Source organism: Schistocerca cancellata, chromosome 5 (genome assembly GCF_023864275.1).
Source record: "Schistocerca cancellata isolate TAMUIC-IGC-003103 chromosome 5, iqSchCanc2.1, whole genome shotgun sequence".
Taxonomy (NCBI): domain Eukaryota; kingdom Metazoa; phylum Arthropoda; class Insecta; order Orthoptera; family Acrididae; genus Schistocerca; species Schistocerca cancellata.
This window is the reverse complement of record NC_064630.1, coordinates 657,748,516-657,892,694: the sequence shown is the minus strand read 5'-3', so window position 1 is coordinate 657,892,694 and position 144,179 is coordinate 657,748,516.

Below are 144,179 nucleotides of genomic sequence, written 5' to 3'. Positions count from 1 at the left end.
TTTCCTTCACTGGTACCAGAGTCAGTTGCATAAAAACTCGGTTCGTGGAAAAGTTAGTACAGCACACTACGTTTAAGTGGCTGAGATTTTACAGTTGCGTGTTTCTTTGAACCTGTGTTTGTTTTCAATGAAACGTTCAACGAAACGATGCAGTTGCCGTGTTTGATCTTTTACGCCATTTCAGTTTACACAGAACTCTGGCAACCAATATATCTTATTCAAAGAGCCTATGAACATTAAATTTGTTTAATCTGTGAATAAAAACACTTATTGCGCTTTCTTTCTAGCGCTAGTGCAGCTTATTATTTTCCTGTTATGTCATCTTAAAATAGTGCCATGACGAAATTCTGCTTCTTGTTAGCATGAAGGAGAGTTACTAATGGAAATCTGTAACACATTTACTTCTTATGGTTCTTTGCGAATGTGTGGTGAAAGAAAACAGAGAGACATTAATCTCAATACGAGCCAATAAAGAATACACTCCTGGAAATGGAAAAAAGAACACATTGACACCGGTGTGTCAGACCCACCATACTTGCTCCGGACACTGCGAGAGGGCTGTACAAGCAATGATCACACGCACGGCACAGCGGACACACCAGGAACCGCGGTGTTGGCCGTCGAATGGCGCTAGCTGCGCAGCATTTGTGCACCGCCGCCGTCAGTGTCAGCCAGTTTGCCGTGGCAAACGGAGCTCCATCGCAGTCTTTAACACTGGTAGCATGCCGCGACAGCGTGGACGTGAACCGTATGTGCAGTTGACGGACTTTGAGCGAGGGCGTATAGTGGGCATGCGGGAGGCCGCGTGGACGTACCGCCGAATTGCTCAACACCTGGGGCGTGAGGTCTCCACAGTACATCGATGTTGTCGCCAGTGGTCGGCGGAAGGTGCACGTGCCCGTCGACCTGGGACGCACACAGCGACGCACGGATGCACGCCAAGACCGTAGGATCCTACGCAGTGCCGTAGGAGACCGCACCGCCACTTCCCAGCAAATTAGGGACACTGTTGCTCCTGGGGTATCGGCGAGGACCATTCGCAACCGTCTCCATGAAGCTGGGCTACGGTCCCGCACACCGTTAGGCCGTCTTCCGCTCACGCCCCAACATCGTGCAGCCCGCCTCCAGTGGTGTCGCGACAGGCGTGAATGGAGGGACGAATGGAGACGTGTCGTCTTCAGCGATGAGAGTCGCTTCTGCCTTGGTGCCAATGATGGTCGTATGCGTGTTTGGCGCCGTGCAGGTGAGCGCCACAATCAGCACTGCATACGACCGAGGCACACAGGGCCAACACCCGGCATCATGGTGTGGGGAGCGATCTCCTACACTGGCCGTACACCACTGGTGATCGTCGAGGGGACACTGAATAGTGCACGGTACATCCAAACCGTCATCGAACCCATCGTTCTACCATTCCTAGACCGGCAAGGGAACTTGCTGTTCCAACAGGACAATGCACGTCCACATGTATCCCGTGCCACCCAACGTGCTCTAGAAGGTGTAAGTCAACTACCCTGGCCAGCAAGGTCTCCGGATCTGTCCCCCATTGAGTATGTTTGGGACTGGATGAAGCGTCGTCTCACGCGGTCTGCACGTCCAGCACGAACGCTGGTCCAACTGAGGCGCCAGGTGGAAATGGCATGGCAAGCCGTTCCACAGGACTACATCCAGCATCTCTACGATCGTCTCCATGGGAAAATAGCAGCCTGCATTGCTGCGAAAGGTGGATATACACTGTACTAGTGCCGACATTGTGCATGCTCTGTTGCCTGTGTCTATGTGCCTGTGGTTCTGTCAGTGTGATCATGTGATGTATCTGACCCCAGGAATGTGTCAATAAAGTTTCCCCTTCCTGGGACAATGAATTCATGGTGTTCTTATTTCAATATCCAGGAGTTTAGATCTATTACACTGACCGACCCTGACGTAGGAAGTTTGTTACCTGTACGTCAATTACTCACTGTTAAAACTGTGTCGTACCTCCCCACATTATATCCCTACATAACTTGTTATTTCTTTAGTAACTGTGATGTAAAATAGGTATTGTGTACTTGAATGCCTAATCCGATGTAAGTGAGGACCTCATCGTCCTAATCAGGTCAAATATGTAAAAAAATTTACCTAAAAACATATTTACTATCTCGATCTACTAAATTTGTTGGCAGATATCCGTTTCCGTAGCTTTGTGATTGCCAGAACGGTAGCTAAGCCTGTTCGGTCCAAGGTCTTGTTGTCCTTTGTAATAAAAACCTGAGTGAAGTGTTCAGCGATTCACTTTAACAGGCGCCATGTGACGTCCGACCAGACCAAATTCCATGAACAATAACGATTTAAACAAATAAAATGAAGAAAGGAAGGTGGCCAGCCATGTAAAGGGCCTGGGTTCGATTGCCGGTTGGGGTGGAGATTTCTAGTCGCCCGGCGATTATAAGTTATCTTCTTCATCATTTGGTCATCACAGACACGCAAGTGGCCGAAGTGGTGTCAAATATGAACAATAACGATTTAAACAAATAAAATGAAGAAAGGAAGGTGGCCAGCCATGTAAAGGGCCTGGGTTCGATTGCCGGTTGGGGTGGAGATTTCTAGTCGCCGGCGATTATAAGTTATCTTCTTCATCGTTTGGTCATCACAGACACGCAAGTGGCCGAAGTGGTGTCAAATAAAAACTAAGCGGCCGAAAAACCGCAGATGGCGTCTCCAGGTAAATAACGCCATATGATCATTTCGTTCGATTATTGGCAGAGGTTGATACGAGCATTTAAAAAAAGTTGATTTGCAGATAATAACAAATCTGGCAGATCTGACAAATCTTATGTGAAAATTAAACTGACGGATCTCACACAGAAAACGGCGTTTGTCATACGATTTCTAGACATATTCGTTGATATTATATGAGGAGGTCAGATAAAATCTGAACAGCATGTAATGGTGTTGCAGGGCACGTCGTGCTTAGAAATAATTGTTAAGAAAAAATTTGGTCGTTGCATCGTTTCCGAGTTAATTAACATTGAAGCTAGGCAATCTGCCCGTTACGCAGGCAAATTGAAGTATCGCGCCAGATAAATTTAGTGTCACTTGCTCTGATGGCGCAGATAATAGCTGCTTATCTCCTGACTCAGGTCCGATCCATACTGCCATCCCGTGTCTAATTATTATATTGCTCTCTTGTTCGGTTTTATGAAACCAAACGAAGAACACGTCTGGCGTTCCGCATGAAGCTGGCGCGCAGCGTCCTGGTTTGCTAACTTCAATGCTAATTAACTCGGAAACGCCGCTACTTCTTTAAGTTTTTCCCTTAATAAGTATGTCTCAGCCCAGCCTACCCTGTAACACTGTTGCAAGTTTTTCAGACTGTTTCTGACCATTCGGTACATCTTCAGGTGGATATAGTAATTGTGTTGTCAATGTTAATTTTATGTTCAGGATTCTGTGGGCAGCTCGTGAGACTATTTGGAAGATTAAGTCAAATCAAAATCTTTATAGTGCGTCGGTACGAGATTTTACATCGGTTTAGGTGTGTAGGGAAATAGTAGTGTAACTCACGGGAAGAATTAGTAGTCACTCCCTTAAAAGAACACGCTGGCCGCTTTCGAGAACTGTAACTGATACAGAAGTGCCTGTCGGCCATGGGACTCTTCACCCCCGACGTTTAGTCTTGGGAGTGAACTGGCGTGTGCGGTCCAGTCGGTTGAATGAAACACAATAGTACGGTAGTTCCACATATAGAAAGCCGCTGCCATGTTGTATCTAGGCGGAGTGTCTACAAGATGTCACTAAAATTCGTCGTATTCTGTGCCTTTAATATCGTTGTTGACAACAGACTTTCATTTCCTAGACGAGGCAGTCCGGCCCGACCGACCGCTGTGTCACCTTCTGCCAATGGCGTCACTAGATGTCCTACGGATGGTCATATGGTCAGCACAGTGCTCTGCCACTACTTGTCGGTCTCCTTGACTTTGGAACCGCTACTAAACAGTCGAGTAGCTCCTCATTTGGCCTCCCCAGGCTGAGCCTACCCCGTACCAAGCCTCCCATCAAGGAAAAACCCGTAGCCGTACTGGGAATAGAAACCGGGTCCTCTACTTGCCATTCAGCCACGCTGACCATTCAGCTACGGTGATAGACACAGATGTGAATTCACGTTACATATTTCACACTTGATACCCTTTAAATTACAAGGGTTCAGGTTACTTGTGAAAGCAGCGTGCATTCACTGAATGGTCTACATCAGATGCGTCCAGCCTTTTAGCTTACCTGGGCCGCACTGGAACGAGTATTTTTGGACGGCACAAAATTGACCTACCACGAACTATAGCCGCTAAGAAAACAAATAAATAAAAGAATAAATACATAAATAATTAAAATTATAAAGGTGGGGGTGGCTGCCAGAGGTACATTTAGTTAACACACATCATAGAGTTGCGGGGGTTTCAAACTGAAAATATTGAGTTTATCGTCACTTTACATAAGCAGAATTTCATGTAATTTTTTTTTAGCCAAGAATATGATACATGCTCATATCTTGGCCAGCACTCATACTTGCTTTCGGTCGCGTAGTGATGTCGTTAATTACATATAAGGAGACAATTCGCTGCAGAGTGCAAATATCTGCAAAAATCCCCCAGGCTGTGGTTAAGCCGTGTCTCCGCAATATCCTTTCTTCCAGGCGTGCTAGTCCTGAAACTTTCGCAGGAGAACTTTTGTGATATTTGGAAAATAGGAGATGAGATACTCGCGTAGGTGAAACTGTGGGGACGGTTCCTGAATCGCGCTTGGGTGGATCAGTCGTTAGAGCACTTTACCGCGAAAGAGAAACCTCCCGAGTTCGAGTATCTGTCCGGCACACGGTTTTGCTCTGCCAGGAAGTTTCAACCTTTCGATGTGCTTGATACGCCACACTATTTCATCTCCATTGCAAACATATGTTAGAGTTGCACTTATAGCGGATACCTGTTTCTTCTTGGCATCAGTAACGTTGCGGCGTTGGGACAGAGACATAATCTAGCATAGGGAGACGACCCTCCGCTGAAATATGGCGCTCGCACTACTATCTCTGACGTCTAGAGCATCAGATTACTGTAGCTCTCACCCTCTTAAGATTTTCATCGCTTGTAACGCAGAACATACCTCGGATGAGATGATTTCATTTAAAACTGTTAATTTCCTGAGTTTATTGTTTCGCTGGTCGATTCTGGACCACAGACTACGCCAGTCCTGCATGCTATACTTTAACAGTGTTTTTAACAGATGTGGCTGTTGACAGTACCATGCCAAGAGTTAAATTGGCAACTGGTTTCTTGGTTTGCTACTCGCTGTAACAAATGACTGTACATTGTGTATGTAAACAGTTTCCTCTCTCTCCAGTGATTTGGTTTCTGTAATGGCTTGCTTTATTCGAGCAGAAAATTCATGCAATAAATAAATTTAAAAAATGTCATATTTACAGCACCGTAAGCAATGTTTTTGTTATAATTTATTTTCATAAATTGATAAACTGTGAACAATTTGCATTTGTAAACATTTGGAGTAATGAGGTAATGATGTTTTTAATTTCCTCTTCAAATGAACAGGCAGTTCCATTAACACATGCATTTTCAGTGTTCCAATTTTGCAATTAACTGTCCGACTGTATATACAATTCCGCTTAAAATTTTCAGTTGACAACTCAGTACTTTCACTCTTAGTGTTCTATGTTGCTCTGTAGTTCCGGGACAGTTCTACGGCTTTGACAATGTTAAAGTAACCAAACTGGCTCAGTACTGGAATATTCCTATTACTTCGCAATTTATCTTGGCTTGCCCCTTGCAGCCGTTTTAAGAAAATACTCTGAACGAAATATAATTACGCCATGGGAGCGATGTTTCTTAATGAAGTATGGAGCTGTTCCACTACAGGAAAAATATTAAATGAAGTGAAGCGAACCACGTCTTCCAATGTAATTCTATTCTGGTTAGGTTTCTTGCAATCACCGCAATGAATAATGCGGTCTTTACAATAATCATTCCATTAATAACATCAATATTGTACTTACTATTGTTAAACATTTCGACATTCAGGGAATATCGACGGTTATATCTACCTGTCATACGGACAGTAGTTACACTCTCGTAGATACATTTGCACCGAAATTCCTCCTGGCGTGTTAACCCATGGCAGTTTTCTTGACGTACTCGCTAGAATTCCCTAGAAAGTAACGATAAGTAAGTACACACCGAGACTTCAAACGAATTTAATTTATCTAAAACTATAACTGAGTAGCAAGAAATAGTTTGGGGGACGTCTTCCATTCCCTTCTCGAAGATAAACTTACTCTACTATACTAGAAATATGGTCCCCTCAATACCTGAAAAGTAAGAAGGAAAGCTGCGCTTTGGATAAATGAAGAACTTTAGCTCATGCATTTCAGAGACGCGGCAAATCAGGCATACAAACTACTCCACAAGCCTAGAAATCATATTGCTTAAAATCAGAACAGAGTCAGTCCAGCTGTGAGGAATAAAAAATTCTGGCATCGTCATTCATTAACATGAATGGCTCTCGCCATCATATATTATACACTCTGTTTTTAACGTACTTCGACCTCACTACATTTATTTACATTATACCGTCACTGAGTTGCTGCTTTGCCTGACCGTGATCGGCGCTAGCAGCGCGTATAGATATATACCCTCTCGTAGTAGCTCGATTGCTATTACTTCCCGGTCGTTGTGTGTCGTGAGTGCGTTCGGGTCGCGAGTTCGGGCTGCCAGTCAGTTGGAACGCGTCTGGAGCGCAGTCCGGCCTACCAGTCGGGGAGTTGCAATGCGGCACTGGTGCAGTCAGTTTGGAGCATTGGGGTCTGGGTCGACATGGCTCGCCCGATGATTTCCGCCATGCATCACTTGAGCCGGGCCACGGTCTTGGTTGATCGTCGGTCGTTTTGGCTCGCCGATCGTTCATGGGTCGACTATGTGTATGTGCGCATCTAGTTCCGATTTGTTTTCGTGCGTGCTTAGTTACTGTTGGGTATCGTTTAGGGCTTCGTGTAAGTGTTTGTCAGGTTGTCTGTGTAGTTGGCGTGATTTCCACTGACAACTACACTCCTGGAAATGGAAAAAAGAACACATTGACACCGGTGTGTCAGACCCACCATACTTGCTCCGGACACTGCGAGAGGGCTGTACAAGCAATGATCACACGCACGGCACAGCGGACACACCAGGAACCGCGGTGTTGGCCGTCGAATGGCGCTAGCTGCGCAGCATTTGTGCACCGCCGCCGTCAGTGTCAGCCAGTTTGCCGGTCGCCGTGTAACAAGCTGTTTTCCAGCTCTGCAAGACGACGGTTGACATTCCGCTGCCACAGCGGAATGTCAGTGTGGTGCACCCTTTTTAGGTCCTGCACCTCCGCACTGGAGCCCAATGGCTTTCTATTTTGTGCACTTGTTCGGACATGGACACACCAGGAACCGCGGTGTTGGCCGTCGAATGGCGCTAGCTGCGCAGCATTTGTGCACCGCCGCCGTCAGTGTCAGCCAGTTTGCCGTGGCATACGGAGCTCCATCGCAGTCTTTAACACTGGTAGTATGCCGCGACAGCGTGGACGTGAACCGTATGTGCAGTTGACGGACTTTGAGCGAGGGCGTATAGTGGGCATGCGGGAGGCCGGGTGGACGTACCGCCGAATTGCTCAACACGTGGGGCGTGAGGTCTCCACAGTACATCGATGTTGTCGCCAGTGGTCGGCGGAAGGTGCACGTGCCCGTCGACCTGGGACCGGACCGCAGCGACGCACGGATGCACGCCAAGACCGTAGGATCCTACGCAGTGCCGTAGGGGACCGCACCGCCACTTCCCAGCAAATTAGGGACACTGTTGCTCCTGGGGTATCGGCGAGGACCATTCGCAACCGTCTCCATGAAGCTGGGCTACGGTCCCGCACACCGTTAGGCCGTCTTCCGCTCACGCCCCAACATCGTGCAGCCCGCCTCCAGTGGTGTCGCGACAGGCGTGAATGGAGGGACGAATGGAGACGTATCGTCTTCAGCGATGAGAGTCGCTTCTGCCTCGGTGCCAATGATGGTCGTATGCGTGTTTGGCGCCGTGCAGGTGAGCGCCACAATCAGGACTGCATACGACCGAGGCATACAGGGCCAACACCCGGCATCATGGTGTGGGGAGTGATCTCCTACACTGGCCGTACACCACTGGTGATCGTCGAGGGGACACTGAATAGTGCACGGTACATCCAAACCGTCATCGAACCCATCGTTCTACCATTCCTAGACCGGCAAGGGAACTTGCTGTTCCAACAGGACAATGCACGTCCGCATGTATCCCGTGCCACCCAACGTGCTCTAGAAGGTGTAAGTCAACTACCCTGGCCAGCAAGATCTCCGGATCTGTCCCCCATTGAGCATGTTTGGGACTGGATGAAGCGTCGTCTCACGCGGTCTGCACGTCCAGCACGAACGCTGGTCCAACTGAGGCGCCAGGTGGAAATGGCATGGCAAGCCGTTACACAGGACTACATCCAGCATCTCTACGGTCGTCTCCATGGGAGAATAGCAGCCTGCATTGCTGCGAAAGGTGGATATACACTGTACTAGTGCCGACATTGTGCATGCTCTGTTGCCTGTGTCTATGTGCCCGTGGTTCTGTCAGTGTGATCATGTGATGTATCTGACCCCAGGAATGTGTCAATAAAGTTTCCCCTTCCTGGGACAATGAATTCTCGGTGTTCTTATTTCAATTTCCAGGAGTGTATTTTAGATGTTGTCGGCATTCTGCGGCTAGTCGGTCGGTTGGTGGGGACCAGGGAAGATATCTCCGCACAGTGCAGTCGGTTGGGTCCGCTGTCGGTCCCTGCGCAGTGTTTATGGAGCTGTCCGATCGCTGAGCTTCGTGGCTCACCGTCCCAGGACGTTAAAGTTGAGTGGTGTTTTAAGTACCCAAGTCACGTCCATTTATGTTGTGTGGTTGGTTTCGGTGGTACGATGTTGGGAAGGGTTTCCTGTGAGCAGCCCCGAGTGTTTGTATGGCTGAGATTTAGCCGCCATGTGGTGCAATTAACTATGTTGGTTGAATACAATTCAAGTGCACCAGCGGATTTTTCTGCCTTGTGGCCGTTAGTGTTCCGGTTACCTGCCCTGGCCACTAACATAATTTCATGCAGCGTCCTTTCCTCACTTGTTGTCATTGTCTAACATGGTGTGTAGGTTCGACAGCTTAATAGATATTTCATTGTTGATAATCACGTTCATAACATTTTGTGTTTGAGTTCTCATGTACCGACTGGTGGCAAGAAAATCGTTTTGTCGGTAGGTCCGTAGCCGTCCATTGGTTGGGTTACCGACGGATAAAGTTTAGTTGGGCTCGCTACCTGTCTCACCTAACTGAACGAGGGCAGACCGACCTCCTGGACGCTTCTGAGTGCCGTTTTTTTTTTTTTTTGTCTTTCTCACCGGTGTTTAATTGTCTGTTTATAATCTATCATAGCCAATGATTTAAAAAATTCTTGGTTTTACTGTATTTTAAGTGAATTAAAAGCCTTCAGCCGCGTACGGTATAAGTAAGTTTGAATTCCGGCAAGTGGATATTGGCTGAATGGTTATTGTCGTTTTGCTGTCTTCTCTTTTAATGCGTTTCAGCCACCGAAAACTTAAGACTTACGGTTATAGTTTTTTTAAATTTTGAAAAATTAATTGTAGGCCTTCAGCTGCTTGGAACCTTATTCTTAAAATTACCTTTCAAGCTTAAATATTGCTGCCTTCTGCCCTAATATGTTAATGGTATTTTTGAATTTTGGAAAATCAATTGCCGGCCTTCAGCCACTTAAACCTTTATTCTTAAGTTACCGTTCAAAAAAATATTGCGGCCTTCTGAAAGGTTGTGATAATTTAAAATCTTGAAAATTTTACTGTGGGCCTTCAGCCGATTGTATTGCATCTTGTTTATATTATTTGTAATTGTAACTGCGTGTCTTTCGTCACTTGAAATTACCTTGTTTGGAGGCCTTCAGCCGTGAAAGATTTAGAGTTTCATATGTTGTTACATTACAATAAATTACAATTTTAAGGTGAAACTGACCCCAACCTTATTTGGCCCTTTCCACAATCCTAATCACCTGTTCTGCCGAGCGGGTTTAGTGGGCGTTTCAGTGACAATCCTGAGCGATCCATTCGGCATGTTGTTGGGTCCATCTTTACTGTGCTGCATGGTGTCGTGCTGGTAGTGGCTGCACGAAAAGCATTATTCAACATGGTGGCGTTGCTGTCAGTGTTCCTCCGAGCCATAATCCGTAGGCAGCGGTCATCCAATGCAGCAGTAGCCCTTGGGCGACCAAAGCGAGGCATGTTATCGAAAGTTTCTGTTTCTCTGTATCTCCTCAATGTCCGAACAATATCGCTTTGGTTCACTCCGAGATGCCTGAACAGTTCCCTTGTCGAGAGCCCTCTCTGGCACAAAGTAACAATGCCGACGCTATCGAACCGCGTTATTGACCGTCTAGGCACGTTGAACTGCAGACAACAAGAACCGTTTACCTCCTTCCTGGTGGAATGACTGGAACTGATCGGCTATCGGACCCCCTCCGTCTAATAGACGCTGCTCATGCATGGTTGTTTACATCTTCTGGTGAGTTTAGTGACATCTCTGGACAGTCAAAGGGACCGTGTCTCTGAGAGAATTATAATTTTTAATTAATTATTGTGTTTATACTGGTTGCTGGTGAGGAGAAAATTTAGTTATTAGTATTTTATTAATGAGCTCATTCACCTCATTCATAAGCAGCCATATCACAGTCATCACAGTCGCTCAAGAAAGTTAATTAAGCTTTACTTGAATCAGAATCGGATGATGACTCTCCTTGGCCGCAGTCTCGATGATTCGAAGCGATCTGCAATCCTGTGTAAATATAATGTCTTCGTTTCCTTGCGTTGCGTAGTCAGTCGGGAATCATCAGATCAAGTGGAAATTTTAACTATCCGATGAAATAATGGAGCTCTTCGATCTAATAATTACAGGTTCGTTTCCAATTCATCGGCAGTTCCCTTCTGATTACCATCGAAACGACACATCCGTGCAAGTTTCCAATTAGAGAATTCATATTTAATACACACCTTTGATGTAAATGCTCAGTATATATTTTCTTGAGTAGCATACAATATATTTTCAATCGTTTTCTTCCAGTAATGTCGATAGCAGAATTAAAATTATTCAATTCGGCTATTCGGCACGGAGAAGATTCTAGAAGTCCTCTCAACACACACCAGAGAGAATATTACAAAGAGTAATTATGCGCTCATGGAATAGTAATAGTACTGTACTACTTTGCACATCGATTCTGCGAGTATATAGATGGTCATGTAGGAAAAGTGCGCCCGCATCTCGTGGTCGTGCGGTAGCGTTCTCGCTTCCCACGCACGGGTTCCCGGGTTCGATTCCCGGCGGGGTTAGGGTTTTTCTCTGCCTCGTGATGGCTGGGTGTTGTGTGCTGTCCTTAGGTTAGTTAGGTTTAAGTAGTTCTAAGTTCTAGGGGACTGATGACCGTAGATGTTAAGTCCCATAGTGCTCAGAGCCATTTGAACCATCATGTAGGAAACCTTAATCACTCATAGAACTGTACAGGGCAATTAGTAGAATATAAAGAGATATTACACAATATTCACCAGTCAAAGTCTGTCTTCAGGAGTTCTGGCAACCGGGGTGATACAATTTTTTTTATGTGTTTTATAATGCCCACTATGTCTTCATCCACTCCTTAGCAGCAAGTTCTTTCCCTAGTTAAGTCTATCTAAAATGGTTGTTGCACAGCAACCTCTGATAATCGACGGATTTGCATCTTCCTGCACTGTCAAGACCACCGAATCGTCCACGATCAGAAAAAAACTTCTTATCTACAAACAACCTACTAGATGAATACCAATTAGGTTTCTGTAAACATCACAGCAGCACATCTGCCTTTTTAAAGGTAAGAGATGACTTGAAGTTTACCACTGCTGCACAAGAGGTAACTGTCATATTCCTTTTAGACTGCACGGATGCAGAAAACTTTTCATGTTGTCGACTTTGACATTTTGCTTGCCAAACTTAGCGGCCTAAATATTTCGTTAAGTTCAGTGGATTGGTTTCCTTCATACCTGTCTCTCGCTAGTAATCCGTCGTGTTCGACACCACAAAGGCACTATGCAGGAAAGTAGTAGCAGGCACCCTCTCGGGTTCGGTAACAGGTCATATAAAAGTTTCATTATACGTAAATTATTTTCTTTTTTATTTATTTACTAAATGCTGCAATACAACATTTGTTATACTACGTGTCTGTCACAGTGTGTGTGTGTTTGTTTGTGTGTGTGTGTGTGTGTGTGTGTGTGTGTGTGCGTGTGGGTGGGTTGGTGGGTGCACGCGCGTGCGTGTGTGTGCGTGCGTATGCGTAGCGTAATGTTTGTGGTGTGTGATGAGAATGATAATGAGAGAAGGGAGAGGGTAAATTCCGGAGCCAGCACAAAGCCTGCTCCTCGCAAACATCATTTAGGGGGCCGCCGAGGTTAACGTCCCCTTCTGACGGACGGATCATCGTCGACAGTCACATGCCTTTAGACCGTGAGATACTACGGAAATGTTTTTTTTATTTAAACCAGGACAAAGACGAGAAAACTGGTGACTACCAACTTTACGTCTCAATCTTTCCTGCATTGGCCAGCCAGAACGTAAATGATGACACTTCGGTTTTGTTCTACACGGATGGCCTCCTGTTGAATATAAGTGGAAACCATATACCTGAAGCCACCTTTCGAAAATCTGAATACCGACCTGTGTACACTATGAAAATGGGCACAGATTATAAAGGTCAGCGAGTCCAAATTCCAAGTGGTACTCGTTGGTCATTCAAGGCTCCTTAATTCGAAATATCGGGGATCCCTAACTTACGTAACCCTAAATGGAACAAATACCAACCTCTCTCCGTGAGCAAAGAGACAAGGAGGGACTAATGAAAATCTGAATTGGACTGAGCAGTAAACTGCGGTTCCCACCAAGATATCAGCATCTTTCTATGACCTACAAAAATTTAGAAAGCTCTTCCTTCTTCACCTGAAAACGAAATGTTTACAAACACTTCCAGATAGTGATTACAGCCATCTTACCTTGCAAGGCCTTTTCACGAAATCTCGCGGTGACTGGAACTGGCTATAAGTGCCCTTTTTCGCTGTATCTGTGACGTTCTACTCTTTGACCACACTTCGCTATCTCACTCCATCGTTCAGCCATTAGCTCTAATTCCTTCTCAGTAATCCAATTCTGTAATGACCCCACCGCATTATAATAGAGAGCTGCATGATATCAGCAGCTCCAGAAAAGAGTTCATTACATATCTGCTATTTTTTTTGTGGTGGTGGGGTAGGTGGGGGAGGGAGGGTAATCAGTCTTCTGACTGGTTTGATCAAGCCAACCACGAATTCCTCTCCTGTGCCAACTTCTTTATCTCAGAGTAGCACTTGCAATCTACGTCTTCAATTATTTGCTGGATGTATTACAAATCTCTCTCTTCCTCTACAGTTTTTGCCTTCTACAGCTCCCTGTATTACCTTGGAAGTCTACCCCTCATGTCTTAACAGATGTCCTACCATCTTCTCCTTTCTCCTTATCAGTGTTTTCCACATATTCCTCTTCTCTCCGATTCTACGTAGAACCTCCACATCCCTTACCTGATCTGTCCACCTAATTTTCAACATTCGTCTGTATCTAAACCAACAATAAAGACTACCACCATCCCTGTACATGCTCGTTACTCTTCTACATCCTTTTTTCCAACTAAATACTTCGCATTTTTAGTATCCTTAGCAAATCCCCTTATATATCTAAAAAATTTTCAAATGGCTCTGAGCACTATGGGACTTAACAGCTGAGGTCATCAGTCCCCTATAACTTAGAACTTCTTAAACCTAACTAACCTAAGGACATCACACACATCCATGCCCGAGGCAGGATTCGAACCTGCGACCGTAGCGGTTGAGCGGTTCCAGAATGAAGCGCCTAGAACCTCTCGGCCACCCCGGCCGGCCCCTTATATATCTTTCTCCCCTTATTGCCATTATTATTATTATTATTATTATTATTAATTATTATTATTACACAATTAGAGGCGGCTACAGCAGCAGTATTACATGTACTGTCAGTATTAATTTTATTACCTCATAGCCAGAATTATTTGTCCACACAGCCATTTTCTTTCTTTGCATTTTGTTCGTTATTGATCGTTGTGTTGGGTCGTTGCGGACGTCGCAAGACATCCTGTTCAAGTTCGGTGGTTGATCCTTCCGCTCAGTTTTTTTATTACAGAGGCCAACTGGCTCTCTGACCGAACACGCTGAACGGCTTCAAATACTCAAATCACTTTGATAGCACTTGTCACCTTAAAAATGTTATTTCATACGAAGCATCAAATGAAAAAATATTATATATGTGGAACCCTGGTCCGGTGAAAGAGGGGGACTGGTGGCTCTAATCAGATCAAGTTAAGTAAATAAACATAAATCATTTAATTCTTTGTTTACTAAAACAATAGGCAGTTATCTAATGATACTACTATAATGCCTACGGCATGTTGCTAATCCGTTTATGATAATGTAGGAGCCATGTTCCAAAAATACTGTATTCACTTTGTTGCCGTTTAAGTAATATTTCATTCAAGATGGAATGTTAATCATAATGAGAATGCTTGAGTCGGTCCCTGTGTACAGTATTACCTGAGCACGTAAGAACTCAGGTTATCATACTCAGATAGTCCATAGGGTATCAATTTTTGTGAATTTATTTTCAGTAATTTCTTATAATTAATAAGTGAACACGTGCTTTAGTTTACTAGCCACAGTATGCTTATACGGCATCTCTGCGAAAATAACATTAAGCGCTGTAACACTTTCGTCATTCTCCTAACAGAATAAAATTAGGGTTGTGCAAACTAGTGGAGTATAAAAACCTCGACAGAAGATATATGTAAATCTTTTGTGTTAATAACTTCGAATGATGCCTAATGAGCCCCACATATAGGGTACATTATTATTTAATTTCTTTTTGTTCAGAGTTACCTAGTGAGAAAATTACCACGTAGCATATCTGAAGGTCTCATTTCGGTTATTTAATTCGATTATTAATTTACCTGGCTGTTAGTATAAGAGGTGACATTTAACTTAAGCGCTAGTGTATTTCCTGTAGCCTGCATACTTTTTTGCAAAGGCGAAATCCCTACTCTTTTGTCAAGACACTTATGTTGATGTTTATAGGGTGTATCCTAGAGATTTACAGCAGGGGCCTCTCATTAAAGCTCTCCAAAACCCATTTACAATTTGATTATTGAGATACGAATAGAAGGTACTGAATGAAATTACTGTTAATCAATTAATAAAACAAACATTGTTTAATTAATCTCTTAGTAGATCATGTTGCTTCGATGACAGCTTCGTCCACAAAAGCTAATTACTGGTATGAAGCATTCTTAAGATGAATATTATATATCAATATGAAACTCATATACTCTGAAAAACAATTTGTTTATTAGACAACTGACGTATTAATGCTGCTGTTTGTTCTTCAGTGTGACGATTTATTTTATGTAGCTCTCTACACCATCCAGTCCCTGGCAAACCAGTTCATCTTTGCATAACTACTGCAACCTACAACTATTTCAAATTGCTAACTAGGGGCTCTTTCTCCCTCTACAGTTCTGATAACCCCCCCTCCCCCCCTACCATTTCCTTTCTTACTAAATTTAAAATTCCTTGAAGCCTGAAGGCCTGTCCTGTCAACTGATCCCTGACAATGTTTATTACTTTCCGGCACAAACACAAATATCTTTCAAGATTAACGGCATAGACCGTCTCAAACGTCCAGATCTAAAAATAAAATTAAAATCTTTATATTATTTAAGATGTAATATAGAAGGTACATTTCGTATTCTAAAATACCGCGTTTATATTTTCATACACGCAAATGCTCTACAGAAGAGCCATTCTCTTAGCTTTTGTATAGTAGAATTAAAATATAAAAGTGAAATGAGCTAAAAATTTATCCACGTATAATGAGAGGTGCAACATGATAAAAATAAATTACTTGTGTAAAATGAGGATCAAAGACATTCTACCTAAACATCCGTTGCACTGTTACTACACTTCTGATTCTTACTTCCTTAGGCAATATAACTGTTATAAATATCCGTAAAATTTAACTGGTAGCTGGCCAAGGTCCTCTAGAGGACGCCACATTTTGGACTCTTGCTTTGCTTACCAATCGATACTCGTAGGTGTCGATAGTAGGGCGGACACATTGGAGTAACATATAAGAGCTGCCTAATGAGTAGTTTGCACAGCAAGAAGACATGGCATATGTTGAAACACGTGTCTTCGATTAATGCTTTCGGTTCATACACTAATTTCCCTAGTTCCTTCTTGTTAGCTGCACAAATTTCTAGCTCTCTCCTGTGTGCCCAAATAATGCCCCCTACTGGCTGCGTGCAATGTTTTTGGATTTTTATCTATGTTTCTAGTGTTGTACTTTTCAGTGTGCAAGTGAATAGCTAGTGACATCTTGTTAATAGCGTTCGAATACTTTTTCTTTACATGGCCGAAAATTACTACACAATCAATTAGCAATATTCATGTTCTCATACAGACGATGCAAAAAATCTCAACACCAAGAAGGAGTTGTGCGACAAAAACGAGAGATGGTAGACGTTTTTCTACACCTGAAAGATAAAGTCTACCAGTATTTCGCGCCAGTCGCATAAGAGTGGTGCTAGTAGTACCAATGTAAATCAGATTCACTTTAAACAGAATCTTTAACGGTGGTGAGCGTTGTTACTTTTGAGCTTCGATGTAGTGAGTTCATGTTAGTCAAAAATGCCTTTGGGGGTGACTAAGAAGTCAGTATCAACGTGTCACTGCCGGAGAGTTTATACAAGGTAATGTAACAGGGTTACAAGGAGCTGCAGAAACACTTGGCAGGAATGGAGCCACTGTACATGATTATTCGCAAGAGGACCGGGCTCTGGACAGCCACGTGGTACTATCGATAGAGAGGATCACCGAGTTCGACATATGGCTCTATCACATCCTAATGCATCAGTTTGTGCAGCAGTTGGCATCACAGTGACAAAACCAACTTTTGCGAGTTTGTTCCTTTAGGGACACCTGCTAGTGAGACGCCCTGTCCACTGACTCCAAACGACGACCATTTACGACTCCAGTGATGTCAAGAGAGAGCTCATTGGAGGGCAGGCTGGAGATCTGTTGCAGTTTCTGATGGAAGCTCGTTCTGTCTCTGTGGCGGTCACGGCCGCGTGTTGTTCATAAGAAAGCCAGATGTGGATCTGCAACTGATCCGTGTGTTAGATACACTGGACTCACACGTGACGTAGTGGTCTCGGATGTGATTTTGTATAATGACAGCAGCACTCTAGTGGTTTTCTCATGCATCCTCACTGCAAATTTCTACGTCAGTGTGGTGACACGACGTGTTACGCTGCCATTCATGAACAGCACCACACTGGGGTGCTTTTAGACAGGATAGCGCTCGTGCACATACCGCTTGTGTAGCCCAACGTGCTCTACAGAGTCTCTATTGATCCATTGTGGACATGGGACAGCTGCTGGTCAAATATTTAACAATGCAATTCGCTAAACAGCCGTGCAATTGAGAAGTTATTTTATTTTATTTTCGCTACCAGTTTCGGCAATTCATTATGCAGTCAATTCTTCGAAGAAAGCACTTCAGAATTTACGACGTCCAGACGGACACGATCAATGGGCCACCTTGTATACAAAGAACGTAGACGGTCCAGTGTTGAGTACCGTACAGCTGGAGTGGTTCAATACAACCGAATACGTCCTGAAAATGTGGTCAGCTCACGCTTTCAAATTTAGCTGTTAGCTCGTTTGTATAAACAGAGATGAACAGCTGTCTCAAAGACTGTAGAAACATTCAGTACAGAATATGTCAGCTCCAGCTCGTAAACACAGCGACGTATGTTAGCTATCACATTTTCCGGAGACATATGCAGCATTAAAATAGCCACTGGTATAAACTTTTTATATACATGGCAGAAAATAACCGAAGTTAATAACAGAACAGCACTATATTATAATCTGAAAAATTTTAAAAATCGCAATTTTTACTTTATCCGATAAACGTGGACACCCAAAGGGAAGAACGAGAGCGAAGCTTAATGAACTTCAATTGTATTACTGTAAAGCAATCACTCACGGTATTGAAAAGTAAGGAACAGTGTTATATCACATAATAAATTTATTTTCAGAAAAGGAAACGTTTAGTTAAATTTTTAGACATCTCACACGTATTATATACACGAAAACGCTACACATATTGATCCACATAAATACATACGCCGTAATGCGGAACCTGATCGAAAAACTGGGTACTGCAAGACCAATAAAGAAGTCCATTTCAGACGTGGAACATTTATTTCCTGGAAAGGTATAAAACGGCAAAACTTGCCGCATCGTATAGTATGAAGGAATTCAGTAAAAATATATACATGTATTTCGGACCACTAAAGGTGAAATAGGAAAAAGATGAAGGAAAAGGAGATAATCACCAACGTACAGTAGCTATCATAGCGTCATCATTAGTTTCTCCTTTTAAAGAATGCCATATTTTATGGTTTTAAGGTGTATTTCCTTTCCCACACCTTGCTGCATATATGAAGATGGCCATTGCTGACCTATACCGGTAGTCTGAGGATTATTGTTTTAATGCACGAACCATGTCGCAGCTAGCGAAATTGTTTATTGGGTCGGTGAGTATCTTCATTCAACATCTTGCTGGAGTGTCTCAAAAAGTACATGTAAATTTCCAGTACATCTAAAACATTCAGCGATCTCGGCTAAACCTTCATGTTACAATTAATGTTGATAAGGATGAGACTTTGGAACCAACAGTACGGATTCGTGGCGAATGTGCGATAGACAACAATATGGTCAAGTACCGCAATGTAACTGAGGCTACGCGAAGAATCTGTCTCCACCACATGGCAAACGCCTGCTGAATGTTGATTCCTTGTACTACCCTTCGAAGAAGTGGACGTACCACGGCAGCTGTGCATCACAAATCCCAGCAAGTGGCCATTTATTTTCTTTATACTGTTCTTACAGTTTCCTTAGGTATCAATGTCTACTGACAAGTTGGCATCTACAAAAATTTATTTCAAAAACAGAACACAGGAAGTGCATATGCATTACTAAGATCAGAAGGAGAGGTGAAACTCCTGATGCACACGGGATGCGGAACACATTTTGACGAAATTATTCTTGATATGCACTGGTTACTTTCTCAAACTCTTACATCGTATTTTTTCAAAACTTTAATTAAGGTACCGAGAGAGGTCATGCCTGAGTCTCTGAGCTTGTATCTTGGATGTTTTGGGATCAGTTCCTCATCTGGTTATCCCGATTTGAGTTACCCGTAGATCCACTAAAGCGACCTAAGCGAAGGTGAGATGATTCTTGTTTTCTACACGAACTTTTTCTGTTTCTCTAATAATGTCGTCATCGGCGCTTCGTTAGACTTTAAGCTTACTTTTATTTCCGTTTACGAGCTCACGTGTTTCCATCATGTCAGCGTGATTACTAGAACATAAATTCCACCGAAAATGCTCCCGCTTCACAAGTCTACGTAATTAATTCTGCTAGCCTGGGAAACATTAGGCGTATTTCAGTATGCAACTAAATGACGAAATGCTGCAGTATTTATTGGCTGTCGCTTGAGCACTATATTTGAAATATTACTTTCTAGTAGGTAACCATCAAAATATATTATTGGATATTTCTGTACCTTTATTTAACTTCCCTACTGGTTTACGAGCCATTATCATGACACGCGCAGGAAAGTAACGGATCTGAAAAAAGAATTGGCTTCGGCAGAACTCGAGCACGTAGTTCGATGGCCGACACGACTTTGCTCTTGCGTGTCCATTAGTGAGCAGACGGAGCACATTCTTTCCCAGGTGCAGCGCCGGCCACAAGACACGCGGATGCGTCAGCAGCGCGGTCTCCCACTCACAGCTCACATATCCTCGACATCACTTTTACGTGATGTCATAGTCATTATACAACTTACGTTTGTTCAGTCCAGTGTCACTCCTCAATCAGCTAAATTTTGATAAACATTAAAGTGGTTATTTTTGTGAATTACTTGTCTATATAGGATTCAACTACAGGCAATCTAATTATCTTCTGTGAAACTTCCCATAACAGCACGGAGAAACAGATTTAAATGTGATTATTGAAATGTTCTGCGCAGTCTGACTTACACACTACAACACATTTGAGCAGCGGCTTCGAATATCAAACGTCCTTTTTAAGATGAAGTTAGGGATGTGGTTATCAGTTCGTCAAGGGTCACGGAAGCTGTGCCTAAGGCTACGATGGAGACTGACAAAAAGCGTCTCTACACAGTGAATCGTAACCTGAAAATGGATGTTTGATATGTGAAAGCGGCCTTCAAATAAACTGTGCCGTGTGAATGAGTCTGCACACTAAATTAGTCATTTGCTTCAATTCGGAAGGAATGAAAGGGCAAGAGAATATCAAATACTAACCCTGCGTGTCGTTACAGAATATGGGGGTACTTTATCAGAAATTTCTATTGAAGTTAAACCTCACTGTTATTCAATAAAAGCTCTCGGTTTAGCGTTTTATGTCTCAGAAATAAAGCTGATTACAGAACCTGATACATGCAAGTCCTCAGAACGACAGTTAATTTGTGTTTAGTTTCAGCATGACATGCCTCCTTGCATAATTCAGGTGGCAAAAACTCTTAATTTGTTTCAGCTTCCAGTGTGGAAACTTACGTCTAACACTTACGTAATGTATATAACATTAATCAAGCAAAGCAGTTCTCAGTAAAATGCAACGTTATTGTGGTTTCGTAAAACGCCGTAAATCGTGTAATTCCTCTTTTTATTTTTATTTATCCAGATAATAACAATTTCTACTCAAATTAAAACCATTTTCCTTTGCAAGCTATAATCGAACCTAGATCTACGCTCACTAACAAAAAAGTAGGGCACCTAGAAGGAAAGGAGGAAACAAAATCAAACTTTACGCCTTGAGATGGTTTGGGATATCATTTCAGTGATTAAAAAATCGAGTCAAATTTAATCGAGTCAAATTTATAAAGGACTTGGTAATATGAGCCCACTTATCAGTACGACGTTGCACCCAATCTGACCTGTATGCATGCAGTAATTTGGTTTGGAAGGGTGTCATGAAGCCATTGCATCCTCTCCTAAGGCAACATGACCCACAACTGTTGTAACTGCTCCTAGGTATCCCCAATACTGGCCCTGGGACGGAGTTGACGTACGAGCTGATCACAAACTTTCCCTAATGCGGACAGGCTGGGTATCTTAGCGTCCATGAGAGTGCCTCAACATTGCCACGCGGGATTAACCGAGCGGTCAGAGGCGCTGCAGTCATGGACTGTGCTGCTGATTCCGGCGGAGGTTCGAGTCCTCCCTCGGGCATTGGTGTGTGTTTATGCTTAGGATAATTTAGGTTAAGTAGTGTAAGCTTATGGACGGATGACCTTAGCACTTGAGTCCCATAAGACTTCACACACATTTGAACATTTTGCCTCAACATTACGAAGCAATTCATAGAGACGTACGCCATTTATGAACGAGCATTGTAGTGTTGAAAAATGGCACCCCGATTTTGTCGCATGAGATTTAAAATATGAGTTGACGTACGAGCTGGTCACAAACTTTCCCTAATGCGGACGGATCTGGGGATCTTAGTGTTCATGGGAATACCTCAATATTCATAGAGACGTGTGCCATTGATGGACGAACATTGTCCAGTTGAAAATTGGCACCACGATTTTGTAGCGTGACATGAAAAACAAGAGTTGTACGAGCTGGTCATACACGTTTCCTATCGTGGACAGATCCGTGGATCGTAGTGTTCATGGAAGTACCTCAACATCTCGGAGACATTTCGTAGAGATTCGTGCCATTTATGGAAGAGCATTGTTGTGCTGAAAATTGGCACCATGATTATGTCGCAGACGCAAGCAGTCTGCGACCTACCGTTGCACCGTCAGACCTCTCTTGGTCACTACCAGCCATGACTTGAATTCGTACCCTACGGCTCTCCACACACTGACCACTGCAGTAATGCGCTGTGTCTCACCGAGACATTGAGAGAATGGGACCTTCCCCCAAGTCGTCACCACAACGACGACGGTGATCCGGGGTTGTGTAATACAGTGATTCGCGGATGAACACAAAGCAGTCCGTACTTCACGATTATGGCACCAATCTAAACACGGGCGTTAGTGTTCTGGTGTTAACGACAGCTACGTATTGGATGCTAAATCCCCAGTTCAGCTGCTGCCAGTGACCAACCAGTGCTGAAGTATGTAGCAGAGTGTTGCAGGCAGTCCATTTCTTGCTCAGGTGGAGATGTGAAGGGATTACGATGTGGTCGGTGCAGGATACGTCGATCATCCCGTGTGATTGTCATACGTGGTCGACCGGAAACTTCAAGACGAGTGTCCCTGGCTTCAGATCACATCATGCAGTCCTTCATTGGGCCACCGTCATGTTCAAATGGCCCGCAAGTCCGGACATAGTATGATTGGACCAGATGGCAAAATGGAGACGTAGAATGTACCTTACAAACTCTGTTAAGTCCTGATAACGCTTTCTCACACTAATAAACTACATTTCCTTGCCAGTTATAATGGCCTCTCAATATCCGACTGGGTTCACGTGCTTTTATATACCCTACCGATCCTGGAAGCAACACTAAACACCAACAGTACTAATGTATTCCGTTGGCCGTTGCACCTGTCACAGAGACCTGCACCTATTACCAAACACGTACCACCGAGGGTGTGGAAGTGAACGAGTTACATCGACATCAGACCATGTCTTCTGGGTGCTTCTCCTTTTGTCAGAGTGTGTATGTAATAAATCATCTGGTGTGGGATGATGAAGAAACATGATATTATTGTTGCCTAAGAGTTATTAGCATCAAGAAATATTTAGTTCATCTGATAGTGGAGCCGCGCGGAATGGCCTCACTGTTCGAGGCGCCATGTCACGGATTGTGCGGCCTTTCTGCCGGAGGTTCGAGTCGTCCCCCGGGCACGGGTGCGAGTGTTGTTTTCAGTGTAAGTTAGTTTAAGTAGTGTGTAAGTCTAGGGACCGATGATCTCAGCATTTCGGTCCCTTGGGAATTCACACAGTTTAGAAGCGGAGGAAATACGGGGTGGTGATAAAAATTGTATCGGGAGGCTAACATTGACTACGGTGACCAGTTTCAGTATGAGCAGGATGCAGTAGTTCTGGGAAGATGAAAAGAATTACACAAGACAAACTTTCACGGAGACTTGCATAAAACTGTTCTTAGCACTGACGACGATAACAACACGAACGACAGTAACATATATATCTAGAACATTTGTCTTTTATGTGTTGTTCTCAAATTCTCTTGGGCTGAAAGACAATGTATGTGTACCAGGTGTTAAGGGGCTCTATACGCTGCGTCATCCGCTATGAAGTAATTTACCTTTACCGTCTATAAAGTCATTTTCGTTTGTTAGTCTTGTTTAGTTTGGTTTTTCTTCATTATAAACCAGGATATGTACACTATGTGATCAAAAGTATCCGGACACCTGGCTGAAAATGACAAGTTCGTGGCGCCCTCCAACGGTAATGCTGGAATTCAGTATGGTGTTGGCCCACCCTTAGCCTTAATGACAGCTTCCACTCTCGCAGGTATACGTTCATTCAGGTGCTGGAAGATTTCTTGGGGAATGGCAGTCCATTCTTCACGGAGTGAAGTGTCGATGTTGGTTTTGGAACGCCGACTTCCGTGCAAGTGTAGGCGTACCGAAACATCCCGAAGGTCTTCTATACGAAACAAGTCAGGACTCTGTGCAGGCCAGTACATTACAGGAATGTTACTGTGTGTAACTAATCCGCCCAAGGACATGCATTATGAACAGGTGCTTGATAGTGTTGAAAGATGCAATCGCCATCCCCGAATTGCTCTTCAACAGTGGGAAGCAAGAAGGTGCTTAAAACATCAATGTAGGCCAGTGCTGTGATACTGCCATAGAAAACAATAAGGGGTGCAAGCCCCCTCCATGAAAACCACCACCACACCATAACACCATCACTCCGAATTTTACTGTTGGCACTACACACGCTGGCAGATGTTCACCGGGCATTCGCCATGCCCACACCCTGCCATCGGATCGTCACATTGTGTACCGTGATTCGTCACTCCACACAACGTTTTTGCACTGTTCAATCGTCCAATGTTCCCGCTCCTTACACCAATCGAGGCGTCGTTTGGCATTTACCGGCGTGATGTCGGGCTTATGAGCAGACGCACGACCACGAAATCCAAGTTTTCTCACCTCCCGCCTAAATGTCATAGTACTTGCAGTGGATCCTGGGTAACGGTGTCCCTTCATGTTTCCACTTCACTATCACATCGGAAACAGTGGACCTAGGAGTATTTAGGAGTGTGGAAATCTCGCGTACAGGCGTATGACACAAGTGACACTGAGTCATTTGTTCGCGTTCGAAGTTCGTGGGTTTCGCGGAGCTCCACATTCTGCTCTCTCACGATATATAATGACTACTGAGGTCTCTGTTATGGAGTACCTGGCAGTAGGTGGCAGCACAATGCACCTTATATGAAAAACGTGTGTTTCTGTTGGTGTTCGAATGCTTTTGATCACATAGTGTAGTTTCCAGTATAAACATATCACTTTCCGAGAAAAATCTGTGTTCTAGATTAATAAAAGCATAGAGAAAAAAATATATACTGCAACATTCTTTCTTAAGACACTAAACGACTTACACATGTCAATCCAACACTTGATTATAAGAAATACACTCCTGGAAATTGAAATAAGAACACCGTGAATTCATTGTCCCAGGAAGGGGAAACTTTATTGACACATTCCTGGGGTCAGATACATCCCATGATCACACTGACTGAACCACAGGCACATAGACACAGGCAACAGAGCATGCACAATGTCGGCACTAGTACAGTGTATATCCACCTTTCGCAGCAATGCAGGCTGCTATTCTCCCATGGAGACGATCGTAGAGACGCTGGATGTAGTCCTGTGGAACGGCTTGCCATGCCATTTCCACCTGGCGCCTCAGTTGGACCAGCGTTCGTGCTGGACGTGCAGACCGCGTGAGACGACGCTTCATCCACACCATGATGCCGGGTGTTGGCCCTGTGTGCCTCGGTCGTATGCAGTTCTGATTGTGGCGCTCACCTGCACGGCGCCAAACACGCATACGACCATCATTGGCACCAAGGCAGAAGCGACTCTCATCGCTGAAGACGACACGTCCCCATTCGTCCCTCCATTCACGCCTATCGCGACACCACTTGAGGCGGGCTGCACGATGTTGGGGCGTGAGCGGAAGACGGCCGAACGGTGTGCGGGACCGTAGCCCAGCTTCATGGAGACGGTTGCGAATGGTCCTCGCCGATACCCCAGGAGCAACAGTGTCCCTAATTTGCTGGGAAGTGGCGGTGCGGTCCCCTACGGCACTGCGTAGGATCCTACGGTCTTGGCGTGCATCCGTGCGTCGCTGCGGTCCGGTCCCAGGTCGACGGGCACGTGCACCTTCCGCCGACCAGTGGCGACAACATCGATGTACTGTGGAGACCTCACGCCCCACGTGTTGAGCAATTCGGCGGTACGTCCACCCGGCTTCCCGCATGCCCACTATACGCCCTCGCTCAAAGTCCGTCAACTGCACATATGGTTCACGTCCACGCTGTCGCGGCATGCTACCAGTGTTAAAGACTGCGACGGAGCTCCGTATGCCACGGCAAACTGGCTGACACTGACGGCGGCGGTGCACAAATGCTGCGCAGCTAGCGCCATTCGACGGCCAACACCGCGGTTCCTGGTGTGTCCGCTGTGCCGTGCGTGTGATCATTGCTTGTACAGCCCTCTCGCAGTGTCCGGAGCAAGTATGGTGGGTCTGACACACCGGTGTCAATGTGTTCTTTTTTCCATTTCCAGGAGTGTATTTTCTCCGAACGAACATTTGGGCCTTAAGTGAACAAATACCCGTATTTATGATCTTGTGTGACATGGGTCAGCGGATATATAAGTGAAGTATAAATTATATACACAAAGATGCAATTATTTTAAATGAAAAGTAGCTACAACTTACTCTTTAACGAGTCTTTCTCACGATGTTCCAAAATCAATCAAATGCTTAAAAGTTTCAATTCCTGGTATTGTGTGTTTTTGGTAACTCACTTAACGAGAATTTTACATCTTTCACATTTTTCAGAAGATTTATGGGTTTCTGAAGTCTATAACAAGCTCATTTTTATAAAGTAAGGCAACAGCTTCTACTATTACATTATTGTTATTATTATTATTATTATTATTATTATTATTATTATTCCTGTTGGTAATCGCTTGGACCAAAATCAACAGTTACTGATTATATACTCTTACTCTCAAAATACTAAATTATATATATATGACCAGGTCAACACAAAAGAAAAACAGTAAAGCATAGGAGCGCTATTTTACTTGTTCTGTCTTAAGTATGAAGTTAGTGGATAAATACGTAGCGTTTTACCATAAGTTTAATTCAACAACAGAGACACATAGGGACTTTAGTCATCAATAATAAATTGTCTTTTACTATTTACAACAGCCTGCCAACGCTGGGATTACGTTTCAGTTCCGCGACTGTACAAATCGCGTCGTTTTGAGGCGAAGAATTCGTCGAGCCTTCTTCGAAGCGCATTTTCATCTGAAAATGAAGTTCTTTGAGGATAGTTCGATAGGGAGCGAAAACTTCGAAAATCGGCGGCTGCAGAATAACTTCCAAACGCAGCTCCTGTGTAGCGTGTGTTACAAGACTAGCAGAATGCAGCCGGGCATTATCGTGGAGTAGCACTAGTTCACACAGTCTTCCTCGTCCTTCTTTTGGACTGCGTCTGTAAACCGTCTCAGTTTTTGACAATAAATGTCAACAGTGATAGTTACACCTCGAGGAAGCAATTCCCAGTGCACCACACCGTCGCCGTACAACCAGATGCATAACTTTATCTTTTGCGAATGTGTGCAGGTCTTCGTATGAGGATCTGCTGCTTTGTTTAGGCTCAACCATTCGTTTCTTTTCCTTACGTTATCATAAAGACGCCATTTCTCGTCACCAGTACCGATACAGGATAGTAATGGCCTGTGTTGTTCATGAGGCAGTTGATGACGAGCCACCCACTGTTGTTTATGATTTTTGCTTACAGCAATTCGGTACCTATACTCCCAATCTTTGACCCATTCCCATTGGATGGAACTGTGGCATGATGGTGGAATGATGGTGTTTGGTTTGTGGGGCCTTCAACTGCACGGTCATCTTCGGCCGTACAAAGTCCCAATTTTTACACAGTCCAATCTTGCCACTGTCACAAGTGATAATGATAATGAAAATGAAATGATGACAACACAAACACCAAATCCCCGAATAGAGAAAACACCAAATTGACCGGGACCCCGTGATCCAGAGGCAGCAACGCTAGCCACTAGACCGCGAGCTGCGGACATCATGGTGGAATGACTACAGTTCGTCACATTTGCCGTTTCTCGAGTACACCGACGTGGATCATTGTGCATTAACCCATTACTGGCCATTGTCTCTTAGTGGTGACGCGTATATTTTACTTATTTCTACGTAAGCAATGGAGCTTTTAGCCTTTATTGTTACACCTGTAGGTTCAACTAACTGCTATAATGCCTTTAAATGTATAATAAATAACTTTTGTCTAAGTACTTCACGTCAGGAATATTATAAACTTGCCGATGTTTTGTTCTCGCACTTGGCAGCACTGTATGTCGGCAGGTAGTTCCTGGATGACAATGAGCTGTGATTTAGTTGTCTGGGCGTGTCTGTTATGAACATATGGATGTCCGTTAAGATTAAGTATACTTCAGATTTTTTTCAAGTAAGTGCAATATCGATATATTTTATGCGTCCCAATAATGGGACAATGGCATGTTACACAATTATTTATTGTTGATGTCCCCTATTCTTGTATACACATATTATACAGAGAAGAATTGCATTTTACGTTCTTTATAACTGCTTTTTTTCATATTCTATTCGAATTTTACGATTCCAACAGGATAAAAACATGCCCCGTGGACTTACACTTGAAGAAATTGTAGCAGAACTAGAGAACCATCAAGAGAGTGACAATGAAGATGATGACGTAGAATTGGCGATTATTCCACCCGATGCAGATGTAATAACTGACGAAGAAGACATTGACGAAAATGTACTGAACAATGAGTCCGTTGTACAAGATGCAGCCGGTACTTTAGAGCTCATAACCAGCCGAGATGAAGCTAATACTACAGTTGTACCTCCAGATGACAAAAGAAGTAAAGCGTTAGGAGATGGAGCAGAAAGGGGTACGTTACCTGCAAAAAATGTAAATGTAAGTGGTACAAGTGTCAAACAACGTACACGTACACTACTGAACCAGGGAGGAGCAACGAACATTATGTTGCGGAATGTCTAGCAAATAAGACATTGCCCCAGGTGTTTGAGGATTTTTTTTTCTGAGAAACTAATAGATACTATTATTGAACAAAGCGAAATCTATGCTTGCCAACATAACAAAATAAATTTTCTGCTAACCAAAGAAGAACTAAAATCACTTATTGGCGTACTACTTCTGAGTGGTTATCAGAAGCTTCCCCACGAGAATATGTACTGGGAACAGGCTCCTGATGTCGGTGTTCTCTTAGTCTTCAACTCCATGTCAAGAAATAGGTTTCGGGAAATAAAGAGATTCCTTCAGCTCAATGACAACTCCAAAATAGACAGAAACGACAAGATGTAGAAACTCAGGTTGTACTTTGAAATGCTGAAAAAGGGATTTGGTAAATTTGGCATATTTCATTCAGAACTCTCAATTGATGAAATGATGGTACATTATTATGACAAACGTTCAGCTAAAGTGTTGCTGAGGGGAAAGCCTATCAAATTTGGATATAAAATTTAGTGTCTTACAAGTTCCAATGGCTTTCTTTATAATTTTTCGCCATACTGTGGCAAGACTGACAACAAACAGGAGCCTTTAGGTGCAAGGGTAATAAATGAACTAACCAGCATGGTTCCAGAATCAGAGTATCCGAATTAAAAGCTGTTCTTTGACAACTTTTTCACCAGTGTTCACACACTGATCACACTCGGAAAGAGTAAAATGAAAGCTACAGGAACAATAAGAGAGATCCGAACTGAGGCATGTCCTTTGATTGACCCGAAGAGAATGGCAAAAGAAAAGGAACGAGGATTCTATGACTAAGTGTTTGACAAAGAGAACGATGTTCTGGTTGTGAAATGGAGTGACAATAAACCAGTATGTGTGGCGACAAATTACAGTACTATTACTCCTCTGAGTTCTGCTAAAAGATACTCACGGGCAAAGAAAAAGGAAATATCTGTTACAATGCCACATCTCATTGAAGAATACAATGCCCATATGGGTGGCGTAGATCTACTGGACAAGCAGGTATCACTTTATAGGACGAGGATAAGGTCAAAAAGTGGTGGTGGCGGCCATTACTCACACAGATGATAGATATTTGCGGAGTAAACACATGGCGTGCATACCAAATTGCTAATTCTAATGAGAATCTCTCACTTTTGGATGTCCGACGGAGAGTAGTGATGTTTTACCTATCAAAGAAAACAGGATCAGTACCAAAACGCGGAGGACTACAAGGAAGCACATTGATGGGGGGACGGGTGAGCACAGATGTACGACTAGATCCAGGAAATCATTTCATTGTGCCAACACAGAAGAGATGTGCTTACTGCAAGAAAAAAGAACAAAAATTTGAGATAGGTGCAATGTTGGTGTACACGACAAGTGTTTTGCTTCATTTCATACAGAATAGACATTCAATAATATTGAAACATTCTTAATTTATTGTTTGTGTTGTTTCTTACAATATTATGCATGGAGAATAGGGTTGTCAATGTGGATAGCGCATTTGGCAAATGTCCCTAATATGGGACGGTCTGTAATTTTTGTTACAATAAACTGAAAATTTTCAAAACAATTTTTTTAATTAATCTCTCAGTCTAACATATTTATGTATAAAAGTTTGCAAAAAATGATCCGATAGAGTTTTAGCCAGTAATCGGTTAATGCGTTTAAAAATTTTGTTCAGATGTGTGTGAATTCCTAAGGGGCCGAACTGCGCAGGTCATCGGCCCCAGACTTACACGCTACTTAAACTAACTTATGCTAAGAACAACACAAATACCCATGTCCGAGGGAGGACTCGAACCTCCGGCGGGAGGGGCAGCGCAATCCGTGACATGGCGGATCGAACCATGCGGCCACTAAGTGCGGCAATGCGTTTAAACGATCTTCATCACACCCTGAAGGTCTTCCTGAACGTGGAATGTTCTTTAAAACGAGAAACTGATTTCTTAACAGTTCTTTATCCAAGGGCGTTACCCCCCCGCACGGTGCAAATGTTTCTGGCTGCCTCCGCTGCTATCATCACTTACTGAAATCAAACTGGGGAACATGTCTGAAATGTTCCCATGTGTCCACTTGATACTTCATTTCCTACCGTCCAACGCTTCACGCTCTGTCTGCAAACAACAAAATGACAATATGCAAACCCAAATAGCAACAGTGAACTACAAATTAAAAATGACAATCGATAAATGAACCCACAGCAACCCGAATACCAGCATGCTACGCAAAACAGCTACAAACTTACGCACCAACCTTATATGGCGTCGGTCTCTAAAATACTTGCTCCTACTGAGATTGTATCTGAAATGCATACACCAAGGATTTGCTTATCCACGAATTCTGTGCATTTGCTTAAGTACTTTTTTTTTAATTTAGCGTTGGTGTTATCAGTTGCATTCGATAACTGGCACAAGACCCAAAGGGGCTTAATTTTGTCATTCAATTTCTTGTTGTATGTACCTTGTTGTATAACCATTTTCTCAGTAAAATAGCACTCTTGAAATCCCTATTTTGTATAACCAAGCAGTTCAACTAAACATTTTGTAATGTTTTGTGAAACTGTCTTAGTAGACACACACTTCAGTAGTTTCTGATCGAATCAAGCGTCCTATGAAGGAGCGTTACTGTGATACCTGCTTGGAGAACTTACTACATTTTATCATTATTGACGTTATTAACAATATAACACCTGTGTCAGTATTGTATCTTTTGGGAAACAGTGTCACAATCATATGATCTGCTTTTGAGAGACTTCGTCTTGTGAACGATAAATGTGCGGAATAAACTTCAGTAGATGCTTTGACGTAGTGTTTTCCTTATGTTGTATGTAGATAAAACTAATTTTGGAATTAAACTTTTAATAACAAGCGCTGGAAATATCCTGCAGTATGACCTATCATTTCTAGCCATTCACACAATTTATTCGTATATGATATTTAAGTGCTTGTATTTCAGAAGCACCTTACAGAGGCAATCGGACGTCAGTTAAAAACAAACAAGTGAGGCAGCTAATTCGAAACGAAAGGTTTGCTTAGTGCAAAATGCTTCACAATGATAGAAAGCACTTGTCAGGAACAAAAATTCTTGCTAAATAAATAAATATTATTAATATTCACTCACACAGAACTGGTGAACATAGAACACGTATCCTGAAAGTGCCGCTCAAACTGGAACACCGATGTTCTCACGAAAAGTTTCCATTTAATACCCGAAGCGGCGGGAGGTCGCAAAACAATACACTTCGTGCAGCAAAACATACCAAAACTTCAATCCTCTTAAGTGTTGCTCAACATCTGCGACATTTCTGAAAGTTTTGTCTCTTACAGTCTACTGCCAAAGTGAAACAGCTGTAGGAGTCTGAGATGTTTATCGATAATACACCAAACTGCAGTAAGAAGCGTCTGCTACTCTATTGTGCTGCAAGCACGAAACAGTCACATAACAGCACGTATATTTAATACCTCCATTGTTCAATACGAAAAATGTTTTAATGTTACGAATGTGCTACAGCTTTTCGTTTTTCTTGAAACGTATGCCCTGTTTATTATATGTACAAGCTTAGCGCCCGCTGCTTCGCTCGCGTTAACTAAATGGTCTGCATAGATTTTTTTCTTTAATCTAATTTATATCGTATCCACAAACTGCAACACCTCCAAAACTTTTCACACTAATTAAGACCATAAAGGCATTGTCTTTTGCGAATAAAAAAAAGGCGATTCTGTTAGCTTGAGTCCAAGATACCATGAATCATGCTTCTTGGCGTTCTTGTGGTGACATTTCCATAGACTATTCCCTCACTTAACATACACGTCTTTATATCTAATGTAGAAGTTAAGTAACAATTTCCTCAAATTTAGCATCTTCTAATGTAATAAAATATTTCCCTAGAGATTTTCATCCATTATTTCATCATCTTGGCATCTGAATTTCCAAAAAGCAGTGAAACTTGTATTTTTTATTTCTTTCACAGAAGCCAAATAGAAATTTCCCTGGATTTAGTTTCAAAAATGCTTTCATAATGGAACAATTTCATAACATTTTCATCTCCTATTTTTCTCCCTTAAAAGTGGAATGTCGAACAAACTCTCCTTAAACGATGCTTACAGCATAAGATTAACACCGTCTCCAAAATTAAAGTTTCTGTCCATAGCAGTTTGGGTTTTGAATATCCATAAACAGTGAAATACATATATTTTTCTTTTCCAACCGATAAGACAAATATCAGTTTTCAATGATTTAGCTTTAAAAATGTTTTCACAGTGAAATACTTTCATAAAACATTTCACACCATATTTCACGCCATTAAGAGTTCAATTTCGAAATACAGCGAAATGTGAATTTTTTTAATATCTAACGGAGAAGCCAAATACATATTTTTCATAGTTTTAGCTTTATAAATGGTTGCATAATGGAATATTTCCGTAAAAAACATGCATACTCTATTCACGAAAAACGTATTTTTTTTTTATTTTAAACCGAGAAGGTAAATTCAGAATTTAATAGAGTTAGTTTTAAAAATGCGTTAACAATGAAATATTCGTATAATACATTCCATCCCGTGTTTTACCCCCGTACGTATTAAATTTCCGAAAACACTGCAAAATACATATTTTTTGTTAAAAACCATTCAACAGCCAAGATCGCATAAAATATTTTTTTATTTAAGACCACCGGTCTCGACAGACTATACTATCATTTTCAGGTCCTAAAATCTTTTGTTGTAAAAATGTTCATTTTACGTTGACCTCACACACTGTAGGTCATGTGGATGAAAGTAGCACATTATAAAATGTTCGCGGCGCTAAAATATTTAAAAACTAAATCACCTTGTACCACAGGCCATGTCCATATACATATTGCTCACAGTTCCTGGTTGCATCATACAGAACGATATACAATAGCACAGCTGTTTACATATGCTGGGGTCAAAGTGGGCGGTGGTCATTTGACGGGGCCTGGTCACGATATCTGCGTCACCACAGCAGAATCTTCATTTATTTAAAGACAAAACGAATCCGCTTTTTCCATGACTTGTCTGTGCCTCCAAGATATTAAAAGGCGAACAGATGCGTACAACTTGCGTGAAAAAAGAGCGCTTTTGGAATTTTGGAACATTCATATATGGCTTCGATAATCCACGGACGTCGCCGTCCCATCTTCATAGCATGTCTTTTGGTGATGTCGTGTAGATACCGTTATCTGTTCAGTCTCTTACATGTGAATGTACCAAATTTATCTCCTGCCGTGAGTAATCCAGCTATGCGGAGGATCGTGATATAGTCTCCGCAAGAAGTTCGAAAAGTATTGGCTGTACTTAGGGTTCTTCACAAAAGAACAATGACGATCATTCAGACTGTTCCAAAAGTCCATGAGTCCTACGACACCACCTCCTAACAAATAATAAATCACGTGACCTATGATCCACGTGACAGTGTTGCGTTTCGACCTCGGGTAATAAACAGTGTGAATCGACATAAGCCGAGGACAAAAGTAAAAAAAAGAGCTAAAACTTAACTCACAAAGTACCATATCTCTTCCGCCGGCGAAGAGTGTAGCCGGTGCTCGCCTGTAACCTGAACGTTCCGGTTGACACACAAAGACGAATCGGCGAGATGGATCTCGAGTTATTTATTTGACCACTGAGCCATCCGGACACAGTCGTCATTTCACCTGCGCGGACTAGTCTCCCATCAGATTCAAATTCTCAGTTTATCGACACACTTCCTCATTATCCTCATTACTCACGGGACTCCGCCGATTCCTGTAAGAGTAGTTGCTGTATCACAAAATGGGGTCAGGCGACAAACATATCAATAATTAAGGTGAGACAACTAGTGATCCCTTTAGTGCGGATGCACACCATGCATGAACTCTTATGGGAATCCGCGAAATGGAAATGCCGCGAGTATAGAGGATCATGGGCAAAGTGCACTACATTTGTAGTGTATGGATAAGGTGAGAATTTGAGTCTGGCGGGAGGCGTGCTAGGGTAGGCCGTGCAGATACAATGACCACTGTGTCCGGATGGCTCATTGGTACCGGCGCGGTCCCTCAGCGTGTATGGTCAGAGGGCTGGCTGCCCTGTGTAATAAAAAAATGACCGAAAGAACAGTTACCTCATATACAAAAAAAAATCTAAAAGTCTGATGGTATTTCTCCAGACCCATGCATTCTACATGCCAGTACGAATGTCGTTTGGTTGTCACTTCCCCTCCATTACATTAGAAACTCTGAAGGAAGGATAACTATTCCTTGTGCCTTCCTATCCCAAGGCTTCCAAAACGTTGTTCACCCATGACTGTAACAGTACGTCGCCTACGTCTTCCGTATCAACCCATTTCTCCCTTTTATCACGTTGTACATTCTTTCTCTCGTAGAGACACTTAAAGTATTCATTCCTCCTATCCGCTCTCCACTTGTGTCTGTGTGAGTGGAATTCCCGTTGGAGTCTTAATGCTGACGCCTTTAGTTTAATATCATCGAAGCTTGTTCGTCTATGCTGAATCAGTCCTTCTGACAACCGTTCCTTCCTCGATTTCTTCACATTTTTCCTACAGCTGTTTTTCCTCGGTTTCCTTGCTCTTCATACTTATTCCATTCCTGAGACACTTAAAGTATTCATTCCTCCTATCCGCTCTCCACTTGTGTCTGTGTGAGTGGAATTCCCGTTGGAGTCTTAATGCTGACGCCTTTAGTTTAATATCATCGAAGCTTGTTCGTCTATGCTGAATCATTCCTTCTGACAACCGTTTCTTCCTCGATTTCTTCACATTTTTCCTACAGCTGTTTTTCCTCGGTTTCCTTGCTCTTCATACTTATTCCATTCCTGTCCGATTTATTTTGCTACGTTTCTACCTCTCCCTGAAAATATTTTGTACATCCTCCTCTCATCGATCAATTGAAGTATTTATTCTGGTACCCATGAGTTCCCTGTAGTTACGTTCCTTGTACCCACATTTGTTTGTCCAACCTCTGTGATGGTCCTTGTTCGAGGTGTACAATCCTCTGAACTGCCTACTGTGATATTCCTTTAGCTTCTACAGATAACTTCAATCGTATAGCATCGTTTCTCAGTACCTGCGTATCCTACTTCCTTCCACACTGATTCATCTGGATAATTCTCTTGAATTTGAGTCTGTTCTTAACCATTACTGAATTGTGATTGGATCTACATCTGCTCCTTGGCATACCTTACAGTCCAGTATTTTATGTGAAATATACCTCTTCCTCTTGTGAGTTACGAACAGAGAATTCGTTATTACTAGTTCCTGAACTCAGTCTCTCCCCTCTATTATTTACTCTACCAAGTTCTTATTGTCTCTTAACCCTGTCTCCTATGCTATCCTTTACTAGAGCATACCAATCTCCCATCGTTAGAAGATTTTATAAGATTATAAACTCCCTTTAAACATTGAATTTTCCTTTCAGTATCCTCAACTATACCTGAACTATTGTTGTTTGCGTTGGTCTGCTGTCGACACTGATGAGAACAATCCAGTCACTGACTTTTCAAAAGGATTCGTTCTAAATATTCACTCTCCGCCCTACTTTTTATAACAAAACCTGCTCCCGTTACTTCTTTTTCTGCTGGTGTTATTGTTACTCTGCATTTTTCCGACCAGAAATTCCTAAAATCTCTTCGTTTCAGTTCACTGATCCAACTACATCGTCACTGAACGTTTACATTTTTCCGTGCTCCGATGCTAATGGTTAAAGGACTGTATGCTGTGACCATCAGGTGCCGAGTTCCTCAAAAACTGTGAACTGATGCGTCCTAGACTGCTTCTATGGACTTGGTCTCTCCAAGAGTGTGATTTCAACATACTTTAAATCAATGGAGAAGAGTGTATCATCGCTTATGTTTCCTCTTCCATAAGGACAGGATGTGGAAATTAGATCCGATGACCAAAAGAAAGAATTTCAAGTTTTGCTAGTGAGGGATAGTGCCCACAGGAAACATTGTCTGGACTTGTGTCAAAATATGACTTGACTATAACAGGCCGACTCCTCAGTAGAGGAAAATGCTTACATTAACAAGGTGATAATCGAGTGAAGCGATATTATTAATGTGTCAGTGGGATGTTGTTGCAGTCCGCTGGCAAGGAACAGGTGCATAGTCATTTTCGTAAGGTACTGAATCGGTTCATGTCGTCGTGTTGCCGTAACTGACACACCCTCTGGATCAACTATTTACCGCTATAACACTCATATTTCTTTACGTACTACACGAATATGTAATAAAAATGGGTGTTTCTATTTTTAAAAACGCAATTGGTATCCCTTTGACCTATGGCAGCGCCTTCTAGCTGGGCAACCATAGCACCATCTGGTTTCCCCCTTCAAGCTAGGCAAGTCTCTTTCTTTGTAGGTTTTTCGTTTGACTCTTATTTCGTGAGATATTTGGCCCGGTCACTATCAATGGACCACCCTGTATATGTCAAATGCATGGCCTAATCCGTTTCCATTTCAGCGGTTAGTCTTGAGTTGAAATTATAGTTTTCGCTTAAGTGTGTTTCCTCTACCTATTCCATCGCTGCAGGTGTGGTGCTGCGAGAGTCAATTTCATCCTACAGATAGACGTCTTTCCTGACCGTTCTACACCCTGACGATTCACTGAAGGACGAACAAAACCTCAATCCATAATCAGACTGTCACGTTTTCCGACACCATCTTTCTATCTCTCGCTGATGTCATGGCGGCGTTCTACCGTTCTCAGTATTCGATGCCGAAGTCATCAATCCACACCTCATTATCCACCAACAGTGATAACAAACTGTAACAACGATGAGATCTACAGCCTCCAAAACTACTAGATATGTTCATAAGCATGGACTGATAACTTTGTACTATTTTCCTAATGTCTGTCACATTGGACGCAGTGCTGACTAAATTCATAAAAACATACCTAAAATACCAATTCCTTTAAATTAAATTGAACGAACATTCGTTGTTAAATTTTCTTTGCAGACCATAGTTGACCGTGATTTTACCAGGGTTTTACCATGGTTTTCCCTGTGACGTAGTGAAAAATGGAAAATCCGGAATTAACTAATTATATCCATTTACTCAATAGCTGTTAAAAAGGGATAAAAACTATAGCTGCTAATTTTGAATTTTAATTCTTGACACTTTTAAATGATAGCTCATTGCCATTCACTTCTAACAGAAACGAAAGGTGCAAAAATTATCTGCCAGTATATATATAAGCAGCAGTTATACAATGACGGTTATTAATATTATGAGTCTGTAATGCTATGCATTTATCGTCAATTAACGATTGTTGATGATTTAATGGTTCCAATCGCTGAAGAGAAAGTTACGAAAATAGAGATCATTCAGATATCAAATAAACGAATACGAACACTTTTTAAATGCAGAGTCCCTGTAGCTCCCTGCATTTGTAATGGACCTGATACCCTTTTTGTGATGAGAACGCAAAGGAGAAGTGAGTGTTTAGAGTGAACGGATTATAATGATCACTGATAGTAGACAACTTCTTAAACTGTTAATCGTTGACTGCCAAGAGGAGCAATATGCTATCTCCTTTTCTGAGACATATTTGCCCAATATTTTTAGTTTGATGTTTTATTCTGTGTGCAAGTAAACTATGAATCTTGTTTAAAGTGTAAGGACCATTAACTTTACTCACTAATACGCTGCGTGACAGCGCGCCGTCAGGGATACATACTACAGACAGTTGCAATAGGTCGTTACGCTTTCTGGAAAATGGGGACTCCCAGTTCCTTGTAACATTAATATCGTCATAATGTACTATTGTAGGATGCCGTCTTAAAAATTTTGTAATTGAGACAATTATTCCGATTGTGGACAAACACAAAATGTTTCGGGTTGGTTAACTGCTATTTCTCAAAATACGCGGTATTAAGTTTCAGGTACGAGCCCTGCGTCTTTCTTACATTTTTATGAAACCTAGTTTCCATGTTTAAAGATTTATGGTGACGCAAATTGAGGGGATATGCGAAGGATGAGGGGCTAAGTGAAACCTGCACTCAGGTCTACGCCTTTTCAGCAAATCATTTAAATATGTAATTTAATTTCACAAGTACAGCTAATTAGCAACCCGTTCACCCTCACGCAGAGAGTCCATTGGCACGTATGGGGACCTCCTGCTGCTTATAATCACGACGCACAGCTCTGAATTAATAGCGAAGACTTCGGTTAATGTTCTGTGATTAGTACACTTCAACTCCGATGCAGCACAGCTTCGCTGAATACATTAAATCAAATTCAGATAAAGAACAAAACTCAATTAGGATATCAACTGACTGAACGAGGCTTCAATTGCAATTTATTGAACTGAAGTGATAAAATTTCTATGACGTACCTGTCATTCTGTCCATATATTTTACAGAATTTAAAAGATTCAGAGTTCCATTTTCAATTACATACACAGGTAGATGAAATATGCCAGCAAACACAAGTGTAACATACGTTAGAAACAAAAACACATAGAAACCGAAAATAGCATTTAACAAGAAGAGAAACGCACGTAACAAAAAATTTCCTTTCAGTAAGAATCTTGTCTTCCAAGTTTTACTCCTTCATAAGATCACAGTCCACGAAAGTATCCTCAGGAAACACATCCCAACGTTTAAAATTATATTAGAAGTTAACTTGCTGCTTTTCTTGCTATTGCCAGTCTTCCTGTTATATTCTCACTAATGTGGTCATTCCAGTATTTTAGCACGTAAATACCAAAGCTCATTAATATTAGAGTGGAATTTTTAAATATAATTTTGTCAGAATAGCATGATTTAATGTCGCTAGATTCTGTTATCCTATTTCAGATTTGTTAAAATGGAACTTACAACTACAAAAAAATAAGTAGACAGAAACATACTACAACTTGCAACTCACAGTATAAGTTAGAGCACTTATTGTGGGTTTGTAATGTCACACTACTACGATAACCGAGATTCGTGACTACTCATCCAACCACTGGAACGGATTGAGAATAAAAAACGCCCTAATAAATGATTCTGTCCTTTAAATGGAGCCCTCTCAGCTTACGTTGTACAGTAGTGGCACTGGATAAGAACTCCACCCCTTTCCTAAGTGAAGTTTATCCTGCAGCCACGCTGCTCGTACCTCGCTGGACACAGAACCGTCTCAGTTCTATCCTATTCGCCATGCGTCTGTCCACATTGCTAGTCGAGTGGATTACTTACAATGAATGAGACATTAATTGACGGCAATAACAGCGGTCAATCACGCTAAAATTTGGTTATTGAAACGTGAATACTGAAAAAGAGAAAGAAGAGATATAGATCCACATTTTCAGTGTTGATCTCCACATTAAAGAAACTTTCACCTGATGTATCAACAGCTCTAAGATTATTCAGATTACTTTTTCAGACTGTTAAGAATGTGGCATCAAATGCATCAGTTTACTGTAAACTGTATTAGACCACATTAGATACGAAGATTCGGTCAACATTACTAACGTTATTTTTGTGGGAGAGCGTTTCGAAGGTTTCCTCACTCTGAGGTAACAATTCGTCAGGTTTTACCCACACATCGTGAATTAGGCTTGCTACTTACAGATTTTCCAGCTGATATCCTACCGTAAAAAAAATAAAATAAAATAAAAAATAATAAAAAAATGAAAACGATAAATTAGGTGAAGAAGGGTAAGTAACTTCCTAAAGTTACTACACCTAATGTTATCCAACATGAAGAGGCTGTAATTATGTCTATGACTAGAGCACGAGATTGCTTTGCGTGCCAAAAATTGTAAATTGTGCCTGTTTAAAATATTCACTTTTAGTTGTCATTCATGAAATTATCACATAAGCTCACAACAAACATTACTGTCTGGGTATTGCAGTTTCCTTGGTAGTATGTTGTGCAAAAGCCATCAGTATACAAAAAACTGACTTAGAATGTTGTTCGGGTATATGATATCAATTCGAAATAGGACTGTGTTTATGTGTATGTGTGAGGGGGAGAGGGGATATTAAATGTTTGGAAAGAAGAGCGCCGGCCGATTTGGCCGAATGGTTCTAGGCGCTGCTGTCTGGAACCGCGCGATCACAGGTTCGAATCCTGCCTCGGGCATGGTTGTGTCCTTAGGTTAGTTAGGTCTAAGTAGTTCTAAGTTCTAGGGGACTAATGACCTCAGAAGTTAAGTCCCATTGTGCTCGGAGGCATTTTAACCATTTGAAAGAAGAGCAGCACCAATAGTCACATGTCTGTTTGATCTACGATACATCATCACGGAAATGCTGAAAATTTGAGCTGCCAGATAGCTGAGGTACACCCAGACTATTTCTCACAAGATTATTTACATGGTTCCACGTAGCAATATCATGTGAGTAAAATAGGTATGCATTACTGCCTCCTGCATATCGCTCCCACAATGACTACGAAAGACCAGATTAAACTAATTACAATTTGGGCAGATGCATTATAAAAATAATTTTTCCTATGTGTCATTCAAAATGGTACTGTATGAAGCCCTAATAACTGGTACAATGGGAAGTGTGCTCTGCCATGCACTAAGCAGTACTATACAGAGTATTAATGTAGACAGAAATTTAGAAGTAAATGTGTGCTGCAGGAGAAAATGCAGAACGTGGGGCATTGAAACACAGCACTACTATAGTGATCTTGTAGCATCCAATCACGGCTCATGTTTCACGACGTACTGCGATGGTCCCAGCATGAAACACGAACCAAGTTGATGTCATCGTCTGGTGAGGATCGTAGTGAGCAGTGCGGCAAGCAGCTATGGTGCAGGTTAAATGGGCCGTTGAAGTGGCCGATTGGGCCGATAAGAGTGTGTGGATTGATTTATCAGTACTAGGTCGTACAGGCAAGAGGCAAGCTGCGAGGTGGCTGCATAAATGCCCCTCTTTAAATAGCCATATTATAAACACATCAAAAAAAGTTTTGCATCACCTCGGTTCAGAGGGTTCCGGAACCTGTACAGAAAATTGGAAGAGAGATGAACATAAACATCCTTTTTGCCCTTTTTATTGCTCATGAAAACCACACATTGCATGTGGTATCACCACACCGCGAGACCTTCAGAGGTAGTGGTCCAGATTTCTGTACACACCAGTAACTCTCATATCCAGTAGCACGTCGTCTTGCATTGATGCATGCCTATAGTCGTCGTGGCATACTGTCCACAAGTTCATCAAGGCAGTGTTGGTCGATACTGTCCCACACCTCAACGGCGATTCGGTGTAGATCCCTCGGAGTGGTTGGTGGGTCACGTCGTCCATAAACAGCCCTTTTCAGGCTATTCCAGGCATGTTGATAGGATTCATGTCTGGAGAACATGCTGGCCACTTTAGTCGAGGCATGTAGTTATCCTGAAGGAAGTCATTTACAAGATGTGCACGATGGGGGCACGAATTGTCGTCCATGAAGACGAATGTCTCGCCAATATGTTGTTGATATGTTTGCACTACGGATCGGAGGATGGCATTCACGTATCGTACAGTCGTTACGGCAGGGAACCTCCACCTTTCTGCACTCGCTGGACAGTGTGTCTAAGGCGTTCAGCCTGACAAGGTTGCCTCGAAACATGTCTTCGACTATTGTATGGTTGAAGGAATATGCGACAATGATCGGTGAAGATGTTGTAGGCCGCATCTGTACCGCAGTGTATGGTGTCGTGGTTGCAAAGATGGACCTCGCCATGGAAGTCTGTAGTGAAGTAGCAAATCGTGCAGCCTATTGCGCACGGTTTGAATCGTAACTCAACGTCGTGTGGCTGCACGAAAAGCATTAGTCAACATGATGGCGTTGCTGTCAGGGTTCCTCCGAGCCATAATCCATAGGTAGCGGTCATCCACTGCAGCAGAAGCCCTTGGGCGGTCTGAGCGAGGCATGTCAGTTCCTGTTTCTCTGTAACTCCTCCATGTCCGAACAACATCGTTTTGGTTCAATCCGAGACGCGTGGACACTTACCTTGTTGAGAGCCCCTTCTGGCACAAAGTGACAATGCGGAAGCGATCGAACCGCACTATTGACCGTCAAGGTATGGTTGAACTACAGACAACACGAGCCGCTTACCTCCTTTCTGGTGGAATGACTGGAAGTGATTGTCTGTCTGACCCCTCGTCTAATAGACGCTGCTCATGTATGATTGTTTATATCTCTGAGCAGTCAAAGGGACTTTGGCTGTGATACAATATTCAATCTTCAAGAGTTTTTCGAACCGGGGTGATGCAAAAAATTTTTGATCTGTGTAGTAGAGCGGGCTAAGAGAGCAGAGCAGTGCTGCGTGTCCGGCAGCTGCTACAGTGCTGCTTCGCTTCCTGTTGCAGTATAGTGTAGTGGTTCCCAACCTGGGGTAATCACCCTACGAGGTAAAATGAAAGTTTCCGATGGATTAAGAGAAACGAGTTTAGTGGTGATATAGTGAGCACTCCGTTTGTTTAAACACTCAATATTATTACTATTGCTTCTTTCTATTCTCAGACGTTATGTCTGGTCAAAAATGGACTGTGACGCGGACCTTGATCAAGCGTGACTTCCTTTTAACTGTACGGTATATGTTATATTGCATTTAGGAACTTTCGGGTCATTGAACATGTATCAATAATTACAGATTTTTGTAGTTGTATATATATATTTGGATGTAGCTATATTGCATTGATGTACTGGTGGATATTGTGAGGTATGACTCCTGTAGTTGATAGTATAATTGGTATAATGTCGACTTTATCCTGATGCCACATGTCCTTGACTTCCTCAGCCAGTTGGATGTATTTTTCAATTTTTTCTCCTGTTTTCCTCTGTATATTTGTTGTGTTGGGTACGGATATTTCAATTAGTTGTGTTAATTTCTTCTTTTTATTGGTGAGTATGATGTCAGGTTTGTTATGTGGTGTTGTTTTATCTGTTATAATGGTTCTGTTCCAGTATAATTTGTATTCATCATTCTCCAGCACATTTTGTGGTGTGTACTTGTATGTGGGAACGTGTTGTTTTATTAGTTTATGTTTTATGGCAAGTTGTTGATGTATTATTTTTGCTACATTGTCATGTCTTCTGGGGTATTCTGTATTTGGTAGTATTGTACATCCGCTTGTGATGTGATCTACTGTTTCTATTTGTTGTTTGCAAAGTCTGCATTTATCTGTTGTGGTATTGGGATCATTAATAATATGCTTGCTGTAATATCTGGTGTTTATTATTTGATCCTGTATTGCAATCATGAATCCTTCCGTCTCACTGTATATATTGCCTTTTCTTAGCCATGTGTTGGATGCGTCTTGATCTACGTGTGGCTGTGTTAGATGATAATGGTGCTTGCCATGTAGTGTTTTCTTTTTCCCATTTCCTTTCTTTGTATCTGTTGAGGTTATGTGATCTAAAGGGTTGTAGAAGTGGTTATGAAATTGCAATGGTGTAGCCGATGTATTTATATGAGTGATTGCTTTGTGTATTTTGCTAGTTTCTGCTCGTTCTAGAAAGAATTTTCTTAAATTGTCTACCTGTCCATAATGTAGGTTTTTTATATCTATAAATCCCCTTCCACCTTCCTTTCTGCTTAATGTGAATCTTTCTGTTGCTGAATGTATGTGATGTATTCTATATTTGTGGCATTGTGATCGTGTAAGTGTATTGAGTGCTTCTAGGTCTGTGTCACTCCATTTCACTACTCCAAATGAGTGGGTCAATACTGGTATAGCATAAGTATTTATAGCTTTTGTCTTGTTTCTTGCTGTCAATTCTGTTTTCAGTATTTTTGTTAGTCTTTGTCTATATTTTTCTTTTAGTTCTTCTTTAATATTTGTATTATCTATTCCTATTTTTTGTATGTATCCTAGATATTTATAGCCATCTGTTTTTTCCATCGCTTCTATGCAGTCGCTGTGGTTATCCAATATGTAATCTTCTTGTTTAGTGTGTTTTCCCTTGACTATGCTATTTTTCTTACATTTGTCTGTTCCAAAAGCCATATTTATATCATTGCTGAATACTTCTGTTATCTTTAGTAATTGGTTGAGTTGTTGATTTGTTGCTGCCAGTAGTTTTAGATCATCCATGTAAAGCAAATGTGTGATTTTGTGTGGGTATGTTCCAGTAATATTGTATCCATAATTTGTATTATTTAGCATGTTGGACAGTGGGTTCAGAGCAAGGCAGAATCATAAAGGACTTAATGAGTCTCCTTGGTATATTCCACACTTAATCTGTATTGGCTGTGATGTGATGTTATCTGAATTTGTTTGGATATTAAGTGTGGTTTTCCAGTTTTTCATTACTATATTTAGAAACTGTATCAATTTAGGATCTACTTTGTATATTTCCAATATCTGTAGTAACCATGAGTGGGGTACACTATCAAAGGCTTTTTGGTAATCAATGTATGCGTAGTGTATGGACCTATGTTTAGTTTTAGCTTGATATGTCACCTCTGTATCTATTATCAGTTGCTCTTTATATCCTCGTGATCCTTTGCAGCAGCCTTTTTGTTCTTCATTTATAATTTTGTTCTGTGTTGTATGTGTCATTAATTTCTGTGTGATGACTGAAGTTAATATTTTGTATATTGTTGGTAGGCATGTTATGGGGCGATATTTAGCTGGGTTTGCTGTGTCTGCTTGATCTTTAGGTTTCAGATAGGTTATTCCATGTGCAAGTGTATCAGGGAATGTGTATGAGTCTGCAATGTAACTGTTAAATAATTTAGTTAGATGTGAATGTGTTGAGGTGAACTTCTTTAGCCAGTAATTTGTTATTTTATCATTTCCAGGGGCTTTCCAATTGTGTGTAGAATTAATTGCTTGGGTGACATCATGTTGCAAAATTATCATTTCAGGCATTTGTGGTATCATCTTGTATGTGTCTGTTTCTGCTTGTATCCACCGTGCATGCCTGTTATGTTGTACCGGGTTTGACCATATGTTGCTCCAGAAGTGTTCCATGTCTGTTATGTTTGGTGGATTGTCTATTTTAATGTGTGTGTTATCCATTGTTTGGTAAAATCTCTTTTGGTTTGTGTTGAATGTTTGGTTTTGTTTCCTTCTATTTTCACTTTTTTTGTATCTTCTAAGTCGTTTGGCCAATGCTTGTAATTTCTGCTTTTTTTCATCTAATTGCTCTATTGCTTCTTGTTGTGAGATTTTACCTCACCTTTTTCGTTTTTTGTCTGATATTTAATTTCTTATAAATTGTGTTAGCTGTCCGATGTCTTTTCTCAGTTTTTCTATTCTGATCTGTAGCCTGTGTTGCCATGCTGGTTTTGTGGGTTTCTTCTGTGTGTTGGTTTGTTCTGATCTCTGCCTAGTGTGTATATTTAGTGTAGTGAGTGCTCCTATATAAACCAGTAGTTGTAACTCTTCCATAGTTGTGTTTTCATTTATTTTGTTGTGTATGATTGTGTTGATAGTTTTTATTGTTGTTTCGACTTGTGGGTTATTTGGCGGTCTATGCAAGAATGGTCTAATGTCTGTATTTGTGTCTTTGTATTCTATATATGTCAGGTGAAATTTCTCTTCTATATCTAACACGTGTGTCTCTTCGTGTTCTATTTGTGCTTGTTCTGGTGGCTGTCTTAAGATTTCGTTTTCCTCTGATTGTTTAATCGATGCGTGTTGGTCTTTGTTTGTTTGCTCTGGGATGTTTGAGTCCATTACTGTATTTTCTTCTTCTTCTGATTGCACATTATTTTGTTCCAGTATTTGTTGTGCTTGTTGTTTGATGTTTTCTAATTCTGACTGGGGCATCCTGTTATTTTTTATTATTACACGGATCTGATCAGCTAGTTGTTGTTCTGTTAAAAATTTTAATTCCGGATATCTGGTAATAAATGTTGTGTACACTTGTGATCTGTATCCAGTTGTGTTGGTTCCTAGGTTTGTTGCTTGGTAATAACAGAACATGAGGTGTCGATTAACTTCATCTGACCATCTCATCCTCTGTCTTTGTTTTCCTTCTAGGGTGGTTGCAGGAAGCATATCCTGCAAAACACCTCTATTGGGATTTAAATCATTTTCCAGTTGGCTAGCAGTGTCGTTACCATTGTGGGCGGGCATAGGGTTCAAGCGTCGTCCCCGACCATGACGGCGCTTGTCCGAGGCTTCTTTAGTTCTGTCCTGAACCAAGTAATCACACTAAAAGGGGGGTTAGCCCTATTAGTGGTTTGTTCTTTTCGTCGCCTTTTACGACTGGCAGAACATACCGGAGGCCTATTCTTTTCCCGGCCCTCCACAGGGGTTACTATTGCTATTATTATTATTATTATTGTTATTATTATTACTACTGAAGTCTCTAACATACAACAGATCATTATCACCAGTCACCTGACACGAATGCCGGATAATAGTGTCCTCTAGCTATATCCGGGCATTGCGATGTTCAGTGATCCTGATCTCAGCTGTTCTTGCATATTGGGTATCGGCGTCTAGCTACGTTTCAATACCCTGTCTCTGTGCGGCTGGTCCTGGCGGAGGTTCGAGTCCTCCCTCGGGCATGGGTGTGTGTGTTTGTCATTAGGATAATTTAGGTTAAGTAGAGTGTAAGCTTAGGGATTGATGACCTTAGGAGTTAAGTCCTACAAGATTTCACACACATTTTTTCAATACCCTGTCTCCTCATTTTTCTCGTGTCTCTTGGGATCCTGAATCAAAGCTCCTTGGGCCACCTAAGAGTACTGTCCATTGGCATGACTAATCATTATCTCCACATTTTTTTCGCCTATATCATAAATACGTCTTCTATTCCAGTGTGTCTCCTAATCCATTTACCTACTTTCCTATTTCTCCCAGTACCTTGCAATATCCATCTCTCCACTGGTGGTTTAGCCACCCTCAAGATTTGAATGGTCTTCGTATTAAAAGACTAAGTTTCAGTGTAAAGAGTAAAAATTGTGGTAAGGCCTGACTATAAACGTTCAGGTTCATACACAACGAAAGTTACATTATGAAATTTTATTTAATTTTCCAAGAGCAGTCAATGGCAATGTTTTTCTATTAATTTGTTTCTCTGTTCATCCAGTGGTAGTAGGTATCAATTTCCGTCAAACATTTATTCTAATAACAATATTATTTCTAATCTGGTAAATTGGCAAGTAAATATCTTGATTCGAAGACCAGCTACTGTGAATGAAAGAACATGTTCAGCGAATCAGACACGAGCGAAAATACAATTGGCTCAAATGGCTCTGAGCACTATGGGACTTAACTGCTGTGGTCATCAGTCCCCTAGAACTTAGAACTACTTAAACCTAACTAACCTAAGGACATCACACACATCCATGCCCGAGGCAGGATTCGAACCTGCGACCGTAGCAGTCCCGCGGTTCCGGACTGCGCGCCTAGAACCACTAGACCACCGCGGCCGGCGAAAATACAATTACTTCCTGGACTTTGAAAGGAAACACACTAATAAACATTTTCATGTAACATGGTGGTGGTTAGTAGGTATTATTACTGGAACAACTCCTAAGATCAGTATTATAGTATAGCTTCAAATGAAGCTCTCCAAACGAGATTGCTTTTCAAAACTTTTTCTTACATAATAAAATATCATTTTCATGTCTTTCTCAGCAACGCTACTACAACTTCATTATGGTGCCTAGGTTTAACATAATGAGAGGTCAAGGAAACAGCCGGCCGCGGTGGTCGTGCGGTTCTAGGCGCTCCAGTCCGGAGCCGCGCTGCTGCTACGGTCGCAGGTTCGAATCCTGCCTCGGGCATGGATGTGTGTGATGTCATTAGGTTAGTTAGGTTTAATTAGTTCTAAGTTCTAGGGGACTGATGACCACAGCAGTTGAGTCCCATAGTGCTCAGAGCCATTTGAGCCATCAAGGAAACACATTCTGCACTTGTAGTTTGTTTTTCTGCTGCCACCTCATCAGAAAACTTATCCAAAATGAAGCATTTGTGATGACTCTCATCTCACTGGTCCCGTAGAGGACGCCGAGTAAAAATAGCTGCGATCAAATCTTCCACTGATGCTATTTGTCAACACTACGACAAAAGAAACACTGGCACCCGCAACAGTGCTAAAAATACGTCTAAACTTGTGCGACTTTCCATGCGCACCAGGCGCATGTGGTCACTGCACATAGAGGTAAGGGAGCGCAAGCACTAGTGTAAAGTTACACGTCTACTCTTACGTGTGCTCATAACCACCATGTCCATGCACTGGAGTAGGGAATGCACGTGCAACAATTGTGTGCATGACCGCCATTCTCTCCGTTTATTGATTCGTTTAACTGTAACCGGTAGTTGAAAGGTCCAGGTTCTTGCAGGCATTTACGTTAGCACCATGGCAGATCGGACCAATGCGAAACAAACAGAATTTGTAGATGATTACCATTCCGTTTCTTGTTCGTGGTTCATCAGTTCTGCCGATAACAAAGACTGAATTAAGGGCAATGATTGTCTACAGTTCCTGACGAATACGTATAACATGCAACCAGCGAGGGTGATGTGTACGATATACAGCATGGCTCACTCTGTAGCATTGGAGAGTGGTAAATAGGTGATCAACGGATCGTTGCTTTGAATGTTTCCACGATTGTTTTAATTTCATTTTTGTGTTCTACTCGAATACCTACATCAGTTAAACATGAAATTCACAAATCTATGATAACTAACCGATATCGAAACATTAATTTTATAAAAGTGCACGTCTTCCCAATTCTCATGAGTACACCAGCGGGGTAGTGTGGTACCTGCGCAATATGTCGCAAATCGGTTGTGCTATCTCTCGTTGGAATTTTATACATTGCCTTGCTGATGTTTCAAGCGTCAGTTTAATGTCTGTTGAGGTGACTTTTTGTGTTGTTCTTAAGCTAACGGAAGAAATTGATTTTGTGAATAATTGAAGTAAGGTGAGATCTCCTGCTATAACCGCAGGACAGGAGAGGAAGTTTAATTGGTGGAAAAGGGCTAAAACGTGTGGCTGTCAGTTGCACTCGAAATACTACTTTATTCATTTGACAAACATAAGAAAATATTAAAAACAGAGCACGCCAAACATTAATTTTAGGACTTAAATTTCCGACTATATGCGCCATTCAATCTCACGCCTCAAGCGCAAAACAACTTTAATTTAAAACCGGCTGAAGACCAATCACGTAAGACTCAAAAACATCAATTTGAGTTTTAAAAGGCAGAAGGCCTCATCTTAAAACATTTCTCTAAATTGGGCTGAAGGCCCAAACAATCTCATGCCTTAACAATTTTAATTTAAAATTGGCTAGAAGCCATACACAAAGAAACAACAGGGACAAATAAGAAAAGGTAGCAAATCAAACGGCGCTCAGAATTTTCCAAGGGTCGGCCTGGAATTCAAACAATAACTCTCGCTTAGGTGAGACAGGCAGTCTGTCCAACAATTCTCAATCCGACGACAACCTAACCGACAGTCAGTCAACGGACCAAGAGACAGGATAGCTTCCGCTCCACCCGACCAGACACAACAGGGAGTTCAATGGAACAACGCAGAAGGTATCATCGGCGCCCACAACGAATTACATATTCAGCTGTCAAACTACATGTCGTGCTAGACAGCCACAACACAATGGGGAAAGTACACTGACTGAATTCACGTGAACGACGAGGGCAGGTAAACGGAACGTTAACGGCCACAAGGCAGAAGATTCCACTGGTGCACTTTAATTCAAAAATAATCAAGTTAAACTCTACAGGAGGGCGGCTAGAATTTCGCCCACTTGCTCGCAGCAATGTCCCAACAGCCAACAACGAAATTCAAACGACACAATGTGAACAGTAGGGGCTGGCTGGTAGATTAAGTAAAGGCTCAACTCTTGTGTCTGGGATCGGTGAGCCACGGACCTCGTAGCAATGGGAACTGCCCCTCACATTCCGACCGCAAGTGGACGCCGCCAGTGGCCCCGGCCAGACACACACCACAGAGACTTCCTCGCTGCTCCACGCCAACCGACCAACTGTCCGCACACAGCACAGCTGGAAAACTATAAGTGCAAGGCCAAAGATAGTACAAGGGTGAAAATATCGGTACACGCTGCTGCCATGACTCGCGGAGACGGAGGATAACAGCATAATCGCGATAACCGCGGTAGACTAATCACAGAGTAGCAACCAATGTTTAATGCAAAGCATAACGTGAGCCATCCACGGCTCAGTAAGATCAATCCTATTGTATCATTAAATGCAATTTACCTTGAAGAGATCAATTACATTGTATTATTAACTGGAATTTACTTTTAAGAACTATTATTTATAGTTAGTATTTGGGTTAACTGCAACTTTAATTTAAGTCATTTCAAAATTTGTTACAAGCTTGTAGTCATATTTTGCTATCCTGAGAGGGTCTGTGGCAAGATGGTCTCGTTTTTCTTCAACAGTACCGCTTTGTACCAAAGATACTCTAACTTATGACCCGAGTTTTGTCTAGCAGATATCTCTCTAATGCCTAGAAATCGACCTCGAAAGACTTCACAACATTGCTGGAGTTCAACAAAAGTGCGACAGGTTAAAGCAGTGAGAAGTTGCGAAAAGGGCTGCAAAAAGCAAGTAAAAATATTTAGTATCCCCACATTTACATTGCAGAGACAAGACACAGCCGAAAATAAAAAAGGCCTTGGTTCAAAGCGACCTGTTTTCCCCTGAACCGGAGAAAGACCCAAATTATATTTTGAAATGCTAAAAATGTCCTTGAGTTTTACAGTTAGATATGTCAGAAGCCTTGCTTTTCAGCTGGCTGAGGAAAACAAAATTAAATGTCCTTTCCAAAAAGAATCAGATGTTGCTGGAGAAAACTGATTCTACAGATTCAAGAGTCGTAACTCACAACTGATACTGCGATAATCTGAAGCGACATCTATCCCTGGAGCTCTGGTCTTTAACAGTCCTAACGTAAATGAATTTGTCTCCATAATAAAAATTCTCTCCACCCCAACGAACCCTTAACGAAGATGAACTGGTGTAACTTCTTTCCAAACAAAATTTAGTAAATTCCTCGTCTTGCGAGGAAAGAAGCAAGTTGGACCGTTACATCTCCCAGAAACGTGGAGTTCTGTCCACAGCAGTCATTTTTGCGTCCGCTGGGAGACGTTCGATGCCTCTGATTACTATTTTCCCTCGCATCTGGACGATGGTGTTCCACCAGGAAAATTATTTTCTCGTAATTCTTCTGGATGAATGCAATTGGGACACTTTTTCTTCGCTGTTTGACCAGTTCCTGAGCCATACTAAGCCTTCAGACACGGATCCTACTCTTCTCGTGCTGGATGGTCAGATGACACACACCAAGATTCGGGACGTCATTATGTGCGCAAGGGTAAACAAAATGACAAATAGTTACAATTCAGCCTCATTGAAGCTTTAAATTACAGCCACTGGTTTTGTCACACATGTCCCCACTTAACATATTTTATGTGTCTGCTACATAGAAGTTTCTCCGAAACAATCGTAGACAAGCAGTGAGCCAAAACAAAGTAAGCAGACTCTTTGGAGAAGCATATATGAGGGCGGCAACACCTAATGTAACTTTTGTCCTTTTAACGTTGAAGTTTTTGAAGCAGATGTGCTGCCTCTTTGTCTACTGACAGACCTCTAATTTCTGAAGATAGGACTATGTTTTTTCAATTCAGAAATTCTGCAAAATGAACCACTTCCATCCACATCATCTAATAATGCACCACACATTCCAGCTCTATTGTTAACGTAACTTAGGTTTTTTTAATGGTTACTCTCGAAGGTATCAGCCTGCAAGTCAAATCCGTCAAGTTCGTTTGCAGAATAGGAATAGTTTTGAGATGCCGTCCCAACAAGCAGTTAATGTAAGCAACAACTGACTCAAGAGATGAATTTGAACATCAGAAACATCGGAGAAAACGGAATGACGAAGAATGTGCTGAGCAAGACAAACAGAGTGCGAAGAAAACTTGCTGCTTCCCATAAGTAAAGGTAGATCAACACCAAGAGGAGGAAAGCTTCTGTTCGGGAGGATACAAGCAGCGAAGATGAAAATAAAGGAGATGGTGTTGAATTTTCAAATGTGTGTGAATCCCTAAGGGACCAAACTGCTGAGGTCATCGGCCCCTAGACAAACACACTATTTAAACTAACTTATGCTAAGAACTACATACACACACCCGTCCCCGAGGGAGGACACGAAACTCTGGCAGGAGGGGCCGCGCAATCCGCGGCATGGCGTCTCTATCCACGCGGCCACTCCGCGCGGCGAGCTGAATGCATGTTCTGTAAGGGTAAATGGTCGATAATCGATGAAGCTCATCTTGTCTTGAATGGTCTCTTGAGGAGCTCGCTAGAGTTGATGATGACTGCGATGTTTTCACTTGTGATTTTTGAATTAGAAGATGTAGGAAGTAAACGCATGCAAAGATTACTGCATTTCCCTCAGAAACTGACGTGTGAAAATATTAAATTAAATTTCGAAAATTTATTTTCAAATTTGATTTAATGTTTTCATTTGATTTAGTAACTTTCTCTAGGCATGTATAGTCAATATTTGTATTAAAATTATTTACTGAATAGAATTATTGTTTTCTTAAAGTATATAAGCAATTATTTAATATTATTTGCAGTTTGTCACCAAGGGATCTCCTTCCACTGGGTCCTGGAGCAAATTGTTCGCTGTGCGGACATTCCAGTTATTGTTAGATAAAGGTGTTTACGTTTATAAAATTTTTAAACAGTTATTTGTATGTCTATACAACAATAGTTCCCATGTTGAAGTTAGATACAATAAGTGTGAGTGATATGCCATCCGTAGAGCTTAATTCCTTAAGGTGACCAGATTGTCCTGATCTCCTATAGAAATTGTATGCAAAATTTTTGATTTCATTGCACAGACAGTTGCTTAACTATATATATTTTGTAGAATTTATGATTTTTAAAATTTGAATAATCTTTCTTAAAAATCTTTTATGTAAAATAAGAGTATATATTTGTAATTAAAACTGGCGACAATAAGACAGGCACTTACCATAAAAGCAGTGTGTGTATAATGTTAATTAGTACACACTTGATGAATGTAATATAAAATTATGTAGGGTTTCGGACTGAATGGAAATTATACCCTGTTGAAAAATGTAGTTTCTCCTGAAGTACGTCTATGAAAGATTTATGTATTAACAAGAATCCAAAGCATTCTTCTTTTTGGAAATTGGAAAATTTGGAAATTTGTGGTAAGGTCTTATGGGACCAAACTGCTGAGGCCATCGGTCCCTAAGCTTACGCACTACTTAATCTAACTTAAACTAACGACAACACACACACCCATACCCGGAGGATAACTCGAACCTCCGACGGGGGGAGCCGCGCGGACCGTGGCAAGGCGCCTAGACAGCGCGGCTACCCCAAGCGGCTTTCTCTTCGTGTGTTACCATTTGCTAAAAGCTCGTTTCGATGCCTTGAACCGTTTACGAAATGTCTTTGTTTTTATGAATAATTCACTACGACTCTGCTACTGCATGCATTGGTGGAAGTGAGTGTTACGAATAAAATCCATTTCATCAAGACTGGAGACATGTCGACTTCCTCTAAAGAAAAATTCAGTATGTTACCTTCATTTGTTACACAGAAATATGTGACCTTCCATGCACCAAACGCGAACACATAGAGGCCCCATTGCTTCATTGCAATGAATTCGACCACTAACGCGGTTCATCTTGATGCAGACATACAAGGTGATTATAATTGAAGTTTAATTTTCATACCGCTGTAGAAAGAACACCACTGGTCAAATTGCAGTGGAATATTATCGGAGAAGGGGGCAAACGTATGGAAGAAGAAAAATAGTTTCAAAAGCTACCAATAGATGGCACTGTAAGCATCATAATTTGATAGTGGTCGACTACAAAAGACAAATGAATGATACAGCAGTGTACGTTTGACGTTAAACAAACTGTACTACTCAGTGTGCATGGGTGTACAGGTGTGATACTGCTAGTTCCGTAAGCCCATCCACCACGGCAAGATCATATCACATCGGATGGGAAAAATCGGTTTTTAATTCTCTTGAGGCCAAAAACCGCATAAAAAGAAGCATCAATCAAAATCAAATCGGATTATTAATTTCCGTGTCACTAGTTCAAAACATGTTCAGTATGCTGCCCAGCATTTTCTGCAACAAGTCGAAATCGAGAAGCAGCATGTTTCACTGCTGATCAAAGTGATTCCGGGGTCAAGTTCAGAATGTGTTGGGCAGTGTGTCCCTTCAATGTAGCTAAGTTTGCAATCGGAACACTGAACACAACATTTTTGGGATAGCCTCACATTCAGAAGTCACACGGATTAAGGTCAGGCGATCGGGACGGTGGCTGATAATTCTAGCATTTCCGAAATGGCGCTTCAGCAGCTGCTTAATTGCATAAAAATGATGTCATCCACACATGTACGCTGTTGGTTGCACAAAAGACACTCCTAGCGCTTACAAGTGACGGTACAGGTAACAGGTCTGGAAACACCTGTCTCTTAGAAAAAATTGGACCCTATGAGAAATGATGCCATAAACTAGCACCACACTCACCTTTTCAGGATGAAGTGGTACTGGTTCAGTTGCGTGTCTATTTTCCGTTGCCCATATTCGACAATTCTGTATATTGATATATCCAGTCAGATGGAAGTGGGCTTCGTCTGTCCACAAAATCTTCCACGGCCAATCATTGTCCACTTCCATACCAGCAAGAAAATCTAAAGCAATGGTCTCTCTTGCTGACAGGTCAACAGGAAGCAACTCGTGCACATGGGTAATTTTGAATGTAGAAGCAGGATGTTATGTAGGATTTTACGCACCGTGCTCACAAGTATGGCCAAAGTTCGGGTAATTCTCCGTGCACTACACGTGTGCACACCACCACTCGTCTCCTCTTTCACTGCCGTGGCCACTGCTTCCACTGACGTCGAATCAGTTCGTTTCCTCCCTCTACCAGGTTGCACGCCGAAAGAACCCGTCTTTTCGAATTTCCGAATCATTTTCTCCAGACCCACGGCAGTCATCGGACCAAGCCCTTTCTTCAAACCCATCAGTGTCCGGAACTTCTGCAGAGCGACGTGTGCACAGTCATCAATCTTGTAATACAGCTTTACAACCAGAGCGCGATCCTGCATTGAGAAAGACATGGCGCACGTCGCAGGCGTGAAAAGGAAAAGCCGTGCACCCGGCGTGCTTATACCAACTTCTATGAGTCGTGCGCATGACATGTGTTTTCATTTACGTATTCTGACACATACGCAGCCATCTGTTGATCAATTATTTCACTAGTTTTTTCTTCCGTCATACGTTTTCCCCCTTTTCCAATAATATTCCATTGCAATTTGACGTCATTCTGACCAGTGGTATTATTTCTACAGCTTTGTGAGAGTTTGACTTTAATTATAATAACCTTGTTTATTTTTATTAATAATAAACGTATCAAAATTTTTCGTCCAGTAATTTCCGTAATATCGTTTGTGAAAGGTTGCAGAGTAGCACTCCAATGTGTGTGAAGGAGCTAGGTGCGAATGGAATCACTCAAGTACACAAGCTGAGAAAGAGGCATGCACCTAAACGCTTGTCTCTGCTTGCTTGTGGGGCAAGCACCACACATTGACTAGCCGCAAGGCGGGCAGGTATATCCGCGCCTAAACTCTGGTACACGCTGCGGGACGCCGCTTTCGTTGCCAGAACGCATTCAGATGATGATGATGATGATGATGGTGATTAGTTTGTGGGGCTCTCAACTGCGCGGTTATCAGCGCCCGTACAAATTCGCAACCTTTGCTCAGCCGAGTCTCGCCACTTTCGGAAATGATGATGAAATGATGAGGACAACACAAACACCCAGTCATCTCCCTGACCCCGCCGGGAATCGAACGCAGTCGGAGTCACTGGAACACTCTGGCACTTAGGTCGCTGTTCTCAGAAACGCACTTGTTTCATTCACTCAGCGCCCCTCTGTGGCGCTCTGCCCGCGCCGCTGCGCATGCAGAGCCATTGTAATAACGCGCGTCCAGCAGCAGTGGTTTGTTTCACCGGCGCTGGTCCGCTAGCCGCGCGGTCGTGGCGATCCTTTAGGCCCACCTACAAGGCGGGTGGCGACTCACGCATACTGCACGGTTCTCAGTCACAGAGGAAGGGCCGGCGAGGTGCCAGCTGAGCTCACGCAGGGTCCCCGGCAGAGGAGAGAAGACAGAGGCTGAGTTACGAGCTGAGAGTGAGCGGGCGGCCGCTGCCGCAGCCGCCTGATGGCCGCATATCGATCACGTGGCGTCGATAGCGCGCGCCACCTGGCTGGCCTCTGGCAGTCCGCACGCTAACAAATGTTTGTGAAGCCTCGGGGACCGCCGGCCGCGTGAAACTTTGATCGCGCGCGCCTGCCTACCGGATGGCTACACGCTCTACCTCCTTGCAGGTGCTGACAGTCGGTGTCAACGACGTGTAGTGCGTACATCCAGATAGCCACCGATTTTCTTCACCCTCTTACAGTTGTCGTTGTACTGCGTCGTTGGTTTACCCTGGCCCAGATTGGTAATATAAATCGCGGCACAGTATGTAAACACACAGTACAGGGTGTCCCAGGAGGGACGATCAATATTCAGCGCTATGACAGTAACGTTCATTTTAAGAAAAAAAAATTCATATGGACAAATGACCGCCGCTGTGGCCGAGTGGTTCTAGGCACTTCAGCAACCGCGCGAATGCTACTGTCGTAGGTTCGAATCCTGCCCCAGGCATGGATGTGTGTGATGTCCTTAGGTTAGTTAGGTGTAAGTAGTTCTGAGTTCTAGGGCGCTGACGACCTTAGTTGTTAAGGCCCATAATGCTCATAGGTACGTGAACCATTTTTTGACATGTGCCCCATTCCGAATGCTTTCGGACATGAAACACATTTAATGTATATTTGTTTTTAGACTAGTGGTGCGCACTTATATGTCTTATCCTAATCGCTGGAATCATCGTGTTAGTATAACCAACTGGCCACCAAGGTCTCCCACCCTTACGCCATTAGATTTTCCTTTATGAAGTTGGATGAAGTGGGATGAACTTCTTGGTCACATTATGGACGCACTCAGTCAAGCAAAGAAATGCTTCGAATGTCGCGGATATGCTTTAAGCTTTGCAAGAAACCCTGTGATATCGAGTTCCACTTCGAGCTGTATTGCACAAAATGAAAAAAAAGAAGAAGGAAGACTACTTGGTATGATACGGTAAAATTTAACGTTCAAAAGAGTGTTGGTAACGTTTTCTGTTGGGTGAGAAATTATAGATTGGAAGCCACTGCTTCTGAAAGTGAAGTGTTTGCCAGGACTGTGACTCTTACGGATACTGTAATAAAATGAAACACCTACAGCCGTCCTTACGACGACGTTTGTTATATGACAACCAAGTTCGGTGTTTCATTGCACCATCTTCAGGCCTTAGCTGACGCTGAGGTAGTTAACACCATCCGTATACACGATTCATCAGTGGCCAACGTCTAAACTGGTTTTCGCAAACTACCTTCAACAGGATCAAATAATGGTCGGTTGATAGCTTATGGTTGGAGAGCAACACCACTGCTACAGGTGTTCTTCAAAAACCATTTACAGATGTTGGCCGCTGATAAATCATGCAAACGTATGGTTGCAACCTAATCAGCGTCTGCTTACACCTGAAGATGGTGAACTCAAGCACCGAAACTGGTAGCTTTATAATAAATGACATCGTAGGGACGTCTGTAGGTGTTCCAGTTTAATACATCAGTGAACGGCCGAAGTCCCTCAGATCTCAAATCACAAGCATGAACTTACATTACGGATTCTGTCGTGACGTGTGTTAACGGTAAGTCATTATCACAAACTAAATTGTCCCCATCAGCCGTGCGGTGTCTTACGCCACTTGCCAAGGTTCGCGCGGCTCCTGCTGTCGGAAGTTCGAGTCCTCCCTCAGGCAGGTTTGTGTGTGTGTGTGTGTGTGTGTGTGTGTGTGTGTGTGTGTGTGTGTGTGTGGTGTTCTTAACATAAATTAGTTTAAGTTAGATTAAGTAGTGTGTAAGCCTAGGGACCGATGACCTTAGCAGTTTGGTCCCACACGAACTTATCACCACTTACTTACTGTCCGCATCAGTGGTCACAACAAAACCGTACATATTGACGATTAACACCTTGCGACAAATAAGTATGGCAAGGGTCCTGAAAAATGATATCGAAACCACCTGAGTCGTTGGTGGCATAGAGAGAGAATTGGAGAGTTGCCTTATCCTTTTTACATACTCTCGGGGTAAGGCAACTTTAGTGCCCGTGATAAAGTATTTTATTTTAACTGCTACGAGTCATAACAGATGTGTGGAAGTGGTATCGCAGTTGTAGTGCGGCAACTCAATGTGGCGTGGACACAACAACTCATTGGAAGTCCCCTTGTAATATTTCTGGCCTTACACCCATACAGCTGCAAGAAGCTCGTCTTAGGAAAGAAGACGTAGCGTGGTGTGAGGTACCGGTGACAAATGCTTAATTCGGTACGAGTATCGTGAGAAAGACTGCCTAAATTGTTGTCCCCCCTGTGACTGGCTGATGCGTTCGGAAGCAGCGCGGCAAAAATTATACACTTAAGTTATTGATATTAGAAAAACTAATCAGTGAATCTCCTTGATGAATCCACTTGCCTTTCACATAAAGGTATCTTTTAATAGGAGGCTATCATTCCATTACTTCAAAATTGTTAAGTACCAGCTGAATAAAAAACAATAACTAAACGAAAAGACATATGAAGTGCTTTGGAGATCTTCGGATCTTGCCTGATTTGGATGGCGAGCGGTTAAAGGCGCTACAGTCTGGAACCGCACGACCACCACGGTCACAGGTTCGAATCCTGCCTCGGGCATGGATGTGTGTGATGTCCTTAGGTTAGTTAGGTTTAAGTAGTTCTAAGTTCTAGGGGACTTATGACCACAGCAGTTGAGTCCCATAGTGCTCAGAGCCATTTTTTTTTGGATGGCGAGCGAAGTGATTCGGCTGTAAGATCAGAGCTGGTTAGGCAGTCTCGGAGGATAGACATGTTTTCTGCCTTGGTCGGTATCGGTTAAGAACCTAATTACCAATCTCTGATTATTTGGACGTGTAACTGAGAACATTTGATAGTACATGTGCAATGAGCAGTTCATTGGTTTGTTTATTTTGTGAAGAATGGAAATGATTTGGGATTCCTAAAGTGAAACATAATTGCACAGTTTCTCGTGACATCCTGAACAAATAAAGAAATTTAAAATTTAATTATTTTATCACTTCCTAGCTAAGAGCTAGCCTCAAGGTAAAGAATACACGGGCTACGTGCTGTTTTCTGCGCAGGGGACAATAACTATGGAAGACTGCAGGTTGGTGAAGATGAATTAGAACTTACCCATTCCACTCAGAGTGGTGGAAGCAAATGCGCACCTCGCGTGTACTACAATCTTAGTAAAAATGACATCGGTGACACGTCTTCTGTGGTAACACGGAGGAGGTACGAAGGAGAGAAATTTCTGAGGAAACTTTTTTATCACACGCACGTAAATCCGTCTCTCCATCTATATCACTCCCTCTCTTTCACTTGCCGTACGCTGCAGAAATATTGAGCCATGCTGTGTCTAAAGCCGTCCATAATTGCGAAAGTGTTGGGAGTCCAGGATATTGATCAAGAACTGACTTTTTGATTATGTCCAATAAATGTTCGTTGAGATTCATATCTGGCGATATAGGTGGCCAAACCTTTCGGTCGAATTGTCCAGAATGTTCTTCAAACAAATCGATAACGATAGTGACCCGGTGACATGGAGCACTGCCATCCACAAAAACACGAAGTTTATGAATGGTTGGAAATGACTTCCAAGTAGCCGAACATAAGCATTTCCAGTTAATGACCGGCTCAGTTAGCGCAGAGGGGCTAGTCCATTCCATGTAAACAACGCCCACACCATTATGAAGCTGCCAGCTTGCACAGTACTTTGTTGACGGCTTGCGTCCATGGCTTCGTGGGGTCTACGCCACACTCGAAACCTACCATCACCTCTTAGCAACTCAAATCGGGACTCATCTGACGAGGCTACGGTTTTCCAGTCGTCTATGTTTCAACTGATGTGGTTACGAACCCAGGAGAGGCACTGCAGGCGACGCTCGCTGATGAGTGAAATAAGTAAAATTATTCGGTTTATTTATTACATCTCTGTAACTTGAACAAATAATATCACGCTTCCATTGAACATTTCCTTCAGTTTTCAGTGCGTTTGTCTTTTGTCGTCTATGTTGGCAACAGGTCGATAGTGAGGCATTCGGTACATATCGCTCATAGTGCACAAGCGACTTCAATACCCAAGGTTCTTCCAAATTACCCTAATTTGAGTTAAATATCAACTTCTCTCCAAGTTTCAAAGTTTTTAATTTAATATCATCATTTGGTCTACATTGTACTACTCCAGAAACAGCTAACACCTACGTTGTCATGAGTCAGACATCGTATTATTCATCTGAAAATAGTCGACTTCAGTTCAGATGTACAGATATACTTGATCTACGAAGTCCCCTTTGCAACCTCTAGAAGTGTGTAACATGAATTCTGAAAGATCCCGTATATCCTCGAAGTATGCAAAATTAAATCTGTTTCTTTTCCTTCTTCCTTTCTTTTCGTAACTCTATATTTGCTTTCCTCGACGTATAATTTTGCCTTCATACACTTACGTTTAATCAGAATATGAGTGCGCGTTATTCCAATATAACTAACACCTGATCTGAATCTGCCCTTTCTAAATACGATAAATAACTTCCTATTCTTCTTTTCTCTGTTTTTTCGACTTTTTATCTTCGAAATATAATAATTTTGTTTTCGGATTCTTTTACTATTATTTTGACTTTACTTTTTCCTTAAGGACCTGAAGGTCTATTAATATATCAAGTAACTTCTGAACGACAAGGGTGGAATTTATCATTTATAAGACTTTGACGACAATTGGGCTTTCTCTTCTTTTTTTCAAAACAATATCAGGTACATATGCTGAAATTTAGATCCAGCATTGTGAGATTTTATTGCACAAATGATTGGACACTCGATTCAGCTTCCCATAACGTAATAACACTGCACGCTGTACCATTAATGGCTTCTTATTACTAGAATGGAAATTTGAATTCGATTGAATAACCTTCTTAATTTAATGTCAAATATTGCTTAATAACAACTCGAACTTCACGATAGTAACAAAGTTGTCCCTGCTGCGGTAACATCAGTACTGAAAGCGACTAGGTAAATCCTTCATACCCCACGAAACAGAAAATATTCTCACACGATATGCTTGTGCACAGAACCACTACTACTGAACTAAAGCTTACGTAGATCGAAATATTATTCTTCACAATTCAGTCAAATTATATTCGAGTTGTTGTCGAATGACTCGGTTACGATCATTGGACACCAACCGAATATTGTTCTAATACAGTACCCTTGAACTAAACAGTAACTCAAATTCCTTCCATTACCTAATAGTAGACGAGAGGTGTACACCTATAGATCTAGGAACTAGTGGAAACTCGATTTAGATAGCGTGTTGTAAGTCAGTCTGGTGGCCTTTCAGTTGTAACCTTAAGCCACGCTCCCAAGCTGACTTACCCAACTTCGGTTTGATAATTCAACTACGTCAGATAAAATTGTACTCCTCACAGTCTGGTAACTTGAGTTTGTCGACGTGAAAACAGTACTGATAACTGCTATAAGACCCATACTAAAAGCTCAGTAACCACTGAAACTAATTTCCGTCCGAACAGGCCTCGGAGGTCCGAACAGTACCGACCATCCGCCGTGTCATCTTCAGGCGATAGGCATCACTGAATGCGGATATGGAGGGGCACGTGGTCAGCACACCACTCTTCCAGCCGTTGTTAGTTTTCATGATCGGAGCCATAACTTCTCAGCAAACCAGCTCCTCAATTGGCCTCACAAGGGCTGAGTGCACTCCACTTGTACAGCACTCGGCAGATCTGGACAGTCCCCATCCAAGTGATAGCCCAGCCCAACAGCGCTTCACTTCAGTGATCTGAAGGGAACTGGTGCTATCACTGCAACAAGCCCGTTCTTGCAAACAGCAAAACGACAAAATTTTAGAGTGTTCGGGGAGAAAAACAAATCGCGGTTGGAAACGCATGTCCAAAATCGTCATACACCGAGGCAACAAAGCATCGCACTCATAGGAGACAAAGCCGGTGTGCCGCAGTTAGCTCCATCTTTCCCACTGACAAACGTGGCGATCATCGTAATCACTGAATAACAAACTACATTGCGAGACGTTCCACCTACTGCTCGTCAGCGTACAATGTCAGGTTTGCTGCAGAAGTTGTGGCCCAGTGACAGGTGCCGACGCCTGTAATTTCGACTCTGTGTAGCGTCGTTGGATGACGTCTCTAGACGTGGGTTCCTACACTCGATTTGTTCCTCAGGTCAGCATCGAAGCTTGTAGCAACATTTGTAGGACACACTGTGCAGCTTTAATCATGTCAAATGTGCCTGAGCAGAAATACTGGGCTTAAATTTAACTTCGTCTGTAGAAAAGAAAATATCGTGGTATCACGGTCGAACTGGAAGCCAGCTCCGACATTGTGCTAAACTTAGTAAAGTGCAGTCAGTGTTGTAGAAATCCACCCAGGAGCAAAGAGAGAACGTCTACAAATATTAACCGACGTAAGCCGTGAGCGCATTCGATATGTAATCGTCTCCCTGGATCCGCTCAGTCTCAGCAGTTTTCGACAGAAAAAAGGACGTGGTCCACTCAACGGCAGGAGATGACGGATACACGGGACACAGGCGCCGCCAACAACTGCTGGGATCGAATAACCCCTTCAGCGGAAGTCTGCATAGAAAATCTGTCAATGCACATGACTGAAAAACACGACGCTAGAAGTTGGTGGAAGATGTTCCTGCTGTCTACGGAAATTGCTGGCAAAGGGGAATAGCTACGGCACTGCTTGGTGAGCGTCGTAAAATGTAGACTGTACGAGAAGCTAAAAGGAGTTACCCTCTGTGGCGTGGGGATTCTTATGCAGCGTATTCTGCGCTTCAGTTGACTTCAGTGTCACAACAGGCTTTCACGGTAATTACATTCGTAAATTCTGGTTTGCTTAACGCTTATTTCTGTCTGTTGCTTTTGTGTTCTTTGAATAATTTCACGAATATTATGAGTTATGTCTATAATGTGTACTCAGTATAAAGGCAAGTTCAATTTTCCTGTCATAACTGAAGCAGGAGAAAGAAAACTGGCGTTCTACGGATCGGAGCGTGGAATGTCAGATCACTTAATCGGGCAGGTAGGTTAGAAAATTTAAAAAGGGAGATGGATAGGTTAAAGTTAGATATAGTGGGAATTAGTGAAGTTCGGTGGCAGGAGGAACAAGACTTTTCGTCAGGTGATTACGGGGTTATAAATACAAAATCAAATAGGGGTAATGCAGGAGTAGGTTTAATAATGAATAAAAAAATAGGAGTGCGGGTTAGCTACTACAAACAGCATAGTGAACGCATTATTGTGGCCAAGATAGACACAAAGCCCATGCCTACTACAGTAGTACAAGTTTATATGCCAACTAGCTCTGCAGATGATGAAGAAATAGATGAAATGTATGACGAGATAAAAGAAATTATTCAGGTAGTGAAGGGAGACGAAAATTTAATAGTCATGGGTGACTGGAATTCGTCAGTAGGAAAAGGGAGAGAAGGAAACATAGTAGGTGAATATGGACTGGGGGGAAGGAATGAAAGAGGAAGCCGCCTTGTAGAATTTTGCACAGAGCATAACTTAATCATAGCTAACACTTGGTTCAAGAATCATGAAAGGAGGCTGTATACATGGAAGAAGCCTGGAGATACTGACAGGTTTCAGATAGATTATATAATGGTAAGACAGAGATTTAGGAACCAGGTTTTAAATTGTAACACATTTCCTGGGGCAGATGTAGATTCTGACCACAATCTGTTGGTTATGAACTGCAGATTGAAACTGAAGAAACTGCAAAAAGGTGGGAAATTAAGGAGATGGGACCTGGATAAACTGAAAGAACCAGAGGTTGTAGAGAGTTTCAGGGAGAGCATTAGGGAACAATTGACTGGAATGGGGGAAAGAAATACAGTAGAAGAAGAATGGGTAGCTCTGAGGGATGAAGTGGTGAAGGCATCAGAGGATCAAGTAGGTAAAAAGATGCGGGCTAATAGAAATCCTTGGGTAACAGAAGAAATATTGAATTTAATTGATGAAAGGAGAAAATATAAAAATGCAGTAAATGAAGCAGGCAAAAAGGAATACAAACGTCTCAAAAATGAAATCGACAGGAAGTGCAAAATGGCTAAGCAGGGATGGCTAGAGGACAAATGTAAGGATGTAGAGGCTTGTCTCACTAGGGGTAAGATAGATACTGCCTACAGGAAAATTAAAGAGACCTTTGGAGAGAAGAGAACCATTTGTATGAATATCAAGAGCTCAGATGGCAACCCAGTTCTAAGCAAAGAAGGGAAAGCAGAAAGGTGGAAGGAGTATATAGAGGGTTTATACAAGGGCGATGTACTTGAGGACAATATTATGGAAATGGAAGTGGATGTAGATGAAGATGAAATGGGAGATAAGATACTACGTGAAGAGTTTGACAGAGCACTGAAAGACCTGAGTCAAAACAAGGCCCCGGGAGTAGACAACATTCCATTAGAACTACTGATGGCCTCGGGAGAGCCAGTCATGACAAAACTCTACCATCTGGTGAGCACGATGTATGAGACAGGCGAAATACCCTCAGACTTTAAGAAGAATATAATAATTCCAATCCCAAAGAAAGCAGGTGTTGACAGATGTGAAAATTACCGAACTATCAGTTTAATAAGTCACAGCTGCAAAATACTAACGCGAATTCTTTACAGACGAATGGAAAAACTGGTAGAAGCCGACCTCGGGGAAGATCAGTTTGGATTCCGTAGAAATGTTGGAACACGTGAGGCAATACTGACCTTACGACTTATCTTGGAAGAAAGATTAAGAAAAGGCAAACCTACATTTCTAGCATTTGTAGACTTAGAGAAAGCGTTTGACAATGTTGACTGGAATACTCTCTTTCAAATTTTGAAGGTGGCAGGGGTAAAATACAGGGAGCGAAAGGCTATTTACAATTTGTACAGAAACCAGATGGCAGTTATAAGAGTCGAGGGGCATGAAAGGGAAGCAGTGGTTGGGAAAGGAGTGAGACAGGGTTGTAGCCTCTCCCCGATGTTATTCAATCTGTATATTGAGCAAGCAGTAAAGGAAACAAAAGAAAAATTCGGAGTAGGTATTAAAATTCATGGAGAAGAAGTAAAAACTCTGAGGTTCGCCGATGACATTGTAATTCTGTCAGAGACAGCAAAGGACTTGGAAGAGCAGTTGAGCGGAATGGACAGTGTCTTGAAAGGAGGATATAAGATGAACATCAACAAAAGCAAAACGAGGATAACGGAATGTAGTCAAATTAAGTCGGGTGATGCTGAGGGAATCAGATTAGGAAATGAGGCACTTAAAGTAGTAAAGGAGTTTTGCTATTTGGGGAGTAAAATAACCGATGATGGTCAAAGTAGAGAGGATATAAAATGTAGACTGGCAATGGCAAGGAAAGCGTTTCTCAAGAAGAGAAATTTGTTAACATCGAATATAGATTTAGGTGTCAGGAAGTCGTTTCTGAAAGTATTTGTATGGAGTGTAGCCATGTATGGAAGTGAGACATGGACGATAACTAGTTTGGACAAGAAGAGAATAGAAGCTTTCGAAATGTGGTGCTACAGAAGAATGCTGAAGATAAGGTGGGTAGATCACGTAACTAATGAGGAGGTATTGAATAGGATTGGGGAAAAGAGAAGTTTGTGGCACAACTTGACTAGAAGAAGGGATCGGTTGGTAGGACATGTTCTGAGGCATCGAGGGATCACAAATTTAGCATTGGAGGGCAGCGTGGAGGGTAAAAATCGTAGAGGGAGACCAAGAGATCAATACACTAAGCAGATTCAGAAGGATGTAGGTTGCAGTAGGTACTGGGAGATGAAGAAGCTTGCACAGGATAGAGTAGCATGGAGAGCTGCATCAAACCAGTCTCAGGACTGAAGACCACAACAACAACAACAACTGAAGCAGCGTGGGCGTTCTGGTTCAAATTGTGTTTACCAGTAAATACACCTTTATATGAACGCACATTGCTGAAGTTTTCTGACTGTCTATTTTCAAGATATTCCATTTCACTGAACTCCAGCCCAGTTTTTAATTTAATGGGTTGACATTGGGAGGCAGGGTTAAATATATTACTGTTAGCTGAAGCAAGGTGGTCATGGTGCTTTAACTTATTTGTACATCTTTTATCTTTGCCTATCTGATTTAAAGTGTTATTTAATAGTGTCTCATTGCCTCATGTGAGCTGGTAACTAAAAGTACAATTTTCCAATCATATTATTTTATTGGTATGCAACATCTGCTAATGGAAGTACTTCTCTTTCTGTCTTAGTTAATCCTGTACTTGTTAATCTGTGTTGAAACAGAACGACCAGTGTGAGGTGAAGTTTAATGGTTTGTTAAATTCAGTTAAATTGTTCATTTGTAATTCTAAAATTGTATAATTCATTTGTTTGCATTTTGTGAATCTTACTAGTCCACTACCTTCAGTGAAATTGTTCAATTTCTTATTCGATAATTATACTGTACATTTGTTCGCATTCATTGGTGTTTCTCAGAATTACCAAGGACATGCTGAAAAATTATGAATGTCTGCTGTAGAATTTCATAAATAATTTGTCTTTTCTGGTTCAAATGTTATTTTATGGAACGTGTCTCCTTACCACTCCCCGCTCCTCGTTGGCTACAAGATTTCGCAGTTCTTTCTGTGAATGTAAATTGTTTGTTTGGTGCGAAATCTAATACTTGTATTGAGAATATTACAAAAATTTGGAAATTTCATGGAGCTTGTTTGGAGTGTCTCTCTGAGTCATAATAATATGAGAAAATATCCTGACAAGATTACTTATACGTTAAGAATTAGAATACAGATACTTTGTTTGGATTACTGTTTTGCTTTCCGTATATACGACATATTTCAAGACATAAACTGGTTTTTGTAAAGCACGAAATAAAATCACAGGTTGAAGAGACGAAGTTAGCAGCAAAAAGAAAGAAGGCAACTTATACAAAATGTGTCAATTTGTGGAGCAGGACTTTTTATCAGTGGTAAGAGCACAGAGAAAGGATTAATATTTACAGAAACAGCATGAGACATTTTTCATTCAATTGCTCAGCAAAACTGTAAGACTAAATCAGAGAAATGATGTACATAAGAAATGATGTGCATGGAGGCGCAGGTTCCAAAAATGATTGGATTACTTCAAAATTTCTGCAGTATTTTGGACAATGGATGTGTATCACCAAGACTACATTTCCGAAATCACATATACCTTACACAATGACTTTATGAATTATCTTGCATTCGCATTCTCTATTCGATTGGGATACTTGAGATAGGAGTCACGTGTTAGTGCCTGTCTGGTTCCTCACGGGCTTGGTCATGCCAGCCCGAGGGCGTTTAGCATGCAAAAATTCACGGTATGCCGACTCATATAACGCAGCGACATATAAAAGAACGCTGGTATGGGGAATGTACTCCGTGCGAAATTTAATCCACACTGTCTTGAGCTCAACAGGCTCACGGCTTCTGTGCCAGCGGTCTCTAGGGGCAAACACGTAAACGCGAAACTGGTGCAAAAGTGGCTGAAGCAGCAGGATATGAAAATGGTGACTCAGGGGCTCAGAATATTAAATGCAAGAATAATGAAAATGCAGTCTAAGATATATTTGGAAGTATTCCTCAGACGACTGGACCACTGTACTGAAACGACTATGTAGATGCTTTTTGTTACATTCCCTCTGATAAATACAAAATTATTGTTGCAAATTGATATTAACTATCGAAACAAACTGCACTTCATGGTGGCAGTAGCAAACAATTTTGAATAAAATAATTGCATGCCGCAACAACAGAAAAAAATTCAGTCCATTAAAACAGTCGTAAGTTTCTAATAAGTTTCTTTTCCATCATAGTTACTATTTAATATGGAGAATATAGACTGTTCTCATGCAGGTTTTTTAGATCTTTTAGCTGTGTATTGCTTTTTGGCTATTTGATACCGTTTTTTAAGCTCTACAACTATATGTACATGCATTTTAGTAGAGTAACCAATTCCGTGTACCACACCAACTATATCAGTTAATCTAATCCGACTCTCTCTATGCCGTAATTTTTTAGTAACTAGAGAATGCTGGACTAGAATGACGGATCCACTTGCGATGGTATACGTCATCGATCACGACAATGAAGCGTCTGAAGGTGAACGCTTAGAGCTTCGTAGTAGACAGCAAGCGCAATCTTCCAGTTATCCGGGTGCGGGTTATGTGGATAACGGATTATTCATTCATGGTTAGAGCACTTTTGAAAATAAAAAAAATATAAGCAATATTTTCCTCATTGCTATTTCATTGCTTCGATAGGGGCGTACTAGTACCGAATAAAGCCGCTGTTCGGCTAATGAGAAATATGCTTCAACTATCAATACATCTTATACATTAAAGTACTCTGCTGCTTTTTTCTGTATGAATGTTGTGGCTAACCTCAGAAACTAAAGTAGGGATTTTTATGTAGCTGTCACTAATAGACAGACTTATAGGTGAAGAATATTTGTATGCATAATCTTTCACTTATGGTAATGATGAATGTGTAATTCGTGTCTTGTTGTCCGTTCCATATTTAACTGAGTTTATATCTCGTATCAATGATGGGAGCTACGAACTATTCGGCTTTAGGGGGTGATATCGGCGGTAAGAGTAGTTAACAGCAACCACAATTCCAGAGGTCACCGAAGCTTCATTAGAATCTGTGCGTAATATAAAGTTCCTCGACACGTTTCCTGAGTTTATGTGAAAGCTAATTGCTGGAACTACAGTTGAGATTTTGATACAGTTTTCACTGATAGTCTGATTCACTAGGAAGGTTGGTCTCCATCACTGAATATGATAAAGAAGTTCTCATACTGTAGACACTTGCGAAGCTGGGATGGGTCACTATACTAATTAGAATGAATATTTTGGTTTACAACGCAAAATTTGTGGGTGTGAAGACATGATGACGAAAATATCGCAATTGGTTAAATAGTGACGCCTGTCAAACTCCTTTGTACCGGGATTAGAACAGCTAAGAGACGCAGACATATTGGAAAAATTGTTTTCTGTAGAAAAAAAGAACAAACAAGTATCATTCGAGAAGCATATTGTCACAGCGTATTATCACAGAAACTGGTGCACTGAAATTTGTGTGTTGTTAGAGTATACAGGAAAAAGTCTGAATATACTGATGTACTGGCTGTCTGGAAAATTAGAATCGTTTGAGGAAAAAATTAAATAAAACCATACGGTATTGCAAAGATTATTTCCCGAAAGAGAAGTGAAAGCAGATGATACGAAGTACTGTGTACTGTAAGCATAATTCCGTAAACAAATCGTCACCATCAAGTAATACGTAAGTACTTCACCGCGCTTTCAAACAGGGAAGGTAGTATATTATCTGAACACTGTTAAGTAGCAGTTTCTCGCAGAAATTTGTGTGTTTTGTATTGTCTGTGTTTTTGATTATCCCTGAAGTCACGGGTCCGCATTACCTCCAGCAGTCTGGAGTTCTGACATAAGATGACTTCGTGAATAAAGCTGATTAGAGCCAGAACAGTAACAGAATAGTATTTAGCGCCTATTATGCTGCTGGCTTATGTTCACGATTAGAAAGTTGCGATCTCCCAGCACGCACTGCAGTGCCCGCCATAAGCGCTCGTAGTGAAGCGTCTTCCTATAAGAATCGCAGAGTTCTTGGAAGACAATTAATAGGATTCGTGCTGGCCGTAGCGTATGTGCAGAAAGTCTCCAATAACAGGCAATGGCTTCATTTTCTAGTGCGACAGTGACAGTAAACATCGAACCATGAAACACTGTGTAGCAAGCTGAAGCAGACGCGCATACCGTGGAAAGATGGAAGATTGTTTCGAAGTGAGAGAGGCAGCTTTTGAATGGGTTACAAAATTAGATATTAATTTGTAGATTTAATGTTTTAGTCATACTTGAATTTTTAAAATTATACAATTGATATATATCAGTTGCAGTTTGGTTTGTATTGCCATAGGCTACATAAAGAAATCAGTACAATGATGTTGCGGGCGCCCCTAAATTTATTTCCTAACAAGTTCCTATTAGCTGCATACGATCCCTTCTTGTAGTCATTCCACCCACCGCAGAGACACCACTAGTGTTATTCATCCACTCTTAAGCTATCCTCTTCCCGTGGTCTAGGGGTAGCAACCTTGATTAGTAATCAAACAATCCTCCGCCCCGGTTTCGAACCCCGCCATAGCTTAGATTTTGAATGAAAATGGTCTGCAGAGGCGGTCGGAAACAAGAAGTCACCCTCTAACTGCCAACAGCCTTGTCAAAGAGGGCTGAAGAGAGGACAGAGCTCCGGAGCAATCTCTTATCCTTGGGGAGGGAAACTGCCCCGAAAGTCTGACGAATTAGCAGTCATCAATGAAAATGGAAACCACTGCGTTGAAGACACATGGTGTATGTCCGCTGGATATGTGGCCTGTAATGGGGAAAGCGCCATGATTATCTCTCCATTGGCAAAAGATTCCCGAATATCCCCCCCCCCCCCAACCTACCCCCCGCTCATTCGGATCTCCGAGAAGGGACTGCCAAGGGAAGGTGACCATGAGAAAAGTATCAAAGAAAGGATAATTTTCTATGAGTCGGGGCGTGCAATGTCAGAAGAACTTGGTAGGGAAATTAGAAAGTAAGAACAGGGGATTGCTAAAATCAGTGTAGATAGAGCTGTAGTCAGTGAAGTGCAGTGGGAAGACGACAAGGATTTCTAGTCAGATGAGTATAGGGTAATATCAACAGCAGCAGAAAATTGTAGAGCGATAGTAGAATTCGCTATGAGGATGATGGTGTGGCAGAGAGTGTGTTACTGTGAACAGTTCAGTGATATAATCGGCAGGAAACCAACACCAGCAATGCAGGTCGAAGATGAATACCTAGAGAAAGTATATGAGGATATTGAACGGGTAATTCAGTACCTAAAGGGCTAGTCATTGGGGATTGAAATGTGTTTGTAGCGAAAGAAACAGAAGGAAGTGTTACGGCAGAACATGACTTTGGTACTAGGCATGGGAGGGAACTAAGACAACTGAGTTCTGTAATAAATTTCAACTAGTAATAGCGAATACTCTTTTCAAGAAACCAAGAGGAAAAGTTAAGGGCAGCAGATACGGAAGATTTCAGTTAGGTCAGGCAGGGATTCGAAAATCAGATACTGGATTGTAAAAGGCACTCAGGAGCAGATACAGACACAGATCACAATTTATTACTGATGAAGAGTAGGCCGAAGTTTGAGAGACTCGTCTGGAAGGATCAATGCGCAAAGAAGGGGGATACGTAAGAACTAAGAAATGTAGAGGTACGCCTGAAGCTCTCTGAGGCTACAGATACTGAGATATGAGTACCTCAGAAGGTAGTATAGCCGAAGAGTAATGGACATACCTAAAAGAGCAATTACAGAAGTTCGATAGAAAACGGTTGGTACAATGAAGGTAACTGGGAAGAAACCATGGAAGACAGAAGAAATACTTCAATTGATCGTCAAAATAAGGAAGCACAAAAATGTTCAGAGAAACTCCGGAATACAGAAATAGAACTAACTTAGGAACGACATAAACAGGAAGTATAGGGAAGCTAGGGTAAAACGGCGTCATGATAAATGTGAAAAAATCGAAAAAAGTTAAAGCAGCCTTTTGTGAAATTGAAAGCAAAAGTGTTAACATTTGCAGTGCGATGGTAATTTCACGGTTAAATTCGTAGAACGGAGTGTGTAGGTGGAAAGAGTACAATTAAGCCCTATATGAGATGGAAGAGTTGTCTGATCACGTGATGAATAAGCTGGAGACAATATAGAAGAGATAGGAAACTCCGTACTGGGATCATAACATACTAGGGATACATAACATTCCATCAGAATTTCTAAAATCATTGAGGTAGTGACAACAAAACGACTATTCCCGCTGGTATGTAGAATGTATGAGTCTGGCGATGTACCGTCTGATTTACGGAAAAACATCATCCGCACAATTTCCAAGATCGGAAGACCCGGCAAGTGCGAGAATTTGCGCACAGTCAGCTTTACAGCTCACGCACTCCACTTGCTGACAAGAATAATTTACTGAAGGTTGAGGACGTGTTAGATGACAATCAGTTTGGCTTTAGCAAGAGTAAAGCTAAGAGAGAGGCGTTCTAACGTTACAGTTTACAACGGAAGCAAGAGTAAAGAAAAATCAAGGCACGTTCATAGCATTTGTCGATGTTGAAAAAACACTTGACAATGTGAGGTTGTGCAAGATGTTCGAAATACTGAAAAAATAGGTGTAAGCTCTAAAGAAAGATGGGTAATATAGAATATGTACAAGTGCGAAGAGGGAACAGTAAGAGTGAATGACCAAGGGCGAAGTGATCGGATTAAAAAAGGTATAAGACACGGATGTAGTCGTTCGCCCCTACTGTTCAGTCTGTACATCGAAGATGCAACAAAGGAAATAGAAGAAAGCTTCAGAAGCAGAATTAAAATTCAGCGTGAAAGAATATCAACGATATGATTCGCCGATGCCTCTGCTACCCTCAGTGAAAGTGAAGAAGAATTACAGGATTTGCTGAATACAATGCTGATTATAGAATATGGACTGAGAGTAAACTGAAGAAAGACGAAACTACTGCGAAGTAGGACATATGAGATTAACGAGAAACTTAACATCATGATTGGTGTGATTCTTGAGTTTCTCCCGCCGTATTTGATAATCAAAATATCCACGGGTATGCTGCCGGTCTATAGTGTCCAACGGGCACAATATTTCGGCGATCAAACATGTCGCCATCATCAGGTGAACTGACGGACTGAGCTCCTGTGAACGTGCCGGCACGGAGATCCGTACGCTATGGCTGCTCAGAGGGAACTGGGTTTGGTCGCGGCGGCGGCCGATTTAAATACCCTCCGCCCGCGGCGCGCTCCCTCCGCCGTCCGCGCCCAGCGCCACGGTCGCGCGGTGGAACAGATTGCGACGGCGTCTGAGATGACGTCGGTGTGATGGCTCTGTCCGCCGTGGTCGTCACAACTATACGTCTGCTCGATTTACTCTTGATTAACCCGATCGCTGGTTCCCAAACCTTGCTAAGATTATAGCCACAGTCCCGGTTTATGAGGTCGTCATTGGTGCGAATTTCGATGGCCTCTCTAACAACGCTGTCCCAGTATCTCGACGTCTGTACCAGAATCCTCGTGCGGTCATATTCCATGGCGTGATTTTCCGACAAACAATGTTCAGCGACCGCCGACTTGCTCGGATACATCAGTCGAGTGTGCCTCTGGTGTTCACGGCATCGATCCTCGACGGTACGCATCGTCTGACCAATATACGACTTGCCACATTGACACGGAATCTGGTACACGCCGGCCTTCCTCAAACCGAGGTCATCTTTGGCGCTCCCCACCAGTGCACGAGTTTTATTTGGAGGACAAAACACAGTTCCGACCCGGTGTTTCTTCAGAATGCGGGCGATTTTCCCCGAGAGTGCGCCTGTGTAAGGAATAAATGCAATGCCTACCTCCTCCCTCGTGACTTCATCCATCTCAACAGGTTGTGCTGCAGTGGGTGGGCGGAGAGCACGTTGAATCTGCCACTCTGAGTACCCATTTTTTTCGAAATACAGTTCTCAGATGTTCCAATTCCTGGGGTAGACTCTCTGCGTCAGAGATAGTGCGCGCCCTATGTACTAGAGTTTTAAGTACCCCATTCCTCTGTGAAGGGTGGTGGCAGCTGTCTGCATGCAAATACAGATGGAGAACTTCGAGGAGGAAGCCCTGTCGTCATCCGTATGGAAACCTACTTGCTTTTTCCGTTACGTGGACGACACGTTCGTCATCTGGCCACATGGTATGGATAAACTCCTTGACTTCCTTACACATCTAAACTCCATACACCCCAACATCAAATTCACTATGGAGACTGAAACGGAGGGTAAATTACCTTTCCTTGACGTCTTGGTCAAGAGAAGGGCTGACGGCACCCTAGGTCATGGGGTGTATCGGAAGGCTACGCACACTGATCTGTATTTGCATGCAGACAGCTGCCACCACCCTTCACAGAGGAATGGGGTACTTAAAACTCTAGTACATAGGGCGCGCACTATCTCTGACGCAGAGAGTCTACCCCAGGAATTGGAACATCTGAGAACTGTATTTCGAAAAAATGGGTACTCAGAGTGGCAGATTCAACGTGCTCTCCGCCCACCCACTGCAGCACAACCTGTTGAGATGGATGAAGTCACGAGGGAGGAGGTAGGCATTGCATTTATTCCATACACAGGCGCACTCTCGGGGAAAATCGCCCGCATTCTGAAGAAACACCGGGTCGGAACTGTGTTTTGTCCTCCAAATAAAACTCGTGCACTGGTGGGGAGCACCAAAGATGACCTCGGTTTGAGGAAGGCCGGCGTGTACCAGATTCCGTGTCAATGTGGCAAGTCGTATATTGGTCAGACGATGCGTACCGTCGAGGATCGATGCCGTGAACACCAGAGGCACACTCGACTGATGTATCCGAGCAAGTCGGCGGTCGCTGAACATTGTTTGTCGGAAAATCACGCCATGGAATATGACCGCACGAGGATTCTGGTACAGACGTCGAGATACTGGGACAGCGTTGTTAGAGAGGCCATCGAAATTCGCACCAATGACGACCTCATAAACCGGGACTGTGGCTATAATCTTAGCAAGGCTTGGGAACCAGCGATCGGGTTAATCAAGAGTAAATCGAGCAGACGTATAGTTGTGACGACCACGGCGGACAGAGCCATCACACCGACGTCATCTCAGACGCCGTCGCAATCTGTTCCACCGCGCGACCGTGGCGCTGGGCGCGGACGGCGGAGGGAGCGCGCCGCGGGCGGAGGGTATTTAAATCGGCCGCCGCCGCGACCAAACCCAGTTCCCTCTGAGCAGCCATAGCGTACGGATCTCCGTGCCGGCACGTTCACAGGAGCTCAGTCCGTCAGTTCACCTGATGATGGCGACATGTTTGATCGCCGAAATATTGTGCCCGTTGGACACTATAGACCGGCAGCATACCCGTGGATATTTTGATTATCATGATTGGTGATCACGAAGTAGATGATATTAAGGTATTCAGCTACTTAGGCAGAAAAATAACCCATTACGGACGGAGCAAGGAGGACATTAAAAGGCGACTAACACTGGCAAACCTAAGCAGTCCAAGGTAATTCTACTGGTTTAAACATAGGGCTTGATTTGAGGAAGAAATTTCTGAGAATGTACGTTTGGAGCACAGCATGGCATGGTAGAGAAACATGGACTGTGGGAAAACCGGAATAGAAGAAAATCTAAGCATTTCAGAGGTGATGCTACAACAGAACGTTACAAATTAAGTGGGTTAATAAGGTAAGGAATCAGGAAGTTCTCCAGAGAATCGGTGATCAAAGAAATATACGGAAAACACTAAAAGGAGAAGGGACAGTCTGGCAAGACATCTGTTAAGGCATCAGGGAATAACTTCCACTGTACTAGGGGGAACTGTAGAAGGTAAAAAGTGTAGACGATGGCAGAGATTGAAATACATACAGCAAATAATTGAGAACGTAATTTTCAAGTGTTACTCTGAGATGAAAAGGTTGGCACAGGAGAGTAATTCGTGATGGGGCGTATCAAATCAATCAGAAGACCGATGAGAAAGAAAAAAGTCGCATAAGTTTGTTTCCTGGAAATTGTTTTAACCCCAACACAGAAGACAGGAGAATTTATGTAACTTACTCCTTAAATTTGTCCCCTTATTCAAAGACGTTAAAAAAGTAATTGTATTCATAAAAGTAAGCGACAATTGAATTCAAAGTAGTGAAGGTGATCTTCAATTGAAACACTGTAAATATTATCTGCTGGAATTGAGTTCAATGACTACAAGATCAGAGACTACGAGATCTAACTCATATATTCACTGGAAGATGTAATAATTTAATATAGGTCAGTTTCTTATGCAACCAACTGATTTTTATTTAAACACACACATGCTTCAGCTCCATCGTCAATGGATACATTCCTTAAGTTCTGTAAACATTTAATTATTAATCTCGCGAAATTAGGCCCGAAACCAATTTCCGTTTGTTGTTGTTGTTATCTTAATATTTGTACGTTGTTGGGTACTTTCAGACCGTGTCTAGATTCATATGTATTGGTAGCATGTTATCAGAATTTTAAAGATGTTTCTGTAAGGTTGCTTGGCGAGTTCACAAATCTCTCCGGCTATAAACGTAATTGTTGCCTGAAAGTATTTTCACGACTGTATTTTGCGATTACTCACAGATGGGATCGCAGTACCCATTCCCACCTCTGCTTTTTCATCACTACAGCGGATAACGTTTCTAACTGCACTGAAGGGAACCCTACCGTCTGCTGTATGTTACTGCCTCTAAACACATTTTAAAAATTGTATCAAACCTGTGGAGTTAGCGTACAGCTCCTTCTTACTTACGGATGTTCACCGCATCGAGTTTCAGTCTGCAACATAAAGTTGAAAGAACACAATTCTGTGCTAAACCCTGTAACCAGAGATCGTGCAATGGACTAATCTTGGTCTAGGTTGCAGGGTTACAAGGAATTTCGCGTCTTCTAGTGCAGGCCATCTTGTACCAACTTTATTGATATAACACCTTAACATTCAGAGAGAAGGGTTGTTTTAATATAAAAAAGGGATCGAAGCTGCGGATATAGGTGACACATGATGAATAAGTGCCAGTGCAAAACAGGTATTCCATACAAGTTAATAAAACACAAGAGGAGGAGGACACGAGTGCATTATTCACATAGAACAAAATTCATTCTCGAAATGCTTTAATTTCAAGCCGCACGTGCTCATCACATCTCTCACATTCTTCGTTCCAGAATAAACACTACTCGAAATACTTTATACTGAAGCCACACTTAATCATCACATCACACATTCTTCATTCCAGGATAAAGCATTCAAGACCGAGGAAAATCGCTAACGAAAATTAATGAAGGTTGTTTATCTCTTATATTGTACACTCAAAGTAATGGACTAGGGGTAGAAAATACCACTTCAGTTGTAAATTCCCTTTATTATCACGGCAGGTTTCGGGCTCTCAGAAGCCCATCCTCAGGTGTCGCAACTGTGCTGTGGCCCCCGAGCTCCGCAGTGGAGGTGTGCTACCTGTGAGTCATAGGTAGCTCACCGCACGTGGTACACGTCCACTGCGGAGCTCGGGGGCCACAGCACAGTTGCGACACCTGAGGATGGACTTCTGAGAGCCCGAAACCTGCCGTGATAATAAAGGGAATTTACAACTGAAGCGGTATTTTCAACCTTTAGTATAATGTTCAGTTGCGGATGTTCTTCCAACAGGATTGTTTGTTTCAAAGTAATGGAATTAACAACAGACATTACATGACCATTATTTATTAAAGCGATACTTCAGACTGTGACGCATTCTACAATACTTGCCCCGATGACCTCGGCTACCAGAATTAGCCAAAAACAAACACGTTGAAGCTAACTCACGTAATTATAATTTCCGATATGATCTGAGAGCACAGTTATGCATTAGAAGGTGCACAGATTCTACCCTCTTTAAACTCTGGATCTTCATAAGGAAGACTTGGGGCTCACTAACCACCATGTAGCACACAACACCTGTAACGTACCACGAATTTCTTCTGCAGGAACATACGAATACACCACACATTTCAATGTAACAAATTCCCAAATAATTCCGAAACATGCGGCGGAGAAGCTAGCATAATAACAGTAAAGGAGCCCACAAAGGGGAACGCAGCAAAACAATACTAACCATGGTCTTGGCACATTAAATTGTGAAACATTGTGATAATAAATATTAGTAAGGCTCAATATTTGTGAAATAAATAAGTACTGTAATATTAAAACTGACTAGTACCTGAGGACCATGTGGACTTCGATGAAGACTCGAGATTTTAAGTATCATTTTCACGAATTAAATTATGGTATTGTCTGTAATGATGAAACTGTGGCGATAGGTGTAGTTTGGAAAATGTGTATGAAGTTAAATGTCGGTGTCTTCCACAAGCGAAGCATCACTCAAAGTGCCCGAAGGCGGCGGGAGCAGGTTCTAGCCAGGGAGCGGCTTCAACTAAAATGTCCCCAAGAGCGTGTTCACGAGACTGTCCTGGTGACGGTCTTTTCTTCATCCCTTTTGTGCAAGTCCTATACCTCAACATGGATTCCGCAAACAGAGATCCGGCGATACTCAACTACCTCTGTTCCTCTATGAGATCCACAATACAGTGGACAATGGCACTCAGGTTGTTGCCGTCTTCCTTGATTTCAGTAAGGCATTTGACACCGTCCTACACCGCCGTTTAACGAAACAAATACAAGCTTACAGAGTGTCGGAGCAGATCTGAGATTGGATTCATGACTTTCTTGCAAATAGAACTCGCTACCTCGCTCTTTGCGGAACTAAAGCGTTAGATGTAAAGGTAATATCCGGAGTACCGCAGGGAAGTGTGATAGGGCCGTTGGTGTTTACAATTCATATAAATGATGTAGTAGAAATCATTGGACTCTCTTTAAGGCTATTCACAGATGATGCAGTTGTCTGTACCAAAGCAGCAGAAGATAGTAAGAATTTGCAGAATGACCTGCAGAGAATTGATGAATGGCGCAGATTCTGACAGTTGACCATGAACGTAAATAAATGTAACATATTACCCATACATAGGAAAAGAATTCCACTACCGTACAGCGACACAATTGATGACAAACAGCTGGAGGCAAAAAGGTTCAAATAGCACCAAGCAAAATGGGACTCAACATCGGAGGTCATCAGTCCCCTAGACTTAGAACTACTTAAACCTAACTAACCTAAATACAACACACACATCCATGCCCGAGGCAGTATTCTAACCTGCGACCGTAGCAGCAGCACGGTTCCGGACTGAAGCGCCTAGAACCACTCGGCCACAGCGGCCGACAGCTGGAGACAGCATCTGTCGTAAATTATCTAGGCGAAACTATCCAGAGCGACGTTAAGTGGAGTGACCATGTAAAACACGTAGTGGGAAAAGCAGACACCAGTCTCGGGTTCATCGGAGAAATCTTAAGAAAATGTAACTCATCCTCGAAAGAAGTGGCTTGTAAGACTCTTGTTCACCCGCTTCTTGAGTACTGTCCACCTATCTGGGATCCCTTTCATGTAGGACTGATAGAGGAGATAGAGGAGGTCCAACGAAGAGCGGCACGTTTTGTCACTGGATCGTTTAGCTGGCGAGAGGGCGTTACGGAAATGCTAAACAAGTTCCACTGGCAGACGTTACAGGAGAGGCGTTGTGGAACAAAGAGAGATTTACTATTGAAATTTCGGAACGGCACTTTTCAGGAGTAGTCGACAACATATTACCTCCCCCCACATGCATCTCGCGTATTGACCACGAGGAGAATATTCTAGAAATTAGAGCCAATACAGAAGCTTACCGACAATCATTCTTTCCAAACACTGTTCGCGAGTGGAACAGGGTTGGAGGGATCAGAACACTCCGCCACACGCGATTAAGTGGCTTGCGGAGTATTATGTAGGTGTAGATATATCACTTCACAGATGGTGCTAAGTTTGACAATGACTTTTCTTACCAAACAACATTTAATATGCCATCTTTAATTATACGTAGGAGACATTAATGACTGTTTACGATTCACGGAAAGCTCTCTTTCTGCTCACACATGCAAAACATACATGTCACTGGTGATCAGATGGGTATGAATATTAAAATATCACATAAAAATCTCATTTAACTCTATTATTGAGCCAGCCTCACAAAGCAGTCACATGTCAGTATGTGTTGTTCGATCTTTATATTGGACCAATAGTAAAGGAGACAAAAGAGAGTTTTGGAATATGAATTGAAGTTCAAGAAAACAAAATACAATCACAATATTTTAACACAGACATTGTAGTTCTGGAAGAGGTGTAAAGGGACTTTGAAGATCAGATCAACAGAATGGATAGTGTCTTGAATACAGGTTATAAAATCAAGCGTGCGAGAGTGTAGTTTAATTGCGAGGGGCATTCAATTAATAATGCACCGTTTTTCTTCGCCTATTTCGGTTGAAAAAATGCGAAATTTGTTGTGCGACGCTTCACCCTCTGTAGTTTCCGATAGGTGCCAACGCTATACCTACCCTTCAGAATGTCATCTGCTACAGAGGTGTGTTCCCAGCAGAGAGCGTTGTTGGGTTTCCTTTGGCTGAAAACTAGAACATAGCAGGTATTCATAAACGCTTGCAGAATATCTCCGTAGGCTTGTCACTGAACAAAAGCACGATGAGCCGTTGGACGAGGCGTCTGTCATCATCGCAACAAGATTGCCCCAACCCGCATACCGGCCAGCCGCGCACACCGGTAACTCCTGTATTGTAGGACCGTGGAGACACTCTCGTTCGAGGTGATCGACGGATCACAATGAAACACTCTGCTGCTCAGCTATTGACACACTCGTCCACCAGCTGAAAGGAGCTCACAAAACTTCATTGAACTGTTCTTCTTCACCCTATCTACAGCCCAGATCTCGCACCTTCCGACTTTCAACCGTATTGCTAAATAAAGGACAGCAGTAGGTGGATGATGAGAAAGACGATGCAACAATGCTCTGTCTCCGCCGTTGATCAGTTGAGTGGTACCATGAGGGCATCTAGGCTCTCCGAGTAAGGTGGCGCAATCCGTCTCATTGAACGGAGATTATGTTGAAAAACCGTTTCAAATGGTTCAGATGTCTCTGAGCACTATGGGACTTCTACATAAGTGAATCGTGGACGATAATCAGTCCAGCAAAGAAGAAAAAGTATTGCTACAGAAGAACTCTGATGATCAGATGGGCAGATCGTGGAAGTAATGAAGTACGGAATCAAACTGAGTACAAATGAAAATCCTAGCTTAATTTGATTGAAGTTATCTGTTTATAGAAGACATCCTTGTGTGTTAACGAACGATAAACTTCATGATGGAGTTCACTGTGGTGCAAGAGTCAAAGGTGTATAGCGAGATGAAGGCCGGATAATAGTAAACTTCTCGAAGAGATATAATTTACAGGATTTATGCAGAGATGAAGAGGCTTGCACAGGATAGACGAGCGAAGTTAGGTGCATCAAACCATTCTTCAGACAGAAGCCCACGACGTCAATAGCAACTGAAATCTCCTTTAAAGAAGTGGTCCTGACTTTGGCAGGCATTATTAAGAAAATTTAGGCGAAATTGGGAACAGCTTTTCTAAAATTATGATTACGACTTCCCAGATTCTCCCTTCTTATAGGAGGTTATTTAGGCGAACAAGCCAGTTTTCTGTGGCTCCAGTGCCTGGTGGCCCCTTAGGGAGCTGTAGCATGCTGGCAACTGAGACGCCACGAGCCTATAATCTTCCCTCTGTCGATATTACTAGACATCTTAAGGATTGCGGTCTCACTCCCACTTTTACGTCGACACATTCATGGGTATTTTGCAGAGGAGTAGCCCTTCTGTATCTCGAAAGGCCATTGACGTCTATGGTAGTGTCGCAGATCTATTGTGATGTCCTAAACGTAAATACCGCATTGTATCACGCATGTGATAACTGATCTTTCAGCTTTCTCTGTGTATTCAGCGTCAAACTCAAAATGTTACCTGAAGATGCCTACAATATTAACAGACCTTAGTGAGCCATAGAGTCCTCTGCAAGTCGCTTCGTCTCTGCACAGTTAGTACGAACCCACATCCATTTCAACATGCTTTGGTTGAGTCTTCATCCCTCTACAGCGCTTTTTTATCCCTAGACATCCTACAGAAACTAGTTAACTGTTCCTTCATGCCTCAGGATGTGTCCTTATACTTAATCCTGCTTTTAGGCAAACTGTGTTGATAGAGGCATCGACGGAAAGTGTTTTGAAGGGTATACAAGTTATAAGTTGTTGGGGCTCAGCTTTGTGGATGTGGGATGTGAAGGTGTTCTAGGTATCCAGTGTTTGTGAACTTTATGGGCTGATATAGTGTCTGATTTGAAGGCAGTATTCAGATACGAAAATTATGTGGAGTACTTGTCTTTCCAGAAAGTGTACGCAGTTTTGAAACTTGAGAGGAGCAAGGGCCAGTAGGTTATCAGTATCGTTTCTGGCACATGACTTGGATAAAGGATAAAAATTGTAGTGCAAGACAGAGGAGGAATACATCCAGAAAATGGACTCTGGGATGCGAGTCTGGGATGAAAAGGTTGGCACAGGAGGGGAATTAGTGGCTGGCCACATCAAACCAGTCAGAGGGCAAATGGATCAGAAAAGAGCTTACACAACCAGTAACAAGTTACACCCTTGGGCAACGTATATTCAAGGCCATCCTCTGGGAAACTACTGGGTATTAATCAAGGTCTCCCAGGGAAATCAACAGCCCTCTGCTTCACGCTCTCCACCGCCCCCTCTCACTTTACCTTCTGGACCAATGAGGTTCAACCACCCTCTCCTCCATCATCGCCTTTTTTAACTGGGACAGTCGAATGGGAGCTGGACTTCATGAGGAGGGTATCAGAAAGCATCTATTTGTTGATAGCGAATTCCATTAAGTTACTAGAGATCCGTTTGTTAATACAATTAAATATTATGAAATACGGAGTAACAGAAGCGGTCACAGACAGGAAGATGTGAAAGTACTCTCAATTTTACACATTTTGTGTAAGTGGACACAATTTTACAAATTTTTTTCACTTACAATGGTCCGTTAAAAAATTCCGGAACTTTATCCACATAACTTTTCTACATTTACCTTTTGATTGTTGTGCATGGTCTTCTTCAAAATACTCTCCTCCACAACTGATACATCGCTTCCAACGCCATGCCCATTTCTGGAAGCAGTCTTGCTACACCTCATGCTGGATCGTGCAAAGCGCCGTCTGCGATTTCTTTTATCTCGTTTATTGTTGGCAATCTTTCGTCCTTTAGAAGGAGTTTCCAACCTTTGAAATAGAAAAAAGTCCGATGGGGCCAGATCTGGAGAGTACAGGTGAGACAGCACAGTGGTTTTGTTTTTTGTGCAATAATCACGCACCAACAGGCATGAATGTGCTTGTGTGTTGAGCAAGTGCCATGAATTGTCTCGCCATATTTCAGGGCGTTTCGTTCTCACATTTTCTCGTAGGCATCGCAACACGTCCCAATAGTATCGTCGATTAACAGTTTCTCCCTGTGGCACGAATTCATGATGAACTAATCCTTCGGAGTCAAAGAAAACTATCAGTATGGGTTTGACACTTGACCTGACCTGACGACCTTATCTTTGTCTTGGAGAACCTTTCCAGACCAATTGCGGAAATTGAACCTTGGTGAGAGCATCATATGGTGTACCTCTGTAAAGATTTTCTTGAATTTGAAGCAAAATTTATTGTAGACACGTTCAACAATAGCTAACATATATAAAACAATGAACTTACGTCCGTTACACATTAAACACAGGCATGTGCTGAAATACCAACCGCATTCCGCTCCATCACGCCACGGGCGCCAAATTACGAATGTTCTGGAATTTTTCGAACAGACCTTGTACTTGACTTATGTCTCGACATGATGTCACACTAATGCGTCACGTCACGACATCGTGTCAATATCACATCAACATCATAATGTACACAGTGAAGCATGGTTCCAATTTATTTATCACTCCTTCGCCGTCCGCAGCTCGTGGATCATGGGGTCCCGGGTTGGTGATTGTCTCTCCCACGGACTGGGTATTTGCGTTGTCCTTATCATTTCATCATCATCATCACAATTCGTGAGAGTAGCTAGATTGGACTGTGAAAATCAATTGGACTGTGAAAAAACTGGGACTCTGTACAGGCGCTGATGACCGTTTAGTTGAGCGCCCCACAAATCAAACAAACTGCTTCGCCACCTCTCCGTTACTAGTGTGTCATTATAGTGTATATGTCAGCAATGAATGAATGACTTCATGTCATACAAATGATGTCTTAGCAAATTCCTTTAAGCTCTACCGATTTCTAACAGAAGACACCACGACAGATAAACTATTGCCAAACCATAGCTATTATTATTAAATTGGGTGACATTATAGTAAAATTCTGATGCTTTCAACCAAAGGTGCTGTATGTATAGCTCAGCTCTACAATACATACTCCTTGTGAGGTGACCAATAACTGCAACCACCCACTACGAAAAGCATGTCACCTGCAGAATAGCCCACCCCTCGAACACAAGTGTTCGTGGTAACAACGGCAAACAGGTTCCAACATGTCTGTTAGAATATCAAAGACTGCTACAAATACATATCTCGATTACTGAGACAGCTCAACGTCAGCCCAACAGCCCAACACTAAGCCAGACCATCTCCCCAGGCATTGTAGTAAAATTTGCGTTATATAAACAATATGTACAAGTATGGTTCGTTATCTCTGACGTTACCGACCTGACGGCTGCCACAAATGGCACTCAGTCAATCAGGGAGGGAATTTCCCATCACAGGAAACCTGTCGCAAATCGCTAATGGCTTTGCAGGTAAACGCTGCTAACATTTAAGCGCTAACTCTTCCCTCTCTAACCCCCTTTTTCTCTTGACAAATGAGAAGCAAGCTCCCCCTCCTCCCCAACTAAGATGCATTTAAAACTAATGATTGTGCGTGGGTAACCCTATTTTCAGCCAGATAGCACTCCCAAGTGGAATGAAGACACATAATTATAGTTACGGTATCCAAACAAAACAAACACTGATATTATTATTAGTCTATGTGACTTTATTTTAAGTCTGGTGTATTAAGAACGTGAAAATCCAAATACGGACATCGCTATTAACATAATTTCGACTGATTCATAGAATTACTACGACACAAGTTGCACAGCTAACACACAGTTACATATAATAAAATTGTTGCTACGAAATCTTTTCTGCACATTTACGATGAGTTATATCGCATATGTGTGTATACTGTGATTTCGAGAGGGCAAGGCTTACCAGTTACCTACCACGATATAATATTTACACTCATAAACGCTGCACCATTATTAGTTTGTGACGATGTTAGTTGGGGTGACATGCGGAGATGTCTCGGTAATCTGCATGTGTATTTGTAGCATTCCTTGATATTTACACTGACATATTTTATAATCCCTCGGCCAGAACTGCTACAGCAGCTGGGCCTGTTACATCAGCCGCCACACTGGAGATTATTTCACCTATAATTATGCACCTTGTCTTGGCCACTAGGTCCTCGGTGCTATACCCCACACATTTGAGTTCGAGGCTATCCTGCAGGTAATTCGCTTTTAGTGGCTGGTGGTCGCAGTTACTGTCCACTACTCTCGCAGCGTACTTTGTAGTGCCGTGCTGCACATACAGTTTCTTTGGTTGTAAGTATCAGACTCTTACTACAGTACGACAAAATATGGTTAGGTGTGGTATTTCTTATACATATTATATTTTTAGTATAAATTGGTAGTTCCTATAGAAACTGCTATAACAACATTTATATGACGTGATGTCATTATTTCTACCACGTTCGTATCTAAGACACAGAATAGATGCCATATACACTAGTAATAAATGGTGGCATAGAAATCATAGAGAAATCGGGCCCATGCTGCAGTCTAATTGGCTGAGACAACCATGACAGCAGTGTGACGTGATGCAACGTTAACGCAGTGTCATGACATGGCGTAACACGATTTTGATGTTAACTCGAATAACTCGGCTAAGTGTGTAAAATCGTGGAAAACATGGAAAAAATGAAAGTGCTTACATACCTGTGTGGGTGTGGTGTCTGCTGGTGTCTCGAATGGCGTAGTATTTAATACTTACTAACAAACAGACTTCGAGTGATGTGACTTAACATAGTTTGTTATTAATAACAAACATAGCCTACACCCTCTCCCTTTGATGGCTAGCTTCAGTGTTATAAAATATGGAGTAGGACAGGTGTGTTCCGATAACAATGATAACTATTTTCGGCACATATTGAGCTGTGACTGCCTGAGACTATCTTAATGTCGACACAACTTCAGGGTGAGTTGGACGGATCTTGCTTAGTTCAACAAAACACGAGGAATGTGGAAAAATATGTAAATTGTTGTGGAAGATCCGGAAAAAAGTACTAAACTGAGTAAAAATCACTTAAAATTTGTGAAAATGCGAAAAATAAAGAAAAACACGTAAAACTGTAGAGGATTGAGAGTACTGACATATATCTGGGTTGGATCTCTCTCAAGTAATGCGACTTAATGGGATTTGTTATTAAAATAGACACTCTTTGATCCTCTCGCTATGCTGCTCAGCTGCAGAGTGAATCCCTCCCACTGAAGTGTCCCAGCTAGAACAAGTAATTTTGAGGTGAGAGAGGAGGGTGTGTTTGATCCACAGGGTGCAGAGGGGCGGGGAGGGCAGCCGGAGAGGGGTAGGTGGGGAGGGGGTGGTGATTCCCATTGGTGACGTTGATCACTTCTCAAGGGTTTCCTCGGGAGGCGGTAGAGAGGAAGTGGGCGGTGGCCTAGAATCCAAGTGGGTAACGTGACACTAGACGTAATATGATACGTCCCTATCTAAATGGCGCTGATAATAACCTGTTCGCTCCACAATGGCATAGGTAGAGATGAGAAAAATGAGGGTTTGACATAACGCCGGTTGGGCGTCTCAAATATGAAGTGAGCCACATATAGAAGATATGTAAGCTGCAGTAACTGCTTGTTAAAGGCTGCAACTCACTAGCTGAAAAAAGTTATTGGTACAGTGCCTCACGCACTATTATTGTTATTTTTATCACCAATATCTCTGACCAGTGATGAAAACCCAAACTTCTTGGTTCTGGGTTCGAACAGCCACTGCTTACATTCTGAATAAAAATCAATAGCAGTGGCGGTGGAAGTCTTCCAGTTATGCCAATTGTCCTTTGATAGAGAGGGGAGAGCCTATGATGGAGAATGTCTCCCACGTTTTTAATAGAGATTAATGTAACAATATTCCTATGTTTGTCAATTATATTCGATTTTAATGTTGTACCATCTTATTTTTTATTACTGATTTTTATTAATACCAGATGAAAATTGTGTATTTTTAAAATTGTATTTGCAAATGTATGTCTTTATTGTTGTAGTAGCCGTCTGTGTAATATATGTGTAAAATTTGGTGAGTTTGTAAATATAGTACTGTGAGCGTTAGGACAAGAGAAGCAGTATTTTGGGCGGAGGTTTAAAATGTGATGTGTGGAAAAATATGGAATAAGGGCTACGTTATTATGATAAGAGGTTATGAAGAGGGGGTTTTTTGAAGAAAGTGCACACGTAGAACGTTTCAGTGACAGAGTAATGGCAACATGGTGGAATATATTGAATAGCTTGTAATCGAACATCAAGTTTCGTAAGCATTTCGAGACAGCGGCGGTTGCAGAAATGAAGATAAGAGGGTCTGCTGACGTAAGAAGAAGCAAAATTAAAGTCTGTGGGAAAAATTCATGTCAAGAAGTGAAGAGAATAAGGAATTCAAGAATAGTTTAAAGGCGGACACCAGATGCATCGCGTTTGAAGAATTCTACAGCTAAATGGGCTGTGAATTAATTCTGGCTATTAGCAGAAGTTAAATGAAGGAGCGTGAAATTACGTGCTGAGCGAAGTGAAATGCTTCTTTGTACGGTATTAAGCAGACGACCTCTAGCTAAAAATTGTTTTAGCCGAAGACGAACGTTACGTGAATTCTCGTATTCGTCGGCAAACTAAAATAGGTTAATTGAGTGTAACGGCATAGTTCAAGCCTGTGGAACTTCAAATAAACGTGTAACTCGCCTGTCAAATATACGAAACATACTCCTTATGCGAATGCGTTGTTGCCATAAACAGATTATGATTTAACAACATGTACCACATTTAAATCCCATCCACACGTCTTCCATTGAGATATACCAATATTTCATGTTGTTGAGTTAATTTCTGGAGCTGCGATTTCAGTGGAAGTATTTATTTGTAAAATTATGGAGTCTAAAGTGGGAGCAAACGTCGTCTAGCCTTCTTGTTTCAACAGTTTCAAGGCTATCAGACATCTCATTACCGAGTTTCCGCTACCAGCAGCTGCTGGAAATCTCAGACAGGCTGGCTGTAAATTAACATCATCGGAACAGTCACAGTCGGAACAACAGAAAAACGTGTGTATAAAGATGTAATACGCTGCTACCTTCAAATCTTGATTACAGTTTGGTGACTTAATAAAATAACAGAAGCAATTCTTTGCAATAGTAAAGTAAATAATTGAAGTTAACTAACAGGCATTTCTAGACAGTAGGAAATAAATTCAAGTTACCAGTATTCACCCTATATGTAGTTATGTGCACAACAGTAATGATTTCTCTCACAGATGTCTGACTCACAGCTTCCCTATAATATACATATATCATTAATTACGCTCAGGTTCATTATGAAGTGTTTTGTAAGATTAATAACAGATTAAGCATTGGATCTCCTTGAAGGAATTCGAGCCTAGACACAAGTGATTCTTAGTTTCGCATAACTTAAACACGTATGTTGAGCAGTAATTATCAAAAAATTCATAATTAATTATTGTTTTACCTTATTCTATACTTGTTTCGTCGTTTGTGTGTGAGTGGGTGTATGTGAATACATGTGCATGTGGGCCACGGAAAGACACAAGACAGTGCATTAACTGAAATGACTTGTTCATCAGTGCATGTGGTTATCAACTGAACAACCATTAAGGAGAGTGATTTCAGCGTTTGGTGTGTACGTTAGATCAGTAGTATAGAGCATTTGTCATCGAATCAGTAAAATATTTTGAAGAGGTAGTGCAGAGTTGACAGCTGTTCGTGATTCTTTGATAAGACCGCAGAGACCCTCGTTTATCATATTACTTCCACTCTAGTGCGGATAGAGTTTCAACGGCAGCCTGTTGATCTTCTGGTACGAAACAGTCCCAAAAAGTCAGTAATTTTCAAAGGCATGGTGTTACAGAATGTAACGGAAACCACTCCATTAAAGACACATGATGTATATCATCTCGTGTAGCCTGTAACTGGTATAAGTGCCTCGCCATTCGCAAATGCACACTCTGTACCATCTTTTCAAAATATTTTACTGATTCCATGACAAGGGCTGTATGCTACTGATCTAACGTACACACCAAACACTGATACCACTCTCCTTAAATGTTGTTCCGTTGATAACCACCAAGCACACTGACAAGCCAATCATTTTTGTTAATGCATTGTATTGTGTCTTTCTGTTGCCAACATGCACATGTATTCACAGACACGCATTCACATCAAACGAAGAAAGAAGTGTACAATAGAGTACAATAATAATGAATTATTGATGAGTTTGCTGTTAATTACTGCTCAACTTGTGTTTAAGTTCCTCTCCATCGGAAAAGGGATCCAGATTAGTCTCTCATCTCCGGGAGGAAACTTCCAAGCAGGAGGTGACCATGAGGAAATGACTCAGTAACCAACGACAGGGTAACGTACTACGAGACGAAACGTGGAATTTCGGATGCTTGAAACTGGTAGGGAAGCTAGAAAACTTTTAAAGGCAGATACAAACACTCAGTCTAGATATAGTGGGGGGTCACTGAATCACTGAAGAGAAATGGAAAGAACTTAAGGATTTATAGTCAGACGAGTAGGGGGTAATATCGACAGTAGCTGCGAATTCCTCGACTTGCGCCCTGGGTCCACCTGTAGCGGACTCCTGTCCTAATCAGCCGAACCCAAACCCCATTTGGGTAGGAGGCAGCTACGTGGGTATCAGGGACTGTGTGGCGTGGTATGGGCGTTTTATTTTAGCTTACAAGGTCTCAGGAAAACACAAAAGTGGCTTGAGTCACAAAGGGTGAAGGCCGAACACAGGATGAATATAGATACAGGAACCATTGGTATAACAGTTGCAAATTGTCGTAGCTGTGTTGGGAAAGTACCAGAGCTCCAAGCGCTAATAGAAACCACTGATTCTCAAATCGTTATATGGCCAGAGATAAGTTCAGCCGAAATTTTCACGAAGAACCTGATGGTGTTCCGAAAGGGTAGGTTAAACGCAGTTGGCGGTGGCGTGTTTGTTACTATTATCCTCTCGCGAAATTGAATTAGATAGTTCCTGTAATTTTGTAAGGCGTCCGGATTTTACGGACCTTACATAGGCTTGATCCACAACGACAGTATGATACAGTATGAGATCCTCAGAAAATAATGATTACATCAACAAAAGGCCATTGCAGTTAATCTCATGTACTGAAACTAACAAAACAATATCTACCAATATAACGACAGGGGCTTGAATAAACAAGGTAAAGTGAAACGCATTTTGGAGACGAACCGAGCAGGTGGTTCATGGCATCAAGTAACCCCATTTAACAAGAGAACAGCTAGCTTCAGCGCAAAAAGGATGAGGCCAGATCAATTCATTATTACTTTTAACGTAAATACCATCAGAACTGAGGGTAAGTGGTTGTACGGCATTAACAGGGCTATGCTGCGACCCAGTAACAAAAATTATATTCACCTCTAGCTAGACGGCGATTGGCTGAAGCCATACTTGGCGATGCAGATGCGACACGGTGGGGAAATCCTCATTAAATAAAAACATTTTGAGAACTAAAATGGATATATTTCTCTCTCGTCTCCCAGTGCACCGCACAAGTGTGTTGAAATAAGCGAGGTCACTGGGAGCTTTGCTTTCTGCAAAGTGAGGACGATATGATTCACATATCGGATCGACAGATAGCAAAGAAGTAGATAATTATTCCTGCTGGAATTTTTGCGGGCAAAGAAATTGTGCATGTCGCTCCAACCCTTAGCGGGTGTGCAATACCCATTATTTCGACTAGGGAAAGATTAATATTTTATGGGAAGCAGGAAAGTGAGACTGAGTAAATTCAATCACGGCCAGAGTAGGGAATTAGCTTTCCAGATGCAGCATGGAGACAACGCCGTTGCAGATGGCGCTGGGTAAAATACCATCGTGCATTAAGCCACAGTAAATATATAGCCTAGAATTGCTCACTTCAACATGCATACACTTTGACCATTGAATATCAAAAGCTAAGAAAGTAACCTACCCTCACATTGAGTACATGAGAGGTTTTTCATTGGTAATAAAAGTATATTTATTCTCCACCAACATAGTGTATTGATTATCTGTGACAATGTAGATGTAAATGAGTTGATGAAGATTTGTAATCTTTCTTTCCTTTGATAAAAAATTTTATATGTAGAGATAAAGATTTTAACAATCGTCAATTCAATTTGTCCAAGAGTTAAATATTTTGTTATTGAGTGTCAGAAGTAATTGAACACAGTTATAGTTGGCTGTGACTTTAATTAACCCTCGATATGCTTGGGAAAATACATTTTTAATTCCGGAGATATGCATAAAATATCATCCGAAATTATCCTAAACACACTCTCTGAAAATTATTTTGAGCAGTTAGTTCATGAGCCCACTCGAATAGTAAACTGTTGTGGAAATACACTTGACTGCTTAGCAACAAATAATCGTGAGTGAATAACGAGCATCAAAACGGGATTAGTGATCACAGGGTTTCGTAGCGGGCTTGATCATTGTAACCTCCAAATATTTCATAAATAAACGGAAAATATACATATTCAAAAAATCATATAAAAATTCACTTGACCCCCTCCTGAGAGACGATATCCACACCTTCCAAATGAACAATGTAAGTGCAGACCAGTTGTGGGTTGAATTCAAAGAAATAGTATTGACAACAATTGAGAGATGTGTACCAAATTAATTAACAAACGACGGAGCTGATCCTCCTTGGTACACAAATCGAATCAGAGCACTGTTGCAGAAACAAGAACAAAACATGCCAAATTTAAACACACACAAAATCTCCAAGACAGGCGATGTTTTACAAAAGCTCGAAACTTAGTGCGTACTTCAATGCGGGATGCTTACAGTACTTTCCTCAACGAAACTTCGTCTCTAAATCTGGCAGAACATCCAAAGAGATTCTGGTCGTATGTGAAGAATGCCACCGGCAAGACACGATCAACGCCTTCTGTGCGCGATAGCAATGGAGATACTATAGAAGACAATCTTTCCAAAGCAGTGTTCCTAAACATTGCCTTCCAAAATTCCTTCCTCAAAAAAGACGAAGTAAATATTCCAGAATTCGAATCAAGAACAGCTGTCAACCTGAGTAACGTAGACATAGATATCGTGATAGTAGTGAAGTGACTTAAATCAATAAAAGCAAGTCTCCTGGTCCAGATTGTATACCAGTTAGGTTCCTTTCAGCGTATGCTGGTGCAATAGCTCCATGCTCAACAATCATGTACGAAAGATCTGTACCCAACGACTGGAAAGCTGCACAGGTCACACCAGTTGTAAAGAAAGGTAGTAGGAGTAATCCATTAAATTACAGGCCCATATAATTAACGTCGACACGCAGCAGGATTTTCGAACATATATACTGTTCGAACATTATGAATTACCTCGAAGGAAACCGTCTAGTGCCACACAGTCAACACGGATTTAGAAAACATCTTTGTTGTGAAACACAACTAGCTCTTTACACAACGAAGTGTTGAGTGCTATTTACAAGAGATCTCAAACTGATCTCGTATTTCTAGATTCCCAGATGGCTTTTGACACTTTACCTCACAAGCGGATTGCACTGAAATTGCATGCTTATGGAATATCGTCTGAGTTATGTGACTGGATTCGAGATTTCCTCTCAGAGAGATAACAGTTCGTAGTAATTGACGGAAAGTCATCGAGTAAAACAAAAGTGAATTTTGGCGTTCCCCAAGGTAGTGTTATAGGCCCTTTTCTTTTCTTTATCTATATGAATGATCTTACCAGCTGTCTTAAGTTGTTTGCAGATGACGCTCTCGTTTATCGACTAGTAAAGTCATCAGAAAAGCAAAACAAATTGCGAAACGATTTAGGAGAAATATCTATATAGTGCGAAAATTCGTAATTGACCCTAAATAGCGAAAAGTGTGAGGTCATCCATATGGGTGCTAAATGCAATCCGTTACACTTACATGATACTCAAATCTAAAGGCCGTAAATTCAACTAAAGAATTAGGAATTACAATTACCTCGAAGTTGAATAGGAAGGAACACACAGAAAATGTTGTGGGGAAGGATAACCAATAACTGCGTTTTATTGGCAGGACGCTTACGAAGTGAAACATGTCTACTAAAGGAACCTGTCCGTCCTCTTTTAGAATACTGTTGCGCAGTGTGGGATCCTTACCAGATATGATTAACGGAGTACATCCAAAAATTTCGAAGAAGAGCAGCACATTTTGTATTATCGCGAAACGTGGGAGGGAGTGTCACGCAAATGATACAGGATTTCCGGCGGAACTTTCTCACGAAATTCCAATCACCAACTTTCTCTTATGAATGAGAAAATATTTTGTTGAAGCCGACTTACATAGAGAGAAACAATCACCATGATAAAACAAGGGAAATCAGAGCTCGCAAGGAAAGATATAGGTGTTCGCTCTCTCCAACCAATTTACGAGATTGGAAAAAGAGAAAATGTGGAGGTGGTTCGATGAACCCTCTGCCAGGCACTTAAATGTGATTTGCAGAGTATCATGTAGATGTAGACGTAGATGTAGATGTAGTGGAAGGAAATAGTATAATGGGAGGATTCGTTATGAATAGTAAGGAAGGACAGGGAGCGAGTTATTGTGAACAGTGCGATGACAAGGTTGTTTTCATCAGATTCGAATGCTAGCCAATACTGACGACGGTTGTATACACACGCTGACATCCTAAGAAGAAGATATACAGATAGAGTAAGGAAATGAGGAGATTGAACGGATGATCCATTGCTTAAAGTGGTATGAAAATCCCATAGTCATGGAGAAGGAGAAGAAAGAGTTACGGGAGAATAAGGGTTCGCTATATAAATGAGAAAGGAGAAACACCAACTGAGTTCTAGAATAAATTTCAGCTAGTAATAGCGAGTGCTCTGTTCCAGAATCGTAAGAGGTGGACGTATACTTGGAAAGGGCCGGGGGATACAGGAATATTTCAGCCGTATTACATTATGATCAGACAATGAGTTTAAATCAGGTACTGTATTGTAATATGTATGCAGTAGCAGATAAAGACTCAGATCACAGTTTAGTAATGATGAAGAGTAGGTTGAAGTTCAAGATACTTAAGTAAAGATGAAGAGTAGATTGAAGTTCAGAAAACTAATCAGGAAGAGTCAATGCGCAAAGAAAAATATGGAAGTACTAGGCACTGATGAGGTACGCTTCAATTGATGCTATAGATACTGCAGTAGTTCATACCTCAGTAGGCAGTTCAGTTGAATGGGAGTGGATATCTCTATATAGAGTAATCACAGAGGCTGGAAAGAGAAAGTAGGTATTTCGAAGGTAACTGCAAAGATACCCTAGGTAACAGAAGAAATAATTCACTTGATCGACAAAAGTAGGAACTACAAAAGCGGTCAGGGAAAGTCGGGAACAAATAAATACACTACTGGCCATTAAAATTGCTACACCAAAAAGATGACGTATTACAGACAGGAAGAAGATGCTGTGATATGCAAATGAATAGGTTTTCAGAGCATTCACACACGGTTGGCGCCGGTGGCGGCACATATAACGTGCTGACATGAGTAAAGTTACCAACCGATTTCTCATACACAAACAGCAGTTGACCGGCGTTGCCTGGTGGAACGTTGTTGTGATGCCTCGTGTAAGGAGGAGAAATGCGTACCATCACGTTTCCGACTTTGATAAAGGACGGATTGTAATCTATCGCGATTGCGGTTTATCATATCGCGACATTGCTGCTCGCGTTGGTCGATCCAATGACTGTTGGCAGAATATGGAATCGGTGGGTTCAGGAGGGTAATACGGAACGCCGTGCTGGATCCCAAAGGCCTCGTATCACTAACAGTCAAGATGAAAGGCATCTTATCCGCACGGCTGTAACTGATCGTGCAGCCACGTCTCGATCCCTGAGTCATTAGATGGGGACGTTTGCAAGACAACAACCATCTGCACGAACAGTTCGACGACGTTTGCAGCAGCATGGACTATTAGCTTGGAGACCATGGCTGCGGTTACCCTTGACGCTGCATCACAGACATGATCGCCTGCGATGGTATACTCAACGACGAACCAGGGTGCACGAATGGCAAAACGTCATATTTTCGGATAAATACAGGTTCTGTTTACAGCATCATGAAGGTCGCATCCGTCTTTGGCGTCATCGCGGTAAACGCACATTGGAAGCGTGTATTTGTCAGCTCATACTGGCGTATCACCCGGCGTGATGGTATGGGGTGCCATTGGTTACACGTCTCGGTCACCTCTTGTTCGCATTGACGGCACTTTGAACAGTGGACGTTACATTTCAGATGTGTTACGACCCGTAGCTCTACCCTTCATTCGATCCCTGCGAAACTCTACATTTCAGCACGATAATACACGACTGCATGTTACATGTCCTATACGGACCTTCCTGGATACAGAAAAAGTTCGACTGCTGCGCTGGCCTGCACATTCTTCAGATCTCTCACCAATTGAAAACGCCTGGTCAATGGCGGCCGAGCAACTGGCTCGTCACAATACGCCAGTCACTACTCTTGATGAACTGTGGTATCGTGATGAAGCTGCATGGGCAGCTGTACCTGTACACGCTATCCAAGCTCTGTTTGACTCAATGCCCAGGCGTATCAAGGCCGTTATTACGGCAAGAGGTGGTTGTTCTGGGTACTGATTTCTCAGGATCTATGCACCCAATTTTGGTGAAAATATTATGTCAGTTCTAGTATAATATATTTGTCCAATAAATACCCGTTTATCATCTGCATTTCTTCTTGGTGTAGCAATTTAATGGCCAGTAGTGTATAAGTCACTTATGAATGAAACACGTAGGAGATACAGAGAAGACAAGCTGAAATTGTCGATTAAAATGTGCCATGAAATCAAAATGCGCTACTTTGTTTACATTCCTACGGTAGCACTTGTACTGACATAGGTGCAATCTCTGCTAGTATGAATAATTGTCAGTGTATACCGAACAGTCAAAGTTCGTTTGCCGGCCGCGGTGGCTGAGCGGTTCTAGGCGCTTCACTCCGAAAGCGCGTGACCGCTATGGTCACAGGTTCGAATCTTGCCTCGGGCTTGGATGTGTGTGATGTCTTCAGGTTAGTTAGGTTCAAGTAGTTCTAAGTTCTAGGGGACTGCTGACCTGCGATGTTGAGTCCCATACTGCTTGAAGCTATTTGAACCCTTTTGAAGGTCGTTTACAGGTTCTAAATGACACAACGAACGTTGCGACAGTCAGTTGTACACGACGAAGACAAAACAGGATTTTGTCGAAAGCTCGAAACTGTGATAAAATCTGGCGCTACAAGTCAACTGAGAACGCTTCATACGACATACAAAACTGTATGTTACGGCAAGAAAAAAAGGAATAAAAGTGAGATAGTGTTAATACTTTCATCTTTCTTTACCTCCTCTGCATTACTGCAGATGACGTGTCAATGAGCACATTTGTACTGTGCATGCAGTACACGTGAGGTGCCTAGTTGTTTCCACTGCCCTGTGTGGAATACATAAGTACTTGTACACTTCACTAACTTGCAGTCTACATGAAGATGATGTCCCCAGCGCAGAAAACAGCACACAGTCGTGGATTCCTTTTTCTTGCGGCTGAAATTAACTTCGCAAGCGACTGCGGCTACGGATAAACTATAACTCATTTGGGATGCTACTCGCGTTTTTATTGATATAGACACGATAAACTATTCTTGATCACAACGTATTGAACATATCTTTCCACAGTCATCATGTTGTTGTTGTTGTGGTCTTCAGTCATGAGACTGGTTTGATGCAGCTCTCCATGCTACTCTATCCTGTGCAAGCTTCTTCATCTCCCAGTACCTACTGCAACCTACATCCTTCTGAATCTGCTTAGTGTATTCATCTCTTGGTCTCCCCCTACGATTTTTACCCTCCACGCTGCCCTCCAATACTAAATTGGTGATCCCTTGATGCCTCAGAACATGTCCTACCAACCGATCCCTTCTTCTGGTCAAGTTGTGACACAAACTTCTCTTCTCCCCAATCCTATTCAATACTTCCTCATTAGTTATGTGATCTACCCATCTAATCTTCAGCATTCTTCTGTAGCACCACATTTCGAAAGCTTCTATTCTCTTCTTGTCCAAACTATTTACCGTCCATGTTTCACTTCCATACATGGCTACACTCCATACAAATACTTTCAGAAATGACTTCCTGACACTTAAATCTATACTCGATGTTAACAAATTTCTCTTCTTCAGAAACGCTTTCCTTGCCATTGCCAGTCTACATTTTATATCCTCTCTACTTCGACCATCATCAGTTATTTTGCTCCCCAAATAGCAAAACTCCTTTACTACTTTAAGTGTCTCATTTCCTAATCTAAAACCCTCAACATCACCCGACTTAATTCGACTACATTCCATTATCCTCGTTTTGCTTTTGATGATGTTCATCTTATATCCTCCCTTCAAGACACCATCCATTCCGTTCAACTGCTCTTCCAAGTCCTTTGCTGTCTCTGACAGAATTACAATATCATCGGAGAACCTCAAAGTTTTTATTTCTTCTCCATGGATTTTAATACCTAGACCGAATTTTTCTTTTGTTTCGTTTACTGCTTGCTCAATATACAGATTGAATAACATCGGAGAGAGGCTACAACCCTGTCATCATATGTGGTTAAAATAACATGAAATACATCCTGCCACAGACAACAAGTCTGTCTACTGGAACCATCAGAACTGGAGAATAAAATTACATGAATCAAATACTACTATTACAGACAACATATCTGTACCTGTACAGATGTGAAAATTACCGAACTATCAGTTTAATAAGTCACAGCTGCAAAATACTAACGCGAATTCTTTACAGACGAATGGAAAAACTGGTAGAAGCCGACCTCGGGGAAGATCAGTTTGGATTCCGTAGAAATGTTGGAACACGTGAGGCAATACTGACCTTACGACTTATCTTAGAAGAAAGATTAAGAAAAGACAAACCTACGTTTCTAGCATTTGTAGACTTAGAGAAAGCTTTTGACAATGTTGACTGGAATACTCTCTTTCAAATTCTGAAGGTGGCAGGGGTAAAATACAGGGAGCGAAAGGCTATTTACAGTTTGTACAGAAACCAGATGGCAGTTATAAGAGTCGAGGGGCATGAAATGGAAGCAGTGTTGGGAAAGGAGTAAGACAGGGTTGTAGCCTCTCCCCGATGTTATTCAATCTGTATATTGAGCAAGCAGTAAAGGAAACAAAAGAAAAATTCGGAGTAGGTATTAAAATTGATGGAGAAGAAGTAAAAACTTTGAGGTTCGCCGATGACATTGTAATTCTGTCAGAGACAGCAAAGGACTTGGAACAGCAGTTGAACGGAATGGACAGTGTCTTGAAAGGAGGGTATAAGATGAACATCAACAAAAGCAAAACGAGGATAATGGAATGTAGTCAAATTAAGTCGGGTGATGCTGAGGTAATTAGATTAGGAAATGAGACATTTAAAGTAGTAAAGGAGTTTTGCTATTTAGGGAGTAAAATAACCGATGATGGTCGAAGTAGAGAGGATATAAAATGTAGACTGGCAATGGCAAGGAAAGCGTTTCTCAAGAAGAGGAATTTGTTAACATCGAGTATAGATTTAAGTGTCAGGAAGTCGTTTCTGAAAGTATTTGTATGGAGTGTAGCCATGTATGGAAGTGAAACATGGACGATAACTAGTTTGGACAAGAAGAGAATAGAAGCTTTCGAAATGTGGTGCTACAGAAGAATGCTGAAAATAAGGTGGGTAGATCACGTAACTAATGAGGAGGTATTGAATAGGATTGGGGAGAAGAGAAGTTTGTGGCACAACTTGACTAGAAGAAGGGATCGGTTGGTAGGACATGTTTTGAGGCATCAAGGGATCACAAATTTAGCATTGGAGGGCGTTGTGGTGGGTAAAAATCGTAGAGGGAGACCAAGAGATGAATACACTAAGCAGATTCAGAAGGATGTAGGTTGCAGTAGATACTGGGAGATGAAGAAGCTAGCACAGGATAGAGTAGCATGGAGAGCTGCATCAAACCAGTCTCAGGACTGAAGACCACAACAACAACAACATCTGTACCTGGCGACGGTCGGAATTGTAGTAAATAAAGTTGCATGAAACAGATACTGCCGTAACAGACAACATGTCTGTCTACTGGAACGGTCAGAACTGGAGAGCCGGACTGCCCGAGACACTTCGCGCGCCAAGCCAGCAAGGCGTGACCCGAACGCCACCGATGTGCATCGGCAGTAATATCGTCAGTCTTTTGTTTTAGTAATACTCGATTTTAATAATTTTGAAATGACTAATTGATAGTCGGCTGTTGAGATGTTTATTTATAAAAATGAAGTAGTTTGGACGCCAGGTTTAATTAATAATAGCAACTAAAGTTTAACGTTTTGGCGCCCTACCGCCGAACACAGCAGCCAATCACAGAGCAGCAGCATCATGCTGGCGGTCTTTCTCACGGGAATGCTACCGAATCTAACATCTGTCACCGGTACCTCATCCCACATTGCGTCATCTCTATGCTTCTTGCATCGCCACTGCACTGCCTAATATGATGGCTGAATAAGCCAGAAATAATTATTAGAATATCACAAACAAATTCAACTATGTAAACTTACCTTAATCTACTTGATGTTGACATAATAGTGAAAGCGAATTTAGCAGGGTAAACAAAATTTTTTGAAAAAGTAGTATGTTTCAGTGTCTTTAATGTCAGATGAGGAACTGAAGGAGTCGACTATCTACGGAGTAGCTCTGACGGAGAAGGGTGGTACAGGACGGTGGTGTTCGCAGCTGTTAAAATTACAAGGAGGCTACGCGGCGCAGGCGCGCCTCCCGCGACGCGACCAGTGGCGCCGCGCGGCGGCAACCGGGGGCAGCGCCGGCCGGTGTCGGCGGCGCGGCCCGGCAGTACGTTCGCAGCGATCACCCGCGGAGCACAGGGCGCAACCGACCCGTCGCAGGCTGTGTGCGGCACACGCGCGCGGACGCGATCTCCACGTGCGGCATGACGCCCGGCTAGCGACGCCGGGCGCGCGTGTCAAGTTCCCTCCACTGTGCGAGCGTGGTGTTTGTGACGCGCGGCGGCTGAGGACTAGCTTCACCGCCACCATGAACCTGCTGCTTCTTTTGACAGCGTCGGCGTCCTTTGCGCTGTTTGACACAATCGCCGCCGGAGACACAGGTCAGCTTGTTGCTGCCACCGTTACGTGTAGCCGAAACGAAGTACCCACTGCATACTATCAGACGCGAATTAAACTCTCTTGTGACACAATTCGTATTTTTTTAAAAGACGTATAGTTCTTTTTTCGTTACTTTAGATCACGCATAGAGTTAACAATACTTCTACCTGCAGGGCTTCTTGAAATGAGAAGTCGGCAAATAAAACTGAGACGTTCTCTCCAACGTAAAACAGTGGCTTGTTTCGCGAATTACGAAATCGTTTGGCAAGTAGCAATCTCACAAATCTTCCGAAATGTTCGATAGCATTTTCGCAAGTTGGCGTGGCATCCTTTTTAACTCAAGCGAAATGAGTGCATCAGATGTGACGTCATACATTCATACGAGTATAATTTTACTCCTGAGTTCGTAATACTATTGCACTGTAGCATGTCACGGGTAGAAAGAAAAGTTTACTACCAACTGCGTCCATTACGAGGAAATTCGAGACGTAAACTTTTGTTTCAAATACTTTCCTGCAAATGATGTAACATCAAATGTATTCCTATGTTATCACGAGATAATACGCATACAGTAAAGAGTTTAAACGTGCAACTCTGTTCAACTTGCAGTTCAGACGCCATACTCGATTTTCTCCAGCTTTGAAACGGTATACTTTGCCGTAAATATTGGTTGCTCCTATCGTATCATCTGCGGTATGAGACATAGAAGAAAAGTTTGTCATCGCGGAACTCTTATAATTTCCGATTCCTATTGTCCTGATACAAGGCTATAAATGTTTTGTTAAGTAATCAGTTTACACTTTTACTTGATGAATGACTAACGAAATTGAAGATTGTTTCATAAAATGAGGTATTCCATTAAAGGACGTAACGTATACTAGAGTCCTCTTCGTCATTTTCGTATGACGTTTCTATAGCAACGTATTACACCAGGCAACGACAGCTGACAAAATAGGAGAAGTATTGTCACGCTCAGCTGACGAGGCACCCCACAGTGGTGCAAAAATGAAAGGAGTCATAATATTGTGATTTCACTCAATAACTGCTGGTGATTTGTTGTGCTCTCTCCAATAATTGAACTTTCCTCTACTGTTTAATTTTATGAATATCCCTATCTACGCTTCCTTTTGGAACCGTTTCCTCTAGTTGCTCGTACAGGAACGATCAGTTTCTCGGGTTTTCCTGTTGTAGTCGTGTTTTCGATTCTTATAGTGACAAAAATTATTGATTTATCGTAATACGCTACCAAGTAAAACAAGCTCATTAAATACTTCAGTTGTTTATTTGCATCATAATGGCGAGGAGGAAAATATGCGACAAACTAAACTGATCGAGAAACTGATACAAAGGAACAGACCAAGAAGTCGAAGTGTGTGACAGTACATCACATGAGAGCACAAAATAATGCCAAAGACCCAAGTCTACTGCCAAGAATTCCTAAACGAAAGAAAGGGAACTGCATTTTTCGGTTCTTCAGGAACTGTACCAAAATGACCTTTTATCTACAATTTCGAAAGTTAAGAAAACATTAAACAAGGATGAATGGTTTTTCAATATGTTGCTCGCTCAGCAAATGATTAAGTTTCAATTTAATGGCCACGTCTCATGTGGGGCTACACGCAATGACACGAATATACTGAAATACATAAAACGAAGATTAGTCTTTGACGTACCGTCGAAGACGGGGGCTTCGACGATGCAAAGGCCTAGATTATGGGATGAAATGGTCAAGTGCTTCTCAGAGGAAGCAGCTGGCGTCGACGTCAATCAGTTTACAGGAACGCCGGAAAATCTAAATTTGGATGCCAGAACGACCATATTCTTAAATTCAGAGTTCAGTGTCTTAATCTCTGCCGCCAGCAATATCGTTTACAATTCTTATGACCTATTATAGTGGCCCACCATACAATTGTGAAACGACATGGAAGATCTCTTCAATAGGTAGTATCTGGCCAGGGCTTTGCACACTTTTCCACAGAGCAGGGCAGCAGATGAGGTAGTAACGACACAACATAGTAGTTGCGGACTTTTATTTTGGGTGAAATCTGTGATCCCTAACAGATGCCCGTTTAGCATACTGATTTAATATTGACAAAAATTAATTTTTAGTTGCACTGTTCCTCATGGGAAACCCTGGAAAGAATTGAGTGAACTTAAAAGGCCTTTGTTCTAGGAAGCGTATTATTTTGACATTCGGCAATCTTGCAGCATCCGTGACAAGTCTTCATAATGTCTTACTGTATCAGTTTTTTCACAGTCGCCATTTTCCTTTCTTCTGAGGCCTGGTAGTGATGCACTGGCGGTACCGAAGTCACATATTTATACTAATGAGTAATTTGCTTAGGAAGACGTACTAAGTAACATGTGCATATCATTTCCCCTCATAACAAAGAAGCATCCTAATTTGGGTTCTAAGAGATACTGAAAATGTTGGGGATACGTCACAACTGAGGAAGCTGATCAGTGCTGGATTAAAGGCAAGCCCATCTCCTTCCATAGGGTTCCAGATGTGTTCCACAGAAGCGATGTCTTGGGAATAAATAGATACCTTTACGTCTGGGAGCTATACTAACAACATAATGGCACAACTTGTATGCAATGGGCTGGTGCGCTCTCTTAATGCAGTTACAGATCGCTTTCTGATTCTATATTCTACAAGCGGATTGGCATGTTCATGTGAGATTTTTCGCTGCCGACTTCTGTTTCAGGGAGATTCAATCTGCGCGTGTGATGGCTACATAATGTATAAGTAGCAACGTTTCGACTGCTAATACATGCAGCTATTATTGAGGCTACTCTGATGAAGGCCTTTGATACTAACCGAAACGCTGGAAGTTTTATTTTGTCACGACACCGTCATACTCAGAAGGATGTTATTCAAGTGGTTCCTTATGGCCAGGTAGTTCGCCGATGAGATGCAATAGCCAGTGCATTAGGATCGTCATTTCATTTCATTTCAATCGCCACCGTTCCTACGAGTGGCGTCACGTGAACAACCGAAGTTCTTCACCATATGTGATTTCTGGCGCACTTGCGTACAGCCACCAGAATGTGCTAACATGTATCTACATCTACACTCAGCCAGTCACTTTGCGGTGCGTGACGGGGCTATCTCATGTGCCACTATCATTTTTCCCCTCCTCTTTTCCATTCATGGATAGTATGTGAGTAGAACGACTGTCGATAAACTTCTTTATGAGCCGTAACATCTCAGATTTTTTCGTCGTGGTTATTTAGCGAGACATACAGGATGTTAGAGGTACAAGGGCAGATACTTCTATTGATGACTGAGATCAGTGTACTGATCAACATTACATCAGTATGTATTTCAACTACAGATTAATAATTATAGCTATTGCAAGTATTGTGTTTTTAGGTTGGTTGGTATCTCTAAGTACCAGTGGCACAAGCAAGCCATCAGTGGTTACTTTCCCCAGGGCAGCAGGTCAGGTATTGAAATGCGGATGCGTGGAAGCAAGCCTATACTGACAGGCGCAGTCCACTTTGTAGTGCAGTTGCAACCGTGCGGAAAACATCAGGCACCAAGTTATTTGTATTTGTGGCAAGACTGTTAGCCATAGACTAATGTGAGTACATCTCAGGGTACCAATTATCACAGTATAAGTATCGATACCCTAACACCCTGCATTTGAATGCAAGTAACATGTTGTCCAGATATTATCTGTATACTCTCGGAGCTTCAATAGTAACCTCTTTCTTAATGCACAACACACCGCTTGTACCGAATGGAATCTTCTGAACAACTCTATGGTAACGTTCTGATCCTTACTAAACGATACCGTGGCGAAACACTCCACTTTCCGTCGGATCTTCCCAACCGCTTCTGTTAATCCTACTTGATAAGGGACCCAGATTGATGAACAATCGGTCGAACAAGTGTTGTGTAAGACACCTCTTCCTTAGATGAATTACATTTCCTTAAAATTCTTTCAAAGAATTTGTCTAGCATCTGGTTCTGCTACGATTTGTTATACCGCGGCTGATAAATTAGATATTTTTGTACTTGCTTCGAGAGTCAAATGGGTGATTTCCGATCCCGACGGTACGTTTGCGCTACTGGCTTGTCATCGGTTGTTGTTGTTCAGCACTAATTTCCTGAGAGATGAACTGCACTGTGAGCCAGCTACTGGCTCAAACACTCCGCGACGGCGTCCACATAATTCCCCTCTTCCATCCACCCACCCCCCCTTCCCGATTATTTGCTCTGGTGGCAGCGGCGCACCTTTGACAGGTGAGCCATTGTCCCCGCGATCTCGCAGATGAAGTGCCTCATGTGTAAGACTCCCGAGATACAGGCTCAATCAAATACGCTGTTGCAGCGCGTCCTGCATTCGGCTGTCACAACGATGGCTAGCGTCCGACTGACTCTATCACAACTATCCCTTTTGCCGTCAGACTATTACTCTACTGTCCCAATCTCGTACAGCGCTCGGGAGAAACGAAGTCTTACATCTTTCCGTGCTAGCTCTGCTTTCTCTTACTTTATTACTCTGATTACATCCCCCTTACGTAGGCAGGTGCCAACAAAATATTTTCGCATTCGGAGAAGAAAGATGAAGACTGAAATTTTGTGAAAACATCTCGCTGCAACGAAAACGCTTTTGTATTAATGATGAACACCACAGCTCGGGTATCACATCCATGACAGTGTTTCCTCTGTTTCGACATAATTCAAAATGAGCTGCCCCCTTTGAATCCTCTCGCTGTTCTCCGCCCATACTGTCCCATACGGATCTCATACCGTGCAGCAGACCTCCAGAAGAGGCCGTGCAAACTTAGTGTAGGTAGTTTCTTTAACAGACTTGCATCTTCTAAGTATTCTGCTATTTCAACTCAGTCTTTGGTCTGTTTTCCCCGTAATACCATATATGCGATCTTTCAAGTTTAAGTTATTCGTGACTGTAATCCTTACGTATGTAGTGTACAGCCTTTGGATTTGTGTGATTTATTGTGTAATCGAAATTTTAACGGAATGACCTCACACTCTCTATGATTTAAGAGTCAATTTCCACTTGGCAACATACAAATATCCTGTATAAACCACTCTGCAATTGGCTTTGTTGTCTTGATAACTCTACTAGACGGTAAATGACGGCATCATCTGCAAACAGCCTCAGGGCTGCCGATATTGTCTCCCATGTCGTTTACGTAGATCAGGAAAAGTAGAGGGCCCGTAACACTTCGTTGGATAATGCCAAATATCAGATCTGTTTTACTGGATGACTTCCTGTCAGTTGCTACGAACAGTAACATTTCTGACAGGAAACCACACATCGAGCCGCGCAACTGAGACGTTACTCAGTATGCATGCAACTAGATTACAAGTCTATCGTAAGAAACGCGTATCAAAAGCATTCTGGAAATCTAGAAATGTGGGATCAGTCTGAGATCCTCTGTCGATGTGTCGATGCCATTCGTTATAATGAATAAAGAGTTATCTCTGTTGCAGAAGAATGACATTTTCAGAATCTGTGGGGACTATTTTTCAATGTCTCGTTTTCTCGAGGTAATTTAAGTTGTTCGAATACAGTGTACGTTCCAAAATCCTACTGCAAATCGACGTCAGTGATACGGGTCTATAATTCATTTCCTTTCTTGAGTATCGGTGTCACCTGTGCAACATTTCAGACTTAAGGTACGGATCTTCAACAACAAGAACTTGTGATGCCTCAGACAAGTACGTGATAAAAACATGATCGGTTTCTACATTCTTACGAAAAGGTTAAAAAATGTTACACAGAAATTCGAATCCGTTACATGAATGATATCTTTATACAGCCAAAAGCTGGTATTATATAATAGTTTACTGGGCTGGTAATGTTTTCGATGAAGTATAATGATCTAGAAACTATGCAGTTGAATGTGATATAAGCCACATATCTGTGATTAAAATGCACCACAAAAACAGAAGCAGCACATTTTTATTTCTGTATGTAAGATTTATTACAACCATAAACAAGTGATTTATACCACTCGGAGCTGTAAAGCCAGCGAGATGATAACACCATAACTAAGCATTATAAATATTATTTATCTATTGAAGACTTAAAGTCTGAAAATTAGTGAATACAACTATTATTTGATAGCAGCTTATCGTACAATAATGTCTTTCATACAAGATATGGAAACTGTGGAGGAGAATCTGAAGAATGCTTTATGAGATTATAAGGTTTCCGAATTTCTATTTTCTGCGTTCCAAATATGTTTATGGTCCTGCTAACACAGTACGTATTTCTTTCCGGTTCCTGTTGATATTACAACTTTTGCTATCCATGTATGAGAAACTTTTATTTCATTTGGTATTGAGATAACCCACTCCAACTGAAAATCACCATCGTTAATCATTTGCAGCAAAGCTGTGCTAAGGATCTGTTCGAATTCTAATCTCTGATGCCTTACATCATTTAATATAAACCGCTAATTAAAAGGAAAGAGCTAGAGTCCTTTCCTGGAAAGTAAAGCTCGTATCACTTCATTCATAAATATGTAGCAATGATATGAATTTTTAATACGTCCATTGAATGAATGAATGAATGAATGAATGCAAACTAATGTGCTGTTGGCGTTTCGTCGCACACAAAGACTGTCTATTTTTACGTTGATTCGTTGCAACTTCCGCGTAATAATACGTCAAAAGGGAGAGTTTTAATTAGAGTAAAAAAACATCCTACTGTAGTGCGCAACAAGCCTGCATGAGGACGGCTTACGTAGCGCTAATTGACGTTTTCCTTCACGATGATTTGGGAACGGAATTAGCTACTGAACCACATTCCTTCCGTGGATGTCTGACGTGAGTTTATTTGATGAAAATTATTGGTTTTCAATTCTGTGAAAAATAAAGCGCAATATGCATACTGTTAGTGTCAGGCGAAGTAACAAGTAGTGCGCACGGCCTTTTTTAAACGCGGTAGTACAGTAATTGTAAATATGGTAAGTATCGAGTTCTCTGAAACACGGTTGTGCAGGAAGCACGCTATTAAAATATGTGGCAAGGTGAGTCACGCGACGCTGCACTGAGAACCGTGTTGCCTAGAAATATTTCTTTTTATTGCACGACTGTGTTGCAATGTATATACAAGCACACGCGAGGGAAAAACGATCGATCAGCCCTAAGAGGGAGTGGTTCAGTGCCAAGATACCGAACTTGGGTTCGGAAGTAGTGGGTTCCGGTACTCGTCAAACCATCTACCTTTAAAACTGACCGTGCATTCCGTAAATCACTTCTACATCGAGATCTCCGTGATTACTCAGCAATCCATACGTAAGTGGTCTGAGAACCACTTTCAGTATATTTCGGCCGTTCGTCTGTCGAATTGCACGTGTAGAAAAAGAATTCCTAGACCTTGCCGTGCGACCTCTGAGTTCTCTTATTTTATCACGATGGTCATTTCTCCCTATGTGGGCGGGAGTCAACAAAATATTTACGCAATCAGAGGAAATTTAGCGAAAAGACCTCAACGCAACGAAAAGCGCCGTTGTTTTAATGATCGTGACCCAAATCTGCGTATTATATACGTCATACCTTCTCCCCTGTTGCGCGATAATACAGAACGGGCTGCTCTTCTCTGAAATTTTTCGATGTCCTGCCCTCCGTCAATCACATCTCGTAGGGATCCCATACCGCGCACGAGGATTGACGAGCGTAGTGTAGGCAACCTCTTTAGTGGATTTGCCGCTTCTTCCAAATGTTGTGCCAGTGAATCGCAGTCTCTCGTTCGCCCTCCACACAACATTTTCTCTGTAATCGTTCCACTTTAAGTTGTTCGTAATTGTAATACCTAGGTATTTAGTTAAACCGAAAGCCTTTCCGTTTGTGTGATTGGACTTTACGCTTATCTTGTGTTAAATATCCTTTAGTCCAATTTGCTCTCCTGATGACAGGATCTTTTGCAAGAGGGCTGCTCGTATTGTCTTCTAAGCCATTCAGACGTAAGTTCGGTTTCACTACATAACTTCCCGTCAGTTACTACAAACTGAGACCTCACTGACTGTTAATCACGAATACAGTCCAAGAACTGAGAAGATGCTATTTAGGTCCGCAATTTGATTAGAAACCTGCTTGTGAAGGAGGGTGTAAAAAGCCTTCTGGAAATATAGGAATATAGAATCAACTTGATATCACCTGTGGACAGCACTCATTACTTCGCGTGAAAAAAGAGCCCGTTGAGTTTATTAAACCGTGCTAGTTGTCCGTCACATAATTTTCGTCGAGTTATGTCATAAATTTGGAATACAGTATATGATCAAAACAGTATTACAAATCAAAGTCAGTTATCTTGGTGAATGCTTGGATGTTTCTTTCCACGTACATCGGCCTAATATTTTCCTTGTTCACTCTTGTGACGTGACGTCTTTCCATTTACACCCATACTCAGTAAACCGTATGGAGCTCAGAGGTTGGTGTATTGCGTACGTGAGACTGGGCCACTGGGAGAGGAGTCTTCGGGGCCTCATTGTGTAAGGTCTGATTTCTTTCATTTTAGCATCATAATACGTAAGCGAAATATATGCCGGTGTAGTATGTTCACTAACTTATTGAGTCTGGGAACTCTGGAAGTTGAAAATAAAGCTGCCCACGACACACAGTGTGTTTCTCGTAACATATTTCATTGGAACATTCTACTAACACTCTCAGACGAAGAAAACACTTCTTTGTGTTCAGGGAGATGGAATGTATTTATATGGCTATTTCGAATCTTTACTACCAGTTTAATACACATGCAGGATATCTACTAGTATCTACTAGGCGAATCTGATGTCTTCCAACTCGGTGACCCCTTCGTACGACATATCTTTTCAAAAGTGTGTAAGCACCATTCATAGGAAAAGTACGCTACATAAGACACGGATCAGAATTCTGAGAGAAATGCTGTTCAATGACAGAGTATTGCAGGCTGCAATACTGGGATAAAATCTCCACTTGGTGTAGTGTAACGGCCACTAATGCGAGAAGGTTCAAATGGTTCAAATGGCTCTGAGCACTATGGGACTCAACATCTGAGGTCATCAGTCCCCTAGAACTTAGAACTACTTAAACCGAACTAATCTAAGGACATCAAACACACCCATGCCCGAGGCAGGATTCGAACCTGCGACCGTAGCGGTCGCGCGGTTCCAGACGAAGCGCCTAGAACCGCTCGGCCACATCGGCCGGCCATGGGAGAAGGATTAGCATGTATCCTTATACAGTCATGAGTGAATTCTTAGAATATGAAATGGGCACAACTCTACATTTGTTGACATAATTCCATGGGAATGCATTTGCAAAGAAAGACGAATCCAACATTATGTGCAACTTGTACTTTAACGTTGACCCAGCGTTGAAGCAGAAATTCAAAGGAGTACGGCTCCCAAGGAAGATTCTTTGGCAAATTCACGCTACCACATCTGTAACGAACTGTGAAAAAATTATCTTTCGTCTGTGGTTGTAGTGTTCATAAAAAAAATGATAAGTTATTACGCCGCGTGCGGTATCCTTTAATAAGCTCATATGCGGTTGAAGCAAGTAATACAGCGGTTAATAACGGTACGAAACGTTCTTTTTAAAAAGTAATTCGTGCCAGGATATCAACCGTTGTACTTGCTATAAGTGTAATGGTAAGATTCGACTCATCCCGTCCATTGGGTAATTCTTTCCTACTCTGGTAATTATCGAAATTCTAACGAGTTAACTATTGCGGCTACGAAATGCGTTACTTACAGCTGTTGTAGTCTGGAATCGGATGTGGAACATCCGCGAATGAATAAACTCTTCGTGCATTACTGGGAAATTGAATACTCTCACTTCATGTTAAGCCTAGTGCTGTGAATTGTTACCGGATTAGTCACTCCCTTATTAGAGGGTAATATTCATCTCTCTCACACCTGTCAGTTGCAAGGGAGTAAAATACATTTTCCATTCCTTTCCTCCTCCTGCAAGGAGCCGGATTGCCATTACGTCGTGTTCAAATCTTTATATAAAGATTGTCCTCTACACTTCCGCGCTTGTAAGGAAAATATTGTGGTAGCCTGTTATGTATATGTATCATAAAAATATTGTAGTGCATCTTTCTAACTGCAAGGTGGTTCTTTCATAATGAGGCCACGTCAATATTGAGGTCGTATAAGTGATAGAAAGTGTACGCCCAGAATGTAAGTGCTATGCTTACATTAACACCAATATTGCAATGTGAAGAACATGGCACAGGGTACTTCCACTGTATCACTTGTTCGGGTACCACCCCGTAATATTCAAGTACGGAGCACAGGAAGAATCATAGCTTAAACGGCCCTGTCCCAACTGTAATTAATCTGATAATGTCTCCGCAAGCCCCAGGGAGCGATAAGTAAGTGGTTGTAGTGCATCCCCAGATTTTTCACCTGCAGCTTGATGTTGAAACTTGGTAAGCTTCCAAGCAATAGTCTGCACCTCAAGCGCCTGCCAGTTCAGTCTCTTCAGCTTCCCCGTCACGTTCTCTCATGGGTCAAACAAACCTTTGACCATTCGTGCTGCACTTCTTTCTATGTCTTCAATATTCCTTGTTAATCGTATTTGGTACGGTACCCACACAGTTGAGTATTATCCTACGGTGCTTCGTTCGAGTGTGTTGTAAGCATGTCAAGGAATCGTGGTCACCACCTGCTTTCCTTACGGCTGAACCGATGAGCTCATTCCGTTTCACATCCCTAGAAACCTGTGATTCCTGAAGAAGGATAACTGAATGATCTGGTCGTGTAACGCAGTCAACATTAGCTAGCTATGCTCGTGCTGTGAACATCTGAAAACAAAGGTAACTACAGCTGTTTTTTGTTACCCGAGGGCATGCAACTCTAATTTCGGGTTAAATTACGCTTACCTTAGGTACAATATTTCTGAGGTGATGAAGTACGCCCATCGGGAGTCCGCAGTGAACCACTAAGAAGGATGTTGTCATTAGAAGAAATATTACTTATATTCTACATGAGATATGCCTCGACAGAATATTTTGAGGATACAGATAATGAAAAGTCAAAGACATCGGCGTATTTGTGAGAGACATGTGTTCACATTGAAAATATGTTGGTGGTTTCACTTGTTATTTCCTTATGTGTGTATCGGGTAAAACTAATTTTAGCTCTTCTGGTAATTCCTATTAATTCCGTTTTCTAGCTGAATACAAGGAAATTTAGAAGCACTAGTGATAGTGCGACGTAGTCGTTGCTATATAATGTTAGTAAAACGAAATATGAGTCAGTTTCTGTAACGCACGTTGCAAATTAACGTCGATCATTATTGTTATCATTGTAGTTGATGTTTCACTTCTTAGTCATTGAATTTACGAAGTGAAGTTAACACGTTTATATTTTCGCTTTCTATGTATATTTTACTGATCTAACACTAGAACAGCACGGTGAAATCTGAATTCACAAAAGGAAAAAAAAGTTTGTAAATTCAAAAAGTTACAGTTGTACTCATTTATGGAAAATTTATGCTCAGTTTAACTACTCACTGTATAGGGCCAAAGAAATGTGGCTACTGTTGTCTTATATTACCAATCTTTTTCACAAACTTATTACTGTTTTTTGAGTTGTGACTTAAACCCTATACCACAAATATAAAGGAACCTTTTTGAGATCTGTAATATTTGTGCTTGAATTTCAAACTAATGTCATTCAGTATACACTTAAACGTGAAAGACGACTTACGTACGTTAATATCGGTAGCTTATTAAAACTTTCTATATAATAGTTCCTTTTGCGATTTAGATCAGTAACGACCTAACTGATGCGTGATCTATTAATAGCGAAGCTTTGTGGTGTTTCTTGTATAGTGCAAATCCTCAAAATTCCTGTACAGAGGTATCGAAGAGCCTTAAACCACATCGTTCTTCAGCGAAAAGTGTCAAGAAACAAAATTGTACTCACCGTAAGTGGCTTAAGTTTATCTAAAAACGTTCAGTTTAAAAAGGTGAGGTACACGTTCGTTGATTTGTAGAGAACCGTGTTGATTGTTATGGCAGTCTGTAAGTATGGCGTACTCATTTACGACTCATTGTTGCTACCTGTAGGCAAATGTATGATCAGTTTTGTTGGTATCCACTCTACAAAAATTTTTCACAGTGATGAAAACTGCTTCTCCAAATAGATAATAAAGCCATTATCGAAAACTAAGGGAGGAATGTAGTAGGTCTTACTACTATGCATTGAAATCTTTTCACACTGGTGGTCACTCCTCTTGATATACCCATTCAAATTTACCTCGCATGTTTTCAATGTGGACGATAATTTATTTCCTCCAATTCTGTTTTTGTAAATAATCGTTTGTTCTCCCTTTTGAGAATCATTTACAAAATGATGAGGACAAATTTTTACTTCGTAACAGCACACTGTTATGAGCTTTCATAAATTACAATATCCTCATAAATTAGGGACGGTATATTATAACTGTGTCCTAAGGTCTACAGTTAAAATCTTCTGCTCCTTACCTTTTAAGGACATCGGCACATTGTTCCACATTTTAAGGTGCAAATCAATTTTCCGCTCTTGTAAGTAGCATTATATCAGATGTGTCGATTTTATGGCTCTGCGTCCTTACTCATTTTCCTGTTTTCCTTCAGCTGTGTGTTCCTTTCTGATATTTTCATGCAACATATTAGTATATGTTCAATATCGCATAGCGATAAAAAGTGTTTTTCTGTCGCTGCAAAACGATAACTTGTTGACATATAGCGTCACACCTGTCCCTATTAAAACAGTAATGAGCACCATTCTGGAGGCACTGCATTGTATAAGCTGAATAAATTTACGTGGAACAAGGACTTTCAAGTCTCATGATGTATACAGATAGCATATACTCTAACACTACATAAATAATACAAGACATTGAAAAAGTTTTCCAGGAAATGAGGGCAAAGGAATGAATGCTGTGCCACAGGATCAATGGCCTATACTTTTTTATCCATAGGGGTACCGTGCACCTTCATTTTCTGCAATGGAAATATGTACCCTTTTTAATCAGATCAAACGACGCCATGTATTGCTCACTTATGTCCATGCTTTGACTGCTGCTCTTTTTCCACGTGTTTGCTTGACTGACGAATACGGGACCTCTCCTCGCTTTAGTAAGAAGCTGAATGGTTACTTAATGTAAACATAATCGAATTTAAATCATGGATTTTGTTTATACATTCGATCGAGCAAGCTGGCGCTGCGGTGAGGCACAGGACGAATACCCTGGAGGACGGCGGTTACATCCCCGTCCTCCAGTACATATCTAGATTTTTTGTGATTTTGTTAAATCACTATGGGCGAATGTTGGGGTGGTTCTTTTGAAAAGAAAAGAATTGTTTCAGAATCCTTCCTCAGTCCGGTCTTGCGTTATACTTTTAACGATCTCGCTGTCGACGGCACGTTGAAAACAGACGTCCCTCTTTTCTTCTTTCCAATATGTGGTCGAAAAACGCAAGATTTACGAGACAACTTTACCAGAATAATTGGCATTTATTTTTTCACGTCAACCTTTTACGAGTGGCAATAGCATTGTGGTTGTTTTCTGTCTTAGGATGACTCTCAAAATGGTTCAATTGGCTCTGAGCACTATAGGACTTAACTGCTGAGTTTATCAGTCCCCTAGAACTTAGAACAACTTAAACCTAACTAACCTAAGGACATCACACACATCCATACCCGAGGCAGAATTCGAACCTGCGACCGTAGCGGTCGCGCGGTTCCAGACTGTAGCGCCTAGAACCGCTCGACCACTCCGGCCGGCGATGACTCTGAAAAATGATCACTGATGCAAAGAATATTGAGAGAATAGCAGTACACAGCACCTCGACAGGTACCCGTAGATCGTGACATTCAAAGAATTTTTGTTGCTTACAAGGCATGTATCGAATAATACGATATATCGGAGACACTGCCAAGGGAATAGCTTTAAATTAATGTAGTTCACTTTTAACTTTTGCCTCGAAAGCTAAATAGAACCATTCGATAACTAATCTTTGCATGGACCTTGACTGCCCTATTTCCAGTGGTAGATAGCTTTATTGACTCTCGCCATTGCACATCGTGTCCTTTCCGCCTCACGCGGAATTTGTTTACTCCTCAGTGCTACACTTTTATCAGTAAACATGGATACTTACGTTTAAAATACATTAAAGCGTGATCATGCAACTTCGGTTTACTATAATTCTAACAGGTTAGGGCAAATGTAAATTTAGATCCAGCGGTCTGTCGTATGCGAATAATGTATCGATCAATAGTGACGAACTGGTGAATAGCCTGAACTGCAAACTGCCATTAACACGTTGATGTTATTTAATAGATGAAAGTAAAAGGCTCTTAGACTGGTAAATGTACGATCAAGGGCGGTGAATATTGAAAGATGTGTAGATATAGCGGAATGCCTTTAAGACATTAAGAGGTGGTGACCCCTTAAACCCTTTGCCCCTCAGTCGGTTTACATGCAAGCAATTTTTAGAATGTGGTACTGAGACACGTTAATATAGTAATTATATGGTTTGTGCATCTACGTTACTTACATTGTGTCTACGTTACTTACATTGTGTCTACGTTACTTACATGATAAAGGGAAATCACATTACAGCTTCGCCTTAAACAATCGGCATTGGGGGAACGTTAGGGGTTGGTACAAAACTTGCGTCATGTAGCATTAGAAGCAACGTGACGATATGTTGAGCGAGATTGTGCTTAAAAGAGAAATTATTCTGTTGTGTGTGAAGGTGCTTCTTCGTTAGACAAAGTATAAGCGGTCACTGTGATACAACTGGCTTTTATTGCAGTCCTAAAGAGGATATTTAGCAGTGACCTTGTTATGAAGATAGAATGAATAGTTGCTGTTAGATTGTTCCACCAGTCGTTTGGACAAAGGCGAGAATGTCGACCTGCATCTCATAAATACAAAATTCAACAATTTCAAGCGCGAAAACGGAATTTCACAATACATATAATCTGTAAAGATATTTCTTGGAGTAAATAAATTTTTCGAAGAATCTACAATGTTTACAATACTAGAACTGGAAACATTTCTTTTACACGCTTTAAAAAGATACAAGAGCACACAAAACGAATTGCGAATAAAGTAGTGCAGTCCACGAATAAATAAAATAACTTTCTGTTGGCTGTAAAATTTTATTAAGAGACATATTATTTTCATAATGATTATTAAAATTAATGTTTTGAGTCTAATGTATTGCACCTTTGTCGCTTCTACCATGTCGTTATTACTGAACTGGAGAAATATATGTGTATTTGATTTCTTTACACATCTGCGTGTGTGCTCAGTCATGTTCTTAGCGGAATATTATTCACGTAATATAAATAAAGTGTTCAGGAATTAAAAGTAGAATAACAGTTGACATAAAGACAGAAAGGTAGGATCTAGCCAGGGTAGATGTTACAAGTATTCATTGCATCTACTAAAGAACAGAATAGTATCTACATTTACATCTACATTTATACTCCGCAAGCCACCCAACGGTGTGTGGCGGAGGGCACTTTACATGCCACTGTCATTACCTCCCTTTCCTGTTCCAGTCGCGTATGGTTCGCGGGAAGAACGACTGTCTGAAAGCCTCCGTGCGCGCTCTAATCTCTCTAATTTTACATTCGTGATCTCCTCGGGAGATATAAGTAGGGGGAAGCAATATATTCGATACCTCATCCAGAAACGCACCCTCTCGAAACCTGGCGAGCAAACTACACCGCGATGCAGAGCGCCTCTCTTGCAGAGTCTGCCACTTGAGTTTGTTAAACATCTCCGTAACGCTATCACGGTTACCAAATAACCCTGTGACGAAACGCGCCGCTCTTCTTTGGATCTTCTCTATCTCCTCCGTCAACCCGAACTGGTACGGATCCCACACTGATGAGCAATACTCAAGTATAGGTCGAACGAGTGTTTTGTAAGCCACCTCCTTTGTTGATGGACTACATTTTCTATGGACTCTCCCAATGAATCTCAACCTGATACCCCCTTACCAACAATTAATTTTATATGATCATTCCACTTCAAATCGTTCCGCACGCATACTCCCAGATATTTTACAGAAGTAACTGCTACCAGTGTTTGTTCCGCTATCATATAATCATACAATAAAGGATCCTTCTTTCTATGTATTCGCAATACATTACATTTGTCTATGTTAAGGGTCAGTTGCCACTCCCTGCACCAAGTGCCTATCCGCTGCAGATCTTCCTGCATTTCGCTACAATTTTCTAATGCTGCAACTTCTCTGTATACTACAGCATCATCCGCGAAAAGCCGCATGGAACTTCCGACACTATCTACTAGGTCATTTATATATATTGTGAAAAGCAATGGTCCCATAACTCTCCCCTGTGGCACGCCAGAGGTTACTTTAACGTCTATAGACGTCTCTCCATTGATAACAACATGCTGTGTTCTGTTTGCTAAAAACTCTTCAATCCAGCCACACAGCTGGTCTGATATTCCGTAGGCTCTTACTTTGTTTATCAGGCGACAGTGCGGAACTGTATCGAACGCCTTCCGGAAGTCAAGAAAAATAGCATCTACCTGGGAGCCTGTATCTAATATTTTCTGTGTCTCATGAACAAATAATGCGAGTTGGGTCTCACACGATCGCTGTTTCCGGAATCCATGTTGATTCCCACATAGTAGATTCTGGGTTTCCAAAAACGACATGATACTCGAGCAAAAAACATGTTCTAAAATTCTACAACAGATCGACGTCAGAGATATAGGTCTATAGTTTTGCGCATCTGCTCGACGACCCTTCTTGAAGTCTGGGACTACCTGTGCTCTTTTCCAATCATTTGGAACCTTCCGTTCCTCTAGAGACTTGCGGTACACGGCTGTTAGAAGGGGGGCAAGTTGTTGCAGTGTACTCTGTGTAGAGTCGAATTGGTATCCCGTCAGGTCCAGTGGACTTTCCTCTGTTGAGTGATTCCAGTTGCTTTTCTATTCCTTGGACACTTATTTCGATGTCAGCCATCTTTTCGTTTGTGCGAGGATTTAGAGAAGGAACTGCAGTGCGGTCTTCCTCTGTGAAACAGTATACCAGTATACCAGATTAACGTAAGCAACATGTCCATTATCGAAGAATATAACGTTTACGTAGTCATAGATGAAAGGTGTGATTTATCGTAGGTATTTTTGCAAGGTGTATGAGACACACAAGGACAAAAAGGAAAGAACGGAAAATTTACATGGAACCAGGCACCTCTTGGAGACCAGATAATAGTTTCAGAAACATAATAATACGAAATTACATTAAAAGGTGTCGGAATTTTGCGGTATATTGTGGTAACTAAAGTACTACAGGAAGAGGTCGAGCAGATACTGCAAAACAAATACACACACACACACACACACACACACACACACATACACACACGCACACGCACATATACATACATACATACATACATACAACAGATGACATGTATTTGATTCTGTCAGAGACACAACATTTAACATTCCTTCATTGCAGAATGATACTTCACATCAGAGTGCAACTGTCTCTAAAAATATGTTTGTGACGTCATACGCAGAACGAGGTCTCGTGAAGAAAATGGTACCTCACCACAGCTTCACAAGTGAAGGTAGTTGCAGCGAGATGCATCTACTGTTCTCTTTGCATGCGCCGTATCTGTGAAAAGACAATATTGTCGTCGCTAGCGGTGATGACAGGTGGTCGCTGAGTACATAGACAATGGGGGGAGCAGCACAGCGCTCGGGCATAAATAAGTTTCCTGCTGCGGCGGCGTGACGAAACACGTTGGGACGTGCCTGTGCCGACGTCTCCGATTCTTTGATGCATCTCGCTGCGACTATCTTTACTTGTGCCTCAGTGGTGTGGTATCATCTTCAGCATGAGGCCTCGCTCTGCAGAGGACACCATAAATGTCTTTGTAAGCATAAGAAAGGCAGCTATACAATAGAAATAAGAAGAAGAAGTTGCAACAAACTTTTATTCGGTGAACATTACATTTAATCTTTTAAGATGGCACGACTCAGTTAAAGGGATATATCGGAAATACAGATAATGAATGCAATGAGGATTACGAAGTCACGCCTGGAGATGTATGTAACGGCGCTCAAGCAATGAAGAAAAGGAAGTCTCATGTAGAGGAATTTCAACAGAAATCGTTAAACATGGAGGAAAACACGTACTTGTAGAATAGCTGAATGTAAAATTATTTACATATTGTTTACCAAGGAATTTCCAAAATCTGGAATAACGCAGTATTTAGACAAGACACAATATCTGTAATGTGAACGATAATGACTGCAATTATCACCAGCCTTGGAGAGAAGAAGCACATCGGTTACTAAGCGTTACGACATTGTCATATATTTTGAGAAATCTCCTGCATTTCCGTGAAATTCGTGCTTAGAGCACTTGAAAAACAAGTCACACATTCAGTCTATGTCGGTATACTGAAGAATATGTTCGTCAATAATATAGAATCTATTGGGCTTTTTTAGAATAGTGAAAAATTCAAAATTGCGAGAGGACACGGGAAAGGAGCTATCATATCAGCCAAATTATTCTAACAGTCCTAGAGGCAGATCTGAGATTCTGAAATTTATAAAACTAAAGTGGAATACATGTTAATGGGACTTACGAGAGCCGTATTCATTTTGGTGACGACAATCCATTGTTAGCTTCTTGCGCATACAAATTTCATAACACACGCTATAACGTGAATCGACAATGTTGAGAATAGGCTTCAAGGCCTTTTAAAATAAATCTAAAATAAATCCTGACCGTCATTTCGAAAATAACGTAGTACAAACTGCTAATAAAGTCATGGAATTAACCAGTCTTTAACCAACTGCGAATGTCCAGTTGATTATGACGACATACTTCCCAAGCGACCCCCACATCAAAATTTTGTGCTGATGAAATGGCTATCTTCGATAGACCGGTTCACTAAACTAGTTGCCGCAGCTGCGTCACACAGCAACTAATCAGCACCAGTCTGGATACGGTTATTTTATTTATTCATTAGATTAGCGATCCGCCTCGGCCGACGTGTCTCGCTCAGTGATAATAAGCTATATTTACATAACCTTTAGTCTGGAATCAGTCTGTCTGTTGTGTAAACCGTATCAAAATCTCTAGCTTACTTCCTGAGGTAAGCGTTCAAATAAAGACACACAAGCAAGGCAAGGGCTTTGATTTATAATACTGACACGTGTAGATAAACAAGGAGATAAAAATATTAATCATTCTGACAAAACAGCACAAAATTATTCAAGATTTACAGTTCTTTGAGAGAAATATTCTTCATTTACATTGCACTCAAATCTATAGCGTGCGTTAGTAACAGTTGTAATATCAGTCAAACTTAGCACTGGATCAGGCGTGCGACTTCGTATGAGATATTAGTGAAAACAATGTCAGCAAGCACTACAAATGGGGTCGGTGTCCGCGGTGATGCAGCGAGTTGAGAAAGCCATTCCGTAGTCTGGCGGGATACTCGGCGACTGGCAGTTGGTACGTCGGCTGAGAAAAGCTGCCCGACGTGAACTGCTGCTACTTCCTTCACTCTTTCCTCCTAAAAGTGTTTACGCTCGGTCACATTGTAGAGTCAGCGTCTTTTCAGCCAAACACCAAGAGAGCCAGTGGTTGCAGATGTAGTCCCTTTGGGAACTTTTTGGAGGTATCTCACAGGTTTTGTCATTTACCTAACAACTGAGGAATACAACCGGCAGGCCAACAAACTTTGCTCTCGCCCAGGCAACGGGAACTCTTTTCCCTTCAGTTCTACGAAAATACACTGCCTGAATAAAAGAATAAAACGTAAAGCACCTAAAAAGGGAAGAGGGAATGTTGAGAAACTTCACATATTTAGAGGATGCATGATGTTGTTTCAGTGAATATAAAATGAAGTTAAATTTCCAAAAAACTTGGCAGTATGAGCCCATTTGTTGCCGTCGCATACCTCTGGTCTTGATGCAAGGACTGATCCTGTTGGGTAGGGTGACATAAAACCGTTGTATGCTCTCCTGAGGCAAGTTAGCACACACTATTATAATTAGTCCTTCGTATACTGGGTACTGATGCTGGGACGAATTTGGCACCCCACATACATTCTATTGGGAACATATCTGGGAATCATATTGGCCACATGGATACCTCATCACATAGACAGTTCCTAAAGACACGTGCCAAGTGCAGACAGGAATTGTCATGTTGGAAAATGGCACCACATTACTGTAAAGTTGTCTGTGACAAACCTTTGTCCCAAGTAGGACAGAGCTTATTAAAGATCTGTAGAGGATCAAAAGAGTCTCTGACTCAGCTCCCCACCAAGTGCGTGAAGTTTATCAGAGAGTATTCAGTTCTTGATTAATTTTTAACGTTACTTATTCGATTTGTTGGTACCACACTAATTTGCTGTCTAGATATACCCCTGGGAATCTGATGTTTTATATGGACACAGTTGTATGGTATTTGCTGTCGATGATAGAGAGCTGGTTGTCTAGTGGCTAGTGTTGCTGCCTCTGGATCACGGGGTCACGGGTTTGATTGCCGGCCGGGTTGTTGATATTCTTTGCCCGGAGACTGGGCGTTTGTGATTTCCTCATTAATTGATCATTATTATCATTGGTGATGGTGGATGGATTGGATTGTGTAAAAATTGGACTGTGTAAAAATAGGACTGTGTAAAAATTGGACTGTGTAAAAATCGGTCTGTGTAAAAATCGGTCTGTGTAAAAATTGGACTGTGTAAAAATTGGACTGTGTAAAAATTGGACTGTGTAAAAATTGGACTGTGTAAAAATTGGGGCTTTGTACGGGCGCTGATGTCTGCACAGTTGAGCGCCCCACAAACCAAACATCATCATCTGCTGTCGACGTCAACTTTAACGAGGAGCGTTCAGTATGTAATGCAACACAATTTTTTTTCTTCTGAAAGAAGTTTGGTATTATTCCGGTTTCCAGTACAGCATATTATTCTCCAATCTTTTGGCTACAAAAGCCTATTTTCTAACATAATCTCCGTTTAGTGTGACGGCCTTAAGTCACTTTAGTGGGACAACCTGTATGCTCGCATGGTACCACTGTACTGGTCGACATCAGAGCCAACGTCTTGCTCCCCGTCATCCCGCGGAGTGCACCCTTTGTTGGGCCAAACAGATGAAAATGGGAAGGTGTAAGACTAGGGACGTAAGGTGGATGAGGTAGAAAAGTCCAATGAGGATTTGTGAGCTTCTCTCGGATGTGTCAGCATATCCAGCAGAGACCTTCAGTTGAGCAGCGAGATGTTTGTCGTCCGTCGCCGGCCGGGGTGGCCGAGCGGTTCTGGCGCTTCAGTCTGGCATGGATGTATGTGATGTCTTTAGGTTAGTTAGGTTTAAGTAGTTCTAAGTTCTAGGGGACTGATGACCTCAGAGCCATTTGAACCATTTGACATCCGTCGATCACCTCGAATGAGAGTGTCCTCACGCCACAACATTACACCAGTCACAGCTGTGCACAACCGTCCGGCTCGAGGGAGATCGGGCTGGTTTGCGCTATCTTATTGCGACAATGGAAGACACGTCCCTCAACCAGTCTATGTGATATTGTTCACTGACAGGTCCCGTAGACATTCTGAAGGTGCCTATCGATATCTCCGATTCTCTAGTTTTCCGCCAAAAGAAGCTCAATGACATTGCTCTGCTTGGACGCACCTCGGTTACAGACGCAAAGTGTAGCGCCAGAATGGCGCCGTCACCTATCGGAACTTCATGAAACTATAAAGATTGAAGCTGGGATACTCCAGCATGTACCACAAAAATTTCCACATCTTTCAACCGAAATTGGAAGGGAACAAAATTTCTTGCATTATTTACTAGACGCCAGTCACACCTTGTGAAGGTGAGTACTATAAGGGATCTTTTACGTTGGGATAAATTTATTTTATTTTTTGTTAGATGTTTTCGTTAAATAGGTGAATAAATTGTAATTAGGAATAATTTAACTAAGCAGAGTAGAAAGGTTAAAGTCAAAGAGATGTTCATTGGGCGGACATTGTCGTAATGTAACGTCATTGCGTTGTTCGGTTGTTAAAACCAGTCGTTTGTGTTCCGTTCTGCTGTTCGGTCGTGCGCGTATCTGAAAGGAATTAATTCGGGGACTAGAATAAACTTTCACATAATAGTTACTATTCGATGTTCCGACAAAAGGGGTTAACGTCAGTGTTAATCTGAATTGTGGGCGACAGGATTAGTTTTGACAGATACGCGAAAACGGACGTACCGAAAGTTGTTCACATATCATCCTTTGAACGTGACTTTTTATTTAATTAACGATTGCGGGCTCATTAAAAGCTATTATCTCATGATTAGGATCAATCCCTATTTCCTTCTAGATAGTGATCATTCATTAAAATTTACGTCATAGGGAAATGTGATGTTAAATGACACTTACGTGTTATTCCGTTAGTGTGGAACCGACGTAATATCTCTGAAATGACATTGATATATAATTTGTGTTAAATACTGAACTGAGATAGGAAGTAAATTGAAATTAGTGAACATTTGATACTGACACTGTAGAAGCGGAAGCGCTTAATGTTTTTCTTCTCTAAAATGGCAAAATAGGTACGAACGTTAACTCAATAGTCGACATTATGTATTGCAAAGACATTAGCATTTCATACTTAGTTTGACGACGCGCTGTTAAACAGAGGAACGTTGAGTCTCTGTACGAGTAATAAAATTAAATCTAAAAACATAATTAATAACGGCGAACTCCGCTTTAACAAACTGTATTGCGTGTCGTCATCGGGCAATAACTGCTCAACCCTGGAGACTTGTGTGGTGAAATTAGAAGCCGGGCATATAAAACAAACTTAAAAATCCATTCAAGCTACAGTGGAGTCGGCACAACACGGCGTGGGCAGTTATAGTAACTGCGATTTATCTGCTGATGGTTCCGTTTCTAGCGACCACGGAGACAGAGGATGTGGCCTGCAGCGCACGGCGAACGGAGCAGTGTGTGTGTGAAGCGTAGCGATGAGACGTGACTGCCGGCCGTGAAGCAGCGGCAGATGGAGGCGTGGCCGTGCAGACGGAAGGGAGAGGCGGTGGCGCATCCGCCGGGCCTGGCTGGGGCGGCCGCTGCTCTGCTGCGCTGTCTGGCGGCCGGCCAGTGGCGCTATTTATACCGCGCCGCGCCGCGCCGCCCTCCGACATTGTGCGCCGCACGCACTACACGCACAACACGCAGCGACACGCAGTACGCCCGCAAATTGTCGCGCTAGTCCCGACAAGCACGCTCCAAATTGGCCGCTCTTTATGCGCGTCAGTGCGCCTACTGCGCCTGCGCGTGGCCACAGCTAGTCCTGCTGCCGGTCGCTGTGCTGGCCTCTCGTGGAGGGGGAGACTATTTGACACTCTGCTAGCAACCTGTCCCGTCTTTGCACTGGTAGCACTAGCAAGGGAATTTCCCCAACGCACCCACCTCAGATTTAGTGGTAAAGTAGCCCAGTGGATCGCTCGTCAAAAACCGCATACAGGTCAAGCATGACAACTGGAAAAAGATGCAAAACAGAAACACTGGCTGGTCCAAGCTCAAGATATTCGACATTGAGCGAACCAGAGGAAACACGACGTCGTGGTTATATGGTCATGCTGTTGGATTGCAAAGCAGGAGATCCGTGTTCAGATCTCCCTCGAGCCACTTTCCTTTTATTTCCCACAAAATTATGAACTTTTCGTCCGGTCATTGACGTGTCTGTTCATTGACGTGTAAGTTCACATTCTGTGGCAACTCACATACTATACATGATTATACACTGAAGAGCCAAAGAAACTGGTACACCTGCCTAATATCGTGTAGAGCCCCGCGAACTCACAGAAGTGCCGCAACACGACGTGACATGGACTCGACTAATGGCTGAAGCAGTGTTGGTGGGAAATGACACCATGAATCCTGCAGGGTTGGCCAAAAGTTCATAACAGTACGAGGGGGTGGGGATCTCTTCTGGACAGCACGTTGCTCAATAATCATAGTATGAAGGCTTTCACGACCAGAAGATATGCTCAATAATGCTCATTTTTTGGGAGTTTATTCGCCAGCGGGAGTGTTAAAACTAAGAAGAGTGTTCCTGGAGTCACTCTGTAGCAGTTTTGGACGTATGGTGTGTCGCACCGTCCTGCTGGAATTGCCGAAGTCCGTCGGAATGCACGGTGGACACAAACGGATACAGGTGATCAGACAGGATGCCTACTTACGTGTCACCTGTCACAGCAGTATCTAGACTTGTCTATGGTCCCATAACACTCCACCAGTTTGAACAGTCCCCTGCTGACTTGCAGGTTCCATGGATTTATGAGGTTGTCTCCATACCCATACACGTCCATCCTCTCAACACAATTTGAAACGAGACTCGTCCGACCAGACAACGTGTTTCCAGTAATCAACAGGCCACTACGCCGGGTAGCCGCGTGGCCTACGCGCCGTATCACGCTTCGCGCGGCTCCACCCGTCGGGGGTTCGAGTCCTCCCTGGGGCATGGGTGTGTGTGTTAGCGTAAGTTAGTTTAAGTTAGATTAAGTAGTGAGTAAGCTTAGGGACCGATGACGTCTGCAGGTTAGTTCCATAGGAACGTAAGTCAAATCAATCAACAGTCCAACGTCAGTATTGACGGGCGCAGGCGAGGCATAAATCTTTGTGTAGTGCAGTCATCAAGTATAAACGAGTGGGCCTTCGGTTCCGAAAGCCTATGTCGATTCTGTTTCGTTGAACGTTTCGCACAATAACACTTGTTGATGGCCCAGCATTGATATCTGCAGCAGTTGTGGAAGGGTAGCACTTCTGTTATGTTGAACGATTTTCTTCAGTTGTCGTTGGTCCCGTTCTTCCAGGATATTTTTCCTATCGCAACGATGTCGGAGATTTGATGTCTTACGGGATTCCTGATATTCACGATACACTCGTAAAATGGTCGTATGAGGAAATCCTCACGTCATTGCTACTTCGGAGATGCTGTGTCCCATCGCGCGTGCCCCTACTATAGCACCACGAACTCATTTAAATCTTGATAACCTGCCATTGTAGCAGTAGTGACCGATCTAACAAATGCGCAGACACTTGTTGTCTTATATAGGTTTCTGACATCAGCGCTGTATTCTGCCTGTTTACATATCTCTGTATTTGAGTACGCCTGCCTATACCAGTTTCTCCGGCGCTTCAGTGTAGAATAACAGTCGTGTGGTCTGAATATGTTACAGTTGCAAGTAAACTTTACGAATGGTCGGAATTGGCGAGATGCCGAATCGACCTCTCATGTAAACAACAAGTAAACGAGTATGAACTATGTTACAACAAAGGAATTCATGAGTTAAAACTTCTAAAACGGAACGCAAGAGTTATAACATGTCCTACTTTCGTAGAACAAATAGAAGGTACGTACGTCTGGAGGCAGCTTCCTTAAACCTCGTTGTTGCAAGTGGACTTTACACCACGACGCAGACACAAATTGAAATACAGAATACAGACACTTTAATGCCAGGACGAACAGTTCACAGTTTTGTGGGAAAAACAGGAAACACGACGGAGCGACGGAGATCCGAGCGTTTCTCCCCCTTCCCAGCTGAAAGCCGCGACTACAAAACCGCGACTACGTGGCTACTCAAATGCTCTCAATATTGCCACATTGCAAACTTGCGATTGGACCGTTCACTGTTCGATTTTACTTCTTTTTTGACAGTTGCGTACACGTTCACCCTGTTTTCATGCACAATCTATGTTCAGTTTTGACGAACTATCCACTCCGTCATCTTACCGTTAAATATACGAGGGGGGCGGGGAGGGGGGTAGGGTGCTGAGCGATGGGCAGTTTTCCTTGTGAGTACCTACGGCCGGACGACTTGGTTGTAAATTATTGTAAATTATATACGTAAACTTTCCCCATGAACCGACCCGTCTATTAATGAAAACCGTATCAAAATCCCTAAAATTGTGTCTGAGATTAGCTTATTCTTACAGGAAAGAAAACACAGGTTGGTGAGGGCGGTGGGATGGAGGGGGGGGGCGTAAGAAGATAAAGGGTACTCTAATTTAGTGACAATCTAGATATATACGGCTAAACCTCAAGAAATATTACACTTTCTCCTATTCACTTACACTGCTGGGGAGGGCAAGATGAGCTGAAGACTGCATTTTATTAGCAGAACTCTTACAAGGTGAAACTTAAGAGGTTGCCTATACTACGCCTATCCGTCGACTTCTAGAGTAATGGTGCATGGTGTAAGATTCGTAATGTGTGGGATTGACGGAAGGACGTCGAAAATGTTGAGAGGTTAGCTCATTTTGTATTATCGTGAAGAAGGAGAGTGAATGTTTCGGATATGATACATGGGCCGGGGTGTGAATCCTTAAAGCAAAAACTTTTTTCGCGTAATATCAATCACAAATTTTCTTCTTCGAACGTGTAATTGTCGTCGCTCTCCTAAAGAGGGAAAAATGATCGGCGTAATAAAATAAGAGAAATCAGATTTTACACAGGAAGAGAAACAGTCTGAACCTATTTCGACAAACAATATGTTAAGTACATAAGTGAGAGTTACAGATCACTGAAACTTATTTCTAAAAATCATCTTAACTCTTAATAGGTATACATGTACTACCTAAATAGACCTATGAAAGTTTGTGCCAGACTGTGACTGAAACCCAAATTTCTTACTTAGTGTGAGCAGGCGCTTTATCACGTAGGCTAATTCAACATGCTCCTTGGACCGTCTCAAACTTCTACATGTCACATATCTATTTCTTCGCGTAGATTACTAATTCATTTACCCACAATCGCTAACCTATTGATTTCCGTTGATCTTTTGGATTCAGAACAACGATTAGACAGGTTTATGACACAGTAAAGGTTGTGTCAATCAGATTAGTGGGCCTTGATAGCCTAAGTGGCTAGGTGGCCACTGACGATGAGCAGAAAATCCATGTTTGAGCCCTGGTCCAGCATAAATTTTCATATGGTTCAGAATGGTTCTGAGCACTGTGGGACTTAACTTCTGAGGTCATCAGTCCCCTAGTACTTAGAACTACTTAAACCTAACTAACCTAAGGGCATCACACACATCCTTGCCCGAGGCAGGACTCGAACCTGCGACCATAGCGGTCGCGCGTTTCTAGACTGTAGCGCCTAGAACAGCTCGGTCACACCGGCTGGCAAATTTTCATATGTCTCTTTGGGTAGAACATGTATATCTATTATAATTCAGTTGATTTTCAGGCATAAATTTCCGTATTTGAAATTGTAGTTCATCAACATATATAAATACATACAAGATGGAGACCATCCTGTGACGAAAATGACAATGTTGGTCTAGGACTTTTTGTTGTGTAGAATCTAAAACCTGCGCAGAACTCAAGAGATGTGCCAGTGTGGGTAAATATACTAATAATTATAAGAAGAAATAGACAGGTGTGTGACATATGGAAGTTTGGGTGAATCTGGGGAGTATATTCAGGTAGCCTATGTGCCAAAAAGGCACCCACTCAAAATAAGCGGAAAATACGGGTATCAGTCCCTGTACGGCATAAATTTTCAGATATTGCGTTATGTAATACATCTATATTTGGTGCAATTAGATTGATATTCAGAAATAAATTACAGTATTTGAAATTATAAAGTAGTTCGTCGGGATATATAAATGAGGTGAGACACGCCTGTGACGAGAATGACAACGATGATCTGTGACTTTCGTTTCCTTGATTCTAAAATCAGCATGCAAATCAGGACATGCATGAATGTGGGTGGATGAATTAATAATCTGTGAGAAGAAATAGCTATTTCTCCGACACATGGAAGTTTGAATTGCTCTGGGAAGTGTGCTCAGATGGTGATATAACCACTCACAGTAAGTCGAAAATTTGTCCTTGATCTTGCACAAGTTTTCATATGTCGCCTTAGGGAGTACATCTGTACCAATTATAGTTAAGCAGATATTCAGAAATAAATTTCAATGAAATATTGACAGGTAACGTTCCTTTCCTCAACCTGTCAAAAACTTCTCTTAAATGCCGAAGAGACTAACCCACAAAACTACTAAAAAGGACCAAATAATCGAGATACTGGTACACAAATTTTACAGCTCGTAAAGTCCCAGTTCTAACTGGGAGAGTACCACAACACCCATAGACAGACAAAAAAGAACCTTATTAAATTTGCAGATGTTCCAGTTAAACACAACAATCTTCTCCCAGGCGAATTTGATTATAGGCCTGGACTAACGCAGTCAAAACCTTTGAATCCTGAAACCATCCAAAGCAAAAATGTAGATTATGCAGAGGTACCGAATGTAATATAATCTTTTCATTAAATTCCCAACTGTTTATCACTGGTCGGTATTCTACATTTCACTTGTGCACTAAATATTTTGGACTCACATATGGATACTTGTAAGACTGAATAATTCCGTATTTCCACATATGTTCAGTAAAACCTTTCAATATCTTCATCCCACGAGGAGCCAAGTGCTATGACAGTCTTTTAACTGGAATATTATCTGATAACTCAATACTACATTTCACCAGTGATGTAATCTCTTATTTAGTTGCTAAAATGTCCGGAAATTCTGAACACAGGTATTTTATTTATTTCTGTATCTCCGGATCCAATTGCCCCAACTGTATTCCTGAACTCTCTTCCTCCTCCTTTTTCCCTCTTATAACTCGTCCAGTAATTGCTATTACAGTTGCAACTCGGACCTTACCACTGCAAAAGGAAAAATCTTACTGAGATTTGAACTTGAACAGGTGCTTTGCTGCTCCCTAAGCAGTAACCAGACCAGTACTATCAATAACGTCTGTCCCTAAAATATGAGTATTAGTCAACGTGCCAACAGCTAGCATTCTCTCCATCCAAGTAAAATACTACCCCCTTCTACCTTCATGTTAGACTTTTAAATGCATTTTCCATAACGCTATTTGCTCCTAGTCTCCCCCGTTTCCAAATTCCCATATATACACAAAACAAATCACAAATTATCGTTTAAGTGGCACCCCCTGAATCTAGCAATGTACAAAGAGGTTCATCATTAACAGCGCAACACACGCACGGTAAGTTCTGAAGTTGACCTGTCCTCACTGCACACATGACTCTCCTACCTTCTTCCTTGCTGCAGTTTTCTGGAGCCTTCTTGCCTTGCAGTTACTACTTTTGTGTCCCAATTAATTACAAAACTAACACATTACCAGCTGTTCTCCCTCTGAGTCTTCTTTTCACTCGTTATCTTCCTGTTACCACTTCTCTTCCCCCAATCACCAATAGTACCAAACAGAAAATTCTTCCTGTTCCATATGCCTTTGCAGTACAGTGCAGTACAGCTCCCAGTAAGTGTTCCAAGCAACTGTAACGTTTTCTATTAGTAGCTCTAGTTTCTGTTGGAACCCCACAATGAAATACAGATAACTGAAAACTTCCACAACCAAATCCAATTATAAACCCCAAAACTTTGCCAAACATCCCTGCAATGGCCTCTGGAGCTTCTGGAGCTCAGAAATTAACCTATTTGACATTTCACTCTCTTAGTTGACCCTGCTCACCTTGCCACATTACACTTCCATTTTCGGTCTGTGCATGGCCTAGATGCAAGCCAATAACCAACCCTTGTTTAATTTTCCTCTACCCAACATTTCATTTGTACTCACGATAGTAAGTCAGTTTTAACGGACAATTCTCTATTAATCTTAATGTCAGCTTTATGACACATTCCTAAACCGGTTTTAGAGGGTTTGTTAATTTTTTAAATTTACATTCTCTCTACTGAATAGAAAATCTTTTGATCTGTGCACAGCCTATTCATTCAACGACTCTGACTATTTTTAAAGTGATTTTTCCCGTCTTTTACCCTTATCAGCTCCTCTTGAATCCCTCAGCATGTCTCACTAACCAGGGTCATCAGGTCGATCGAGCAAAGTACTATTTAACTACGATAAATTGACCCTTTTTACTCGTCATACCAGTGCCGGAGAAGATCGGCTCTGATTGGGAGACATTCATTTGTCTCTGAGCGCTGCCAATATTACCATGTGTCGCCTCTGCTTTCGTATAAGCACTAAGAGGGTAATGGTGCCAGCACTGCGGTAAGGAGCCAGCCCAACCCTCCCCTTACCACCACGTTTCCTCTCTGCAGTCGTAATGCGGAGGCGATGTACGCCTCCTAACGTTTCCGACAGCCACCGCGCATAGGGTCAACTTCTCGCGGGCAAACAATATTGGTGTGGTGCAGTGCTGGAGTTTCTTTCTAAAATTTTAGGATTTTGATCCCAATATGGCCTCTGGAATTGTTTAGTATAAGTCGTTTTAATCGGAGTGCTACAACAACACAATTTCGGCCGCTTTGCCCCTCACGTTTTCCCACAGCTATTCTCCTCCCCACTCTGTCAATCGTTCATTATGCATAAAATGTGATAAACGTTACAGAGTTACATAATTTATCGATTCTACATAGTAAATTAAACAAAAATTATAGCTGTAGGCAAGCAGCTTATTTTTTGGAAGATCCGTATCCGTTTCCTGCACTGATGATGGAGGGACTCTGATTGTGGATCATGAAACTGTCGCGTAATTGGCGATTCCTGCAGTGTGTATAGCACCCCACACTGTACCTATCAGAAGTTTTCGATCTGTCGGTATGTGATTAAAATTGGTTTCCTTATTTCTCACTACAAATCTTACAGCTGTTAATTACCACAAACTGAATTACTTCATTAAATACCCACCACATATCCAGTGTAAAGCCTTGTTTCAAGTATGGTTTTATTCCTAAAAATTACAAGTAAATTTCGTCCCTGAAAATCATAAGTAACTTGCTAAATCAAAATTGTTAATGTGAAATTAATGGGTATAGCACGTAGAAAATTGATACATATGTACCGAAATTCCTTCAGAAATGAATTTCGTTCCAGTTTGTACATGTATGTCTGTTATAGAAATAGAGATACTGTGTGCTGAATTGCAGTCTTCATGAATACTTAACATTTGATGATCATTTTAGATAAATAAAGTGATAAAGCCATAATGGCATCACTGTAGAACATGGTGTAAAAAAGGTACGTTTTACCCTATTTTATCTGTATATTTCCCTGGTTGTATGATGGTATATTGTGATATGTATTGCTGCATTATGTTGAAAGACACACTGCTCACTAGGTGTATATATTTGTATATTATAGATCTGAGGATGGTCATTACGGACTAAAACCGGCCATCGTCTAAAGATTAGAAATTGTGATCAAAGACTGGAATAAATAACATTTAAAAATAATTCGGTGAACAGAAGATATGAATAATCACGCATATTAGGTTATCCTACTCTTTCTTCGCAGGATGACCGTAGCACATGCCAAGATTGTAAAGAATAACTTCAATGCCTATGTGTCTTTTTATTAAGCGGAAGCGTGGGCCTCCTCAGCTGCTGTCCTTGTCAATAAAATTCTTTGTGGTGTGAGACCACATTGCCAGTGTGTAAGATTCTTCGACGGTTCAGCCACCGTTGCAAATGGCCTTCCACAGGCGTTTTGCTTACTGCAGAATGACTAAAGCTTTGGTTCTTATGTACTAGAGGAAAAGGATATTTACGATGAGAGGAAGGGTGTTACCCACCCTTTTATTGGTGTTTTGAAGCTTCCGTGCCACAATCGTAAAAAGCGGAACTCTTGTAGCATCGCTTTGTTGTCCATCTGCCTGTTTGTAATCATAGTAATGGAAGCAAATGAACGCACCACAAGAGGACAGCTATTTCATATGAACTGATGTTTGACTTCTGTCACTGCGATACAGTCAACCTGAATCTAGAACTACTAATCATTATAGTAATGGTCGCCTGCAATACATGTTTCATCACATTTATATTATTGAAATTAAAATATCCTCGAAAGACTTGGAATCCCTGGGACCGATATCTCGCCGGTATCAATGTCGATAACAGGCAAAATTGGTCGAGATTATCAATTCCCGGAATGGATGAACTTTCTACATTTATAATTCTGTAGAGAACCCTCAGTGTGCGAGTCCCATTCACCTGGTCAATCTCGTATGTTTTTTTATTGCCCTTGAAACCTGAAGATTTTTTTCCTCGGAAGACGTTGTTTCATTAAATAATTGGGCCAACAGAGTTTGTGGCTGATACCAGTCTCTGAAAAATCTTTTCATATTATTTGAAACAGTCACGGTCGATTAACAGTCACACAACTTGCGACGTCGTCGTGAATTGAACAATGATCGAATATAGAATAAATTTCCTTTACTTCACATCTGTAGTCATAAATTTTTGTCATCAGACTACCGATTTCGGTCTGAAATGGCCATCTTCAGATCTGTTTTATAAAAACGTGTCCTAATATACTGGAGCCATGTCACTACCGAAACCAGTAGTCTGACGACAAAAAATTTATGAGCATAGGTATGAACTAATGGTTACGACTCAGTTTGATAGAATTTATTCAGTGGCTGCTAATTCGTACACTCAATTTTACTCCTTTCTAAAATCAAAATTTCTTGAGAAAAAAATCAACTTAATGAGACAGTGATAGTATCGATATACCTGCAGCAGTCGTCCCTACATTTACACGCATCGTTTTTTGAAATAATGCTAGTGTCACAAACAATTTAAATGGAAACTTCTCGTGAAATCTTAGGCGGAGAAACTTTTCTGTCGCGTCTACTGATTCAACAGTTTTGAAATAGAAATAGATATCGCATGCTGAGAAATTACGATTTGAAAATGATAACATCTGAAGAGGCTACGGCTAACTATTGTCTTGCGTTGCAAGATCAATCCTTAAGATATCTGCATCTACATCCATACTCCGCAAGCCACCTGACGGTGTGTGGCGAAGGGTACCTTAATTACCTCTGTCGGTTCTCCCTGGGCTCTAATCTCTCTGATTTTATCCTCTTCGCGAGATATACGTAGGAGGGAGCAACATGCTGCTTGACTCCTCGGTGAAGGTATGTTATCAAAACGTCAACAAAAGCCCGTACCGAGCTACTGAGTGTCTGTCTTGCACAGTCTTCCACTGGAGTTCATCAATTATCTCCGTAACGCTCTCGCTATTACTAAATAACCCTGTAACGAAGCGCGCTGCTCTCCGTTGGATCTTCCCTACCACTTCTCTCAACCCCATCTGGTACGGATCACACACCGGTGAGCAGTATTCAAGCAGTGGGTGAATAAGTGTACTGTATCCTACTTCCTTTGTTTTTGGATTGCATTTCCCTACAGTTCTTCCAATGAATCTCAGTCTGGCACCTGCTTTACCGACGATTAATTCTATATGGTCATTCCATTTTAAATCACTCCTAATGCCTACTCCCAGATAATTTATGGAATTAACTGCTTCTAGTTGCTGACCTGCTATATTGTAGCTAAATGATAAAGGATCTTTCTTTCTATGTATTCGAAGCACATTATACTTGTCTACATTGAGATTCAATTGCCATGTGTCAATTCGTTGCAGATCCTCCTGCATTTCAGTACAATTTTCCGTTGCTACAACCTCTCGATATACTACAGCATCATCCGCAAAAAGCCTCAGTGAACTTCCGATGTTATCCACAAGGTCATTTACATATATTTTTAATAAAAACTATCCTACGATACTCCCCTGCGGGACACCTGAATTCACTCTTACTTCGGAAGACTTCTCTCCATTGAGAATGACAGGCTGCGTTCTGTTATCTAGGAACTCTACAATCCAATCACACAATTGGTCTGATAGTCCATATGCTTTTGCTTTGTTTTCAAACGACTGTGGGGAACTGTACCAAACGCCTTGCGGAAGGCAAGAAACACGGCATCTACCTGTGAACCCGTGTCTATGGCCCTCTGAATCTCGAGGAAGAATAGCACGAGCTGGGCTTCACACGATCGTCTTTTTCGAAACCCATGCTAATTCCTACAAAGTAGATTTCTAGTCTCCAAAAAAGTTATTATATTCTTACATAATACGTGTTCCAAAGTTCTATAGCTGATCGGCGTTAGAGATATAGGTCCATAGTTCTGCACATCTGTTCGACGTCCCATCTTGAAAACCGGGATGACCTGCGCCCTTTTCCAATCTTTCTAAACGCTACTCTCTTCTGGGAACCTACGGTACACCGCTGCAAGAAGGGGGGCAAGTTACTTCGCGTGCTCTGTGTAAAATCGAACTGGTATCCCATCAGGTCCTGCGGCCTTTCCTCTTCTGAGCTATTTCAATTGTTTTTCTATCCCTCTATTTCGATATCTACCATTTTGTCATCTGTGCGTCAATCTAGAGAAGGAACTACAGTGCTGTCTTCCTCTGCGAAACAGCTTTGGAAAAAGACATTTAGTATTTCGGCCTTTAGTCTGTCATCCTCTGTTTCAGTACCATTTTGGTCACAGAGCGTCTGGACATTTTGTTTTGATCCACCTACCGCTTTGACATAAGACCAAAATTTCTTAGGATTTTGTGCCAAGTCAGTACATAGAGCTTTACTTTCGAATTCATTGAACACCTCTCGCATAGCCCTCCTCACACTATATTTCGCTTCATGTAATTTTTGCTTGTCTGCAAGGCTTTTTCCATGTTTGTGTTTGCTGTGAAGTACCCTTTGTTTCCGTAGCAGTTATATAATTTGTTTGTTGCACCACGATGGCTGTTTTCCATCTCTTACGATCTTGCTTGGCACATACTCATCAAATGCATATTGTACGATGGTTTTGAACTTTGTCCACTGATCCTCAACACTATCTGTACTTGAGATAAAGCTTTTATTTTGAGCTTTCAAGTACTCTGAAATCTGCTTTTTGTCACTTTTGCACAGAAAAATTTTCCTACCTTTTTAAATATTTCTATTTGAGGCCGATATCATCGATGCTCTAACAGCTTTATGATCACTGATTCCCTGTTTTGCGTTAACTGTTTCAAACAGTTCGGGTCGGTTTGTCACCAGAAGGGTTAATATGTTATCGCCAAGAGTCGGTTCCCCGTTTAACTGCTCAAGGTAGTTTTCAGATAATGCACTTACAAAATATTCGCTGGATTCTTTGACCTTGCCACCCGTTATAAACGTTTGAGTCTCCCAGTCTATAGCTGGCAAATTAAAATCTCCACTCAGAACTATAACATGGCCGGGATATCTAAATCGAAGTATTTTCCAAATTTATCTTTTGGTGTTCTGCCACAACAGCCGCTGAACCAAGGGGTCTATGGAGACATCCAATTACCATGTTTTAGCCTGCTTTAACCGTTACCTTCACCCAAATTATTTCACATTTCGGATCTCCGTCAATTTCCTTCGATACTATTGCACTTTTTATCGCTATAAACATGCTTCCCCCTTCACTGTCCAGCCTGTCTCTGCGGTATACATTCCTATCTGAGATAAGAATTTCATTATTGTTTACATCGTATTTCAGCCAACTTTCCGTCCCTAGTACTATGTGGGCATTGTGACCGTTTATTAATGAGAGCAGTTCCGGGACCTTTCTATAGACGCTCCTGCAGTTTACTATTACCACATTAATATTGTCATTCCCTGTTGAGTTTTGCCTACTGCTACCTTGTCGCGTCTCAGGAGACGTCTTGTCGGGCCTAGGGAGGGAATTATCTAGCCTAAAAACCCCACATGTGCACTGCACACTTACTCCGCTAACCTTGTAGCCGCTTCCAGAGTGTTGTGCACGCCTGAACTATTCAGGGGGACCCTACATTTCTCCACCCGATAGCGGAGGTCGAGAAATTTGCACCCCAGATCTCCAAAGAATCGTCTTAGCCTCTGGTTTAAGCCTTCCACTCGTCTCCAAAGCAGAGGACCGCGATCGGTTCTGGGAACGATACTACAAATAGCTCAGACTCCACCCCGCGAGCGAGGCATTCCGCTTTCACCAACTCCGCCAACCACCTTTATGAACTGAGGATGACCTCTGAACCCAGACGGAAGGAGTCATTGGTGCCGACATGTGCAACAATTTGCAGTCGGGTGCACCCAGTGCTCTTTATCGCCGCCGGCAGGGCCTCCTCCACATCTCGGATGAGACCCCCTGGCAAGCAGACAGACTGAACACTGGCTTCTTCCCCGACCTTTCTACTATTTCCCTAAGGGGCTCCATCACCCGCCTAACGTTGGAGCTCCCAATCACTAATAAACCCCTTCCCCCGTGTGTCTGCTCGGACCTTGCTGAAGGAGCGGCCACATGTCCACTCACAGGCAGAGCGGGCGATGCCCTAAGGGCCAGCCTCCACATTGACCCTCCGCCTCGTGCGACGCGAACGCCGATAGTCACATTTTCAATACTTCTACAATTAATTGATAAGGAAGGCATCCAATAATAAGATTAGCGTTGGGACAGTAATCTATTTCTGTAACGTAAATTATTATCGAGCACATGAGCGTAATGGTCAGCATACCAGCAAGATGTATGAAACAGGCGAAATACCCTCAGACTTCAAGAAGAATATAATAATTCCAATCCCAAAGAAAGCAGGTGTTGACAGATGTGAAAATTACCGAACAATCAGTTTAATAAGCCACAGCTGCAAAATACTAACACGAATTCTTTACAGACGAATGGAAAAACTGGTAGAAGTCGACCTCGGGGAAGATCAGTTTGGATTCCGTAGAAATGTTGGAACACGTGAGGCAATACTGACCTTACGACTTATCTTAGAAGAAAGATTAAGGAAAGGCAAACCGACGTTTCTAGCATTTGTAGACTTAGAGAAAGCTTTTGACAATGTTGACTGGAATACTCTCTTTCAAATTCTAAAGGTGGCAGGGGTAAAATACATGGAGCGAAAGGCTATTTACAATTTGTACAGAAACCAGATGGCAGTTATAAGAGTCGAGGGACATGAAAGGGAAGCAGTGGTTAAGAAGAGAGTAAGACAGGGTTGTAGCCTCTCCCCGATGTTATTCAATCTGTATATTGAGCAAGCAGTAAAGGAAACAAAAGAAAAATTCGGAGTAGGTATTAAAATCCATGGAGAAGAAATAAAAACGTGGAGGTTCGCCGATGACATTGTAATTCTGTCAGAGACAGCAAAGGACTTGGAAGAGCAGTTGAATGGAATGGATGGTGTCTTGAAGGGAGGATATAAGATGAACATCAACAAAAGCAAAACGAGGATAATGGAATGTAGTCGAATTAAGTCGGGTGATGTTGAGGGTATTAGATTAGGAAATGAGACACTTAAAGTAGTAAAGGAGTTTTGCTATTTGGGGAGCAAAATAACTGATGATGGTCGAAGTAGAGAGGATATAAAATGTAGACTGGCAATGGCAAGGAAAGCGTTTCTGAAGAAGAGAAATTTGTTAACATCGAGTATAGATTTAAGTGTCAGGAAGTCATTTCTGAAAGTATTTGTATGGAGTGTAGCCATGTATGGAAGTGAAACATGGACGGTAAATAGTTTGGACAAGAAGAGAATAGAAGCTTTCGAAATGTGGTGCTACAGAAGAATGCTGAAGATTAGATGGGTAGATCACATAACTAATGAGGAAGTATTGAATAGGATTGGGGAGAAGAGAAGTTTGTGGCACAACTTGACCAGAAGAAGGGATCGGTTTGTAGGACATGTTCTGAGGCATCAAGGGATCACCAATTTAGTATTGGAGGGCAGCGTGGAGGGTAAAACTCTTAGGGGGAGACCAAGAGATGAATACACTAAGCAGATTCAGAAGGATATAGGTTGCAGTAGGTACTGGGAGATGAAGAAGCTTGCACAGGATAGAGTAGCATGGAGAGCTGCATCGAACCAGTCTGTGGACTGAAGACCATAACAACAACAACCAGACTCCCATTCGACAAGACGCCGGTTTAAATCGCCATCTTCATTTAAGTTTTCCGTTACTTCCCTAAACCGTTTTTAGGTAAATACCGGGGTGGTTCCTTGAAAGAGCATGGCCGAATTCCTTGCACACTCTTTCCTCATCCGAGCTTGTCACCGTCTCTAATAACCTCGAAGTCAACGGGAAGGTAAACACGAATATTTTTTTCTTCTACGTCAATTATCCTGCGCGAATCTAACAGCGACCTTTAAGGGTATCTAAAGTGAATTGACAAATGTCGTGGGATACCTCCTAATACAGTGTCGGACCTTCTCTCGCCCAGCATAGTACAGCAACTCGGCGTGGCATGGACTCAGCAAGTAGTTGGAAGTTCCCTGCAGAATTATTGAACCATGCTGCCTTTATGGCCGTCCATAATGCTGGATTTTGTGCACGAAGTGACCTCTTGATTATGTCCCATAAATGTGCGATGGGATTCATTTCGGGATATCTGGACGGCCAGATCACTCGCTCGCGTTGTCCAGGATGTTCTTCAAACCAATCGCGAATAGCTGTGAGTCGTTGACGTGGCACATTTGAGACGTCTCCTTAGAAAAATTATAAATGACTATGCTGATAAACCTCTTACGTTTTTTTTATTTTCAAACAGATGAGCTAAACTGAACGTTCTGAGACATTTCTCTCTTTACTTATTCTGAACATCACTAAACTGACACACAATATTTTAAGCGCAACGCAGTCTGACTTTCAATAATCCCTACAAAAGAATGACCCTGACTTACGATAACCTATACCTTTCATGAATCACTTACCTCACAAAAATCTTCGGTACTCGAACTACTGAAATACAGCGAGAGCCAATACTGCCAGCTAAATAAAAGATTCTAACTGCTGAAGGCACTAACTACTGATAGGCATACGTAGCAAATGAAAAATTTTGATTGAGAAAAAACAACGTATTTACCTTAATAGTGTTCAAAAGTCATTATATATATATATAATTTCATGACATCCAGTCTTACAAATTTACTCTTTCTGATGGACACACGTCCAGATTATCAGTTCTCAAAGCTCCGCCATCTCTCCCCCCACATCCACCACTGCTGGCGACTCACCTCCAACTGCGCAACGCTACGCGCTGTTCACATCCAGCTGCCCAACACTACAATAGTGAATATTCCAACAATGAAAACCAGCCACAGACTGCACACAGCACAGTCAGTGATTTTCATACAGAGTGCTACGTGGCGTTACCAACATAAAAACCTAAACAACCTACTTACATAGCCCCCATGTTCCCCACGACAGATTTTACAAATAGTTTTTGGCATTGGCCCATACATATTTGTTTAAAAAAATTTATATTCACGCTAACAAATATATCAAATGCACACTCTTATAGATACAATGTTGGTCAAAAGCAAAAATTTTCTCACAGTCCATAAAGACAGTCCTGATCATTCATCACAGTGGTAATTGGAGAATTTTTTTCAAATTCTGAGCAGTAAAAGAAAATACACACGCAAGTAGTATATTTCCATGCAGTCTTGAAGAAGTAGTGTTCTCCTTCCAACGGAAAGACAGTGCTAACTCTTGACATGCAGACAGGTAATGGGCCACAACAGAGCAAACCCACAGCAGAGTCAGTCATTTTCATACAGAGCGCTACTTGGCGTTACCAACATAAAAACCTAAACAGCCTACTTACACATTGTCATCCATACGAATTCCACCGTTGTTTCGCAACAGGAAGTCCATGAATGGCTATATCTCGTGTGGTCTCCACGTATGTAATCTACCATAAGAATTTCCAGTCAAAGATCGTATCATTTTGCCTAGAGGACCCAGTACGTTCTATGTAAACACAGCCCACACCATTATGGAGCCACCATTAGCTTGGACAGTGCGTCGTAGTCAACTTGGATCCGTGGACCCGTGGGATCGGCTCCACACTCGAACTCTACCACCAGCTCTTACCAGGTAAAATCAGGGCTCAACTAACCAAGCCACGGGGTTCCACTCGTCTAGGGTACAAGCGATAAGCTCATGAGCCCAGCGAAGGCGTTGGCATTCGATGTCCCGTTGTTAGCAAAGACATTCGCGTAAAATTTCAGCGCACTGGTCTAAAGGGTACGTTCCTCGTACTGTCTACATTGATTTCTGCGGTTATTTCACGCGGTGTTGCTTGTCTGTTGGCACTGCAACTCTACGAAAAAGTCGTTGCTCTCGGTCAGTAAGTGAAGACCGTCGGCCACAGCATTGTCCGTGGTGAGAGGTAAGGCCTGAAATTTGGTGTTCTCGACACGCCCTTGCCCCTGTGGATTTAGAAATGTCGATATGCCTTATCGATATCCGAAATGGAAGCTCCGGTCGTTTGGTTCCAACTACCAACCCGCGTTCGGTGTCTGTTAATTCATCTCGCGCCGCCATAGTCACGTCGGAAACATTTTTACTTAATTAGCCTGAGTACAAACGAAGCTCTGCCACTGCACTGCCCTTTTATATCTTGTGTATTCGATACTACCGCGATTTGTATACGTGCTTGTCGCTATCCCATGAATTTTGTCACCTCTGTGTATAAAGAATGAAGCATTAGGGGAGTGAAGCTTTTGTAGACATCTGAGAACAAAGGATAGCTCAGATAAACAGAGGAAATTAAGGTAGCTTCTGTACCCTTGTTAAGTCCTTTCGTGACCTTCAGTCGTATAACATAAATGATATATAAGCTGCTACTAACGCAAGTTCTGATGGTTTATCAGTATAAAACTGCAATACAGGCCGTCTTGAATTCTGTCACTCGTTGCTGCTTTACGAACACAAAGCAAACTGCACTCGCTCACTTCGATAAACAGTCACTGTCTTCGCACACATTCATTCTACGTTTTCTGTCTCAACTCTTGCAGTAACTTTAATTCAGTGTAGTTATCACATTATATTAGCATTAATTCAAACAGAAGAGTGGGCCGAAATTTCAGTACAATACGTGGATGGGTACATGGTTTGGAAACATTAGCCCACGGTATATCACAGAGACAATAATAGTTGCTGGATTCGTGAGTATAGTAGCTTTAGTGAGAGTATTTAGCATATTTTCAATCCATGAGCATGTAGGATTATAAAGATAGCCATAAATGCAACTAACAAGCAATCTACTGTTGGATATTATCTGAACGCCAAACGTTCAGTTCGAGTAGTCACGTTTGACCGTCTGATTTGTCGACATTCCAAATTATTTTGTGCGTAAGCTCCAAATGAACAAGTAGACCTTGCTTGTGTCCGTTGTTCCGGACTCATAAAGGATTACGCTTGAGAAATTCTTATTCCACATGCCTCCAAACGCTGTCTACGCTCCTCGTCCGTCTCATTGTCTCGACGATCATGTGGCTCGTGTTGCGCATACTCCGACCGATATTACGACGCTTAACTGGTGGCATTTTTTCTGAAGAAATAAACCACGAACTGAAATCAATTGAGTGCTCGCAACACACCAAATTTCAACGAACCCAGAGATATGACCACCGCCGATAACAAATTGAAACATGGCTTTCAATTTACTATTTTTCTCAAAATCTCTATGTTCAATGCAGAATATGTTGTTATTGTGAAAATATGTGACAGTAGAACTGCCAAACTGAACGTAACTTTTTTTTTATGAAATACTTGACAACAATACTGTCAGATAGTTCGTCACATTTCTTTAGCTGAGGTTTTCATACTACACCACCACCCAAATTTCCGACTTCTTCGGTGTTTTTTGCAAAAATTTTATTTCATGTAATCATGTTCTGATAAATGCGAACACGACAAGAAAAAAATCAGACATATCGATCGAGCTGCTCTCAAGTGGTGATCTTTCATTCGTGCGGCATTTTTTTTTATTTATACAGATAAACACTGTGTGTATCACTTGTCTTATTACATCTACATCTACATCAACATCAACATCTACATGGATACTCTGCAAATCACATTTTTAAGTGCCTGGAAGAAGGTTCATCGAACAACGTGCATAATTCGCAATTATTCCAATCTCGTATAGCACGCGGAAAGAACGAACACCTACATCTTTCATTCGAGCTATGAATTCCCTTATTTGATCACTGTGATCGTTTCTGCCTATGTAGGTCGGTATAATCAAAATATTTTCGCATTCGAAGGAGAAAGTTGATGATCAGAATATGGTGAGAAGATTCCGCCGCAACGAGAAACCGCTTTGTATTAATACTGTCCACAACAAATCCTGTATCATTTCAGTGACACTCTCTCTCCTCTTTCGAGATAATACAGAAAGTGCTGCCCTTGTTTGAACTTTTCCGATGTAGCCCGTCAGTCCTATCAGGTAAGGATCCCACACAGCGCAGCAGTATTCTAAATGAGGACGGACAATCGTTGTCTATGCATTCTCCTTAGTAGATCTGTTACGCTTTCTAAGTGTCCTGCCAATAATACGGAGTCTTTGTTTAGCCTTCCCCACAATATTTTCCATGTCTTCCTTCCAATTTAAGTTGTCCGTAATTGTAATTCCCAGGTATTTAGTTGAATTTACGGCTTTTAGATTTGACTGATTTATCGTGTAACCGAAGTTTAACGGATACATTTTAGCACTCTTGTGGATGACCTCACACTTTTCGTTAATTATGGTTAGTTACGAATTTTCGTACCTTACAGATATTTCTCCTAAATAATTTTGCAATTTGTTTTGATCTTCCGATGACTTTATTAGTCGATAAACGACAGCATCATTTGCAAACAACTTAAGATGGCTGGTCAGATCATCTCCGAAATCGTTTATATAGAATAGGAACAGAAAATGCCCTATAACACTACCTTGGGGAACCCCAGAAATCACTTCTGTTTTACTCGATGACTTTCCGTCAATTACTACGAACTGAGAGAAATCACGAATACAGACACACAACTGACACGATATTCCCTAAGCACGCAATTTCGCTTGAAACGGTTGTGTGGTACAATGTCAAAACCCTTCCGGAAATCCTGAAATACGGAATCAATCTGAAACCCCTTCTCGCTAGTACGCAACACATCGTGCGAGTAAAAAGCTAGTTGTGTTTTCCAAGAACGAGGTTTTCTAAATCCATGTTGACGGTGTATCAAAATGGTTCAAATGGCTCTGAGCACTATGGGACTTAACTTCTGAGGTCATTAGTCCCATAGAACTTAGAACTACTTAAACCTAACTAACCTAAGGACATCACACACATCCATGCCCGCGGCAGGATTCGAACCGTAGCGGTCGCGCGGTTCCAGACTGTAGCGCCTAGAACCGCTCGGCCACCCCGGCCGGCCGACTATGTATCAGTAGACCGTTTTATCCGAAGTAATTCATAATGTTCGAACACAATATATCTTCCTAAATCCATCTGCATATAGACGTCAATGATATGGGCCTGTAATTTAGAGAATTGCTCCTACTACTTTTCTTGGATATTGTTGTGACCTGTCCAACTTTCTAGT